Source organism: Ricinus communis, chromosome 9 (genome assembly GCF_019578655.1).
Source record: "Ricinus communis isolate WT05 ecotype wild-type chromosome 9, ASM1957865v1, whole genome shotgun sequence".
NCBI lineage: Eukaryota > Viridiplantae > Streptophyta > Magnoliopsida > Malpighiales > Euphorbiaceae > Ricinus > Ricinus communis.
The window spans coordinates 8,374,657-8,518,835 of NC_063264.1; the positions used below are offsets into that span (position 1 = coordinate 8,374,657).

General features: G+C 31.8%; 14 protein-coding genes and 2 non-coding genes across 18 annotated transcripts; 11 read left to right on the forward strand and 5 right to left on the reverse strand.

Annotated features, from left to right (window-relative positions):
- Positions 1-1,960: 1,960 nt before the first annotated feature.
- Positions 1,961-3,815, forward strand: LOC8280751. The gene is made up of 3 exons (XM_002522827.4): positions 1,961-2,481; positions 2,589-2,654; positions 3,475-3,815. Exons 1-3 carry the CDS (start codon positions 2,029-2,031, stop codon positions 3,604-3,606), a joined length of 651 nt encoding a protein of 216 aa, XP_002522873.3. The 5' UTR covers positions 1,961-2,028; the 3' UTR covers positions 3,607-3,815.
- A 25,898-nt stretch (positions 3,816-29,713) lies between these two features.
- On the forward strand, positions 29,714-30,490 carry LOC125371170 (aspartic proteinase nepenthesin-2-like). Its single transcript, XM_048379698.1, has one exon. It carries the CDS (start codon positions 29,714-29,716, stop codon positions 30,488-30,490), a length of 777 nt encoding a protein of 258 aa, XP_048235655.1.
- Positions 30,491-40,899: 10,409 nt separating this feature from the next.
- On the forward strand, positions 40,900-41,261 carry LOC125371054 (aspartic proteinase CDR1-like). Its single transcript, XM_048378887.1, has one exon. The coding sequence runs from the start codon at positions 40,905-40,907 to the stop codon at positions 41,259-41,261; it is 357 nt and encodes a 118-aa protein (XP_048234844.1). The 5' UTR covers positions 40,900-40,904.
- Positions 41,262-41,559: 298 nt separating this feature from the next.
- LOC125371171 (aspartyl protease family protein 2-like) lies at positions 41,560-43,384 on the forward strand. Its single transcript, XM_048379699.1, has 2 exons — positions 41,560-42,245; positions 43,189-43,384. The coding sequence occupies exons 1-2, from the start codon at positions 41,560-41,562 to the stop codon at positions 43,382-43,384; spliced, it is 882 nt and encodes a 293-aa protein (XP_048235656.1).
- Positions 43,385-49,892: 6,508 nt separating this feature from the next.
- Positions 49,893-51,393, forward strand: LOC8280747 (aspartic proteinase nepenthesin-2; the record flags this gene model as incomplete). The annotated part of the gene is made up of 2 exons (XM_015721589.2): positions 49,893-50,184; positions 50,364-51,393. Coding segments are annotated over 2 exons (1,191 nt in total), but the record flags the coding sequence as incomplete, so codon positions are not given.
- A 4,886-nt stretch (positions 51,394-56,279) lies between these two features.
- On the forward strand, positions 56,280-63,891 carry LOC8280753 (AP-5 complex subunit zeta-1). 2 transcript variants are annotated; one of them, XM_048379377.1, is made up of 16 exons: positions 56,284-56,654; positions 56,740-56,880; positions 57,605-57,696; positions 58,509-58,605; positions 58,854-58,897; positions 59,414-59,502; positions 59,985-60,076; positions 60,157-60,303; positions 60,892-61,039; positions 61,135-61,211; positions 61,385-61,456; positions 61,970-62,017; positions 62,147-62,274; positions 62,370-62,526; positions 62,657-62,867; positions 63,363-63,891. In XM_048379377.1, the coding sequence occupies exons 1-16, from the start codon at positions 56,538-56,540 to the stop codon at positions 63,410-63,412; spliced, it is 1,710 nt and encodes a 569-aa protein (XP_048235334.1). In that variant the 5' UTR covers positions 56,284-56,537; the 3' UTR covers positions 63,413-63,891. The 2 variants fall into 2 exon arrangements, with proteins under 2 accessions (XP_048235335.1, XP_048235334.1); XM_048379378.1 differs by lacking the exon at positions 63,363-63,891 and having other exon boundaries at positions 56,280-56,654; positions 62,462-62,526; positions 62,657-62,723.
- A 1,266-nt stretch (positions 63,892-65,157) lies between these two features.
- Positions 65,158-65,228, forward strand: TRNAG-GCC. Its single transcript has one exon. It is a non-coding gene; the product is annotated as a tRNA-Gly (tRNA).
- Positions 65,229-65,236: 8 nt separating this feature from the next.
- Positions 65,237-65,320, forward strand: LOC112535434. The gene has a single exon (XR_003079567.1). It is a non-coding gene; the product is annotated as a small nucleolar RNA snoR114 (small nucleolar RNA).
- Positions 65,321-65,626: 306 nt separating this feature from the next.
- On the reverse strand, positions 65,627-71,748 carry LOC8280745 (homeobox-leucine zipper protein MERISTEM L1). Its single transcript, XM_002522821.4, has 11 exons — positions 71,552-71,748; positions 71,038-71,171; positions 70,813-70,894; positions 69,940-70,395; positions 69,751-69,855; positions 69,125-69,325; positions 68,591-68,762; positions 67,890-68,158; positions 67,530-67,625; positions 66,997-67,409; positions 65,627-65,835 (listed from the first exon to the last, which is right to left on the reverse strand). Exons 1-10 carry the CDS (start codon positions 71,723-71,725, stop codon positions 67,053-67,055), a joined length of 2,046 nt encoding a protein of 681 aa, XP_002522867.2. The 5' UTR covers positions 71,726-71,748; the 3' UTR covers positions 65,627-65,835; positions 66,997-67,052.
- A 9,682-nt stretch (positions 71,749-81,430) lies between these two features.
- Positions 81,431-82,789, forward strand: LOC8280744 (vascular-related unknown protein 1). Its single transcript, XM_002522820.4, has 3 exons — positions 81,431-82,093; positions 82,277-82,339; positions 82,450-82,789. Exons 1-3 carry the CDS (start codon positions 81,695-81,697, stop codon positions 82,597-82,599), a joined length of 612 nt encoding a protein of 203 aa, XP_002522866.1. The 5' UTR covers positions 81,431-81,694; the 3' UTR covers positions 82,600-82,789.
- Positions 82,790-89,240: 6,451 nt separating this feature from the next.
- On the reverse strand, positions 89,241-93,489 carry LOC8280743 (electron transfer flavoprotein subunit alpha, mitochondrial). The gene is made up of 7 exons (XM_002522819.4): positions 92,930-93,489; positions 92,621-92,832; positions 92,330-92,493; positions 92,071-92,229; positions 91,838-91,890; positions 90,915-91,055; positions 89,241-89,769 (listed from the first exon to the last, which is right to left on the reverse strand). The coding sequence occupies exons 1-7, from the start codon at positions 93,179-93,181 to the stop codon at positions 89,692-89,694; spliced, it is 1,059 nt and encodes a 352-aa protein (XP_002522865.1). The 5' UTR covers positions 93,182-93,489; the 3' UTR covers positions 89,241-89,691.
- A 6,404-nt stretch (positions 93,490-99,893) lies between these two features.
- On the forward strand, positions 99,894-108,396 carry LOC8280742 (protein disulfide isomerase-like 5-4). Its single transcript, XM_002522818.4, has 15 exons — positions 99,894-100,181; positions 101,130-101,220; positions 101,551-101,645; positions 102,409-102,466; positions 103,026-103,210; positions 103,635-103,692; positions 104,499-104,539; positions 104,667-104,741; positions 105,093-105,149; positions 106,557-106,623; positions 106,736-106,864; positions 107,117-107,338; positions 107,738-107,899; positions 108,012-108,089; positions 108,173-108,396. The coding sequence occupies exons 1-15, from the start codon at positions 100,141-100,143 to the stop codon at positions 108,248-108,250; spliced, it is 1,437 nt and encodes a 478-aa protein (XP_002522864.1). The 5' UTR covers positions 99,894-100,140; the 3' UTR covers positions 108,251-108,396.
- Positions 108,397-109,414: 1,018 nt separating this feature from the next.
- Positions 109,415-110,520, reverse strand: LOC8280741 (early nodulin-like protein 1). Its single transcript, XM_002522817.3, has 2 exons — positions 110,218-110,520; positions 109,415-110,126 (listed from the first exon to the last, which is right to left on the reverse strand). The coding sequence occupies exons 1-2, from the start codon at positions 110,426-110,428 to the stop codon at positions 109,678-109,680; spliced, it is 660 nt and encodes a 219-aa protein (XP_002522863.1). The 5' UTR covers positions 110,429-110,520; the 3' UTR covers positions 109,415-109,677.
- A 13,229-nt stretch (positions 110,521-123,749) lies between these two features.
- Positions 123,750-132,717, forward strand: LOC8280740 (rab GTPase-activating protein 22). The gene is made up of 11 exons (XM_048379359.1): positions 123,750-124,130; positions 125,170-125,265; positions 125,359-125,462; positions 125,912-126,183; positions 126,720-126,842; positions 127,934-128,022; positions 128,433-128,538; positions 129,390-129,487; positions 130,215-130,472; positions 131,284-131,367; positions 132,311-132,717. The coding sequence occupies exons 1-11, from the start codon at positions 124,044-124,046 to the stop codon at positions 132,323-132,325; spliced, it is 1,332 nt and encodes a 443-aa protein (XP_048235316.1). The 5' UTR covers positions 123,750-124,043; the 3' UTR covers positions 132,326-132,717.
- A 3,581-nt stretch (positions 132,718-136,298) lies between these two features.
- On the reverse strand, positions 136,299-138,754 carry LOC8280739 (COBRA-like protein 10). The gene is made up of 2 exons (XM_002522815.3): positions 138,104-138,754; positions 136,299-137,817 (listed from the first exon to the last, which is right to left on the reverse strand). The coding sequence occupies exons 1-2, from the start codon at positions 138,654-138,656 to the stop codon at positions 136,400-136,402; spliced, it is 1,971 nt and encodes a 656-aa protein (XP_002522861.2). The 5' UTR covers positions 138,657-138,754; the 3' UTR covers positions 136,299-136,399.
- A 1,463-nt stretch (positions 138,755-140,217) lies between these two features.
- LOC8280738 (DDRGK domain-containing protein 1) lies at positions 140,218-143,505 on the reverse strand. Of its 2 annotated transcripts, none has more exons than XM_048379608.1 (9): positions 143,384-143,505; positions 143,070-143,203; positions 142,870-142,981; positions 142,474-142,580; positions 142,162-142,263; positions 141,916-142,077; positions 141,541-141,597; positions 141,240-141,276; positions 140,218-140,802 (listed from the first exon to the last, which is right to left on the reverse strand). In XM_048379608.1, exons 2-9 carry the CDS (start codon positions 143,187-143,189, stop codon positions 140,597-140,599), a joined length of 903 nt encoding a protein of 300 aa, XP_048235565.1. In that variant the 5' UTR covers positions 143,190-143,203; positions 143,384-143,505; the 3' UTR covers positions 140,218-140,596. The 2 variants fall into 2 exon arrangements, with proteins under 2 accessions (XP_048235565.1, XP_002522860.2); XM_002522814.4 differs by having other exon boundaries at positions 143,285-143,480.
- Positions 143,506-144,179: the final 674 nt, after the last annotated feature.

The following is a 144,179-nucleotide window of genomic DNA, read 5'->3' on the forward strand; positions in this document are numbered from 1 at the left end:
TGTAGGAGGGTTTGCTTTTTTCTGTACTAAATATATTATTTTTATTATATAATTTTTGGCTAATTTGTCCTCTCATAAATAAAAAGTAATGTAATTGTTTTTTTTTTTTTTGGAAAAACAAAGATAACACCAAAAAAAATGTATCATACATCTAATTAGTTTTTGAAGTTATGTACGTCATAATACGTTAGGAAAGAAGAAAAATATCATTTCATTTAATTCATGGAATATAAGAAATATGTTTAAATAACATTTTATATTAAAAAAATTTAAACATTATAAAATAATGTTGGTTGGAAACTGTGATGGGTGTGCCGTGTGTCACGCGGCCGCCTCACAGCCAAACAAGGAGGGATACCTATGGAAACAAAACTCACGTGACACTGCAAGAACATTTCAGATCTACTAAATATTCTGAATGCATAAATAAATGAGACTAAATATTATAAAGAATGTAGATTCCACAAAATTTGATCATATATAGCCCATGAATGTAGATTCTAACGATTCCACTGAACGTCTTTCACAAAATAACAAAAATGAGAGAGGAGAAAAGTCAGCTAATATGGATGCTATTATTACAAAAGCATGAAAAAGTATATATAATTAATATCTTCCAATTTAAAATTTATATATAAAATTGAGACATACAAAATTTCTCACATAGGTACATAGACATATAAAAAGGAGGACTTTTTGGGCATTTGAAAAAACCCAAGAAACTAATTTGTACATAGTTGGCAAAAATTTAAAATTGGACAATGAAGAAAAGCAATAGAAAGGGCATAAAAGCTTGCTTTGTCTGCTTGTAATTCATACACAATTAGGATGATATTGCAGTTAAAATATAGTAAATCCAGATTTGTGTATGTTAAATATGAGAGATTTTTAATAGATTTATCTGTGACGTCATATAGATATGCACTAAACACTTCGCATATGAGCTTTATATTATCTATAGCGTCAACCATAAGTTTGACTACATTACGTTCAGTTCGAGCTAAGCGATGAAAAGTTTGATAAACAATAGCACGAACTCTCGTTCTTTTACCTTCTTTCATGCGAAAGTTGACCAATTTCTTGATCAATTATTTTTGCTCACCATCCAAGTCCCCCATATAGCTTATAATTTCCGAGCAATTGGAAGCCGCTTTCGATGACGAGGCCAAAAAATGTATATTATGCAAATCGTTACTGTCCATCTTTATCAGCCAAAGTCCAATAATGTGGAGAAAATTAAGTGAAGTATCCCAGATACAAAGTATGAAAAGGTGTCTATAACTTCCCCGCCAGGGCCTACCCCCCCAACCTAGAGTAGCTAGGTGGGGAAGTAAAATTAATCCTTGTTCATATATTGGCTTCTCTGGTGCGAGATGAGCCACTTCGAATAGGTTCATTGCTCCGGTCCAGAATACCATTAATCCAGCATGGGCTACATGGGTTCCCAGTAGTTTACCGGATAAATTGATAAGTCGGGCATTCTCAGCCCACCAAGCGAAGCCGGTGGTTTCTTAGTCACGACCGGCTAAAGTTATAGATACTTTTTAATTAAAATTTATAATTAAATCTAATTCAATTAACCTAAGTACGTGACATTAATTTTTATTAAATATATGTGTCTCAAAATAATATGGTAAAGAGAATTTACATAGGGTAGTAAAGTGATTAAGAAAAAAGGTGAAATCACATAATACGGTGAAATATTTCACTAACGTTTTACTATGACCATGGCTGGAAATTATAGGTTATTAATAAGGAGATCAGTCAACCTTAATGGGTGTGGATCATTCCAAATTGGAAGGGCCGAATCCGGGTATCATACTTCTGAAGCTTGATTTTCTCTATTTATTTAAAATATATTATTTGTTAATTGTTCTTATTTTATTCTCGTGCTTATTAGTGGTATAGTAAATTACTTATACCAATATCAGCTTTGCCTATAAATACTCAATTCAGCCAACTCAGAATACATCTCATAAATATCCAAAACAGATTCAAACATATTCCTGATCAAGAGAGTACTTAATAATGGATGAAATTTTGAAAGCTGCTCTTGCCTACTTCGAATTTGGCAACCATGAATTTAAGAAAGGTACATTACACTTTCTTGAAATGCTAGACCATTGCACAGATGGTACCATAGGCCAATTTGAGGAATTCCTGAGAGAAAGGGGTCATGAGCCTCTATCACCAGGCATCCTTAAGGAGCTAGGCAAGAAGCTAGATGACCATCTCGGGTTCAACGATTTCTTGGTTTTGCTGTATGTTGTGAAAACCAGGAGGCCTTGTTGTGATCTTTGTCAAGCATTTCTCAAAGGCCTATATTTCACTTGTGCTGTATGCTTTGACGAAGAGGAGAAAACCTTCAATATGTGCTTAGATTGCACGAGCAAGCAAAAGACTTGTCCTCAAGGCCATGCTTTGTTCATCGACAATTTTGCTTTGCTCCACTCAAAATCCAAAGCTATTGAACTCCAGCTGGTAAGCTGCTCATCTGATGTAGCATGTGGTGGCCATTTGACTACATTTCCTTTGTTTTTTTTTTTTTTTTTTGACGTGTTTTCTTTTTCATTTCTACTTTTCTGAAGAAGGAAAATCCTCGAAAATGTCGGGTTCCAATGATGGACAATTGCCAGTCTCTACCTAAGGAAAAGGTCAGCTTTATTTATCGCTTCATGTTCTTAAAAAAAATAAAATTAATTGATTAAATTTATGAAGAACAAAGTCTCTAAAATAGTACGGAACTAATATATTTAAAGCAAACCACATAAATCAACTTAAAATTAATAAATTACTAAAAAGAAATTTCTAAAAAATCTTTTTTGTAGTAATAATAGTTAAATACTTAGTTTCAATCTAACAGTTGATTACCAAGTAAAAGAAGTCATACTCTAAAATAATTTCATGATAATTACACGTAACTTTTCCTTTTACAATTATAATTTTCATTTTACTTTTTTTAAGTGGCACATGCATATGTAAATATTTTAATTATTTCATAATTTTTTAAAATTTTTATATTTAATAATTTCTAAAATTGTAAATTTACCACTAATTAAAATAACAAAGACTAAAAGAAATTAATATTTAGACTCTTAGTTTTTTTTTTCAAATATTTTCTCTAATAATTGATAATTATAGGATTTTTTTCTAAAATTTATTTAAATTATTGAAGATCATGAATTTTCAATAAGAAACAAAGTTAGTTTCTTGAAAATTTATTAATTAATAGAATTATTTATCTTATCTTTTGTGCCTCTAGGATGCATCAGTTAAACAAAATTCAACTATTAACACCCATGATATTTGAAATATGATTCTTTTTCTATTTGTTGTCTACTTTTAAATTTAGACAAGTTATCTCTGTTATATATATATATATATATATATATATATATATATATATATATATATATATATATATATATATGACCAATCAGTTGTTATTTATTATGGGTTTGTTGCTATATTCAGATTCAGCTCCACGATTTATTCCAACACTTGGAAGAGGGTTTTGTTTTTGAAAAAATACAACACATACCAGGAGTTAATTTCTCTTCTGACAGGATGGGAAATAACTCGAGCAAAGTGTGCAACATAGGGTGATTGGGTCTTAGACCCTTGTCATGGTCGTTGTCGTCATCTTGGTGTGCTCCAATTCCTTAGCATTATAAAATAAAGAAATGGAATGAGTGTGTTTTGTTATGTATGGCTAAGTCCTTAGCTTTTCCTTCGTTCAATAATTTGCTTACCCCCCTTTGCATGGGATAATGTATGCTATGAATAAAATAATATATTTTGGTGTTTTTCTTAAAGCTATAACTTGCCGTCCGCCAAAGAAAAGAAAAAAAAATAAATAAAGAAAGAAAAACCCATTTTAAAAACTCAAGTGCAACTGCAAATGCCATATTCAATTGGACTTTTGAAATCAAAAGAGAAGCTTTATTAAGCAATAGCCAAATCAGCTAACAGCCTTTCCTCCAAACAATGAGGAGGCCAATGAAAAGCAGTAGGACAAGCGTAGAAATGGGAGGCGCTTGCAAGAGAATGAGCACAACCATTAGCCTGCCGCCTAACAAACTGGATAGAAAATTCAATGCTCTGCTTGCTAAGAAAATTACAATCAGAAATAATGCATCCAAAGATCCATGAAAGAGCTTTTTTCTGGTCTGGGACCTGGTACGCAGTTTTAGTTACAACTCATAAACCCGCCTTCATCATCTCTTAGAACCATTCCAATCCCAATAAGTATGCCATTATCCAAGATCCTCGCATCTGCATTACAATTCTTCCTACCATTTCTCAGGTTTTGACCAAACATGTAGAGATCCAGGAGTTGCTAATGAATTCGACTTCACTAGTCTAGAAGTCCGAGCATCACACCAATCTTTCCAATAAGGTAAGCCAAGGTCCATAGCCTTAAATGGAGGTGGACAGTGTTTATACCAAAGCATAGTATTTCCTTGTCTCCAAATACACCATAGAACCATTGAAACTTTATTCAATCCGGCCTAGGAACCATGCTCAAGATTATATAGAAACCACTGTTGGAAAAACTCATTCCTCACCACACAAAACATAAGTAATGGGAGAATTACTCCTTATTACTTATAATATTTTTATTTCTTTTTTTCTCTTTTTCTTATTTTTTTTATTAAATCTTTTTATCACTAAAAATTAAAGATATTGGATCAATTATTTCCCTCTTTATTCATTTTTTTAAAAAAAATTTACTCATCATTTCTTAATTAGTAAAATTTATTTCCTTTTTAATAAACTTAATACCTCCCTCTCTCTCCTTTTGTTATTTTAAGGTAAATGAATATATATTTTATTTTTATTTCTTCTTTAGGTGAATACAGAAAAATAAAACAACATAGCATCTAATTTTCTTTTCAATTGTTTGTTTGGATGAATGGGAAAAAATAGCTTTATTATTCAAAGTAAGATATAAAAACACTTAATTAGAAAAAATAATTTAGACACCAAAATAGTAAAAATAAAAAAACTAAAACACCAAATTCGTAATTTTCCCCGTCCTATCCACACATGCTGTTGAATTTGCTCCTCAAAATCATGCAAACATCTCATAGTTGCCCTAAATCCAGATTTAACTGAATATATACCATCTTTACAATACTTCCATATTAGCTTATATTGAATGTCACGGCAAGGCAATAGACTACTATTTATAGCTAAAACATCAACTGGAGCTAAAATAGTTTGAATGAAGTTTACATTCCATTTCTTTCCTGGACCAAACAAATCCTTAACCTGCTGCAACTCTTCAAGACCAAAATGGACTTAATTGCTTTACACGACCAAAAGCTTTAGATGGAATCCACTTATCATTCTAAACATTGATCTTGCATCCATTTCTGACTCTCCAACTTTCTTCCTCTACACACTCCTCTGTATAAAACTTGGATTACTTGCAAGCAAGGCTAAATTGAATCCATGTATATCTTGAAACCCTATTCCTTCATCTTCCTTTCGTCTACAAAGAACATCTCATCTTCCCCAATTAATTCCTTTCTTACAATCTCGCCTTGTACTCTACCAAAAAGACAACATTTTTTTGCAAGTCATTAAACAGGTTGTCGAAACTCTTCAAAATAAACTACTGATTTTTCTAAACTAACTTGTAGAAATAGTGAAATCAGGTCGAATTCCAAGAAAACCAATGTGAATAGCTTCTCAAAGTTAAATAGCAAAAATATAAGGTTTTGAATGATTGAACTAAAATTATAAATAAATAAGAAAATAACAAAAGCTGAATATTAAAGTAAATAAAAATCAATCTTACCAAACTTCCAATTCAATAGTGCAAATTCCATTCAATTGTAATTCTAATAGCATAATTAATCGAGATAGCTGCAATTGAGTTAATCTTGTTCCTTTATTTCTTTAGAGTCTATCATACAAGCTATGTAATTCAGAAAGACCGCAATTCTTGTTACTTGTATCAATCCTTCATTATAATTACGGATCACAAACTCAAGGATAGCAATAGAAAAATTAATATCAAATTAAGTCGTCAGTTCAATCAATATAAAAAATTCATAAACAATAAAAACAAGAAATAAAGAATACTTGAATTAAAGAAGAAATTCTATTAAGCACAAAGCCTCACAAAATCACACTTAAAATTTATTCACTCTTGAATTAGAAATTAAAAGCTTAGCCACACATGGTGGAGTAAAAATTCACTCTTGAATCAGAATAGAAGAACAAACGCATGCAACCTCAGGAAAAAGAAAAAAGAAAAAATAAAAGCTGTCTCCTTTTGTAAAACTAGCCTCTTTTTATAGGAAGTCAAATCTAAATCCTAGTAAAATAATTCCTACCAAAAAAGAAACAAACTTCTTATTGATCCCATGAGGAAAGCTTAAAAAAAGGGAAATCTAAATAAATAAAGTCCGAAATAATATAGGAGATAATTTTCTTTATCCAGCACTTCCAAAATAAAGGAAATAACATAAAAGTGGGTCCACCATGAATTTAACTCAAAAAATTCGAAATTATCTTCAACAGATTTCAACAGCTCGCAGATTGTAGAGCATGGTCACGCCTTGTTGAAAATGACATTCTACATAAATTTTCACTCTTCCTCCAAAAAAAACTTAATTTTTGATAAGTGGTACTTTAAAACATGTCTTTAAGTTGAATTTCACTCAATCCTTAATATTTCACCACCTAGATCAGAACAAACACAATTTCCACAATTAAGCACAATATCCAATTAAAATATAAAGGAATTAAATACAATATGTATAACTATTTGTGATCTATCAGTCATCACATAAAAACAGGTAGGAATATAGCTTAAGCAACCGTTTTAATAAGTACTTCCTTCTCTGCTCGAGATAGTAGTTTATTACTCCAATCTTGTAACCTCCTCCAAAGCCTATCTTTTAGGAAACTAAAGATAGCTTTCTCAGACTTTCTAATTAGTGAAGGCAAACCTACATGATGCTCAGTATTCAAAGGAATAGAGACTCCTAAAATATGAGTGATTTCCTTTTGCTTATCTAGTCTGATGTTATAGGAGAACATAAATCCACAAGGTCATAAGCTTTATTGACATCAAGCTTCAAAGCCACCTCACTCTTACTGCCTCTATTCCTCCTTTTCATATAATGTAGCATCTCAAAAGCAATCGTGACATTGTCTGTTATGGATATACTCGGTACAAAAACCAGCTGAGAGACTGAGATAAGTTTAGAGAATTATCTCAAGTTTCTTAGCACCTTTGCGATAATCTTATACAAAACATTACAAAGAGCTATATGACAAAGATCCTTCATATTATTAGGAGCTTCACAATTAGGGACCAAGACAATACTAGAAGCATTTAACGAAATTGGAAATTCCTAGAATAAGCTCAAAACACATCTTTCCCTACCTCTTTCTAAAAATGCTGGTAAAATGCAAGATTTAACCCGTATGGTCTAGGTGATTTATCCGGATGCATTTGCTTAATTGCTTTTCAAAACTCATCCAAAAAAAAAGGAGCACTGAGAAACTCATTATCAGAATCATCTACAACTCTATTAACATAATAAAAAAAATCCAAACCAGTAGTAAAAGAGGCCAAAGACATATTCTGAAAATACCCTTTGGTAATATTGACCATCCTTGCCTTATCCTCAATCAAATTACCCATACTATTATGAAGCTTCGAAATTTTGTTTATTCATTTTCCAATAGTAGAAGAGGCATGAACATAATGAGTATTTATATCTCCCTCAACTAGCCAGAATTTGTTAGACCTTTACTTCCAGTAGGATTCTTCTTGAGCCACAGTAATAGCCAATCGTTGCTTCTCAAAAAATAAACTCCTCAAATAGCATCGGTCATATCCTGTAGCTCTATGATCTTAGCCTTACAATCAGATATTTAAGACTTGAATTGGAAGGCACACTCCCGACCTCAGTTTGCAAGAACAATAAAACAAGTTGCCAACTTATAGGCTAGATCGCAATTTGAAAAATTAGACCAATACTACTGAACTTTATCATAAAATCCAGCTTCTTTTCGCCAAGCATTTTCAAAGTTAAATCTCATTTCTTTCTTTGTCACGATGTTATCATATAAACTCAAAAAAATCGGTGTATGATCAGAAACTGAAGTCACAAGAATAGTCAACTTACGGTTTTGAAAGTAGTCTAGCCAAGAGCTCGATGCAAAAGCTCTATTAAGACGTTCTTGCACCCATTTTGTTGTCCTATGTCTTCATTCCCACGTAAACCTTGCACCTGAAAGCTCTATCTCATGCAACGAACAATCTGAAGTCACTTCTTTTAATCTGTTAAAAAGCCATTCCGGATGCAGTACTCTACCTCTCTTGTCAGCACTACCAAGGAGATTATTGAAATCTCCAAAGATACACCATGAAATAGATGATTGAATGACTAGGTTTCTTAACAAATTCCATGACTAAATCGCTTCACATACATAATTTGATATAAGTTAAAATTCATTACTTTGATTTCTAGAGTTATGTATTTTGTTATGCTTAAGCTGCTCAAATTTTTTATAACTACCCTGTGTTAAACTGCCCAACTATCTAATCTTTCCTCTTTTTTTCTCTAAATCAGAGAGTCTAGCAACACGAAGCTCTATATATTATGACTTCTTTTCTAATCCAACTTCTAAATATCATGCATAACACTCGTGAATGAAAAAAGAATAAGTAAAAATCCAGTTAATAGATAAAAAATAACAAGAGGGAACAAATAAGGAGTTTAACATCATGTCTCGCACTCTAAAAATATAATCTGAAATCTATTAACTAGCTAGACAAATGTTAGTGATAAAATATGCTAATTCTTAAATATTTTTCTATTGGAGAAAATACTACTAATATTATGAACATAAATATTAATCAAATAAATCTAGCTGGATAAATAAAATTTTATAAAACTAAATAAATAAAGGATCATCTCTTTATATATCTAAAACTACGTTCTATTTTCATATTTGAAGTCAATAACATCCATGTCTCAAATCTATCAGGAAAAATATTAATAATAATTTAAAGATTCATATAAAATCAAGAAAACGTAATAAATAAAATAAAATAATTCAGTAGAAATCAAACGTACGTGGCAATAATGGGCGCAAAAATATCTTATCTAGCAGCTTAAAGTGCGAAATTCTGTCACATGCGCGCAGACATACTCCCAAAGGGTGAGCACCTAATATACACTCCAAAGACAAATGCATACTAAATGTTATCCCAAAGACAATATATCATTTGTTTTTGTTATTGAATCAACACTGGACGTCTAAAATATGATCATACAGGCCACATAAATGAGTGTATACCACTCATCCAATTATATAAAATCTTGATTATAAATATTAGAAAAATCCAAACTACCATTTTACGTTCCTGAGTTGTATAGAAAATATTTCCATGTTTCTGAATTGAATTTACTAAAACAAGAATTTTTCTCATAAAAATATTTAAATAAAAATTATACATATAATATAATTAAAAATTACAATGCTATATATTTATCCACTTATTTGGTATGCAGGATCAAAACTGAATATACCTTCCCTTCAACTCTCTAACTTTTTCTCGACCAGTCATTCATACACGTAATCTTATAAATCATATATTGAGAATTAATGTAATCCTATTTCTTGAAAATTCTTATTTAATGTCTAATATCTAATATTTAAACTCTAATCTCGTTTTTTTGATAATCTTACAATTATCTTTTAATCTCATTCAATTAATTCTATTGAAAATTCGGCAGCATCTTCCTTATAAATTAAACTAATTTCCCCCGTAAAATGGATCTAAAACTTGCAAGAAAATCACAACTCACAAAGTACCATATAGAGCCACCAATTATTTAATTCAATTAAATCTCCAGCAAGGTAATTTCTTCTAGTCCTTATTCATACAATTAACTTCAAATTATTGATAGCTTTTAATAACACTAATAATAATATCCTATCATTATACTATCAGTTATCTACCTACGATAATGTATGTAATCACTAAAATTTTACATTTATGTTTATGTATCTGTGGGTAGTATAATCTCATTGAGTGTAGATTAAATTTTCTGAAATTTTAGAACACCACATTATCCACATCACATCATCCACGTCACATCATCCATCTGATTGCGATAACCAATGCAAGACTAATTGGGTATTGAAACCACACCATCCTGACACAAAACTCCTCCTCGACTGGAATCTAGAAAGTCGTCTCTGTTCCTCTACAGTCTAACATGGAGCCTAATGTATCACAGATTCATTCCCACAACAACTAAGCTTGTCATCCAGATAATTCCAAGCTAACACAATTTACTTGGAAAGATTTACTTATTTATTTAGTTTATAATCATCACTGATAAAAATTATTATTATCTTGAAAAACACCTTTATAAAATTGCAAAATCTCTAGTTATTTTCTTTATATAAAATTCTACAATATTACGCACTAGGGTGATGATACCCCCTATCACTAAGGGTTGCAATGCACAATGCATGATGCATGTCCTAAAAGTGAGTTATTGAATTATGCATGCCTAACACTGAAATGCCATAATGAGTTCTCATGGGACTGGGCGCAATATTGTATTTTAAAACACTTTGTTCTACATAGAAAAATAAATAGTATTCGCTTAAGTTTTTATGGATTTTGAGCGTCCGAAAAATACACCAACCACCATTCTTATGCTTCTTACAACCACAAAACTCAACCATATATACTCTGATCTCTGCTCGACATTCTACGTACTAACTTCGGCTTTATCCATTAAGACGATACCTGATGCAATGACGAGGCAGCTCATGACACGACTGCAACTACGCTCTGCACCAATCCTAAGCTTTGGTGCCCACTGCTGAAACAACAATCGAAGCATCCAAGGTCGGTCTGCACTAATCACTTAGAGAAATGGTACGAGTCTACCGCGCTCCTGATCTTGCTATCGCTACTGCGCCCATTCTCAATGCAGAATCAAGGACAAGCTCACAGGAAAGAGGAAAGATAGACTCTCTAACAGCGAAAGCTGAGACACTGGAGTCAATGAAAACAAACAAAACAGATTTGATCCTAGCTCCGTAGTACCAAGAATCTTAACCTAGGTCAAAGGAAATCTAAACCTAGACTTTGATACCAACTTTGTCACGACCCGTTATGTGGGCCCGTGACCGACACACTTAATAACAAAAATACCAACCATATAAATTTTCATTAAAACCCCATATTAATAAAATTATATTTCTAACCCTTATTTCAAAATTAATTATCAATTTAATCCTAACACTTAATTAACTTAATTAATCAATTTGCTAACTGTTTTTCAATTAAAATCAACACCATTTGGTAATTAAAATTTATCATTCCCTAATAAATTCTTTATAACAATATGATTATTTACTATTCCTTTCATGACTTTCAAATATTGAAATTAATTCATATATTCGGATTGGGAAAAAAATTAAAAGACCAAAAAAATATAATTTATTTTTTTCAAAGAATTTACTTAATTAATTTCTTAAAAATCAGGCTAATTAAATATAGAAAATACTCCCTTATTTTGTCTAGCATTAAAATTCTATTTAAATCATCCCAAATAAATCAAATAAAAATAAAATAAAATTAATTTAAATAAACTCGTTATTAATTATTACTAATATTATTATTATTAAAAGAAAAAATTCCGGGTATTGCAATTAATTTCAATTAATTTTTTATGTTTAAAAATTGGTTGGAAACGGAACTGGCCGACTCTATCGTCGCAACGTCTACTTTTATATAAGTTAGGGTACTATTATATTTATAATTGATATACAAACTAATATCAAAAGGAAGTATTTAACGTAAATGCTCTATTAATTATTTAGTTTATATAAGAAAATTACAATAATTTAAATAAAAATGACTAATATAATTATTATTATTATTATATAAGGTACACCGAATTTAGCCATAAGATATGAATATAAAATTAATTCATAAATAAAACATATATAACTTATTAATAAAATATTTAATTAAGTTCCACGCAAAGCGCGAGTATTAAATTAGTTTATTTATAATCCTAATAGAATTAATTAGTGAATAATCTATTTCAGTCGTAATACTATCATAATTCACTATTTTTTAAAAAATATCATGGCTCATATTAATGTTATTAATTTGAAAAAACTTCAATAAACTACCCTTGGTTTCACCTCTTTACTATTTGGTGTATATTATTTAGTTTGTTTTACTTTAGTACCTTATGGAAATGACCGTTGGCAAATAACAGTCAATTTTTACAACACCATTAAATAGGTTCTGATGTGGCAAGCTAAAACTATTCTTTTTTCTAAATTACCCTTTAGCACATGTGTTCACCATTCAAACCCTCTTTTCCTTACTTCCTCATCACCTAATTTCAAAATGAAACCAAACCTTAACTAAATTAAACACCAAAACAATCATTCAAATGAGATTTTATTTCAAATTTGGTGACTAAATCAAAGAATTTTCTCCCTATTTTTAAATCCCTAGTGATTTTGTTTCTTGATAGAAATTTAAATTTTAGTTGTCCGAGTTGTTTTAGTGGTTTCTTAAGGTGGAAATTGTTTAGGAGTGACTCGAGCTTCCTCTTTCATGAGTTGCGAGGTATGCAACGTGAAGTCACTTTTTCCTCAATTTTTATTTGTTGTTTCGTTTGATTTTGGGCATGATAACTATTTCTTTGTCAATGGTCTTTGTCGAACTCTTTGTCCAAATCATATATTGAGAATTAATGTAATCCTATTTCTTGAAAATTCTTATTTAATGTCTAATATCTAATATTTAAACTCTAATCTCGTTTTTTTGATAATCTTACAATTATCTTTTAATCTCATTCAATTAATTCTATTGAAAATTCGGCAGCATCTTCCTTATAAATTAAACTAATTTCCTCCGTAAAATGGATCTAAAACTTGCAAGAAAATCACAACTCACAAACTACCCATATAGAGCCACCAATTATTTAATTCAATTAAATCTCTAGCAAGGTAATTTCTGCTAGTCCTTATTCATCCAATTAACTTCAAATTATTGATAGGTTTTAATAACACTAATAATTATATCCTACCATTATACTATCAGTTATCTACCTACGATAATGTATGTAATCAATAAAATTTTACATTTATGTTTATGTATTTGTGGGTAGTACAATCTCATTGAGTTTAGATTAAACTTTCTAAAATTTTAGAACATCACATTATCCACGTCACATCATCCATCTGATTGCGATAACCGATACAAGACTAGTTGGGTATTGAAATCACACCATCCTGACACAAAATTCCTCCTCGACTAGAATCTAGAAAGTCTTCTCTGTTCCTCTACAGTCCAACATGGAGCCTACTACGGCACAGATTCATTCTCACAGCAACTGAGCTTGTCATCTAGAGAATTCCAATCTAATACAATTTACTTTGAAAGATTTACTTATTTATTTATTTTATAATCATCACTGATAAAAATTATTATTATCTTGAAAAATACCTTTATAAAATCATAAAATTTCTAGTTATTTTTTTTATATAAAATTCTACAATATTGCGCACTAGGGTGATGATACCCCCTATCACCAAGGGTTGCAATGCACAATGCATGATGCATGTCCTAAAAGTGAGTTATTGAATTATGCATGCCTAACACTGAAATGCCATAATGAGTTCTCATGGGACTGGGCGCAATATTGTATTTTAAAACACTTTGTTCTACATAGAAAAATAAATAGTATTCGCTTAAGTTTTTATGGATTTTGAGCGTCCGAAAAATACACCAACCACCATTCTTATGCTTCTTACAACCACAAAACTCAACCATATATGCTCTGACCTCTGCTCGACATTCTACGTACTAACTTCGGCTTTACTCATTAAGATAATACCTGATGCGATGACGAGGCAGCTCATGATACGACTGCAATTACACTCCGCACCAATCCTAAACTGTGGTGCCCACTGCCGAAACAACAATCGAAGCATTTGCTACTGCGCCCATTCTCAATGCATAATCAAGGACAAGCTCACAAGAAAAAGAAAAGATAGACTCTCTAACAGTGAAAGTTGAGGCATTGGAGTCATTGAAAACAAACAAGACAGATTTGATCCTAGCTCCGTAGTACTAAGAATCTTAACCTAGGTCGAAGGAAATCTAAACCTAGGCTTTGATACCAACTTTGTCATGACCCGATCTGTGGGCCCCTGACTGGCACACTTAATTGCAAAAATACCAACCATATAAATTTTCATTAAAACCCCATATTAATAAAATTATATTTTTAACCCTTATTTTAAAATTAGTTATCAATTTAATCCTAACACTTAATTAACTTAATTAATCAATTTGCTAACTATTTTTCAATTAAAATCAACACTATTTGCTAATTAAAATTTATCATTCCCTAATAAATTCTTTATAAAAATATTATTATTTACTATTCCTTTCATGACTTTCAAGTATAGAAATTAATTCATATATTCATATTGGGGAAAAAAATTAAAAGACCAAAAAATATAATCTATTTTTTTCAAAGAATTAACTTAATTAATTTCTTAAAAATCACACTAATTAAATATAGAAAATACTCCCTTATTTTGTCTAGCATTAAAATTCTATTTAAATCATCCCAATAAAATAAAATTAATTTAAATAAAAACTCGTTATTAATTATTACTAATATTATTATTATTAAAAGAAAAATTTCGAGTATTGCAATTAATTTCAATTAATTTTTTATTTTTAAAATTTAGTTGGAAACGGAACTGGCCGACTCTATCGTCACAATGTCCACTTTTATATAAGTTAGGATATTATTATATTTATACTTGATATACAAACTAATATCAATAGGAAGTATTTAACATAAATGCTCTATTAATTATTTAGTTTATATAAGAAAATTATAATAATTTAAATAAAAATGACTAATATAATTATTATTATATAAGGTACAACAAATTTAGCCATAAGATATGAATATAAAATTAATTCATAAATAAAGCATATATAATTTATTAATAAAATATTTAATTAAGTTCCGCGCAAAGCGTGAGTATTAAATTAGTTTATTTATAATTCTAATAGAATTAATTAGTGAATAATCTATTTCAGTCCTAATACTATCATAATTCACGATTTTTTTAAAAATATCATGGCTCATATTAATATTATTAATTTGGAAAAACTTCAATAAACTACCCTTGGTTTCACCTCTTTATTATTTGGTGTCTGTTATTGAATGCATACTAAATGGCGAGCACCTAATATACACTCCAAAGGCAAATGCATACTAAATATTATCCCAAAGACAATATATCATTTATTTTTGTTATTGAATCAACACCTGACATCTAAAATATGATCATACATGCCACATAAATGAGTGTATGCCACTCTTCCAATTATATAAAATCTTGACTATAAATATTAGAAAAATTCAAACTACCATTATCCGTTCCTGAGTTGTATAGAAAATATTTCAATGTTTTCGAATTGAATTTACTAAAACAAGAATTTTTTTCATAAAAACATTTAAATAAAAACTATACATATAATATAATTAAAAATTATAATGTTATATATTTATCCACTCATTTGGTATGCAGGATCAAAACTGACTATAACTTTCGTTCAACTCGCTAACTTTTTCTCGAACAGTCATTCATACACGTAATCTTATAAATCATATATATAAACAAAATTGAGAATTAATGTAATCCTATTTCTTGAAAATTCTTATTTAATGTCTAATATCTAATATTTAAACTCTAATCTCGTTTTTTTATAATCTTACAATTATCTTTTAATCTCATTCAATTAATTCTATTAAAAATTCGACGGCATCTTCCTTATAAATTAAACTAATTTCCTCCATAAAATGGATCTAAAACTTGCAAGAAAATCGCAACTTACGAAGTACCCATATAGAGCCATCAATTATTTAATTCAATTAATTGTCCAGCAAGGTAATTTCTTCTAGTCCTTATTCGTCCAATTAACTTCAAATTATTGATAGGTTTTAATAACACTAATAATAATATCCTACCATTATACTATCAGTTACGATGATAATGTATGTAATCACTAAAATTTTACATTTATGTTTATGTATCTGTGGGTAGTATAATCTCATTGAGTCTAGATCAAACTTTCTAAAATTTTAGAACAAAGCATTAATATTCCTTAATCCAATCAAATATATATCCTTTTTGTTGATACCATATTAAACACATATAAGTGATATGTATATTGAGGGTAAAAAAAAGTATAAATGACACCATAACTATGTTACTCATATCCATTTGGTATCTCAATTTAATAATTAGAAGAAATGGTACCCTAAGTCACCATTAATGAATCAGACGATGATACTTTATACTTTTCGGCCATTTTGTGTTAATATGGTAGTCAGATTTTTTCTCTAGCTTCCACATCACTATTGACCTGTATATAATTAATCATAGTAAGCTTGAAAATTCTTAATCCCCAAAGGCAATTGTAAGGTATGAGTTCAAGGTAGAGGAGCTGAGAGAACATTCAACATCTAACTAGGATTAGTTATGTCTGAACAAGAGATGATGTGGTAGTTAGTGAAAGAATTTGAATACCACATCATTACATTATGATTAGAAAGTATAACTTAATCCATTGTTGGTCAGTTGGTGTATTATTTTTTGTAATTATTGAGTCGAGGTATCAAATGAATACAATAGTCATAGTTATAGTACTATTTATACATTTCACCCGTATATTGATTAATAAGTAATATTCATCCACCTACTATAGAAATTATTGAGCTTAATCACCTGAAAAAAAAATCACTAATCATAACTAATAATGAACCAAAATAAAGAGGTTAGAACTTACTCCTACTTAGTGAGGCTTCCACCATATATAAGCAAATGAAATAAGCTCCTTTAAATTGTTGATCCATATGCCATTTACTTGCTTATGATAAGTTGAATAGATATTTCCAATTAATTAGAGTGAGCTACCTTAACAAATTTATTCCTACATTAAATGTAGTTGTAACTCTTACATACCAAAATGATTATCAATATTAATCTAAAAATTAAATCCACCTAATAGACTCTAAAAAAATGGCAGAAACTCCAAACTGATAAAAAGAAAATTAATATAGATGACACTAGTGATTTGAATTTGGAACAACTCTTCTTTCCTTTTCCTTTCTTTCCTTATTGGCTAAACAAAAACAATAGCAACAAAAAAGAAAAAGAAAAGTCCTTAAGCTCTCACGTGATCCTTTAGACATTAGCTAGAAAAGTAGCACCAACTTAAAATATCACCAGCTCTTCCTTTCATTTTCATTTTTCCTTTTTTTTTTTTCTTGATCCCATCGACATGTAAAGAGATTCAAGTCTCTAGAATTTTCTTGTTTCTTTATCCTACTCTTTCCATTTATTTTTAACTCTCTATAACTTTCCTTTTAGCATATCTCTATTTAGACTTAATTGGGCTTTTACCAGTAACGTGTGGGCTTGGTGGCTTACTAATGGGCACGGGCTGGTTAATTGGAATAGAACTAGGAATAAAATCTCAACGAAGAATCAAGGAAATACAATAGGAGATGTTGAATATGCAAGCCAATAGGAGGAGATGGAATGCCGAGGTGTATAGGAAGATGGAAAGGGATTTGAAGGAGGAAGTTCAAAAAGATGAGATGTTCTTGATCCAAATGGCAGGTGCTTCTTAGCTGGAATGGGATGATAAAAACAACAATTTTTTTCATGCTAGAGTAGTGTAACATAGGAAGTTTTAATGCCTTGGTAGGAATTGAAGACTCATCAGGTTAATGGAGGACTGATAAGACTGACATCTCAGATGTGATTGTGCAATACTTCAGGGACATTTATACATTCTCGCAGCCAGTTATCCCATATGGGTATTTTAATGGTTTAAGGTCAATAGTCTCTCTTGACATAAATAGATCTTTAACTAGAGCAGTCACCGATGCAAAAATTAAAAAGGTTATTTTCTCCATACATCTGAATAAGCCCTGGGAACAGATGGGATGACCATAAGATTTTTCCGGAGTAACTATGAGGTGGTTAGACAGATGTGTGTTTGGCAATTAAGAAGTTCTTTAGGAATGGACGTATGCTCAGAAGCCTTGACAATAAATCTATTACAATGATCCCGAAGACAAAAGAAATTCTAAAGGTACGAAAGACTAGAGATCAATAAGTTTATGTTCTGTTTTTTATAAGATAATCTCGAAGATCCTAACGGTCCAGCTCCAAAGTATTATCCCAAAAGTAATTGGCGAAGAACAAAGTGCCTTCATTGGAGGACGTTGTATTTCAGACAATATACTAGTTGCTCACGAGATCACTCACTCCTTAAGAACTAGAAGGACCAATAGGGATAAGGATGTTGCCATAAAGCTCGATATGAGCAAGGCTTACGAGAGAGTACAGTGGGTCTTCCTTATTAAGATGATGGAAAAGATAGGCTTTTGTAGGGTAGAATGTATTTCGACGGTTTTGTACTTGGTGAATATTAATGGTTCGACTTCGGGGCTAATTGTTCCTTTAAAGGGGCTGCGACAAGGTGACCCCCTAAAACCATTGTTATTTCTCATCCATGTGGAGGGGTTGTCCCACAGGATTTCATCAACTAGATGTTAAGGGCTCATCAGTGGTGTCAAGATAGCTTAAAATAGTCCGGCCATTTCCCATCTCCTTTCGTCGATGATGCTTTATTATTTTGCAAAACAATTGATTCAGAAATAAGGCAGCTTAAGCACATTCTTAGTGCTCATAAGTAACAACCAAAATTCTCTCTAAATCTCTATTTAAGTTCCAAATAAAATATAAAAGAAAAGCATAAAAATGATGTTAAAATTTTGTATTAAAAATGAAAAAGCAATAACTATTCCTTAAGTATAATAAAATATAAATAAAAAGTGCTTAAATTATAAAAATATAATTCATGCATAGATTAAAAATTATATAAAAAGAAAAAATTAAAAATATAAAAAAAATAAAGAAAATGTAACAGTAAACAGTATATTCTGAATATATAACGAGTATCTATACAATTTCATAATTACTTAAAATTTATAAAATTATTGCTAATGTTATCAGATTAAAATGAATAAATTTAAATGTTTGAATCCTTTTTAAATTAATTTAAGAAATAAAATTCAAAATATTAAGAAATTGGATAAATATAGTATATATCAGGAGTATGTTATAGATATATAATAAGTATATATAGGGAGTTCATAAGTATATATTTTAAATTTAGTAAATGTGTGTCTATATTATGTGTGTTTGATATGTATCCTGTAAAATTGTTGTATATTGACTATTGTATGATATAGATACATATAAAAAAATATCAATTATACATTATATAAAAAAAAAATTATCTTCTAAAATATATAAAACAACTTTTAAAATATACAGTAAAAAGTATATACTAAGTACATAACAAGTTAATTTTAGATATATGATATTATGATTCTCATTGAGTTTTCTCCCTTTAGATTTTTAAATTATCTTTATACTTTTTTATATATCAATATGGAAATTATCTATTTTTCTTCACCATAATGAATATAATGATAAAAATTGAGTTAAAATTGTTCAGAATAAATTTAAACAAATAGAATAATTAATTCTTAAAATATATCTAAGAGAAATTATACCTACTTAGTATTAAAGTCAATAATCTTATTACTGAACCTATTAATATTATCATAAATTACTTGTCCATCATGTATAATATATTGACATAAAAATCACAAGATAATTACATCAAGTTTCTTCTTCAAATCTTGTTTGACTAATCGAGCTTTTTAACTCTGCCACATGATTCACGCACTATCAAAATCTTCATCTTCCTTGGATTTTGCATAAGAAAACAATACAATTGCAAGCCTCTTTCAGTATTTATAAGTTTGTTGTTTAGAAACTATAAATACATAAGGTCTTTCCTCATAAAAGCATAAGAAAACAATACAATTGCAAGCCTCTTTCAGTATTTATAAGTTTGTTGTTTAAAAACTATAAATACATAAGGTCTTTCCTCATAAAAAGATCATATATTTATAAAATTATTAAATGCAAAAAGAACTTAGAAAAGCTACAAGTTTCATTTTTGAAGATCTAATTAAAAAAATCTAACAAAATTTACATTTTGCTTCTATAAAATCTAAAATTTTAGTTGTCTTATGCATAAATGAATATCATTTAATAAGATTATATCACATGACCAAAAGAAATTCAACTTTTTTTATATAAATTTTTAACCAGTATGTAAAATTGACTAAGCAATAGTTTTTAAATATAAAAAATATAGTTAACAGTATATATAGTATACTATGAGTATATTATAAGTAAATAATGAGTATCTACTACCTTATCATCATAATAAGAAAAACTAAAACAACAACAATAAAATAAAATAAAAAAGAAAAAAATAAAGATAGACAGCATGAAAAGAGTTCAGGTCTTAATGCTCACAAATAACAACCAAAATTTTCTCTTAGTTTTCTTTTTTCATTTTCTATTTTATATTCTCTCCTTACATTCTCGGTTACTCAACTTTCAAATAACACATACACTTCTCTCTCTCTCTTTTATTTTTTCTTTATCTACTCTAATATGAGAACTTAAAATTAGAGACAATAATAAAATCAGTGAAGTACAATAAGTTTTGAAAAACGGTTACAAATAATAAAAAAATAAAACATTAAACCAGCCGGGTATTTAAAAGCATGATCTTGGTCTTTTTCATTATTCAAGAGTTCAGATATATGAGAAATTAAAAGCAAATTAAATAAAAAGAAAGAAACAACAAAAGATCATGATGAGAAATTTGAAAAACCAAAACAAAGAAAAGGTAAAAGGTAAATGCAAAAAATATAAGACCAAATTAGCATAAAAAAAAGGGATTAGCATAAACATAACTTCCCTAACACCCCGTATAAAAGTAAAATAAGTACAAATAAGCCTACCCCATATAATTTTCTCTTATTTCAATTCCATGTTTTACAGGCCCAAGATACAGTTAGGCCCTTGAACTATAGTCCAAAGACAATTTAGGCTCTTGATTTCTTTTTGTTCTAGTAATCCTTTTTTAAATAAAAAAGTCGAGCAATGCAATCCTTCTGTTAATTTTATAGAAACTACTGTTAATTTTTAATGACATAGCAAAATGGGGTCCACTTTTTCTGTCAGTTGCTGCACATGTGGCAAGTGGAACTCTTCTTTGTCATGACATGTGAGAAAATAGCAGCAAAAGAACAAACTTTCCCTTTTTTCCCACCTTCTTCATATTCTTGGAAAATTTATGTAATGCTGCCTGTTTTATATGTATATTATTTGCTCAAATTCTCAAGATCTCAGAGTTGACATAGATTTATGTATGCAAGGGTTGATGTACCATTATCTTCTTTAAGATGTATATTCCAATAATGAGGATCAGTCAATAGTGGGATCCGGTATTTGGCTAGTTTCAAATAGTAATGCTAGCATTTAGAGAGAGGCTAGAGTTGAGAGCAAAAGAAAATCTGAAACGAGAAAGATAAATAATAAAAACCAAAAGAAAAAATCTGTGCGGCAGAGATGGGATGGCTTAGTTTGATTTTATTCTTAGTGTTGCATACTCAAAGCATGTTAACGGGCCAGGAATGGTAATGGAAGCTCAAGACGAGATTATCGGCCTGAAGGTTGCAAGTGAGCAGCTGGAATAAAGGAATTGAAGCATGAAGAATGTGGAGTACCGCTATTCAGTAGCAAGAACGTTGTTAATTATCATTACTGCATTTTGTCATTTAGTTATTTGTCTTTTAGTATATTACAATTGTTATTGTTACTGAATTCTAGAAGGATTCTGTTAGCATATTAAAAGGCAAAGAATGTATGGAATCATTATTGAATGAATTACAACAAATTCATTTCCTTCCTCCTTTGTCTCTCTTTCTTTACCTTTCTCCATTTTTGTACCATGAGAAATCCAAGGAATGCAACAGAGGTATCAGAGCAGTCCGATCCTAATCCAACTCTAACTTCCATTGCGCAAATGACTAAGAAAGATAAGGTTGTTGTTCCTGAGGCACAACAGTCCATTGAAGAACAAGTTCAAATGATTGAGCAATGTAACCAAGAGTTTAATAAAGATGTATACAATCATCTGGACTTACATCACAAACAGTTACAAGAGAATTATAACTCTTAATAATGATGCAGAGCAAAATGGATTAATTGACAGAAATGATGAGATCCCTTACACTCAATGCTCAAAATGGAGTTCTTCCCTTTGTGGCAACTGGAGCAATTACTATTCCTTCTTTACCATTGAAGTCTCCTAAGCCTACACCTTCTGCAGTAGTCAACTCTCCTCAGAAAGTGGGTGGAGCTACTATCAATTTTGGTAAGGGCATCTTACCAACACCTCTTCCATTTCTAATGCAACTATAGAAGTTGGAGACTCTAACCTTTTATGCCTCAATCTAGTAGTCAAGGCCTTTATGGCAAACTACCCAAGTTAGAGCTCTTCACTTTCAAAGGTAATAATCTAAGAACCTGGATATGAAAGTGTCAAAAATACTTTAATTTATGTGGAATAACTGATGATTAGAAGGTGGATATTGCCACTTTATACCAAGGAAAGAGCTGACATGTGGCGTCAAGGATGGCATCTTAACAATAAGGAGAAAGATTGGGACAAGTTTGTTGAGTCACTCTGCCAAAGGTTTGGAGAAATGAATGCGTCTGATGTGGTAGAGGAATTAAATAAGCTGAAACAAAAGGGCATAGTTGATGAATAATAAGAGGCATTTGAAGAGATGAAATGTCTTATGCTCAAATATCACCCATGGTTGGATGAAGGGTATTTTGTCTCAAGTTTTATTAATAGTCTGAGTAAGGAGTTAAGACACATGGTGAAATATTTAAGCCCTCAACTCTGCACCAAGCTTGTGAACAAGCTAGATTGCAAGAAAAATCCATTTCTGCCATGTTTAAAAGGCAAAAGTCCTTCCTAAAAACCACTACTAGTTACAACTCCAAACTTACTAATTTCTTTAATCCGTATTCTGGTAAACTTGTAACCAATTACACCCTTACCAATCCTAGCAAAAACTTCACTAAACCTGCAATCAAGCCTGACCTTATTACCAAATCTAAACCAGACAACAACCTAGACACATTCAAACCTAAAATGCCACAACCAAAATCAAGAGAGGACCAGGGCAATGTTTCAAGTGTAGTGACAGGTATTTTCCAAGGCATATATGCAAATCTAAACAGCGTAATGCTATGAATGCTACTAAAGAGGATATGGAGAATGAGGAAGTAGAAAATACTAAGGAAAATTTAGGGGAAGTTAGTGGCAATATAGAGATATCTATGCATGCCATTGAGGGTAGTGATAGTGTTAACACTCTCAAAATCAAAGAGAAAGTTGAAGATAAAGGTATTCTGATTCTGGTTGATAGTGAGAGTACCCACGGTTTTGTTGATCTTGAGATGGCTAAAGAGGTAGGAAGTGTCATTAGCAAGAACAAAACCTTGGTAGTAACTATGGCCAACGGACAATGTATGCTTAGTAAATCCATTTGCATTGGACTTAAATAGAGCATGCTAAGAAATGAGTTGAATATTATTTCAGGACCTTGAATTTGGGTGGTCATGATATAGTATTGGGAGTTGATTAGATGAGATATTATAGTCCAATCAACTTTGACTTTGTCAATATGAGGTTGTCATTCTTTAAAAGGAATGAGCATATAGTGCTAACTAGAATCACTAATGTTGGAGAGATCAAAATGATGTCCTGCAAAGGATTTCAAAGCTTCCTAAATAAGAAATGGACTCAAAGCACAACCAACTATATTCCATTACATGTAGCTTGAAAGAAGAACCTAAGACCAGCAGCTATTACTTCCTTGATCTGCACTTTACTGTAAGTATACTAGCCTCAGTAATTCCATTATTACAGAATTATGAATCTGTATTTGAGGATCCCAAAACACTACCCCCTGCTAGAACCCATGATTACACCACTGACCTACAAGAGGGTTCTCAACCAGTCAACCTGAGGCCCTATAGATACCCTCACTATCAGAAAAATGAGATAGAGAGACAGATCAAAGAAATGTTATCTAGCTCCATTATACAGCCTAGCTCTAGCCCCTTTGCATCTCTAGTCCTTCTTGTAAAAATAAATTAAAAAAAGGAGATGGTTCCTTGAGGTTATTTATTGACTGCAGAAAACTCAATGCAATTACTGTCAAAAATAAATTTCCCATCCTTATTATTGATGATCTGCTAGTTGAGCTCAAAGGTGCTGCCTACTTCTCTAAGTTGGACTTAAGATCAGAATATCACCAAATTAGAATGCACCTAAGGACATCTCCAAAACAACATTTTGAACACATCATGGCCATTATGAATTTAAGGTGATGCTACTTGGGTTAACAAATGCACCAACAACCTTTCAAGCCCTTATGAACCACGTTTATAAGCCTTACCTTATAAAATTCCTATTGGTGTTCTTTGGTGATATCTTCATATATAGTTCTAACTTGGATGCTCATCTAAGTCATTTGGAGATAGCTCTTCAAGTTCTACAGAAGAATCAATTGTATGCTAAGCTTTCAAAGTGCTCTTTTGCTCAAAGACAAATAGAGTACATGGGCCCCACTATTTCTGAAGCAGGAGTAAGTACTGACCCTAGTAAGATTGAAGCAATGCAGAATTGGCCCATTCCAACTACACTCAAGTCACTTAGGGGATTTTTAGGGCTCACTGACTATTACAGGAAGTTTGTTAAGGGATATGGGATGATAAGTAGACCTCTTATAGATTTACTTAAAAAGGATGCCTTTTGCTGGAATATTGAAGCTAAAGCTGCCTTCCAAAAGCTTAAGCTAGCAATGACTACTGCTCTAGTGCTTACACTACCATGTTTCAATCAACCTTTCACACTAGAAATTAATGCTAGTGCTAAAGGTGTGGGTGCAGTTTTGATGTGCGGAAACCTATTGCTTACATCAATAGTCTTGGAGCAAGAAGAATCAAGAACTTTTAGTGTATGAAAAGGAGTTATTGGCAATTTTGTTTGTAATTAAGTGGAGGCATTACCTTGAGAATGCACACTATAATCAAAACAGACCAAGAAAGTATTAAAATTTACTGCAGCAAAGGGTGCATTCAATGATTCAACAAAAAGGATTGACTAAACTATTGGGTTTGGATTACAATATAGCACATAAAAAAGGAGTAGAAAACAAGGTTGCTAATGCCTTTTCTAGAAGGGGTTGGTCACAGCAAGAATAGGCTACTTGGTATGAGATCAGTTCAGTAGTGATTCCAAAATGGTTACAAAAGCTTATTGACAGCTATGAGTTTGATACTTTAGCTCAGGAGTGTATTAAGGATTTAATTATCAATCCTAATGTAAAGAATATTACAGCTACTCTCAAGGGTTACTGAAGTATAAGGGAAGGATTTTAGAAAGCAACCTGAGTTAAGAGATAAGGTTATAGCAGCTACTCATAGTTCAACATGATATTCAAAAGGTTATTGACAGCTATGAGCTTGATACTTTAGCTCAGGAGTGTATTAAGGATTTATATTAGAAAGCAACATGATATTCAAAACCTCTAATATTTTGCAAGTAAAATAGCCCGCAAGGTAATTCTTGAAATGTGAAGAAACTGCCTCCAATGGTCGACTCTGCAAGTTATCATGGCACAAACCCATGCATAAATATTAGGGGAAACATGTCGTATGCAGATGACATTTTCGTATGACCGCCCATCCATGATCCAATCACTTCCATAATGAAAACTGACCAGACAGTAAAGATCTGGAGTTGATGTCCAAAGGTATTCCCATCTTTCTGACAAAATGCTGGCTGCAACTGCAGTTACTATAGTGAGATATGAAAGTATGTGAGTTAGAACTTCATCAGGCAACTTGCTAATCCTGTCCAAATTATCACCAAAATTGAGAACTCCAAATTGCCTCTGATTTTTGGTTAATGGCATGCTTCTGTCCCATTGATAGATTTCTTTTTGCTGCTTTAGCTTATCTAACATTGAATTGTTGCAGAAGCTCTATAAGAAAAGAAATTTTTAAGTAAAAGGAAAAAAAATGCCTCATATATATCTCTAAAAGACCATAAAGAAAGATCTTAATCCAACTCTAATAAAGACAGAGGTAGTAAAAAGAAATCAAAATATTAGAAATTACAAGAAAAGAAAGAAAATGAAACCAAGCATATAGCTTTAAAATAAAATACATAATAAAACTCCTAAATCTCTATTAAATTATGTCATGAGCCAGGCGAAAGCATATTCAAATCTACAATTCATTGTTGGCTTGGCTACTTACACATTTAGATGGACTTAGGCAATTGTTAGATTCTAACTTAATTTCTTCTGGGTTCTATTTAAGAATTGTTGTTATTATGACAATCTCTCTTTCAGTTAGTCTTTGTTTATGTTCCTAGGTCAACAGTATATTTAAAAAATGTGTTCTGGTCAGTGTTGTTCATTATTATCAATTTATTATGGACCTGCAGCATGTTATCCTATTTTTCTTTTTTCTTTCTCTTTTTCAAATTGACAATATTTAACTTAGTGACTTTTACTTGATATTCTAGGATTAAGGGTCAATTTAGATTCAGTACTATTTTTAAGACTCAATTTGTTGGCCTAAAATCAACTTTTTAGGCCAATTAACCACTAAACTTTCTATTAATGAGGGATTAATTTTAAAATCCTTTGTCTAAAAATATAAACAAGTGATTTCCTTTTTTCTTTAGCGACGATGATGGTCGGCGTTATTCTCAAATGCGTCACTGCAACTTAGACTTTTCGAAGGTAATATTGTCTTTTTTTTCTTTCTTTTCTCTTTTTTTTTTTATATAAATTGTTCTGTAGCGTGTTTGCAGAAACATTTAGGAGTAATAAAATACTTTTTTAAAAATTTTAGCACAGCTTCATATTGAAAACTTAAATCCATAATTAGTTAAATTAGAAAAAAATTTCACTATCTCATCTACACGCTCTTAGATACAGTATTATTTTTTAGTTTCATAAGCCGAAGCAGTTTTAGAGGAAAACAATTTCGAATTTTGATTATTCTTTTTGAATTTTTTATCGGCTTAATTACAAAAAAAATATATAACCTTTAGCGCTTTTTTCAATTTAATCACGTATTTTTAATTGTAGTAATGTCATGTACCATTTTTTTTTTTTTTACAATTGATACATCAAATAAAATTCCAGTGAAATTGGTCTTATATGGCAATCAAAGCTCAGGTGACTTATACATCTAGGACACATGTAATTATACATCAGCATCCACGCGTTTTAAGCCTAAACATTGTGTTTTTTTGGCTAATAAGCAAAAAAGTAGCTTTAAAACAGTAACTCCCTTCTTCTTCTCCGTTTAGAAACCTAGTTGTCTAGGAGTAGATAGCAATAGTGTTTGTAACTCAAGTGGAAGCAGCAACAAACCCAGCAAACTTTTTCTCAATGCACTGAATTAGCATGTGGAAGTCTTACCTTATTTTGAAGGATACTATAGTGAATGATAATTACCATAATTAGCACAAGGATTAGCCTAGTCCCCGGATATACCATATCCAAGGCGATCCTTCCATTTAATAACGTGTGAATAAGTTAGGCTAAGAAATCCATCGTCAACACTTTGAACTACCAATTCAGAACTCTATAAGTATAGCTAATCCTATTGCTTACTTGCTCACTCATCAGTCACCTTAAAAATAAAATATGCCCCAATGTGTGAATAAGTATAGCTGCTCGTTGATAACTGGTAGCTGAATATTAATAATTTAAACCGTTTGATAAAATTTTATTAGCGGTTGCTGTTAGTATGTTAAATAACCATTAAATGTATAATTTATCGTTGAATATATTTTATTTTATTATATTATATTTAATGATACAAATTAATAAAAATAACTTATAATAATTTAAAATTTTATAGTTAACTTTCTTTAACTCAATTGTATTTATTATTAAAAATATTTATAAAAATTATTTCAAAAGTAAAAATTTTAAATTTAAATTCTACTAATAAAAATGTCTAATTTCAAATACCATAATTTTAAATATTATAATTATTTAACTATTAAGAATAATTTTAAAATAATTATTATTTATTTTAAAAAATAAAAATTTAATTATATAAGATCAATTTAAAGTGAGTTATTGTTAATAAGTTTTAATAAGGAAAACAGTGTCCAAATAAATAAAAAATCAAATCAACTATCAGCTAATAAGAAAAAGCTCTAAAATAGGACTGATAAAATTAGCAGCTGATTGAAACTAAATTGGCTATCAGTTGCTATTTCTTAAATTTTTACCAGACGCTTTAATATAGTTGTTTAATCGGATGCATCTAAGTTATGTAATGAGCCAGGCAAAAGCATATTCAAATCCACAATTCATTGTTGGCTTGGCTACTTACACATTTACATGGGCATAAGGCAACTGTTAGATTCTAACTTAATTTCTTTCGGGTTCTATTTAAGAATTGTTGTTATTATGACATTCTTTCTTTTCAATTAGTCTTTGTTTCAGTTTCTAGGACAACAATATAAGTTTAAAAAATGTGTTCTGGTTAGATTTCTCACTTTAATTTTTTTATTTTTAGTACAGCATGGTTGGAAGTGATATTTGAATATGGTTGGAATATAGAGAAGAATGCCCCATATTCATGAGCTTTAAGTCAATAAAACTTTACCCTTACCCAACACTTTTAGTGATGGATTTAGAGCTTTTTAAACCATTAATAAGAATTTAGAGCCAAGTTGGGCCAACAACCTAAAATTTGGGGCAAACTAGACTTTGGTCAGAAAATAGTCCAGGGTTCACAAATTGAGCGTTTAGCCATTTTCAAGTTTACCCTGGGGACTTTGGCATTTACAAGTCAGATTACACTAGCTAATTAGTTCATATTTTCTGCAACAAGGTCCGAAGTAGTTAGTTAGAAATCATGGAGCTAGCTAATTTAATTTTTCCTAGTTTAGAGATTGTAGTCTTATATTGTTGTAGGGAATATAGATTCATGTCCTTACCTTATTTTCAAGGATTCTATATTGAATGATAATTACCATAATTGGCACAAGGATTAGCCTAATCCCCAGATATACCATATCCAAGGCGATCCTTCCATTTAATAATGTGTGAATAAGTTAGGCTAAGAAATCCATCATCAACACTCTGAACTATCAATTCAGAACTCTATAAGTATAGCTAGTCCTATTGTTTACTTGCTTACTCATCAGTCACCTGAAAAAGAAAATATGCTTCAATCATTAGCTTCTCATTTTCTTTATCTCACTATACTCTCACTTATTCATTTTGCTATTTCAAAACCTGATGGTTTTAGCCTTGAACTTGTTCATAGATACTCTACAGAATCTCCTTTCTATCCTGGCAACATAACTGATTATGAAAAAATAACTAGACTTGTAGAACTTTCGAAGATCAGGGCTCATAACTTGGCCATAACTACCAGTTCAGGTTTTAGCTCTGAAGCATTCCGACTTCATATATCCTAGGATGATACCTGCTATCTGGTGAAAGTAATTATTGGGAGTCCTGGTGTACCTTTGTATCTTGTACCAGATACTGGCAGTGGCCTTTTTTGGACACAATGCGAACCTTGAATGCGTAGATATCTTCAATTACCTCTGATCTTTAACTCAACTGCTTCGCGTACTTACAGAGATCTTCCTTGCCAGCATCGGTTCTGCACGAACAACCAGAATGTCTTCCAATGCAGAGATGACAAATGTGTTTATAGGATTGCATATGCAGGTGGTTCTGCAACCGCAGGTGTTGCTGCACAGGATATATTACAATCTACAGAAAATGACCGCATTCTGTTTTATTTTGGTTGCTCGAGAGACAATCAGAACTTTTCAACATTTGAAAGTTCAGGCAAGGGTGGTGGAATCATTGGGTTGAACATGTCCCCCGTTTCTCTCTTGCAACAAATGAATCACATAACAAAAAACCGTTTCTCTTACTGCTTAAATCTATTTGACTTAAGTTCACCATCACATGCTACTAGCCTTCTCAGGTTTGGCAATGACATTCACCAATCGCGAAGAAAATATCTTTCAACTCCATTTGTATCTCCACGAGGCATGCCTAATTACTTTCAGAACTTAATTGATGTAAGTGTTGCTGGGAATCGCATGCAGATTCCACCAGGGACCTTTGCGCTGAAACCTGATGGAACTGGAGGTACCATTATTGATTCAGGAACGGCAGTCACTTACGTTAGTCAGACTGCTTATTTTCCTGTAATCACTGTAGGGATCGGAAGGGGGTCACAACGACACCCACAATGTCACACAATCAAGACAACCAACCAATTATGCAATCCAATCAATCCAAATTGTCACACAATCAAATTAACAAAAGAAACCAGCAACTAAATGCAGTAAATAACCAGCTATAACAAAAGAAAATAATAGCAAACAACACACACGATTTATACCTGGAAAACTCCTTCGATGTGAAGAGTAAAAACCACGGGACCTTTTAAGGAGTCCACCCTTAACTTCTCTTATTTATAAATTGAGAGAAAAAGAACCCCAAATCAGTCTACAAAGGATTTACAACCCACCAACAAACACCAACAATAAGAGAATTGAAATAGAGAACAAAAAAATGTAGAATTCACCCAAAAACAGCAGCTCTGTCCAGAGACAATTCCCGATGCACCGGAGCTCCAATTGACGATCCGAACGGTCAGCATCTAGCCCCGTGTATCCTCAACAAGCTGAAAAACTTTCAGCAAAATCCAACGGTGGGATCTTCTCCGATGACCAAAACACTAGGACTGGTGCTGAAAAAAACGAGCAGGACAATACCCTTTGGAACTTTCTAGTTTCCTCTCTCTTTTGTGTGTGTTTTCAATCTAAAAATTGCTGCTCCCTTCACACTAAGTGTCTACACAATAGCTTCTACAAGCTTCTCTTGGAAGCCATAAAATCCATGCCAAAATGGACCCAAAAATAAGGCATAACAAGTCCATCATAAAAGCCCATAATACATGTGTCCAAAAGCAATAAAAATATTGCAAGATGGGCTGGACCCATAACAAATCTCTCCCCCCAGGCCAACACGGGGAAGACGATCATGCTTCAATCATCACTTGAGGCTCATTTCCGCAAGCTTACCACAAACTTCAAGTTTGCTTCCGAGAACCATCTTTGTTAACATGTCTGCAGCATTCTTATCAGTGTGGACTTTCTTCAGTTTCATTTTCTTCTCCTCGATCACATTTCGCAACCAATGATATCGAACATCAATATGCTTGGTACGAGCATGATACATAGAGTTCTTACTCAAATTCATAGCATTCTGACTATCACAGAATACAACATACTCACCTTGCTTCAAACCCAACTCTTAAAAGAACCTCTTCAACCAAAGCATTTCCTTACTTGCTTCCACAGCTGCTATATACTCTGCCTCGGTAGTTGACAAAGCCACACACTTCTGTAACTTGGATTGTCAAGAAATGGCTCCCCCTGAAAATGTGAACACATAACCTGAGGTAGACTTTCTGTTATCAAGATCACCAACCATGTCTGCATCTGTATAACCCTCAAGAATAGGTTTGCCACCTCCATAACATAAACAAAGTTTAGAGGTGCCACGCAAATATCTAAAGATCCACTTTACTGCATCCCAATGAGCCTTACCCGGATTGGATAAGTATCTACTCACCAAACCAACAGAATATGCAATATCTGGCCTAGTACACACCATAGCATACATCAAAGAACCAACAGCAGAAGAATAAGGAATAGAAGACATACTTGTTTTCTCCTTCTCTGTTGTAGTACAAGCTCTCTTACTTAGCTTAAAGTGAGCTGCTAATGGTGTACTAACAGGCTTGGCATGCTTCATATTGAACCTTTCAAGCACTCGTTCAATATACTTTTCTTGTGATAACCACAACTTTCCAGCTTTCCTATCACGAGCAATCTCCATGCCTAAGATTTGCTTCGCAGGGCCTAAATCTTTCATGTCAAATGACCTGGACAAGTCTTTCTTCAAGTTGCTAATCATCTCTACATCTTGTCCAACTATCAGCATATCATCCACATACAAAAGAAGGATAATAAAGTTATCACCGGGGAATTTTCTGAAATACACACAAGGGTCTGCAGAAGTTCGTTTATAACCATGACTAGTCATAAACGAATCAAATTTCTTGTACCACTGCCTTGGTGCCTGTTTAAGCCCATAAAGACTTTTCTTCAACTTGCAAACAAGTTTATCTTTCCCCTTTTCTTCAAAGCCTTCAGGTTGCTCCGTGTAGATTTCTTCATGCAAGTCACCATGTAAGAAAGCAGTTTTCACATCAAGCTGCTCCAACTCAAGATCAAGACTTGCAGCTAACCCCAAAACAGTTCTGATAGAAGTCATCTTGACAACCGGAGAGAAGATCTCATCAAAATCAATGCCTTTTTTCTGGTTGCATCCTTTTACCACCAATCTGGCTTTTCTCTTCACTATCTTCTCACCATCTTTCTTGTTCTTGAAAACCCATATGTTCTTCAAAACTTTCTTGCCCTTAGGAAGCTTCACCAACTCATAAGTCTGATTCTTCATCAAAGAATCTATCTCCTCTTTCATAGCCTCGAGCCAAAGATCCTTATCTTCACTAGACATCACTTCTTGAAAACTCTCGGGCTCCCCCTCATCCGTGATTAGGATGTACTCTGAGCTGGGATACTTCGAAGAAGGTTTGCGATCTCTTATTGACCTTCGAACTCGTACATCATCCACCGGTGGGGTAGGTTGCTCCCCCTGATCATAAACCTCTTCTTCTTCTGGTTGAGCATCATCAGGAGCATCATCAAATTCTGGTACATCACCATCATCATCAGGTTGTACCTCATCAACACCATCGTGTGTTGCTTCAACATTCTCATGTGTTGACTGTTCAACAGAAATAGAAGTAGGAACAGAAGAAACATCAGTAGTATCAACAAATGAATCTGAGTTAGTGTGATACCTTGCACTCAGAAGATCTGCACCCTTTTCGTGCTCAAAGAATACCACATCTCTGCTTCTCACTACTTTTTGTTTCTCGAGATCATAAAGCCTGAACCCATACTTATCATCATCATAGCCAACAAACACACATGGAGTAGTCTTGGAATCAAGCTTCAATCTCTGATCTTTTGGCACATGCATGTATGCCTTGCCTCCAAAAACTCTAAGATGTGAATATGTAGGATCACATCCCTTCCATGCTCTATCAGGAATATCAAGACCCAAAGGAATGGATGGAGAGCGGTTGATCAGGTAAACTGCAGTTTTAACTGCCTCAGCCCAAAATGTCTTAGGAAGCTCTGACATCTTCAACATGCATCTCACCTTCTCTACAATGGTTCTGTTCATCCTCTCTGCAACACCATTATGTTGTGGGGTGCCAGGAACTGTCTTCACATGTCGAATGCCATGACGTGAGTAATAGTTCTCGAACTCATGTGAAGTGTACTCACCACCATTGTCAGAACGAAGACACTTCAATTTTCTTTTCGCCTCCCTTTCCACCATAGCAGGAAATTTCTAGAATGTTTCAAACACTTGGCTCTTGGTCTTCAACATATAAACCCAAGTTTTTCTAGTAGCATCATCAATGAAAGTGACAAAGTATCTGTTGCCACCATTAGACTCCACTTCAACGGGACTGTAACACCCTTGCTAAATATTTATATATACAAAAATCGTTTTTCTCCTCCCTCTCTCTCTCTCTTTTCCCTCCCCTTTCCCTCTCCTTCTCCTCTTTTTCCTTCTCCCTCCAGCAGCCACCGTTGCCTCACGTTTCCGTCGCCTGCGAGCCGCCAAGCTGCCGCCGCTATCGCCAGCGTCTTTCCTCTCCGCTACCGCCGACGTTGACCGAAGGTAGGGAGCTGTCTTCGCCGTTCGGCCTCTTGCCGGCTTGTTTTCAGCGATCAGACGCCGGGATCGGACTCCCCACCCCCGAAAACCTCGGAAGCCACCCTCCTCCGTCGGAAAATCCTTGCCGGCAGCCTTGGGAAGTTTCGCGACTTTCCGGCCCCCGATCCGCCGCCTTCCCGGCCACTTTCCGGCCAAAACTCTTGTACTTAGGACTCCCGCAACTTGAGCGCTCCGGATTTAAATTGACACCTGTTAGCGGGGCCTGGACTCGGAATATTTTAATTGTTAGCTCGGTATAATTTTATTAGACTCGAAAATTTTGTTATAATATTAGAAAGTTATTGAGGCTATTAATTGCTTGTGTTGGGTAGTTTAAAAATAAATCAAATTAAATTGTTTGGGTTGTGGTGTTTTGGAGTCGGGAAAATATTAGTGCAGTTCTTGTGGCCCGGCTCCTGTTATTAAATTCCAGCATGTCTGATATGTTTTTGGCAGGTCCTAGACCCGTTTTATGGGGGGTAAATATCCGTAATTTAGGGGAGGTTCTGTCAAATTTTCGGCAGAATCCTCGAGTCCAATTAAATTCTAGGCAGTCGACCTTAGGGTCTAAGTTTAGGAAGAATTTTCGAATGTCTATTAATTGTATGTCTTTTGTTATTAGATAATTCAGCCTTCCCGCCAGCTCCACCCGAGGCGTAGGAGCGGACCGTGGAACGCATCAAATCTGTGAGTTAAAGTCATTTAATCTTTGCGCTATTGCTAGTCTGATTTTAATGTGCTTAATATGATTATTAGTATGTTATATAAGACAAACGTTATTATTTTTCCCCTCACAAATTGCACGTTATTTTATCTTAAATCTTTAATCTTTATTTCGATATGTGTTGGATGAGTTCATCAGATAATGATATTTATTATATGTGATGATTGCGAATTGGGAAATGTGGCTTGTAGAACATGCCTTTGATGGGTTACATCGGGACGCGTCGGTAATGATCATGGACATGTAATAAGATATTTATAGGTTTGCCCTGGTCGAGCATGGCTCTCTGGGCTGATTTGTGTAAATTGTCGGAGGTAAGGTCCCTGGTCGAGTATTGCTCTCAGGCGGCTTATTTGGATATTTAAGTGACGGTGGAGGTAAGGTCCCTGGTCGAGCATTGCTCTCGGGGCGCCAGTCTTATTGGATTAAGAGAGCCGAATGGCTACTAGATTTCTTATTTGGATACTTAAGTGACCAGACTGGAGGTAAGGTCCCTGGTTGAGCATTGCTCTCGTCTTATTGGATTAAGAGAGCCAAAGTGGCTGTTAGAATTTGGGGTTAGGGTTCTACTTAGCCACACGTTCCGTGAAGTAAAAATGTCTTTATTTATTTACACTCTCTCCTTTTATCATTTTATTATTATGGTGTATGATTTTATATTATGATTGCAATTATATTCAGAAATTGGTATATTGTTTTGAATAATTAATATATCATGTGAAGGTTGCAATAGTCCTTAGATTATTTGATTTTGACTTACTCTCGAGATCGGTTGTAATTTTTGTGATTAAAGACTTTCGCATTCGACAGTCCGACTTCTTCTTCTTCGGACTTTTGTAATTATCTTGTACTTATATACTTGTCATTTTTACTCTAGAGTATCCGCAATAGGAAATTTTAAAATTTATATAACTATTCTGACTCTTGTTGGTAGTATGATGATGTATTATGCAAGACAATTATGACTACTTTATATTTGATTAATTGTATATATGGATTTGCGGGTTGGTAAGGCTTACTACGGGTTTCGGTGGCCTTAAGCCTACCCATTCCCTAGTGCCGGTCACGGGCCCCCAGAGTGGGTCGTGACAGGGACCACAAACATCGGAGTAAACAAGCTCAAGCTTAGCTTGTCTCCTAGTAGACTTCCTTGAAAAAGAAGCTCTATGTTGCCTGCCTGCCAAACAATGATCACAAAGGTCAAGTGCAATTGTAGTATCAACAGGATTGAGAGTTTTACCTGCTAGACATTTTAAACCCTTGTCACTCATGTGTTCCAATCTACGATGCCACAGGTTAGGAGAATTCTTCTCTTCCACTGTATTGAGCTCACCAGAACATACACTCAAATATGATTTGTACAAAGAGCAACACAACTCGCCTCGTGCAACTATCATAGAACCCTTGGACAATTTCTATTTACCATCACCAAAGGTGTGTCTGAATCCTTCTTGATCAAGAACATTAGCAGACAACAAGTTAAGGCGTAGATCAGGAATATGACACATATTTTTCAATGTAAGCATGCACCCAACACTGGTCTTTACACGAATATCACCTAACCCAACAATGCTTGCTGAGCTCTGGTTACCCATTTTGACACTGCCAAAATCACCAGCTTGGTAATTCATGAAGAACTCCTTTCTAGGAACACAATGGTATGAAGCACCTGTATCTACTAACTACTATGTGTCTAAACTATCAACATGATGACACTCACTAGTTGCACAAATCAAGGTGACCTCATCATCACTTTTAGAAGCGGTTGCTGCAGTATTTTTGTCATCCCCCTCCTTTTGTGAATCATGCTTCTTCCTTTGTTCTCTTTTCAAGCGGAAACAATATTTCTTGATATGACCAGGCTTCTTGCAGTAATGACATGTAGCCACATTTCTCCCATCACTGGATTTGGACCTACTCCTTGAGTTACCATGGCCTTTGGGACCCTGACTCTTGCTTCTTCCTCTGTTCTCCACAACAAGAGCTTGTGAATTGTCAACTCCCATCTCCTTCCTTCTGATCTCTTCATTAAACATGCTTTCTTTAATCACATCTAAAGATAGCACGCTATCCGGAGCAGAGTTACTAATAGTCATAACCAAGATCTCCCAACTATCTGGCAAAGAACTCAACAAGAACAAAGCCTGTAACTCATCATCAAGAACAATCTTCATAGTAGTCAACTTGTTAATAATATCCTGGAAGTCACTAAAATGCTCAGAAACAGACTTCTCACCTTTAAGTTTCAAATTAATAAGTCTTTTAATTAGTGAAGCTTTGTTATAAGCAGTTTTCCTTTCATATAGACCTTCCAACTTCTTCCACAAATCATAAGGGTCGGACTCTTGTGACACATGGTTGAATATGCTAATGTCAACCCATTGCCTAATAGTCCCCAAAGTCTTTCTTTTCAACTTTACCCAATCTTTTTCTTCCATTTTATCTGGTTTAGATGGTTTAGAAACACTACCATCCGAATTAGTGACAGTTTCAATTGGGTCATACAAGTTTTTGCAATATAACAAGTCCTCCATCATAGGTCTCCAAATAGAATAATTGGTTGATGTCAATTTAACCATCGAAATACTACTACTCGACTCCATAATGTGACTAATTAACTTCCGGCTCTGATACCAAGTTGTAGGGATTGGAAGGGGGTCACAACGACACCCACAATGTCACACAATCAAGACAACCAACCAATTATGCAATCCAATCAACCCAAATTGTCACACAACCAAATTAACAAAGGAAACTAGCAACTAAATGCAGTAAATAACCAGCTATAACAAAAGAAAATAATAGCAAACAACACACACGATTTATACGTGGAAAACCCCTTCGATGTGAAGAGTAAAAATCGCGGGACCTTTTGAGGAGTCCACCCTTAACTTCTCTTATTTATAAATTGAGGGAAAAAGAACCCCAAATCAGTCTACAAAGGATTCACAACCCACCAACAAACACCAACAATAAGAGAATTGAAATAGAGAACAAAAAAAAGTAGAATTCACCTAAAAATAGCAGCTCTGTCCAGAGACAATTCCCGATGAACCGGAGCTCCAATTGACGATCCGAACGGTCAGAATGTAGCCCGTGTGTCCTCAACAAGCTGACAAAATTTCAGCAAAATCCAACGGTGGGATCTTCTCTAGCAAAATCTAAAAATTGCTGCTCCCTTCACACACTAAGTGTCTACACAATAGCCTCTACAAGCTTCTCTTGGAAGCCACAAAACCCATGCCAAAATAGACCCAAAAATAAGACATAACAAGTTCATCATAAAAGCCCATAATATATGTGTCTAAAAATAATAAAAATATTGTAAGATGGGCTTGACCCATAACAATCACTGCCTTCAAGAATTATTTTGATCAGCATGGATTTCAACGTGTTAATATTCAATTGAGTGGCTACATTTGTTACAAGTAGCAGGGACATACTTTCCATAATTATCCATCAATGACATTCCATTTCCAAGGAGCTGATTTCTTTGTGGAACCAGAGCATGTGTACTTGACTGTTCAGGATCGTGGTGCTTTTTGTGTAGCATTGCAACCAATATCACCCCAGCAGAGCACTATAATCGGAGCATTAAATCAAGCAAACACTCAGTTCATTTATGATGCAGCTAACCGACAGCTTCTCTTCACTCCTGAGAATTGCCAGGATCATGTCGTATGATACAATCACAAGGAGAAGGGATGCTCTAGGCAAAATAAATTAGTAAATGTAGAATTAAAAAAAGCTTGTCTTTAATTTGCTGATTGCCCGTTATGGCTAGTGCGTTCAATCGAACTATGAAATTTAGATGGATTTAATTCAAAACCAATTGTTCTTTCCAACTTTCTTTTAAGGTTCCAATTTAAGAATTATGAATTATCTTTAAAACAATTTCTCTTCAGCGAGTCTTTATTGACGTTCTAGCACAACAGGTTGTTTAAGGAAATAATGTTCTGATCAAATATATATAGTTTCTCATTGTTACCTTTCTTTTTTATAAAAAAATAAAATAAAAATTAAAACAGATGATTTTGGATTGACAATTTTTAGTTAGTTGTGCTCGTTGATTGAGATTTTCCAAAATCTTTTTTCTATCCTGACAAGGTCACTGATTCTGAAAGTATAAGTAGACGTGTAAAAGCTTAAGAAATTAGGGCTCACAACTTAGACGCAGATTTAACTTCCAACTCAGATTTTAGTCCTGAAACATTGCAATTTCATGTCTCCCAGAACTTCATCAGCTATTTGGTGAAATTACATATTGGCGCTCACTGGTTACTTTTGTATCTTGCACATGATTCTCGGAAAATAATAATTTTTAGCGAAAAGAAAAAATAGTATAATTCTTTTTTTGAAATTTAAATTCTTTTAAAGAATTTAAGTTGATTAGTAATAAAATAGACAATTAAGAGAATTATCTTTTAGAAAAATAGGAAAATATATAATAAAACTAATAGAGTTAATTAGAATCTTATTATAGCTGGTGCTAGTTTCTAGTTTTAGAATTTTCCTATTTTGTTGGTGTTTTATTAAATTATATTTTCAGAATTTTTAGATATTTTTCAACTTTAATTTAATAAAAATTCTTTGGATTTTTAGATTACATATAAAAGCTTTATAATTGAAGAGCCTTATACGGTTGCTTTAGTGGCCTATCCCACCGTCCGAAAGCTGCCTCTGACTACACATAAGTGTTGCAGGGCATCGCATGCACTTCCCACCACTGATCTTTGCACTAACACATGACCAAACTGGTGGTACGATTGTGGATTAAGGAACAGGACTCACTTATATCCCTCAGCCTGCCAATCATCATGTGCTTGGTGCATTCCAGAATTATTTTGATCAAACATGTTCATCGTTTGACTAGGTTTAAACCTCTGATACGACCACACTTTCCATGAATTCCCTGTGGAACCAAATTATTTCTACCGGACTGTCATGGAACATAATGCTTTCTGCGTAGCATCATATCGACACCACGCCTGAAAATTACCAGCATGATACAATGTGATACAATTACAAGAAGGAATGCTTTAAACATGACTAATAAGGGTATAATAAAACCGATCTACAGCTTGATTCATTAGAAAAATTATTGTCAAAGTCCAGGTAGTTAAATACAACAAAATTATGCAATTACTTCAGAATGATAAAGAACCTTTTCCAGCAACTTGCATGCTTCAATAACTAACAAGAAAGCAATACATTTTATCAGATAAACAGGCAATGATAACATGGCTGATATACAGGTAAGTCTGCGTTGAAGGCAAACTAATCAAGATTGGAAAATGGAAATCAATCATAGAGTAATCAATGGTTAACATTTATCATTACTGGAAGCAAGAATGTGTAAGTGACTGAACAGATACAGACAGATAATCAGTTAAAAGCAAGAACTAGACAAGGCCACCATCCAATAATCCGCAACCTTGAGTAATGTAATTTTAATTCTTTGATGATATCTTTCTGCACCCAAATATCTATTATTATTTGAGATTTTCTTTGCACAAATGAATTCATAAAATTAATTCCTGTCGCGTTCATTTCATGGTTTTGATTTTTCTGTTTTACACATGAAAGATGATGGTTGGATTGATCACAACAGTACATGCAGCAGCTGCTTTTCTGTTATGCCAAGTTTCCTTCTTCGACGTCATAAAAGAACTAGAAGATATATATAAATAAAATTAAGGACAATAAGTTTCATCATACAACAGGCTGCCCCTTGTTACAACACTAAGAATTACCAGCGCAATTTTAAATCCATAGTATATGCAGATGCACAATAAGCCATTTGGAGAAATCATAAACTAAGATATTTTTCTTTTCAAACTTATTGCAGCCATTTTCCAAGGAAAAACAACAGATTTTTTTACCTTTTCTTTGAAGATTTTGTATTGAATGATAACCATAATTGGCAAGTGGTGGGTATGAAACAAAGCTCTTTATCTTCCTTCCATTGGATTAATTACTAAATCACACAAGATTTTGCAAATGCCCAGATACCCATATCCAAAGCAATCCTTTCAATTAAATAAGTCATCAGGTTAGCCTAGGATTCCCATCATCAACTCTTTGACTACTGGTATTTGAAACCTATATAAGTGTAGCCAACTCTACTGCTTCATTGCCACACCCATCCATCACCTGGAAAGATGCCTCTGTGTCAAAATTTTCCATCAGCTGCTCCCTTACTTTACCTTGCTATACTTTCACTTCTCTCTTTTGCTACATCAAAACCTAATGGTTTTAGGCTTCAGCTCATTCATAGAGACTCTCCAGAGTCTCCTTTCTACCCTGGAAAACTTACTAATTCTGAAAGGATCAGTAGACTTGTAGAATTTTCAAAAATCAGGGCTCATAACTTTGACTCAGGTTTTAGTTCTGAAGCATTCCGACCTCCAGTGTTCCAGGATTTTACTTGCTACCTTGTGAAAGTACGAATCGGGAATCCTGGCATACCTTTGTATCTTGTACCAGATACTGGGAGCGCCCTTATTTGGACAGTGTGAACCTTGTATACACAGATATCATCAACTGCCTCCAATCTTCAATTCCAGCGCCTCACGTAATTACAGAGAGCTTCCTTGCAATCACTTATTCTGCAGGAACAACCAAAATATTTTCCAGTGTAGAAATAATAAATGTTCTTATACTCGAAGATATGACGATGGTAGCATAACTACAGGTGTTGCTGCGCAAGATATATTACAATCTGAAGGCAGCGAGCGCATTCCATTTTATTTTGGTTGCTCAAGAGACAACCAGAATTTCTCTGTATTTGAACACACAGGCAAGAGTGGTGGAGTAATGGGTTTGAATACATCCCCAGTTTCTCTGTTGCAACAACTGAGTCATATAACACAGCACCGTTTCTCTTACTGCTTAAACCCATATCAACATGGTTCAGAACCACCACCTAGTAGCCTTCTAAGGTTTGGCAACGACATTCGGAAAGGGCGCAGAAGATTCCAATCGACTCCTCTAATGTCTTCACCAGACAGGCCTAATTACTTTCTGAATTTACTAGATATGACTGTTGCAGGGCAACGACTGCATCTCCCACCAGGAACTTTTGCATTGAGACAAGATGGAACTGGTGGTACCATTATAGATTCAGGAACAGGACTTACATTTATTACTCAGACTGCTTACCCCCGTCTGATCAGTGCATTCCAGAATTATTTTGATCACCGTGGGTTTCAACGAGTTCATATTCCCGAATTTGACCTTTGCTACAGCTTCAGAGGAAACCACACTTTCCATGACCATGCCTCGATGACATTCCATTTTGAAAGAGCTGATTTCACTGTGCAAGCTGATTATGTGTACCTGCCTATGGAGGATGATAATGCTTTCTGCGTAGCATTGCAACCAACACCACCACAACAACGAACAGTAATAGGAGCAATAAATCAAGGAAATACTCGGTTCATTTATGATGCAGCTGCCCATCAACTTCTCTTCATTGCAGAGAATTGCAGGAATGATGCAATGTGATACGACTACAAGGAGAAGAAGTGCTATAGTAATAGGCAGAATAAGTAATGTTGTATAAAAAAATGTTCCATTGTTGAATGCCTCATATGGCTAGTGGATAGATCAACAAATAATTTTGTCAAAGTCATCATGTTGGATTCAGCTTCCAAATTATAGAATCATAAGTGTTCATGCTTCAGTAATTACTAACAAAGCATAGCAGTCTATTGAATAAACAGTTAAATTAATTAAAATCAGAAGTTAATCATAGAATAATCAATTTTGAACCTGAAGCTGATTTTAATTGAAATTTGAAGCCTTAACTGCACACTGGAAGCAAAATCAGGTTGCTAAACAGATGTAGATGCAGAATCCGTTGAACAGAAGTTGGTAAAAAGAGGTGAACTTGAAGGAAATCTGCATCTCACAACACATAAAGACCACACATAATCATCTTAATAAATTCAAAATCCAACAAGAAAATCAGATCAAACTGACTTTGAAGCCTCCTAAGAATTAGTGGGTACTTGACCTTCTGCCTCCGACGCTTTCCGATGCATACCTATGTCTAAGGTTTATCACTTCCTTCCCAACCCTGAATTTGGCACCTGGAAGTACCTTTGGAATTTACTATAGGATTCACACTGCTGGAAAGTTTCATGTTAGGATGTTAAGGAAGGAACTAAAAACTTTTGCTATATATGTAATCAGAATACACAAATCTATTAGAAAAGCAGTACCGCCGTGTTCATTTCACAATTAGATAGCCAAAAATGAATTCAGTAATTTTTATTCAAAAAATCAGAATGCCAAGAAATGAAAATGATATGCAACAAGATTTTGAAGGCAATAATAAGATTCAGAAAAGCGATAGATTTATTCATTTAATCCGATATAATGTAACAAATGCACTGAGCAGGTCATGGCAAGCTTAAATTTAATACTTATCTGTTGTTGAAGAAGCACAATACCTGTTCAAGATCCATCAAAACCACTAGACCATAGCAACAATGTTCAACAGTCAAAGACTGTTAGTAAGGACCAACAGTCTTTAACTGTTAGATACGGCCTCATAACTCTTGATCATTACAGGCCTATTAGGAAAAAGGAGCAACACTCTTTTCTAAGGGAAAAGGCTACTTCTACTTTCCCCTAAGCTAGAATTGAACGTTGGAGTAGAAATAGTAATAGGACCGTTGCATTAAAAAACTAGTATATAACAGGATTCTCATTTCTCATGTAATCTCATAATACTAACAATTACTGTAAATGCATCATTGATAATAGAAGCTCAAATTCATTATGGTATCAGAGCAGGAATGATTCTGTCATCACTTATCCAAACAATCAAAATCTCAATCAAAAACTCAACCAACCGAAATTCTCATCATGTCTCAAAATGATATTACCAAACTCACCAACATCACATTAACAGGCAATCAAAATTATTTCCAATGGTCGAGAGCAGTATACATCGGCCTCAGTGGAAGAAAAAAATTAGAGTTCATTACAGGGACCCAAAAGAAGCCACAGCTAATCAACCCCAATCAACCAACAAAAGAAGAGATTGAGGCAATCGAAGATTGGCAGACGACTGACCATGGTCATGTCCCTTCTGACCAACACGATTGAGCCTCAGATTGCCAAGCTATGTATGTTGCTGGCATCATCATAGGCAATATGGGAGAAATTGAAATAGTTGTATGGTCAAGAGCAAAATTATGCTCATATATTCCACTTAAAATAGGAATTGGCACAGATAAAGCAGGGAACTCGGTCCAGCGCGAGTTACGCGACCGAGGTATTAACCAGGTGAGAGGAGCTACAGAGCTACCTCCCACCTACATCAGACCCAGAAGAAGCAAGGAAGATAGCAGAATAGGATTTAGTATTCACTTACCTGGGCGGGCTCGATTCAAGTTACGAGGCCGTTAGGTCTCAAATTTTACTGTCCAGCAGACTCCCTAGACTTGACACGGTCATCTCTCTCGTTCAACAAGACGAGACCAGGCGTGTTACCATGGGAGCAATGTCAAGCCAACACATAATAGAAAACCGAGCTTTCGCTTCTCACTCGCGAGAATCGGCTCGGGTGCGAGGGACGCCTAACAGCGTCGAGAGATGTGACCACTGTAAAAAGCAGGGTCATTCCCACGAGCGTTGTTGGCACCTTCATCCGCACCTTTGGTCGACGCTCAATCGAGGGGAACGAAGTAAAAACAGAGAAAGGAGAAATCGAGAGGAACGAAGAAGAGAAGGGGAATATGGCGGCTTAGGAGTGCTGAACGCGTCTAACCCTATGGATTATGATGCGTTCAGCGGGTCAGATGTAGCAAGCGGGTGCGGGTCGGCATCTTTTAATTCAACCCGACTCGACCCTGCTACTTATACTCGACCCGGCCCTAACGCCTCGGCCCAGCCCACCTACAACTTATGGGTCGGCCCAGATTCAAGCACTTCGGCCCAGCCCATCTGCAGCTCATGGGCCAACCCAGAGTCTCGGCCCAACCCGCAAGCTCGACCCGAATCCGGCCCAACAGAAAATTGCCAAATTTCCCAAATTCTCTCTCAGCTTCAGTCCATTTTACAGCTCCAATAGTCCCGTAGGACAGGTTTAGTATCTCATAATTCCCAAAAATCTTCAAAATGGATTATTGACTCCGAAGCGACTGATCACATGACTTGGGACTAAATAAAATTATATAATTTTGTCCCTACGGATACCCAACATGTGATCATTGCAAATAGAGATAGAGCCAACATTTCTGGTTTTGGCTCTTCACAATTGCTTAATAATACTAATCTCATACATTACATTCTTTTATTACCTAATTTTACATCTAATTTATTATCTGTGGGCACTATAACTCGCACTTTAAATTGTAATGTAATTTTCTCACTTTCTGTTGTAATATTTCAGGATCGCACCACAAGGAAGACGATTGGTGAGGGATACTTTGAAAACGGCCTCTACTACCTCACTGATCATACCAATCGGTGCCTTACAACCACTAAATCCTCCCACGACAGCACCTTAATGCATAGGCGATTTGGGCATCCGGCCGATAAAATTTTAAATCAATTATTTTGTCTTAAAATCAACTCTGGTTATTGTGACACCTGCAAATTTTCAAAGCATACCAGATTGTTGTTTCCTGTGTCCTCCACTATTTCAATAAAGATGTTTGATTTAATTCATTCCGATGTTTGGGGACCTGCCCCCTGTACTTCCTACAATCATTTTCGTTATTTTGTAATATTTATTGATGATTTCTCCCGTCTCACATTGGTATACTTACTAAAAGGCAAAAATGAAGTTTTTTTCTTATTTTCAGAATTTCTTTTATTTCATTCAAACTCAATATAATGCCAAAATTAAAATTTTTCGATCTAACAATGGCACTGAATATATAATAAAACCTTCTCTGATTTCTTTTCCACAGAAGGTATTTTACATCAAACTACCTGTATTTATACTCCTGAACAAAATAGCGTTTCTGAAAGAAAAAACCGTCATCTTCTTGAAGTTACAAGATCACTTCTTTTTCAAAGCAATATTCCTTATATTTTTTGGTCGGATGCCCTCCTCACAGTTGCCTACCTTATTAACCGATTACCTACTCCCACTCTTAAAAACCTCAGTCCTCTGGAAATCCTTAAAGGCCGAAAAGTAGAATTGGGCCACATTCGAGTTTTTTGCTGTATTGCTTTTGTTCATATTAGACGATCCAATAAACTTGACAAAAGTTCTGTTAAAACTATTTTCCTAGGATACTCCTCTAAAAAAAAAAAGGGGTACAAGTGCTATGATCCCTCCACACACAAGTCTTATATTTCCAGAGATGTATTTTTTGATGAAAGGTCAGCCTACTTCCCCACTGCTCCTCACCCCCCGTCTCCCTTATTTCTCGATAACTTTTCTTTTTTTGACAGATCTGATCCATCTCTCTCAACCGAAGTGGAGATTCTGGGGGTCCCATCTGTGGCTATTCCTTCGGGGGGAGATCGGCCTATTCCCGCGGCAACTCCTTCAGGGGGAGAAAATGAACCACAAATAGAAGAAGCAATTGCCCTGCGGAGATCATCTCGACCATCTAGACCTCCTGCTAAGCTAAAGGACTATGTGTCCCACTCGGTATTGTATCCTATCCATCACTTTATCAATTATAATTCAGTCTCGAACTCTTATAGGGCATATCTCAACACTCTTTCTTCTCACACTGAGCCAACTTCTTTCTATGATGCTAACACCAATCCTAATTGGTGTAAAGCCATGAAAGAAGAACTCTAGGCCCTGAAGAATAATGAAACCTGGAAGCTTGTCACCCTACCGCCAAACAAAAGACCGGTTGGCTGTAAATGGGTGTATAAAATCGAATACAAGCATGATGGTTCAATTAAGAGGTATAAAGCTAGGCTGGTAGCAAAAGGCTTTACTCAGACCTATAGTGTGGATTACCAGGAAACCTTTGCTCCGGTAGCAAAAATGAGCACTGTTCATATTTTATTATATGTTGCTACTAACTTAGGGTGGAGATTATTTCAGATAGATGTTAAGAACGCATTTCTTCAAGGATCTTTGGAAGAAGAGGTGTACATGTCTCTCCCTCCAGGTCATAAATTTTCCTCTGAATCCTCCCTGGTATGTAAGTTACAAAAGGCAATCTACGGATTGAAGCAATCTCCTAGAGCATGGTATGCCAAGCTAAGTCATTTTTTATTAAAAATTTGATTTCAGTAAATGTACCTCTGATTCATCCATGTTCGTTAAACACACTCACACATACACGATCATTATCTTGATTTATGTGGATGACATTATTGTAACAAGGAACAGTAATGAGGAAATTGAGAAAGTAAAGCAAAAATAAAAGAGGAATTTGACATTAAGGATCTTGGTCAATTAACTTACTTTCTCGGAATAGAAATAGCAAAATCTCATAAAGAGGGCTATTTCTGTCTCAAAGAAAGTATGTTCTAGATCTCTTAAAAGAAACAGAAAAAATAGGAGCTAAGCCTATAGATACCCCTATGGAGACCAAAACTAGACTCAACTTAGAGGATGGTAATCCTTTAGGTGACATAGGTCATTACCAGCGGCTGGTGGGAAAATTAATATATTTAACCGTCACCAGACCTGACATTAGTTATGCTGTGAGTATGATTAGCCAATTTATGCATGCTCCTTATACTCCTCATTTAGATGCGGTTGATAGGATCCTAAGATATCTCAAAGGTACTCTAGGACAAGGTATCTGGATGAAAAATAACAATAATACTATCACTATTACTGGTTTCTCTGATGCAAATTGGGCAAGGAGCTGTGACAGGAAATCGACTTCAGGATTCTGCACATTTGTAGGGGGAAACCTAGTAACGTGGAAGAGCAAAAAACAATCAGTAGCCGCAAAGTCTAGTGCCAAAGCCGAGTATCATGCCATGGCATCGACGGCTAGCGAACTCATTTGGATAAAGCAAGTATTGGTTGATATGGGGGTAGAACATAAAGGTCCAATGGAGATGTACTGTGATAATCAAGCAGCCAGACACATCGCATCGAACCCAGTCTTTCACGAAAGGACTAAACATTTTAAAATTGACTGTCACTTCATAAGGGAGAAAGTTCAATCAGGAGAAATCACAAATCCGTTCGTCCGAAGCCACGAACAACTGGCAGACATTTTCACCAAGGCCCTAGACAAAACAAGTCATCGAAGGCTCCTCAACAAGATGGATTCTATCAACTTATTCGAACCTACCTTGAGGGGGAGTGTTGAAGAAGCCCCAATACCTGTTGAAGATACACCAAAACCACCAGACCATGGAAACAATGTTCAATAGTCAAGGACCAACAGTCTTTGACTGTTGGATATGGCCTCAGAACTCCTGATCATCATAGACCTATTAAGGAAAAGGAGCAACACTCTCCCCTAAGGGAAAAGGCTACTTCTACCTTCCCCTAAGCTAGAATTGAATGTTGGAGTGCAACAAGCAGCAAGAAATAGCAATAGGACCGTTGCATTCAAAAACTAGTATATAACATGATTCTCATTTCTCATGTAATCTCATAATACTAACAATTACTGTAAATTCATCATTGATAATAGAAGCTCAAATTCATCAATATCCAATCAAAAGAAAACTAAATTGTTGTCTGTCTAGTACAAGCACACATGAAGTCATAATAGAACAACATCATGCCTCTTTTTTCCTCATAAATTATAGGGCAACTTTTGATCACAACAATATTGGTAGAAACTCATATTCACTTGTCTGCCAATGCCCTGAAGGGCTTTACCTGAAGAAATGGATAAATGTGAAGCATTGAAGATGCATCTAAAATCCAGACAAGCTACTCCTACCTCTTGATATACAAACTACATAACAACGAAATCAGAAAGAAATGTACATCCTGATTACTGTAAAACTGAAGAATGCACTAGGAAATGAAGGAAGTAGTAAACCATATGTATCAAATGATTTCAAGGATTGGTCTTTCTTAACTTTATTTTAAGTGTATATTTTAAAATTTATTGTTGAGAAATATCTCTCTTTAGTTAGAAGTGTTCATGTTCTATATCATAAGAAAACTGCTTTTAGCGACTAACACTTTTCTATTACTAAAGCCAAAAAATCCGTTGCTAAAAGCCAAAAAATCTGCTGTAAAAGTGCTTGTCGCTAATGCCTTAGCAACGGATTTTTTATTTAGCTACGACCATTATCCATCGCTAAAATTAGCAACAAAAGCTTCCTTTGCTAAATCAAGGGAAAGCAGTCGTTTTGTTAGCGATAGATTGGTTTATTAGCAACAGATTTTAGTGACAGATGACCGGCCATAGCTAAATTAATCAGGGCTCGATGATTTTAGCAACGGATTGTTGTCCACTGTTGAAGTTAGCAAACCATGAAGCAGGTTCTTTTAAAGGAACTTGTTCTGGTCATAAATGATTTGTGTTCGTTCTCCAGATATATAGCTATAACATAATTGAAAATTCTACCTGCACCTTATATACGTTACCTGAATTTCCTCTTATTCTGAAATCAGATTTACACGGCAAGATTTGAACTAGCAATTTTTAGAACTTATCATATAGGTAAGTCTATATAATCACTGCAGGGTAGATTTTTGTCTATCAGGGACTTTTGGCATTCATATCAGATTAGCTAAATAAATCCTTCCGATCCATTGTAACAAGGTCTCAGTTACAGGCAGCTCCACCTAATGGAAATTTCAGGCAATAAATGTGATTTGTAGACATCATGGACTTGCACAGGTTTGAGGATAAAAATTTCATGTTCTTACCTTTTCTGGAGGATTTTGTTTTGAATGATAATTAATAAAACTGGCACATGCATGGTAAGTAAAGTTACAGAGCTTTTCTATGAGACATCCATATATAGAGTTGCACACTTATGATAAAACTTAACATTTTGCAAATTCCTAGATTCTCATATCCAAGGAAATCCTTCCATTTAATTATTTCAAGAAGTTAGCAGATATTTTTATGTTTAGTTAGCAGCTGTTTATGTTCTAGCACACAAGTTCTTTAAGGAACTGTGGTCTGGTAATGACTGCTCTAATGGTTAATAGAGTGACATTTCCATAAACATTATAAGTGTAGCTTAACCCCAATTGCTTAGTTGCTCACTCATATATCACCTAAAAAAGATGCTTCAGTCTCAATTTTTCATCAGCTTCTCCCCTACTTTACCTCATTATACTTTCACTTATCACTTCTGCTACTTCAGAACCTAATGGTTTTAGCCTTGAGCTTATTCATGGTGACTCTCCAGAATCTCCTTTCTATCCTGGCAAACTTACAGATTCTGAAAGAATAAGCAGACTTGTAGAATCTTCAATAATCAGGGCTCAGGTCTTGAGCTCCTATTTAAAATACAATTCAACTTCAGGTCCAGAAGCATATCGATTTCCTGTGTATATATGGATAGCATCATGTATGGGGTGAAAGTACAAATTGGGACTCCTGGCATACCATTGTATCTTTTACTAGATACTGGTAGCCATTTTACTTGGACCCAATGTGAACCTTGTACACATAGATATAATCAACTACCTCCAATCTATAACTCAAGTGCTTCACGTACTTGTACAAAAATTCCTTGCCAGCACTAATTCTGTACAAACAACCGTAATGTCTTCCAATGCATAAATAATGAATGCGTTTATAGGGTACTGTATGGAAGTGGTGATGTCACCGTAGGTGTTGCTTCAACAGATGTGTTAGAACCCACAAACAACAGTCGCATTCTATTTAATTTTGGTTGCTCGAAAGACAATAGGAACTTCTCTGCATTTTCACGTACAGGCAAGACTGATGGAATTATGGGTTTGAATATGTCCCCAGTTTCTATCTTGCAACAGTTGAGAAATGTTACTAACCAACGTTTTTCCTACTGCTTGACTCCATATGGTTCAAGACCACCGGCTACTAGTCTTCTAAGGTTTGGCAATGACATTAGCACATGGGGAAGAGGGTTTTATTCAACCCCATTTGTAGACCCGCCAGACATGCCTAATTACTTTCTCAACTTACTAGATCTAAGTGTTGCAGGGCAGCGCTTGCGACTTCCACCAGAGACCTTTGCATTGAAACGGGACGGAACTGGGGGTACCATTATAGATTCCGGAACAGGGCTCACTTTAGTCGTTCAGCCTGCTTATCGGCATCTCCTTGGTGCACTCCAGAACCATTTCGATCATCACGGATTTCACCGGGTTCATATCCCTGACACGAATCTAGAGCTACGTTACAACTTTGCACAGAACCGAACTTTCCAGAACCATGCCTCATTGACGTACCATTTCCAAGGAGCTGATTTTACTGTGGAACCAAGGTATGCGTACGTGGTTTACAATGATGAGAATGCTTTCTGTGTAGCATTGCTGGCGTCGCACATAGAAGGACGGGCTATAATAGGAGCACTGCATCAAGCAAACACTCGGTTCGTTTATAATGCAGCTAAGCGCAGACTTAAGTTCAAGGCTGAGAATTTCCAGAATGACAAAAGGTGATACAATTACAAGAAGATTGCCCAGGCATAATAAATTTTTTAAAGAATAAAACTGCTTCATTGTTGAATTTCCTTCACTATGGCTAGTGGATTATTAGAAAAGTTCTAATTAAACTCCAGGTAATTAATATAAGATCATGTTGGATTCAGCTGCCAGTCAGGATTTTTTTTTCTAATTTTAGAATCAAAAACAAGCAAAAGCAATATGCATTTCACATAACTGTTAACAAAGCTCAGCAGTTTTACAGATAAATAGGCAATTAAAACAAGGCCAATGTACCAATTTCAATTAGAGATAATCTAATTAAGATTGGAAGTCAATCGTAGAGGAATTAATTAATTCTCGGCAGAATCATATTGGAAAATAATTTCAAAATCTATATTCATAGATAAATCACATTGGCACACTTTGTAACAAAATGTATCAAACCTTTAATTTATAATTAAATGATTACTAAAATTTAATTCTAATAACACCAATGAGATTTTTCAACAAATGTGAAGATAAATTATACTAAACTTCTCACTTTGTAATAAAAAGATACTAAAATTTTAATTTTAGATTAAAAGTTTAATACTTTTTTGTTATAAATTGTAAAATTTGGTGATCATCTATGTAATTTACCTTTTCAATGTGTCGGAAAAATTCATTGTGTTATTAAAATTAAAGTTTAGCATCCATTTAGTTAGCAATCAAAGGTTTAATATTTTTTTTATTACAAAGTATAAAATTAAGTGATCGCGAGTATAATTTAACCAACTATTCAATCAATTAAAACTCCAAAAAAGCTTTGCTTTTGCGCTGCCAAGATACTCGAAGGAACTATGCAACTTCAGTTCTTGTAACTGACCGCTGAACTCTTCTTTCTTCTTACAATCCACACCCAAAAGATTCTTATCTCCTCTGCCACAGTTGCATTTTCCAGCAAGTATTTCAGCAAATGTATTTTTCTGCACCAACGAAGCAGATGTCTGGGTGAAACCCCCATATCACAAACACAGACAATTCATGTAAATTTGATCATTGATTTTAAGAAGAAATAAAGGAAACTATGTTTGCTAGCAATATGAAACTGTAGCAATAAATATATGTTGAAAATGGTAAATTTAAATTATTTATTATTGTCATTTTAATAATTAATAATTGTTAAAGAGTATGTGTGTTAAAGAGTATATGAAGAGTCTATGACTATGCTAAATTAAAGGTTTAAGTATATGAAAAGTTACGTATTTAAAGTATTGAGTGTCATGAATATAAATAATTAAGTTTGTAAGTGAAATGTCATGTGAGTACTATTATAAATAATTTATACTATTAGTAATTTGATAAAATGGAAAAGATATCTCAAATAAGAGATAGAATGGTGTCTTATATGTTCTTATTATAGAAATATATTTTTCTCGATTCAAGAATTTTTTTTTATATTGTATTTATTATATGTATATAAGGCAATTGGAGCCTTAGCATTAGATTTCTATCCGAAAGATGTCTAGAGATTTTAGATTCGGTGTATTCTGTAGATGCCCATCAGCACCACCCAAGATTCACTTGTAAATGTGTTAACCTCTAGAACATTCGGAGACAATCTTGAAAGTTTAACCACATAGGAGAGACACTATTATAAAAAGAAAATTTTTTATTTAGACTTGATGTATGTCTCCATCTATACATCAAATATATACTATGCCGTTAAATTATCGATTGAGATATATTTATCGATTTTAAATACATCATTATTATATATGTTTTGTTTACAATGGTACATATAAATGATACAACAGCTTCTGTCAATTTTGTGGTTCGTCTCCAGTTCACGTGTCAAGAGAGAGTTAAATGTTTTATGTTCAAGTTCTCTCTTCTACATTAGGTGAATTTTTACTTTTTATGACGAGTGTAAATAGATAATGATGTGGGTGAAATTATACCTAGTTTTCACACTAAATATAGAGTAAGTAGGGTGTCGAACTCTAGGGAACTTGGAGTGATTTTGTATTAGTTAATAAAAATACTAAAATGGATAGAAAAATATTATTGTAAAGTTGAATTTAATTATTCTAAAACTAAAATAAAAATAATCAACAAATAACAACTATTAATTAAACTAATTAAATTATCTACCAAAAATTTCAAGAAATATTTATTAGAACCACAACTGAGAATTAATCAAGAAACTAAGAATTAATGTCACCATATATATTGATTGGAGAATGTAACCTGAAATCCTTAAAAGCAACTCTCATTGTCAATTAAGGGAATTTCCATCTAGAGTCTATAAACACTCTTATGTCATTTTAGAGATAGACAAAAACCATTAAGAAACATGCCAATTCTTTTACCCTTTAAAGTGGATTTCTTATATCTAGGTACTTTCCTAACCTTTAAGTGAATTCAATTGCATTTTCACCAAAAATCCCAACTCTCATTGTGAACCTTGGATTAACATATTCTATATGGTGATCAAGCATACATAACACAATTAAGCACTCAATTGAACACAAATCAAACATGCATTACTAATAAAATAAAAGTAGTTCACAAGATCAATTCATCCTTGCAATTCTAATAAACAAGAAAGTTGGCATTGATACATCTTAGATAAAACCATCAAAACACAAAATACTACACTAAACATCATGTAAAACAAGTAAAAGAAAAGAGAAAAAGGGGTAGAAGTAATGTATGTAGTGAGCTCCAATGTCTTTCAAGTAGTTACTTATGAGAATGTAGTATTTTCAAGAACTATCTTCCTTTTGCCTTTGTCTCGTCTTCAAAATGCACTTCAAACTAATTTTTTATTCTTATCTCTAATATTTTGATATTGTATTTCCCTTTCAAAAACAGAAATAACATTTATATAGGCCTTATAGTTGGTTACAAGTGGTCAAAAGTCGTCTCCCAATAGAAAGGCACCATTCAAAGTGAAAAGACACCATACTGTGCATGAATATAAAAGTCAGGGGCATTTTCGTTCTTTAAGATGATAGAATTTGAAAATTCTTAAAATATAAAAGTTGTAGTCCCATCTCTTAGCTTTCCAACGCCACTTGATTCGCCTCAATCCGAGTTTTGTAGAAGTAGTTATACCTAAAAAAACTGAAGAGTATGTTTGATGAAAAACTGTTCTTCACTACCAGTGGCATGCGGAACTAGTAGTGACAGCAATAAATCTTTACCACTAGTAATATGTATAACTAGTATTGACAAGCTCCAAGCCACACTCTTCAACCTTGATCCACTGCTAGTTCTCCTATTGATAATTTTACACTTCTAAAATCTATAATACACAATAAAAACATGTATAAACACTAAAGATAATATGAAAATATTAATAAACACTTGAAATTATATAAATTCTTAATTATAAATAAAAATGCATGAAAACTAAGAAAAGTATAAACTAATGAAACTAATAATACATAAAAATGTACTAAATAATTATGTTAAACACAATATATCATATGACTACTCCTATTATTATTGGACCTCCTATAAATTTTTTTTTTAAAAACAAATATTAAAATAGTTATTTAAAAAGTCTTAAACTGCAAGAATTCAATTCAATAAAGGGTGTTTCAAGAGAAATAAAGTAAATTTTTGTATGTGATTTATATCAAACAATGCCTAATAAATAGAAAATTTCTCAAAATTTTGAACAATTCCTTATTGAACAGAAAGACCCAATTTCCACTTAAGGGCAAGTTCTAACTAATCACAAGCAATACTTAGACTAGAGAAAGTGATAGCTTTTATAATTAACTAGCTTCTATAAAAGATTTAATAAAAATATTATAAAAGATTAGTAACAAAAATCAACGATATTAATAAAAAAAAACTTATATTTTCTCTTATTCTTCTATAAATTTAAAGCAGATTATATTTTCAATAATATAATACAATAAGAAACTTTACAATAAAACAGGACAAGATAATCAGCGTAGCTATTAGACTCTCAATTTTCCATTATCAAATAAACAAAATAGTTTATTAATATTTGTTTTAAGGACTTTTATAAAACAAATTATACGTTATATTAATATTCATTATTTAGTTCCTCAAAAAAAAAATTCATTATTTGGTTACAAATATGGAACAAAATAGAATAATTTGTTTTTTTTTTTTCAGTAATAATACAAATTTCTTTTAGTTTTATATAAGGTCGCTACAAACTTGTGTAGTTGGTAAAAGTAAGGTTGGGAACTAAAATGGAAATAATTAATTGATGTTGTTGATGTTTGTTTCATTGCAAATAACTCGAAATTAGAATGAAATTACTACATCAATGATAATCACCTTTTTTCCTTTCCTTTTGAAAAATGAAAAGTTAATTTTTATAGGAATTAAATTAAGTAGGTTATTCAACAAGTGAAATAATAATTTGTTATTTTTATATACATTAATTTTTATAATAAAAATTAAATATTACTTTTTTAACTATAATTAAATATTATTATTTATGTTAATGATATAAATTTGATTCTTATTCCTATTCTTTTTTTGAATTCCGACTTTGAATCAAATAGATTTTAAGAGGTCATTTAGTTATCAATAAAATAGAGTATGAATATTAATGATAATGAGTAATTATTGTTGATATTTAATCAGTCAAGAATTATCCTAGAATCAGAACAAATTTCAACATCAAATGGAAATGATTCATTCCCTCCTTCCTTTAGAAAATAAATTTTTCAAATTATATCGGTTACAAATAATTAAACAAATGAAATAATAATTTATTATTTATGTTATGTATATATTACATATTAAAATAATAAATTAAATATTTTTGAAAAACAACAGGTTAAATATTATTATTTTTTATAATTGTTAAATAATATTCTTATTTATATTTTTCCCTCAATGTTTTGTTATACCAAATGGATACTAAGTATTTAACCCCTTAGTTATTTACCTCTCTAACACCAACCGAACATTCTCATAGCTGTGAATCTCCGTACCAGCAGACATATGACTCTTGTGTTTGTGTACCACTTTAAAACGAACGTAAATTAAAAAACTCACTCGTTTCAACTGGAGATGAAACGCTGCGTTTAAGAACCAAAAATGAGCAAGTTAAAGATTGAGCACTCCTCCTCCTCCTCCTCCTCCTGCTCCTGCACTTTACAGAATGATGCCAAATCGAGGTGGCTTTCGTAGTTTCCATTGATCAAACAAGCAAACAAGCTTTTTATTCATTTTTTTTTTTTTGGTAAAACTCTTTCAGTTCTTATAATCAATCTCAACATTAAAATAAGAAAAAAGAGAAAGGAGGAAAAAAATGAGCGATCGGCAGAGAGGAGGAGACTGGGATTTCCATCTGCGAACCTTATCAATAAGCGCTAGAGACTCCACTTTAGCTGGCGACCCTGCTTCTGATCCTTCTCTTCTCCAATCCGTACGTCTCTCTCTTTCTTTCTTCTTTTCTTTAATAATTATTTGATTAAATTTGATGTTTCTTTTTCTTTATTTGATTGGAATAGGTGAGAAAGCTACATGAATTGTGTAAAAAAGAGAATTCAGAGGACTTAATAGCGAGAGTTTATCCTCAAATTAACAGACTCTTTCAACGCTCAGTTGCTTCTCTTTCTCAATCTACCTCTGCTTATGGACTTCTCTTGCTGGTAATCCTTTTTTTTTTTTTCTATTTCAATGTTAGTTAAAAATTAGTGCCAGTTTAGTCGCCTTTTTTTTTGGGATTGGGTATGGTGCTAATACCATGTAGGAGAGATTTTAAGTAACTTTGAGTACGGGGAAGCAAAGAAGCTATAGTATTATAGATGATAATAGGAATGATAATTAAAACTGCGCGTAGTTTAGGAAATACATAACAACTACGAGCTTTTCAAATTTTTGAAATATATCATATGCAAGAAGCGAATGGAATTGCTGTTGCAAAATGATGTCAATTCTTTCAGAATGCCATATCAACTATGAGCTTTCAGAACATGAGAAGTTTGCAAAATAAAATTCTGCTGAATTTAATTCTTGTACTTTTAGATTTTCCAAATAAGGGGTAATAGGAAATACTTAAAAGGAAAATGTTTTTTAGTTATAAGAATCGAGAATTAAATAAAAATAATTCTTAAATCTGTTTTTATTTGAATGAATCTATTCTTCTATTAGGAATTTATCAGATACAATTCTCTGCAAAATCTTGTATTTTTCTCATTTTTATGGATTAATTACCTGGCTATTTCTGCAGAGTTTAATCTCGAATGATAACTGGAAAATTGTTACATTTAGACTACAATTTTGACATTGCCTTTGACAATTTCATATCTAGTTGTCCTTACAGGTGCATCTAACTTAGGCATATGGCATATATTCTTTCTTGTTATAAATCAGGCTATTCTTCAATTTTTCCTCGATTTTGGAGAGGTGGTTCTGCATGATGCTGATCCTAGTCTGAAGACATTTTTCCGCTCATGTTTGAGCCGGTAAGGATATAGAAGCATGATATGAGTAACTGTTCTTGCTTTTGTTTGGATGTGTGATTGCTGGCTTCTTTATTTTAAACTGCAAATTACTTCTATTTTTGTGCTTCCAGGAAGACATTTTTGTTCTTTTATTTCAAAGTTTGAAACCCCTGAAGTTAGTTTCCAATTAAACTTTTTTAATTTTAACTAGAATCATGGAGCTTTGCTCTCTGCATCTTAATCCGAATCGTTCTTTGATGAATAAGATAACATCAACTTCCTTTACTCAATGAGTTACTATTCTTTGGATCTACAAGGCTGATACTTTTTGCTTGAATTTGCACATTTGGCGCAAGTTCTTTTTTCTATTTTTTGTTTTTGCATGTTTAGGTATAAAATATGTTTATTTGTATAGTATGTGAAATTGATGCACTTTCTTTTGGTCAATTACTGCATTATCAGTAGGGTTTGTTTATTAGAGTTGATAAGGGCATAATTAATAAATTATTGTTAACTATTGATTTGAGTTAATTAGCTTTTCTTCTTCTTCTTCTTATATGCATGGTGACATTCGCTGTGACTATATAGTTTGGTCATGATGTTAGACACTTATTAACTTATTAAAAATTAATGTAAACAAATTGATCAAATGCCACACAGTCGAAGTTATCTTGGTTGAGGAGTTATCTTTTGGTAGTTCTTTCTCTTCTTTAAATGATTTTTATATCTAAAGATAAACATTAAGTTTTTCCTTTTCTTCTTTAAGAAATAATATGTACCAGTACTAATTTATTTATCAGCAGGCATGTATCTTATTCTAATGTTTATCGCAGTGAATTTGCAGATCCAGTTGTTGCAGAAGCAACTCTTGATTTTCTGAATGTGAATAAGAAAAAGCTCTCAACTTCTTTTCCCACTTTATTGCCTCAGGTATTTATCATCTAACAGCATGATCTGCACAAATTATTGTCATTGTAATGTGCTACCATATCAGATTTAGAAAGTTAGTCTGAAGAAAGAAGTTGTAAAAACTAGTTGACTGCATTTGTTTAGTTTTTTTTTTTTTCCTTATTGTGGGAGCAGGGTGATATAGACAGAAAGTACACATTAGAAATTAAACAGCTAGTATCGAATGTCCATCTGTATGTTTCTACCTAATGTTGATGATGTGTTTGCAGTTCTTCCCTTTGTTGCTGAAGCTAATTGCATGGAATGGAGTAAAGTAAGTTTTACTAATAGTTTCATTTGGTAAAATGGAATCATTACTTTTATGCAGTATTACCAATTATGGTGACATCCACCTTATATATGTGATTACTCTAGTTGCATTTGCTGTCAATGGAATGATAATATTCTGTTTGATGCTGAGGTTTTTTTCCCGTCTCTTTTTATGTACTTTATTTAAGGTGTTTGGCTTCTTTGGGCACATAGACACTGCAGAGAGATGCTAACACTATTTGTGATAAACTATGAATCAGGATAGTGAATATCTTTAAGCTAGATAACATGCCTTTGGGCATTCTTTTGTCCATCCATCTTACCAAAATATAGGATAAGTTCTGCTGTTACAATTGTCAGTTTTAGATACTTCTGGAGGCTTTAAACATGAAGCTATTTTCTGATGTCATGTTTTTGTAAGTGTAGTTCAGTTTTATAAGGGAAGCGAATTCAATGTGCTGAATAGACAGGTAGCTGTCTAGGAAACCAGCTAATTGTCTTTTATCTGTTTGGTTTTCAGATTAGAAAAATCATTTCTGAAGATTTTTCCAGGAATGATATCACCTGGCTCATTTCTTCCTCTGTTTCCATCTTTAGCGGATTTGCCAAGTAAGTACACATGGCTAGCAATCTCAATGCCTATTTATGTTCTGTTCACATAATTATTTTGGCACATTTATGTGATTTTCTTTTGTCACATGTGATTGATAAACGATCTGTTCTTGATCTAGGTATATTCTATCATCAGTCCTAATGTATGTATGAAATTTCCATGTAGTGGGGTTTGGTTTGTCAATATGTTTAATTTAATTATCTTAATAAAGTTGTTCCAATTGGACATATGCAGGAGTAGCTGTAGTTATTAGCTATGCTTAATGTGCCTTCGCCCGCAGCATTTATCTGTTTGTGTCGTGCATATAAAAAAGAAAGTTCTAAGTATGATGTGTGAATCCATGTCATGTTCTTTTCTGTGATAATGCCACAATAAAATTTTTTTGACCTAGATTAATACTGCCATGGTCTAATTTTCTTTTGATTTATCTTACTGTTAGTTTTGTGAGATTTGACAATTATGTTTATGTCTCTACTAGTTTTGGTGGTAGCGTTAGAGAAGGTAGAACGTAGCTCAGGACCACTTATTGGAAACAGCATAGCATCTATCCAGAAGAGTACGGCTCCCGAGGTTATTTTTGACTCTTTTATTTTAATTGTCTGGCCAAGACATGCCATGCAACATTAGATACTCATTCTATCTGGATACAGATGCTACTTGCACTCATGGATGAAGCTTATACTGGTTCGACCATTGGAGATGGTGGGGCAGACTCTGAGTCTGAGGATAGCATCACAATAGATGTGGCTGATTCTACGTTCCTTGAAATTTTGAAGGATGAAAACGATGGGCTTGCTGTATGGTCTGCCTCATATTTTTTTTATATTAAAATGTGTTTATTGCTAAAAGCCTAAATGTATCAAGGAGATGTGCCTCTATTTGAGAAAATGCAATGCTACAATTGTCAAGGACAAGTTGCCTGCTAAAACTCTTACAACATAGTTGTGCTTCTGGCTTCTTGCGGTACCTCAGTACTGGTTTCTTGTTTTTTTTTTTTTTTCTCTTCCTTCTTCTCTCTTTGGAGCAAATCGTATCCTCCACTTTATAATCTTCTCTTTCTTTCTATCATTCCAGGTCTCTCTCTCCCCATAGAAAAGGAGTAGTTTGCTGATCTTTATGTGTTCCTTTTCTTTTGAATTCCTCATTTATTTCAAATATAAATTCACATTATTAAATCAAATTTAGTTCACTGTAGTTTCTTAAATTGCAAGTCCCTTGATTATTTAGGAGGTTAAAACATTAATCTTATAGTTTAGATGTACGTTTTAAAAACTATGTGAATATTCTTTCTGTGTTGCAACCTTTAGAGTTGTCTATGGAGATAAATTTTTTGGGAAATTCAATATTTAATATATGTTGCACATTTAATATATGTTGCACTTCAGGAACGGCACTGGACTTCTCCAGGGGTGGCTGCAACTTTGCAGGCTGCAGTAAATAGCCCTCAGTCTGATAGGCTAAAGCAAACACTCAAAATAGCTCCTCAGCTTCTTGATGTGTATTTTGCTGTAGCAACACGTGGTGTTAATGATTGTACGTCGACATCCTTCAGTTTTCATTTTCAGAAATGAATTATACATTTTCCTTCTAAGTTGATGGCTATTCTGAACCATTTCTTTTCTTTGCAGCTTTAATCTGTGCATTGATTCCTCTTATGATGTCCAGGAATGACACGATATTTCCAGACAAAAGATTTTCGTACGAGGTGCATTTATGTCATCAACATAGTTGAAGTTTATTTCTCAATGATTCTCTTGTGGAACTGCCAATTGATTTGCAATAGCTTTCTTTACTTTTTCCTGGGGTATTTCAACGATAAAATTATGGAAAATGCTTGGTAGTGACTGTTTATGCTTCTGTGTAACCATTTACTTGCAGGCTCGTAAGAGGCTTTTAGAGTTCATGCTTGCTGCATTTCAACGATCTCCAGATTTTATAGCCCTTTTAAAGGTTTTATCTTGTCAGAACATTTATTTGTATTATGTTATTTTAGTTAATGTTAAAATGTCAACTTTTTGTATCCATATATTGATAGCCAGTGCAAGATATGTCAGAAAGGCCTTCCTTGTATCTAAATGGGAAAGCCATTTTGGTAGTGGGAGCAGTGTGGAAATTGGGCTTTTTGTTTGGAGTCTCCATAGGGTTCCTGAAAATAAAACATTTGGATTATTATTGCGCTTCTGTTTAATAGAGATGACCTTAACCTTTTGTAATAACAAATATAGTTTGGTTCTTTGAGTTTTGGAGTCGTGTACATGGCACAACTTTTATTTCTAGTATATCTCAACCTTTAGAGATTTTTGGGAACAGCCAGAGTGATGTTGTTTGATTGCTCTTCTAGTGATTTTTATTATGAGCTTTATTGCTTTTATATGAAGGAACAGTTATGTACTGTATTTTTAACTGCTTATCATGTCCATGATTTGTTTATTGTACTTTTTACAAATACTCTTGTTTTTGCAGAAACCTATAATGGACAGGCTTGGGGAAGCTTATGACAGCCCTGCAAAGGTTAGCAGATTGCAGTTGTGTGTTTGAATAAATTTCACCTGAGGTTTTATTTTGCAAGTAATGCGTGCCATATTTTTGTTAAGTTGATTCCTCACATCTTTTGCATTTATTTTATGTATTATTCTCTAGACAGAATTGGCTTTACAGTTGTGCTGGGCCATTGGGGAGCATGGTGGGGGTGGTGAGGCTCACAAAGATGCTGCTCGCGAGCTTTTTGAGAACTTAGAGCTACTTCTATATGAAAACCTATCATCTAGGTATAATATCTATTATCCTTTCCGTTATCCCTCTTCAAATTTTGCTCTCCCGTTGGCCTATTTGGTTACTAAGTTCCTTTCTATGTTTTGGGAAGTCGTCTCGGCCTAAGGGAGTCAAGTATGAGCTCTAATGGTTCAAATTCTAGAAAGTTATCACAATCGAGGCTTCTGTGTTTCGTTGTTACAGCTATTACAAAGCTTGCCACATATCACCGCGAATTAATACCAAGAGCACGGGTATCCTTAGGCAAGGTGTGTTTAAAAACTTTAATGGGGCTATTGGAACACCATATCTGATATAGACTTTTTGCAGAGAAGTGAATGAGTGTGGTCTGCAAGTTCCCATTCTTAAATATCATAACTTGTTGATTTGCATCCTCAGGTAGCTCGATCTCGAATCTCTGATGCCAGGGTGTGGAGGCGTGCCCGAGATTATTTGGGATTAATGAGTGAACCAGCTATTTGTTTATCTGTTTTTGGTCCTTCAAGACCTTCACATGGACACATTCAGAATCCTGGTACTGTTAACTGGCGTGAAGGAGGCACGAAGATGACTGCGCACATTCCATTTTACATTCTTGGCGAACAAGAAGGTTAGAGATCTTGAATGAGTTTTTATTTGTACAATTTATTTTACAAATAAGAAAAGAACAAAAAAGAGGTGAGAGAAAGTAAAGTTGAACAAGAAATTTACTGAAATATGTATGGATTATTGATGTTTGGCCTTGCTCATGGACCCTTTCCTTATGAAGCACCAAATAAAGGGTCGGGGTAACAATCGCCCATAGATTTACATCATGCTTCAGAAAACAGAGGGATTTGTGTCATTTTCTATTTGTTGAGTTGGGGGACTAATAGGTAGGGCCACAAATTTGTAGATATCCTATGGTAAGTCTGAGCGGAACTCGAACTTACCACAATTTCACAAGGCATTGATTTTTTTCGCCAATTTATGATGTAGAGATGTGAATCTTTGATACTTTTTATTCCTCAGGTGGATTGGCCAATCTTCCATCCTAGTTGGCATTAGATCCCCATCAGTTGTTTGTGATTATTCTGACACTTGAGGAAATTCGTTTCTATTGCAGGTCCACCGTTCCATGATTTTTCCTTTTCTGATGTCCTTCCAAGAAGATGATGGCTACTTGTTCAGAATCAGAAGGAACGTCTCTACATCTTTTATTATTCAACTGAATTTCTGTTCTAGTTTCTGAAATCAATATTTCTTTTTCTGTATGCGCTATAATGGCAGCATAAAAATGACTAGAATAGCTTTGTTGTGATAGAACTGTGGCGAATAAACATATGGTTTTCTGGCAACATCAGCAGACAGCAGGCAAACAACCCATTTTGTTAATAAGAATATCCATGGTGTTCGTTATTTTCTTCCCTGAGATTGGAATACACAAGGGACGCATTCTGACTGCCGACAAGCCCCAACTCCTCTAAACCTCTATTTTCCGCTTCCATTCAGCCGGGGGGCCAATTGAGATAACTCTTAATGCTTCTGTAAATGTTGTGTTCTTCAAAGCTTCCTCCCTGTGAAGATGTTTGGCTAAATTCACTACTACGCTTTTAAACTTTTCAGCTTTAATTTATTGAGATTTTAGATTTTTATTTTGTTCTATTGAGATGTTTATTTTTATTTTTCTTAGACTAAGGAGTTTATATATGTTGTATGAGATTTTTGATTGTTTTTATGTTTTTATTAATTACTTTTGTATTTTTGTTTTTTTAATTCTATTAAATTATTATATTCTTCAATTAAAATAGATGTTAAGTGTGAATAAAATGTCTAATATATTTCTAATGGATTAAATATTTTAATATCTCTGGATTTTGTTAAATTACAGCAATAGATTTTTCTGTTTTTATAATTAATTTTAATATCTTTCTCGTTTTATTATGTTAGCTATTATATTTTTTTATTAAAAATAATATTAAATGAATTTAAAATATCAATTTACTTTCACTAGTATTATTATATTAGTATCAATCGTGATAGTTAACTCCAAGTTTTATATATATAATTTTTTGTAATTTATTTATATATAAAAAATATATGATTAAATTATAAATTTTTTGACTTAACTTAATATTAATTAACTTGATTATTTTCAAAAAATATTATCTTATAAAATCTTTTTATTTAACTTTGTATAAGGTAATTTTTTTAGCTGAAGTATTTTAGTCCAAACCTTGATTTCTTCAAAATCCTCTAATAATGTATAACTTTAATTTTTAAATATTAAAATATCTAGATTTTAAATATGAAAGTATCAGTATAATTAAGTTTAAGTTTTTTCATTTAAAATTGTTAAAATTATAAATTTAGACTAATTATTTTAAGATTCTAAGAATGGTGTTAAAATTAATTATTAAAAACAGAGTGATCTATTAGTTCAATTTGCTAAAATTTAAAAACATTAAAATATCTCTATTTATAAGGATGGAACTGATATTTTAGAAAAAAAAATGGTTGGCAAACAAAAAAAAATAAAATAAAATAATATAATAATTAATTTTATTAAATGAGATGATTGTTAAAATTAATTATTAACAATAGAGGAACTTATTAGTTTAATATGATAAAATTCAAGAATTTTAAAATATTTAACTCTTATTTTTATTTCCATTAAAAGCTATGGGATCTTTAATTAAAATAAAATTAAAAGTATAAAAAATTAATGAAATAAAATAAAAGTTAAAAAGAGAAGGGTCCAAACATGCATTTTACCTCTGATGTTTTCAAGGCTATGGAAAGTGTACTTGTCATTCGTCTGCACAGACGAGCATGAAGAATTCATGCTTACTAAATGTGGCCATTGAAGTAGATGTTGGTTTGTAGTTTGTAGTTATATAGAAGGAGACATGAAACAAAGGGCACCAGTGGTCTAGTGGTAGAATAGTACCCTGCCACGGTACAGACCCGGGTTCGATTCCCGGCTGGTGCATTCTAGTAGAGCGGTGATGATGAATGCGCCTTGTGATGGATGGTCTCCATCAATCATCTGATCGACAGATGAGATCAGGCGCCTCTGAGCTCTTACCTTTTTTAATCCACACCATTTAGGTGTCAATCTAAAATCCTTTTAGATATAATGATTAGAAGATATCAAAGGATAAAACATGTTTATTTTAAAAATTACATACTTTATTATCAACACAATAACTACTGTTACCCACCTAATACAAATCGTTATCCTCTATTTCTTTCTAAGTTTAATCATATTATCCTTTACTTATGTCTCTCAATTTTGCAAGTTCTTGGCTTCATAATCATCCCATCCATATTTCATATTCTTAAAGAAAAGGAAAATCATTTGACACTAGAAAAATGAAAACGCCAAGCTAAGGTTCCAATGTATGAAAGCAAATTAACTATTAAAATTTATAGTTCGACCCCTGTAAAAATACAACAACAACGCCAACAGCATTAATCATAACACTAGTACAAAGATACAAACAACAGAGAATGTTTTAATGGAGTTTTTAAGCATTTTCCATATACGTGTAGCCTCTTCTTATGTGTTACACTGTGTCCCCTCATCTTCCTTTTCTCTGCAACAACAAGAGACAGCAGCAACAAGACTTAGCCACATTTGATAAAATTCCAGAGTTTAACAATCACATTAACATAATATAGTAACCTATATAGATAGTTGCTAAACTACTTTCAATCTTGTTTTTCCTTGCTTTGATTAGAAACCCTAGTTTTCTTTTATAAAATGAAGTGTCACTTGTATATAGATAGCATGGCGGCAATTTCTTGTCTGGACTCAAGTCTTTTACAGACTTGATCTTCATAGACCCTATGCTCAAATAAAATGGGTTCCAGAGACATTAGTGAGATTTTATCATGGAAGTGGTCTTGGCAAGAAATTGTATTCGTCAAAGATTTATTTCCTATTTTCTACTCAGTTTAAAACTATTTACAAATAAAACAAAATAGATTTCAAAATGGAGGCTTGTGTCATTTCCTTAAAAGGGTTAACTGCAATAAAAGTTCACAATTTCCATCATTAGCTGAGTTAATTAACCGGATAGTGATTGGACATATTTTATTTGATATTGAATACTAAACTTTAATTTGTATCATTTCAGGATCCAAACTTTGATGAGAGTATAAACTATAGATGTGTTCACATGATTTATTGCTTATACAGTAATCTAAAAGCTACATAGCAGCAAGTACTTAACATCCAACTCATTTAAATCATGGGTCTCACTAATTCTAGTCATTCCTTATTCAAAAGTTTCTAATCTAACTCTAGAAATTACATTTATCACTTGCACATGATATGTAGTTTTAGGATTAGGGTTAGAAATAAAATTTTGAGTGAAAAATTATTAGAATTAATATGACTTATGATATAAAATGAGTTGGAGATTAAGTGGTTGCTATTTAGCTTCTTGATTGCCATATAAGCAATAATATTAAAATCGAAGTTTAGGTACCAAAATGACACAATCTAAAGTTTGGTGTTGAAAATGAAACAAAACAAAGTCTGGTCACCGTCCCGACAATTAACCCTCAAAAGCTAGGGCATTCAAACTCTTGTAATGAGGTGTAGATTGAAGAAAGAGGAAGAGCTGTCCTTGTTGCATATTTCACAAAACCCTGACCACGTTCTTGCTACATCACATAAACCCTAGAACCTAGGTCTACACCCCGTCAAAAAACTAAACAATAAGTACTAAAAGATCAGGGATAGTCTTTACCTGGAGGTATATATAGCAGCTTTGAACTTGATTTCCTTCTCGCCAAAGTACTGTCTCTATGGATCATCATACAGAACAGCAGCCTTAATCAAGCAAGCAGTTCTTACCAGGATGTTGTAAATAGTATCAACAGATTGAGGAGAAATGATATCTTTTATTGACGAGCCATCAATAATATGGAACGCAAGGGTGAGAACACACCCGTCACCTTCATGGCCCCCATAGTTCGATGCTTGCTTATCAGGATGTATCACAAATCCTGAAGGTAATATGTTCATATCATCAGAATTTCCACCTTTTAATATCGTAGCCATGGAATCGAAGTCAAATGGAGCGTAGACAACGTAGGATGCAAATGGGTCGGTGTAGCTTTCTTGCAGGTACAAGATTTCTTTGCAGTCTGAATATCCGGACTATAAAATCAAGCAATTTCTCTATTAGTCTTTAATTAAGCTTGAACTTCAGATTCTTTACTTTTCTTCAAGGCAAGCGAAAGAGAGAAAAAGAAAATGAGAAACACATATGCAACATACCATTGTTCTCAAGACGGAAATACGGTTTTCTTGATTCTCTCCCTTGATGATATGAGTAAGCTCTTGAACTTCAAGCTCATGGGAAAGCAAATCCCACTGTATCAAATTCCATGGAAAAGTAAGTAATTCTCTTCATAAATGCGAGAAAATTTCAGTTTATAAGAAAATTATAATTATTATTCAATATACATCTCGACAATAAAACTTATAAATTTGATTAAAGGTTTTGTGTTTAATTCTCGTGGTGAATATGAAATATATTCCATAATATAAAAAGTCAATATTATTTAATTATCGTTTGTCCCAGTGTCACTGCTTGTAAACGTTCAAGTACAAGTAAAACTTTCGAATTTTAGTTACCTTGTTTCTACAATCCTCATGACGAAGAAAATCGAATACCCTACTAGGTGGAGCTGGAAGCCAAAGGGAATATGTGAAGGCTATTGTTGTAATAGACCAACCTGAATTATCACCAATACTTTTGGTCATCATCCTAAAATCTTCTGCTCCGGTCACAGGAAATGGCATCCAAAGGTTATTAGTAGAACCACTTAAATCTAGAACAAATTTTGTCATCATTCTTTCAGCTAGCATTATCAAATTTCTTTTCCCATTTTGGCATATTGATCCTGCACAAAAATCAAATCAAGATTTAATTAACAGATGCTAGTTAACCATATAAAGTATTCGTTGCTGATATTAGGATAACATAAAAGCTTTTGAATGTCCTAAATACTCCATTATTAATGGGTAACTATACCAACGATCATTGAATTTGCAGTTAATTTAAATTAAATTTTTCTATTCTAATTATTCAATTTTAATTTTCATTACAATTTAGTTATCTCTGCAGATGATTATTAAAATAGAAACAAACATATTAATTTCAAGTTACTGAATCAAAACTAAATGCAAAAACTCAATGATTATTATAATCACTCCTCAGTTATATTAATTTCAAGTTACTGAATCGAAACTAAGTGCAAAACTCAATGATTATTATGATCACCCCTCAGTTAACATTAAGCACAAAAAGAGATTAGAATAACATATAATTCTACCTCCATCCATAAATATAGGTTCTACAGACATCAAAGTTGCAATCCTTTCAAAATGCTGGATTAGACTGGCAATCCAACGCTTTGCACCAAATGCAAAACCAGATAAGACTAACGGCTGAAAAATCGTAGAGCCTACTATATTATCCACTTCCACATGTTCAACCCATGTAACCTATAACAACATCAAAGAAAAGAAAACGAAGAACAAGAAATAAGAGGTTCAACCTTTTCAACAAGTAATCTAAAAGATAGATTGCGAAACAATTTAGTAACCTTATTTGTAGCTTTGTATTTATTTTTAGTTTAGTTTATTAGTTTTAATTAATTTTTATTCTCATTTAGTCATTTTTGTGACTGATTAGCAAAATAGAAACGCCGAACGCGACGTATCAATCTCTTATTAGAAGAACTAAATAAATTAGAATTACATTTGAAGTTAAATGATTAAAGCAAAACTATATGATAACTATAAGCTAATGTTCGCCTGCTAATTACTAATCAAAACCCTAAATTAATAGCACATAACATACACACCTTAGAATATCCATTTGGCAATTCTTGGATCAAGCAGCCGGATGGCCTTCTTTGAAATCTCACAATCGGATAAGGGAATAAATTTTCCAAGGATACATCAACGACTCCCCATGTGTTAGAATTTAGCCGTTTGCAATATCTTGCAAATTGACACTCTCGAATAGGAACAAGTGGGGTAGGCACATGAAATTCTGCCCTTATCTGGAAGTAATTGAATTGAGAATATCTTACAAGTAAGCGATGATGAGTTTATATATAGAAAAAATGCATCATTTAATGTTCATTTAAATCAAATTGGTACCTACAAAAAGAAAGAACTTCGCATATAATTAATAAAGGTGATGAAGAACACAAGTATCACTATATACCTGTAATTAAACAATATTTGCAATATATAGTGTTTGTATAGCTTTAGCGATAGATTTTGTCCATTGCTAAAAGCAGTTTTCTTTCGGTAGAGTTGTGTATTACGACATTGTTGTACAGCCTAATTATCTTGCATAACTTAGTATAGTGCTATTGACGACATGCATAGATTTAATATTAAGTCATACAGAAAGTCTTAATTGCATGTGTTTAAGCTTGAAAAGCATTTTCAATATTCAAATGGGCAAAGTTTGGATTACCACTTGCAAAGTTTCATCATAGTTCCCGACCATTGATCCCACGGACAAAAATCCAAGTAGGGTTGCTCTTGAGACAACCTTAGAGAATGCTGATGACCATTGCTTCTGTTAATCAAACCATTAGTTTTTGTTCATCTTTCTTCAAATAATAAATTAGTGTATACAAAAGATTCAAGATCAGAAACCTACCAAATCCATAAGGCATTCCACAATGCTAGTAGCGTTCGCATGAATGAACCCCATTTCTCTTGAAGCCTCAGTTTGAAGAACATACTGTTCAAATCCTCGTAAATGTTTATGTCGACTTCCAGTAGTAATTATATCTAAGTTTGACAAACATTGAGGATCTTCCACTTCAATCATCCTCATTATTTCTCTAAGAGTAGCATCAAATGCGCGAAATTCCCTTATATATTCGGCTTCGTTAAGGAACTCAATTCCACTATCGATTTGGCGCCGCCATAGTGGTTTTCCTTCAAAGGCCTTTCTTAATAGCTCTTCCATTGCTGAATTAGCAAGCTCATTGATTTTAATCTTGTTTTCCTCAGCGCCAAGTGAGACTGCCATTAAAAGGTCGCTTGCTCGGTTTATTTTAAAGGGAACACTTGAGGATGACATTGAATCGTCAACATGAATTTGATCAGCCTGTTATAAAAAATTAATAAAAAAAATCAGCATCAAACAAAAGAAGAAGAAAAAAATAGCTTACAAAGCATATAATAAAAATGAAGAGTGACATCTCTAATTATCAATCTCAAATCTGAAATAAATTCATATGCTAAAACAGATGATCATGGGCAGCACCAAATTAACAATGTATAGAATAGAAGCTCCATATACAATTAGAAGATAAATGATAGCAAAATCAAATATTATAGTATTTGGTTTTCTTCTTTAAATCAAACATCTGGTTTTAGGGTTTCTCATAAGAAATGTCCATTTTCCTAATTCTTTTTTAATTTTCACTAGATAGGATGTAAGTGCATGTGACCATCAAATACTTCTTTAGCAAAATGAAAAATTAATTTACTGTTATTTGCACATCTTGTAAAGGCTAATTACCTTCGAAATTATTTTAGGCTCTAACCCTAATTCTTCTCTATTCTCCTTCCCTTCATCTTGGCCTGTTAATCCTTCCACAACACTGATCATAAATTTACAAAAACAACCAACCAGCAAATAAAAAATTAAATAAATAAGCACAAAAAAAACCCTTTAAATAGCATCAAAACGATGAAATAAAACCCTTTTTTTTCAGAACATTGAATTTATAGAGAACTTAATTACTTCTTCATATTTCTGAGTTCACCACCACCATTTTCAGAACTATCTCCGCAGATCTCACGATCCACCTGTTCTTGAAGATCATCATTTTTTTTCCTTTGATTAAGAGTACTCCGATTCGATCCAAACATTTTCTTCTGTAACAGACATGTTTTTCTTTTCATCTTAGTTTCATTAACTTTAAAATTAAAAAAACATATATCTTTAACAAATACAAAAATTTTCTTCTTCTTCTTCACTAGCTATCATCAAGACTATTAACAACAACAGGAAATGGAAATCAAAACCAAATGAAAAGGATAAAAGTCCACACAAAAAAACATATTAATTAAATCTGTAAAATTCGCACATACATAACTAAACTAAAAAGAAAAAGATCAACCAAGAAAAAATAAAGAAAGTTAGTATAAAAAATTCTAGGGATATATATACACACAATAAAGATAATATCAATGAAGAGCAGATCTTAATATCCAATAGTTGAAATAATATTGAAAGAAAATGAATAGATACACACAGACGAAGTGTTGTTTTTCTTTGGCATTTGGTGGGCACGTAGAAAGAAAGAAAGAAAGAAAGAAAGAGCAGTGCAGTGCAGTGCAGTGAGTGTATATGCAGACACAAAACACAAATACACTGCCAGCCAGCCATTTGAAGGGTTTTTGTCTGCAGATTTGGTAGGGCCCCACATTGCTATATGACGTGGCGAAATAGATGCAACGTGATTGTTTGGGCTAGGGTTTTTGGCTGGGGTCCTGAAACTGGCGTCAGTTTCATGGGAGTGCGGGTGTTGGCTTCAGGTTTTGGGTTTTGACTGATTGATTGATTGATAGCATCAGCAATGACTGCTGTGTGTGTTGTTTTTAAGTAATATGGTAAGTGTTTGATATTTTTTCCTTTTCGGAAATTTTCAGGGTTTCTTCTGTTGATAATTTTGCTCGCTCTCCACTCTATTGCTGTTATTAATATATTGTTATATTGCTACAACTAACTCATTATTATCCACAATATTATCATTCCTTATGTCTCAAATAATTATCTTAATTAATCGTCAGGTTATCTTATTAACTGATTATTTTTATCCTAATCTAAATAATAATTTGAAATAATTGCTACATGTCTTGAAGTCTTTCATTTTTTACTTCCTTGTTACGGCAAAGACTAGCAATTTGCTCATGCATAATAATTTTATTAATTTTATAATTAAGATTTTATTTTATATATTATATATAATTTAATTTATAATTATATTAATATAAAATAAATTTTATTTTTAATTTTTGATATCTTTATCTACATATATATTAATCTTTTATAAAAAAAAATATATAATATATTTTTGAGAGATTTCTGTATGTATTATATATTCAGTAAATAAATATAAAATATATATATATATATATATATATATATATATTAATTTTAATTCTTTATGTATTTCATTGCAATTTTAAACAGTTGATGCTTCATTCAAATTTATTACTTCTATTGAGTCATTTGATAAAAGTTTTGCATAATCTTTTATTGGTTGCTTTGGTATGTTGAGACTAATAAAATTTTTCTTAGTATTTGTACAAGTATTACGGTTTTCTTTCGTAATATGATAGCTGCACAAATTAAAGTAGAAATAATAGTAAAATATAGTATTAAAATAAAATAATTTAAGAAATATAATAATTCAAATATAATTATGAGAAATAAATTAGCATGTCTATATAAACCTTGAAATATTAATGTTCCGAAAATATTAAATTAGTGAAGTACCACTAAAAAATTAAAATAAAATAAAAATTTATATTATTACAATAAACAATAAGAATCCAACCATGTTTTATACATATACCTTCACAAAAACAACCTTAAATAATTTACTATTTTCTTTAATATATGTACATAAAAAAATTTAAAAAATAATAATTGCTTGCATTGACAAGCTAATCGGCAATTGTTTTATGGAGAAAAATTGATAAAAAAAACATGTAAAAACATGAGGAAAAAATTAAATTAAGTGCTTTTGTGTTATATAACTAGTTAGTTTGAATGATTTTTGATGTTTAGTTGATGTTTGATTGATATTTGGTTTATATTAGGTTGATTTTCATATCTATACATAATTGTCTTTAATTTCTTTTCTTAAACTGTTATTATTTTTCTTGTGGGTCTCAACCTCTTTTTTCTTTTATTTCTTTATTTGATCTCTCTTATTTATTATATAAAAAAAATTATTATCATTTTAATTTTCTCAAAATTTATTGGATTTTATTTGTTTTTAAAAGGTTTAGTTTTTTTAGAACTTTTTATAAGAAATTATTTTGGTTTATATATATATATATATATATATATATACATATATATTTATGGAAAAATTTTTATGCCAAATTTTATACTTTTTAATTTCTTTTAAGTCTTTATATAATTAAATGATTTTGTTGATGTTTAGTTGATATTTGGTTGATGTTTGGTTGAATTTCATATATATATGTGAAGAAGTGTCTTTATTTCTTTCCTTAAACTGTTTTTTACATGTTGAAGACAATCTAAAATATTAGAAATTAATTTTTTGTTGAAAAAATAGTTTTAAGTTTCTTGAATTATTATTTACATGTTGAATAAGATCCAAAACAATAGAAATTAGTTTTTTTCTTAAAAATTTATTTTTTTAGTATTTAGATTTACTTTATTTTGTGCTTGATTATGATTATTTATTTATTCATTTTATTGATGTAAAAAATGATTAAAGATAAAAACAAAATCGAAGTCACGACGAAAACTAAAAAGTGATTTGCATTAGATTTTCATGTTATTAGATAAAAAAAAAAGGTAAAATAATGACTATGGAAAAATTATAAAATAAGATAGTTAATTTTATAATTAATTGAAAAAATATTATCAAGTAAAAAAGTAACAAAAAATATACCAATATATCAATTTTTTTATTTTAAGATATTTATTACTTCAAGATATTTTATTTTTGAAAAAACATGAAAACCTCAAAAAAATTTATGATAAATATAATTTTTATTTAATTTAAATTATGAAGGTAAATGAGTGTAAAATAATTTATAAATTAAAATATAATAAATAATTAAATTTATAAATGAAAAAAATGATTAGTTACTTTAAAGGCTATTATATTTTTTGAGAATTCAAAATATGTGTCACAATTGCTTTAAATATAATATTTTTAATTTAAAAGATATTAATTTAAAATTTTAATCTAATAGATAAGCAAGTTACAGAAAGTACTCTAAGGTAAATAGTGGGTAAAATATATCACCATAGCAATTATAAAGCTTCAAAATATAAAGGTATCTTTTTTAGTTAATTAAAAATCAGCCGATCGAGAAAATATAATTACATTGATAATATAGATTTAAAAAAAATGAAAAAAATGAGTAAAGAAAAAAATATGAAAAAAATGACAAAAAAATGACTTTATTTAAGATAATACATGTGACACTAATAAAAGCATTTGAAATAGAAATATTAGTATTGGGAAAAACGCGTGGAATGGAATTGGAAATTAAGAACGTATATTTACAGAAAGAAATCAGCTTAAAAGGAATCTTTGTATTTTTTTTTTTGGAAAATGTTATTGAATTGCTAAAAGAAAAAGGATTTGTGTACACAAATCCTTCTTTTCTTTCTTAGAAAAAATGGACATGCATTTTGGGTAAAGAAATGTTGAAAGTTGATAGGCCTTTATCAGGACTATTCCAGCCCAGCCCAACCCAGCCCAAACCAACATCAAAAATTGTCTAACTAAAGCAATTAAGCAACTAAACTTTTTTGGCCAGAATTAAGCAACTAACCTGGTGGAGTCGTACTTGTACTTTACAATAATTAATGTAATTCTCAATTTGAGAGATAATGAAAATTCACATAAAATGTATAAGCTTTTTCAATAATTAATTTTTAAAATTAAAATTATATCAAAATCGCATACAAAATAAAGTTTTTATATCTTTATAAAAATTCATTATATTGATTATGAAATTTTAATATCGATATAAATATATTAAAATTATTTTTTTATTCAATAATTACTTAAAAAATAATGAAAATCAATATATTTTTAATAAGTGAATTATTTATTAAAATTATTATGGCTGAATTTTAAGTAAGCTATAATATATTTAAAAATATATTATTACTTATTCACACTTTAAGAAAAATAATTATTTTTATTAATTTTAACAAATAACAAAATAAATTATATATCATACCTAACATTATATACTTAATGGAAGTAATTATTTTTATATATATTAAATTGAATTATATTAGATCAATTTGGCAAGAAACTAACACTCATATTGCATCCATGATACATTAATTTAAATAATAAATAATATAATTTTCTCAGATTTTTATAATATCTAGTTCTTTTATTTTCTTTTGAATATATTAATTCTAATCACACTGTTTAAAAAGAAATTTTTTATATTTTCATATAAGTCAAATAATTAGTTTTTTTTTTTATCTTTTTGCATTTGTTGCATAAATATCATAGCATGTTCAAAAGTATAACTAAATTAATAACAGTATGATCATCGGCAAGATTTATTATCAAATAATTAAATAATTTATAAAATTATTAGAATTTTACATTATCAAGAAAACTAAGTGATAGATAGTTTAGAATCATAAAATTATATTAATAAGCACTAAAATAAAATAAATATAATTATTTTTTCAATGGAATAAGGCAAGAAGAGCAAATAAAGAGAAAATTGACATTTGATTTTCAATTTCAAGAATTCAGTCTTTTTTTCTTTGATAAATCATCTAATATTGCAACATTGATAAATGGACAATAAAATTCATATCATTTGGTAATTAATTTGCATCATATATAAATAAATTATCAAGAGAAGAAAGCTTAATTTACAGTTTCAAATCATCAAAGAATAAATCATTGGTACAATAATAAAGTTTAATATTTATTTTTTTTAAATTTTTTGAATGTATTTTTTCTAATCACTTTGTTTTTCAACAAATATTTTTACATTTTAAACACAGCTAACCGAACAATTAACTAAAAATTAAGATCCAATTGTTTACTTCGGTTTTTTTGTTTTTAAAACCGAAACCAAACTGAATGAACCGATAACCGATTAATCGATTAAGGAAAAAGAAAAATAAGTAATTTTTATTGATGGGGTAATCACATCCGATTTTCCATTAACTTTTAATAAACCAAACACTAACGAATAGAATCATTTATTTCCATTTTTGTTCCTGCTCTATATTTTGACAAACGAAATAAGTCGTTAGTTAAAACAACATATTAAATTTAACTGTTTAAATTACATACATTCTGATATACATCAGAGGCATGTGATCCTGGATCAAAAGTTAAAAATGTACGTACTGGTCCTCATTTATATTTGATTATTTTAAGCTACGTACATTTATAGATATGGAATCCTTGTACAATTGGTGCCCAATTTATTACATATATCTACTCTAATTTCTGAAATATACCAACATTTTATGTAATGCTTTGGTACTATCTTGGCCAAATTGTTGGTATCATAAGCTTGCCATTAATATGATACTTTTGTATGTAGCAATTTTAAAATAATAATAATAATAAAAAAAAATTCTCCCTTGAGAGATATGCATCCGAGAAAGGGACCAATCTGTAACTCTCATTTAGGGCACATCAACAAATGTAGAGCTTTTTTGTCATCATCCTTTTGTGATTGTAACTTGAGAACCCTTTTCCATTAAAAATAATTTAGTGCAGTTGTACAAATTAGTCCCAAATTTAGGAACTTTAACATAACCAGCAAGACAATGAAAAGCACACTTCCATTGTACTTATTATGCATTTAATGAATATGCATGTGTACATTAAAGAGAACATATGCTTACAAAAGGCTTAGGACAAAGTTTCTTCATCTTGACAATAAATTTGAACTGTTTTGTGTTTAAAATGTTCATCCAATGACACTTTCACAAAAGTGACATGCATATGCCAACTATTCCTCTGAAAACTTGTGAAATTTAATTAGATTTCTAACAAATCTTTAATTAGGTGCCCTTTTTATGTGTTACTGTGATTACTATTCAACTCTAAAAATTCTGAATTGTATTTTATATCTAAGACTTTGACAATATCCATAAAGAAAGCAATTAACAAGAGAAACTATGGGATTAGTGTTCTAATTAAATAAAGATCAAATTTTTAATTAGATTACAAATAATATTATCATTAATTGATTTGTAAATTTCCCAAAGTATGATTACATCTTCACATGTGGTGGCATATGTGTAAGCACACACGTGGGCATGAACACCCATGTGCTACGTAATTCATTTGTGGTTATTTTAGTCCGGATAATATAACAATTATTGATCATTTAAGAAAAGCCATTGGTCTAACTAGCTAAGCTAATTTGGCCAAATTTATTATTGGATAACACTTTAGAAAATGAAAAATACAAAGTATTTGACCTATAATTTAGCAATATAAATTTCCTTGAGGAATCATGTTACATTGGACCCACTAAGTACTAGCTAGTAGTGGCCTCAATTTTCACTTGTATATTTGTCATTGAAAATTAGATACATCTCCCCCTCTAATTTCCTTGTTTAAGTAGCCCTAATCATGCTCGGGAATAATGCATGTCTCACCCATGTATTAGCTTTATTTCCTTCAATCAAATTAATTTTATTCTTTATATAAAATTTCTCTTTTGGTATGATAAAGTTGTTTATGTATAACTCAACTAATTCATTAAAATTATCTTTTTTGAGTACTTGACACTTAGTTCAAGTGAATGTTTGCTCTTAGATGTGAGAAGTTTTTGAGTTCAAGTTTTCTTTTTCATATTATATGAATTTTTATCTTTATAATGAGTGTAAGAAGATGACTACCATTCTGTTATATAGTCCATAGCTCTTTAACCTTCCCATAAAGAAAAAAAAATTATCTCCTTAGATATGATTGCCGCACTTATTGAATTTTAGGATAGACTAAAGGGTAACTACTTGAATTAACCCTAATTACACATACCTTTTATTTTAATTGTGTTTAACATTTAAAAAATAATTAACATTTGCAATACTAAAAAGATTAATAGGCTAATGCATAAAAGGTATCTGAACTCTTACTTTCTTTTTTCTTTGTCAGTTGGCACCCGGCCGGAATTAATCTTTTTAACCGTTTTGACATTTAGTTGTGGTGTATATACCAAGCCTAAATTTTCCATACTACTATTTCTTTTAACAAGTGCACTTACTTACCTACATATATAAGTGTGTGAAGTTATCTAAATTTTCAGCAAGCAAACCATAAATTGAGACTGTAGTTGACTCCTAAAAATTATCCTATAAAGTTCTCATAATTTTTGTGAAATATTTTCTACCCCCATAAAATTTTCTTTAATATATTAAAATCTTGTTATATACTTTTTTATTCCTTTAAACTTTTTAAATATCTCATAATTCAGTAAACAAAATTTGAACCATTTAATTTTTTTAATTATTTAGTGATAATCATAAACTATAACTTGACCCCCTAAAAATTATTTTGAAATATATTTATGCAGAAGTTCAAAGTGTCAATTAACAAAAATGTAAACACTCAAATGCCTTTATGTGATGCTAAAATTACAAATATTCAAGTAAAATATGTTCTCCATAGGAGACTTGATCAAAATCAATAAATAAATATGAGAATGGGAGTAGGTCTAAGCCCTAGTACTTGAGAATGTTTTGTTTAATCAAAATGAGATCTTACAGAATCTCATATCTCAAGAATGTTACATGGGAGATGCCAAGTCAATATTGTCTGAGTTAAAGAAACTCATTTGTTGTGCAATTTAAAATGCTTAGATTTGAGATCAGCTTCTATTTATTATTACTTTCTTTATTATAAAATCAGGTGATATGTACCAAGGATAAGTTTCATATATCTGATCAAATTATTTTTCATATATTTTATATCAAAATTTATGACTTCCTCATGACATATGACTATTAGAATTATAATATTATCATTAATTGTATAATAACTTATATTAATTACAAACTTTTGCTCACATTAGATTCCTTTCTAAGAGGAATGAGAAAGCTAATTCTCATGCCATGGATGGGACAAAACAAAACCTAAATGGGGGAAAACAATGGTACATTTGAACAAAGAGGAATCATCTTAATGTCATTTCATAATTTGTGTTGTGAATGTTGATATAGCAACAAAACTATCAGATAAATATGATAAACCATTATATTAAGAGGGTTTTGGAGCAACAATGCTATCGGACTTCGACAAGTTCTGGTGATAATAAGCAAGAAGTAATTAGAAAGGAATTTCAAGGCCTTTTCGATTTTATCTTTTAAGTTAAATATAGAAAATAGAAGATTCGAATTTAAAACTTTAATCAAATCTATATATGCACTTACTGCCGGATAAAAGTCCGCGAGTTGCCAGCAATCCACTAAGGTTTTACAGGAAGGAATCACTTTGATATTCCAATGATGTCCTAGATCACAATATATATAATACTGGACTGGAGCAAAACAATATTGATCTAAGAAACACAAACCTAAGCTTCTTAAATTTCAAAAGTGCAAGAAGAATCCAATTACAATTGTCTCAACTGAGAGTCCATTTCTTGAATAGGACAATTGATTGAGTGGTCATGTCCAGCTGATGTCCCTCCATAGCCAGACCTTAGCCATGTTATATGCAACATCTTCTACTGTCATTTTTGTATGCTTCTAATTCTAACTTTCCATGTTCCTTACCTTTTCTTATCTAAGCAATTGAAACAAAAACGTGCCTTTTCATCTCTATTAGCCTTCTATTAAATTTCTTTCTTTTATTTTTTTTTTAAGAGTAAGTTCCTTTCACTTGAGAACAGTAATTATTGTATCAGAATAAAGAAAAAGGAAGAACAATATTAATAAACAACTGCTCTCTTTTTCTTTTCTCTTTACTTTAATTTAAATCACGGTTACATGTCCTAGTCCACCTTACATATATTTTAGGTAATTTATATCTATAAGAACGTGTTAAATGAGATTGTAAGAGTCTATCCTTAGGACACTTACCTTTAAAATCAGCAAAATCTCAATAAGGTTTTTATAAATATAAGAAAAATCTCTCTTAGTAAGCTTTTAATTTTCATTAAAAAGGGTTTCAATTACTAATTGCTTGGAAGGTTAGGTAAAGGGAAAATAAAGAGAATGTTTGGAAATATGTCTACCACTATCCTTTGAAGAGGAGTTTACTTATTTATTTAATTTCCTCTCCTGCTCATTGACCTTTACCAGGAGAAATATATATCTATAGAAGCTTGACATCATTTCTCTTTGGTTTAATCCAATATAAAACATAGCTAATGATCACTTGCTGATTTAATTAATCAAGTATAATGTAGCACATTCTAGATTGAATTTCATTGTTAATTCACTAATTAAATTATCCATTATGATTCCTTTGAGCCAGAAGTTAATTAATTTTAATTAATTGAATACCTTCAAACTGGAATTGAAGTTTACAGTTAATTAATTAGTTATAATGGAACTTCATCATGATGTCACACATGTTAAATATAATTCTGAATTAAATTATTAAATTAATTAATGACTTCAGCCAATACCAAACAAAACCAAAGGGACTAAAGTAATTAACAGGTCAATTAGCCTTTTGACAATTAACAAATTCTCAAATTAATTATATATGTTTCCAATTGAGACCTACTCTAGTGAAGCACCACTAGGCAATCAAGGTTTCTAGTTTATTTCTAGGAGGAGGAAAAGATAACACGTGTCATTAATCTAGTGGAAGATAGTTCTTGGCCTCCTTTTTTTTTTTCACTTTCAGTTTCCCTCTAAGGTCGAAGAATGGGCCAGTTAATCTCCCTTTTACTGTTACTATTGGTGAAAATGTCCAAATTAGTCCTTCAATTAAGAAAAAATACATTTATAACACTTTCAAATATTTAGAGATTAAATTCTATTTATTATAATTCAAGATTGATAATATATTACTGCATCACATTTTCTTCTTAGATTTTGAATTCAATATATATATATAGAGAGAGAGAGTACAATATTCATAGTACTGTATAGGTGCATTGGAAATGAATGGTATGAGATTAGTTATATGCATTTATTAAAATAAAATGCTAAATGTGAAGGGGTTTGTTGTAGCATCATGAATAATTGTGAACTTTGCCTGCTCAAATAAAATATGTATCCAAAATAGAAGTGGTATTTAGCAATTAAACAACAATATCATATAATGACTTAGTCCAACTCTCTTTTAGGATTAAGTGACTTGTTCAACCTACTTAGTGGAATTATATATAATATTTGGCAAATGAATCTCTGTTGGTTGCATATCTAATCCTCTATCATTAAGGTCAGACTCAAAAACCCCTTCTCTCCTCTCTATTATAGAAAAGAGAAAACAATTTAACTTCTCCTACTCCCCATTTATGTCCCACATACCAAGATTCCAAAAGTCACATACATAGTTAATCATTCTCAAATTTTTCTATTGCTTTACATATTCCATCTTCTATATATAGTTCTTCAAAAGGGTTGCTCAAGAAAGTAGCCACAAGACTTCCCTTTTTTATATACATATACACCTCTTCTTATTCCCTCTATACCTTGTACTTCTCTTCTTATAACATATATGGAGGACTACCCATCAATGAACAGTACTATGAGAACACTTGTTTCTTCCTCTTCTAATGATGAGAGAGCAATACTTGTTGTTGATGATGATGATGATGATAAATATAGTTTTGAAGAGAGTGGTTGGACTATGTATCTTGATGATTCTTTTGACAATAATGGTGATGAAAACCACAGTTCTTTCCCTTTTGATGATGAAACTGCAGCTTCTTCTCTAGTCTCTGATGCTGCTTCTTTGATCTTCAAGAAGTCTGATGGTGATCTTGAAAAATCTGGATTACCCATTGATAATAACAAAAGTTATAGCAGGCTGAGTTTCAAGAAGAGGAAAACCAAAGGAGCTCTGGTTGATGATTCTTTGGAGGATACTGCTAGTTCTCCTGTCAACAGTCCCAAGGTCAGCTTCCTTTTTTTTTTTTTTTCCTCTTAAAGAAAAATTCTATTCAGTTAACAATTTATATAATTCTTATTTTACTTTTGGGATTTTCAATTTATTATTCTTACTTATCAATGTCAACTCTGTTAAGTCTATCATTTTTTGGTTTATTAGTCAACCCTATTCCTTTTGTTATGTGAATAGGTTTATGATATCATGAACCAGTTTAACAAGAGCATTAAACAGAGGGACATGGACGTTTCACAGGTAACTTAACTTATATGATAATATTCTTTGGTTTTCTTTCATGTATGATCCAATCATTTAGTTCTTGAGGTACTTGAAAATTTTGTTCTTAATCTATGTGTTAATTGTAGGACAAAGGAAATAATATTACCTCAAGTGATCAGCTGCTAGATGACAGAAGTAATCTGGGTTTTCTTGGAAGAGAAAGTGACAACACAGAATTGAAGAAAAGGGGTCTTTGTTTAGTTCCTGTGTCCATGGTAGTGAATTATTTTGGTTGAATTTAACCAAAGTTTATATCATACCCACTTCTTAATATTTCTCTCTCCATAATTCATGGACCACAATTCCCAGAGATGGCATTGCCATTGTCAAGCAGGGAAAGAGAAATGGTGTTCCTTTTGTACATATATATAATAATATATTGCGATTAAGATCCATTATCATTGTCTGCAACTGGCATTTGAAATATATCTGTATGCGTATTTCATGCAAAATTGTTTCTCCTCCTTCATGAATTTATTAGAACAGAAGTTCAAATGCAACTCTTATCTATGAGAGGGGATAAAGAAAATAGTATTTAAGAGACATTTTAATTCGTTATTAACAAAGTGATTAAATTATAACTTAAACTAAAGTGGAACCATTGAAATAGAGCAAATAAAAAGATTATCATCAAAATGAAACTAAATATAGAATTTAGTGACAATCAATCTTTTTATTTCCAACTAAGAGTCTCACCACATATATGATTATGCTTTACCCAAATTCAGATATGTAATATAATGAGAGAGATTAATAGGATTAACACAGGAAATTTGGGCTGCATAGTGATTGAATGAAAATGAACAATCTTCCTTGTAGGGCTATCCCACTTGAGGTTAAGGTTAGGAAACTTTCCATATCAAGGCCAAAAAGAAATGCATGCATTAGTTGAACCGAGCTTCTTTCGCTAGCTCTCTCCAGAAGAATTCATCTGGCAAGAAATAAGCCATTTTGGTGATACATGATTATTACCACCTAAGATCAACTGTTTTCTATGATGTTTCTTTTTCCAATAAAATTCTCACAATATATATCCATGTCTATATAAGCTAAAATGATAGAATCCTCCAGCTTACACCAATTTTCCAACTTGAATAGCTAGCTTAATTTTCTTGGACTATTCTTTTTTTTTTTTTTGGTAAATCCATATTTATGCCCTTAATTTGTATTTATTAATTAATTTAATATTTTAAATTTTGAATTTAATTTAATAGACGCTTAATTTTATTTTTTTCTAATATTTAAATACCTTTAACTTTCAATTTAATTTATAACATACATCTATATTCTTTTTAATAATATTTAAACATTTTCATATAATACACATAGACGTATTTAATGAAATCACATGTTAAAAAGTATTAATAAAAAATTATATATATATATATATATATATATATATATATGTTAAATTACATCAAAAATTAAAATGTTAAATTGATTAAATAATTAAAATTCAGAACCATAAATATGCCCTTTGAAATTTTCTTTTTTATGAAAGAGTTACATAAAGAACTTTAAATTTTAGTATCAAGTGATTGGTCAAATTAGCTTTGGCTTCTTTTACTTGATTATGAGAATCCTTTATTAGTCCAATTATGCATTCTCCATTTAATCTAACTTTTTGTGATGCTAAACAGGCATTCCACCACTAAATATTAATTACTATTAACTCATTGAAAAGAAAAAACATTAATTAAGCAACAATATCCATTAAAGAATTGCACTAAAAGAGCATCGTCAAATCAATTAGAGGGTCAGAATTGCTTTTGTGACCCAAGTAATATTCAAAACCCGCATGAGGGATGATCGAACTCCTTCTGCCGACTGCCGACACTTCATCTTTAAAGGTCAACCTCAAAAATCATGTTTTCCCAAATCAAAATTGCAAAGAAGAGAGAAAGGAATGTTGTTTGATTAGTTTGTGTAAGCACAACATGATAATTTAAGCCTGAAAAGATTAAACATAAATGTTTGCTTTTATTTACTTTTAGTAATAAAAGAAATTGGATTTTCTTTCTGTTTCAAATCGTATAAATTCTAATTTTACTGAAATATTATACAGCATGCACTGTTACAGTTTAAAAATAAAGTATCTAATTAAAAGTGTGCAAATGAGATGGTAATAGTCTTTTCTAATTTAACTAAAATCTCGAATGGATACAGTATTTCTATTATCAATCAAATTTTCATTTTTTAATTTTTAGATTAAGGACGGTTTATTTTTATTATATTAATTAATTTTAATAAATATGTATTCTTGGAAAATTATATGATTTTACCATCATGAAAGAGTTAAGTGCTTTTTCTATAGGAACAATAATGTTCTCTTTATGAGAATGGTGAAAGGAATAAAGAGATTAAATATAAAATTCAAATACTTAAACTCATCAAAAAATAATTATATAGTTGATATGTGATTTAGTGTCGATAAAGTATATTTTTCTATAAAATTGTTGTTTGTTGCTCTGATTGATAATTATTAGAAATATGCTTCTTTACATGTATCTTTTGATATTTAATTTTTATTTTCATTTTTTTATATCAAAATAAACTCATAAATCCTCATTCACAACCACACTATAATTTCTTGATATTTGATATGTCGACAAGCATATACATGAAAGACTTGAAATCCCAATTCAGCAATGCAAACCATGAAATCTTTCATTGGTGATAGCTAAGTCCACGAAGTCTAATTATCTAGCAACTGAAAATCAAGCACCACAATCAGATTCTACAGTCCCATATGCTCTCTGTTCTGGAAACAATTTTAATCTGTACAACTTTATCTTAGACTGAAAAAGGCAATTTATCTTTGAATTAGGACATATTGCACATGCTAAAAGTTGTAGTATACACTCATTATGTTTGATCCAGGCAGCAATGTGTTTTTATACTGAAATATTCATCAATGAATCAATTGAAAAAGAAGACAGATGCTTTAGTGGCTACCAGCATAAATCAATCTAATCAAAAATGTCATTTCTTCTATTATCAAAATCCTACAGTTAGAACCCTAACCCCACTACTTTTGGATCGGTAGTGGCTTGAGTTGGGTGCATCCTACCATGAAATATATTTTTTTGAAGACCCTTTTCTTGCTATTATTGGTATTTTTATTTGGATTCATTATAATATTTGTTCCAATTCTAAAGTCATTTCCATTATCATACCCTACAGAAAGTCACCAAACCCCACTTACTGGCCTTGTTTTGGGGTGTCTTTGGAAAAAAATTATAGTGTCCACATTATTATTTTTAGACCTTCTCCTGCTGCTTGTATCTGTTTTTTTGGGGGTTAAGTTCATATGGGTTAACACTCATCAAATCAAAGTCATTTCTATCAACATTCTAAAGAAGGCTCTAAATGACTTTAACCCCACTTATTGACATTGTTGAATTCAAAATATACCCACTAAACATATTTCGATTTTTATGTCGGTCTTCTTTAAGGGTATTTGGAATTTTTGTTGGATGTTCAAAAAATAGATTTAATTTTTTTAATTTAATAATGTTAAATTTTTAAATCTATTTTTCAGAAAAACCATTAATTCACCTGCATTTTGTAAAAGTAATTTTCAATATTTAAATAATAATATAAAATTAAAATTAAAATTGAAAAAATACTTTTTCAACATCAATACCAAATAAAGCTTTTGTATCTTAATAATCTTTATAGGAAATCATCTGAGTAATAGAGAAGCACGTTCTCCCCAAATCAATTTCTCATTCATAGTTTAGTAAGAGCAAAGAAAACAAAGGGAGGGACAAATCCCACCCAAGTACAAAACTTCTCTAACTTCAATTTTCGTTATCTTGCAACAGAATGGGCTAACATGTTAACTGAAAAATTTATGCATAAATTAAAATATTTGAATAAGAAAATATAAATCACACAGACACTTATATTTGTTAGTTAACCATTATCCAATTGAGAAATTAAGATAAAAAAAAAAAGTGAATATATTTAATATGATGTTATGAAGCATGTAATGGAATCATTACATTATACGTTTTATTATTATTTTTTAGTTATTTATTTATTTTATCATATAATGTAATAACAAATACATCATATAATCAATTATTTTTAATTTGATGTAATGCTCAACGCATATAAAATTTAAGTAATTATGATTATTTATAATATATTTTATATTTCTTTTCTTCTTTTTTTAAATATAATTTAAACACTTTCAACTACTACCCACTACTATTGGTCCACGATTAGTAATCGGGTTCCGGCGACCAATGACCAAACTTTGGTGACGACAATCGAATTCTAGCGATCAATTATTAGACTCCGAAAACCAGTGATGTTTTTAAAAAGTAATAATTTTATTATTATTTTTAAATAATGTGTATTTTAATATTTTTCTATACCAATTATTATAAATAAATTAAATATTAAAATAAGAATTATAATTATACTACTTTTGTCACAACCAAACATGATAATGAAATAATAAATAATACATTATATTCCATTACTTAGTTATACTTTACATTCTATTAAGCTCTATCATATACATGGTATTTTTATTGTATACTGTTTATGAGTATGTTGTAGTAACATGAAGCTACCAAATGCTAACAACTTAAAAGAGAGAAAAAAACAAATGACATAAATTAGTATTAGTGAAAGTGAAAAAAACAAAGTACGATAATTGTAGAAAAGGAAAAAAAGAAAAAGAACAAAAGGATTTAAAATAAATGTGGTTCCCCGGGGAGTACCGTGGGGGAGGGTTCTATGATAGCATTAGACCAGAAGCAGAAAAGATGCGTTGCTTGTTTGACCAGTTATTCACTAACTCAGTTTGTACATTAAACAAATTGGTTTGGCATTGAGCTATCATCTTTCATTTTCAAAGCCAAATCCAGAGAATGCTGTAAATTGTAACATAGAGTATGCTCCATGAAGCTATATGGTCTAATTTATATATACACGTGTGTTAGATTCTGATTGTGTTAGATGCTGATGCGACCCGACGCTGATACTAACGTGAATTTTTTTAAAAATATTTTATGTCCATTAAATTTATATAAAATATTCATTAATTTATGTTCATTAAACATATATTGGATGTTTATTGTTTAAACGTTAAATGTTTATTGTTTATTAATTTTATTTTTGTTGAAAAGATACATGTATCACAATATAAATATTTATAATATAACTTTAAATGGACTTTTTTTTTTATTTACCAACAAAAATTTCAATATTATCAAACACAATGAAAGCTTTCATATATAATCAATATTTTCATTTGAAAATATTGATGAATATTATATATACAGATAATGAACATTGCAGTTCCAGATAATGAATATTAATAAATAATTAATATTTTCATTTAAAGTTACCGATGAACATTATATATATAGACAATGAACATTGCAATACCAGATAATGAATATTAATATTAACAGCGATAAATAATATATGAAAAAAAATGAATACGAATATTAATCGTAATGAATATTAAGTTCATAAATAATGAATATTTAAATGCAAAAAAAAATAATTATTATGAAATATTATATCTAATGGACATTATACATATAGAAAAATAAACATTTTAGTATATGTAAATGAATAAAAAATATTAATTTATATATGGTCTAATAAATACTTTTTGACATATGTTACTATATTCTGACACATATAGTTTTTATTTTGATATGTGTATTTATTATTGACACATAAAATCCAAGTTTATGTATAATTCTGTAATTTTTTCTATTAATTTATTGATAATTTTTATATTATTGTATTAATAAAATCTTAAAATATAAAAAAGCTAATAAAGACGTTAAAAATATTTCATTTATTATTATTTTTAAATGTATTAAAAATATATTTGATTTTATATATAAATTCAATTTATATTATTGTTTATAATCAAAATAATTACGACGGTCGTACAACAAGCGGGTAAACGATTCGTTTTCATAAATATATAAAAAAGTTATTCAAAAAAGCATTTTAATATAATATTGATTTTAATTTATTTTATCATAATTTTAAAAAATAAAAATTTCATGTGTCAAAAATAAATATATATTTCAAAATAATTTTTTTTAAAACAGTGATAATAAAATAATTACAAGTATGACACACTAATAAACGATTAGTTTTTATAAATATATAAAAAATTTATTTAATATAATATTAATTTTTATAAATTAAAAAAAAAATTAAAAGAATAACTGAAAAAACGAGGTATGACTCCGCGCGCTGTACAATTTAAAAAGCAAATGAAACATTTATAAGGACAAATATGTCCTCACTACACGTGTTTTGTGACTTCGGTCCATGTAAAATGATGAACCGGACCGGAGTACATCTTATAACAAATGAGAGAATGCTTGACCAGACAAACCTCTTTCACATTCGTATCATCTTTCACTTTCGTTTCTGAATGTAACAAAGAAAAGAGCAAATATTACAATTGTCTTTTCTTTAAAAAGAAGGTTGGATGAACAAGATTCCATGCCCAACCTACTTATTATTACTCTCTTGTCGTTTTTAATTATGATTCTCTTGTCATGGTTTTAAATATTTATATCAGTTTGGCATTATTTCAAGCATTTCTTACTTTTTAAGGTTTTACTTTCTTTTTCTTTCTACCATTTATGCTCTTTAAACTAAGTTTTGAAAAGGATAATTTACTTCAAATTAATCCATTTGGGGGTGTGATTTTCCATTGCTAATTTAATTTTGCCTTTGCGTTTTTTAATTGCTTGCTTGCTGAAAGTTCGTATTGAATAGTTCTAGCATTGCACATTAGCCAAATTGAGTGTAAGTTTGTATTTCCTTAGTTACACCTTGACAAAAGAAAATCCCAAGAACCAAATTCTTCCAAAGACAATCATAACTCAGAACTATTCAAGCTTTACTTCCTTCCAGTTCATTGCTTGGAATCCCTTTCACTCAAGTTACTTCATTTCTTTTTTTTGGCAACTCCTGTTACCACTGCAGACTAACCTAGACCCAATGAATATCTCAGAATTGTGGCCATAAGCTTGCTTTGTTCTATATTATTTTTCTTATGGACAAGACTAGAAAACATGGCACTAAAGCTCTCTTTCTTGACTACATTTTTCTTTTTTGAACAATTATAATCTGGGATGGGAGAGAGGTGGTTCTCGTTTCGATACCCACCCGAGGGCATAAGCGTCCCTGGCCACCAGGCTACATGCCTGGTGGTTTCTCTTTCATTATTACTACAGTTTATCTTTTCCATTTTGAAAATCACTGGTGAACAACAAGTTATATATACTCCATTGGCATCTGAAGACTTGAAGTGTTCCAAGTTCACAGGTCTACCTTTTCTCAGGAAGCTTCTCTAACAATTCTGGTATCACCTCAAATAGATCACCCACAAGCCCATAATCGGCTACCTGCACATACAATCCACCCACTCAGGAAGACAATGAATTGCTAATAGCAGTAATATATGAAATTTAATTTCTACATAAAATAGGAAGAAATGTTAACTATTTTTTCTTCTCAAAAGTGACACTCTTCCTTTACACAGCAAAATTATGCTCTAATTTTGTCTATTAAAACCAATCATATAAGAACTCCCGCTTACAGCACCCAGTATTCACTTGCTTCCAACTATGAGCAACACGAACTTCATATCTTTCTAGACCACCTAGGCTTTCTCCTTTTTCCTTCTTTCTTTTGTTTTTAAGGGAAAATGGTATATGCTATATTAAAGAACCTAATTGAAGGAGTCAAATCCCTATTTAATTTAGGAATAGAAAAATATTTATGGCCATGTTTCATATACCTTGGAAATGGAATGGGAATAAAATTGGATGTTTAAAAGATCCTATTCCAAAATTAATTTTGAGATAACTAAACAGAGTTTGATACTTCTTTTATATGTTATATATATTTCTAGGTATATACTAGTCTAACATTATTAGAAAAAAGGAAAAGAAATCATAAAAAACTTAATTTATTTGTAATTAAACAAAATTTGATGGTACTTTTATAAATTATACATATTTGTAGGTATCATTTCCACCAAAATTTGAACTAGTCTAAAGTAAAAATATCATGAAAACTTGGATTCTTTGTATGCCAAAAAAGAAAAGCGGAACCCTATTCCAAAGCATACCAAACATGCCCCAAATGTATATAGTTGAAACAATTAGAATTAAATTTGACAGAAGGAACCAACATATAAGAATATATACATCAATTATGAGATGCACAATTGGGATGAGAGATTTTGGTGCTTAAAGTAGGAAATATGAGAGAAAAAAGAGCTTCAAACCTAATGGGCTACAGAATTTAGGACGTTCTTATATCTTTGACAGCCATGAATACCATTTCGAGTTTTAACCCCAGCATTTAATGCGATAACATAACTAGAGCCTCAAATTTCCCAATGAAGTAGGTAAATTTTTCTAGCAAAGCCCAAAAAGGCACTAAAACTAGTATCGCTTGAATGCAAAGATCCAACTAGCAGCTGAAGTACTTAATGGTTCCTGAAAAGCAATGACTCAAAGAAAGAAAAATTACCAACCCTCACCTGGAAAATAGGTGCATCTGCATCTTTATTTACAGCAACAATGACCCTAGAATCTCTCATGCCAGCTATGTGCTGAATGGCTCCAGAGACGCCAAAAGCCAAATATAATTCTGGAGCAACAATTTTTCCAGTCTGACCAACCTGACAAGAAAAGGCAGTTATGATCAAACCAGGGCAATGAAATAGATACAAATCCTGGAAAAAGTGCAATTTGCAGAATATGATATGGACTACAACTGGCCTCCTCAAATCATTGAAATGAATTTCAGAATCTTTCAAGAGTTATGGTGGTTCTTAATCTTAGGATTTGAATTCACTACTTGTTATGTTGTAGTTGTGTAATATAGTGTTAATAATGCTAATTTTATCCTAGTATTTACATCTCTTTTGTGTTTCTATAAATGTGCAAGTAGTGGAGGTAAGAAGTTATCAAGTGACAGTTATTTTCCAGTTGCTGTATTTAAATCTAGAGGTTAATGATTGGAATTTACGTATAAAGCCCGAACTCCTTAAGAACTTGAGATCAAAGAACCTAATCATAGGTCATGCAAGAAGGAAGATACAAAAAACAAACAGCAGGTTAATCTTCAGGGTTTTCCTGTTAATTACCCCACAACCAGATCACATAAATCAGCCAAAACAAAAGTTTACTGAAATGTACAGGGAAGCAATCGTTTTTTTTTTTTTCGGCCATCAGAAGATATCAAAATGCTTCACACAGGGGTCAGCAGAAAGATATTCTAGCAACTTAAGAGTGTCTCTGGATACACTATTATCACTCCATGACCAAGTATGGCAGCAATAAAGAACTTACTGCTTTGCATTCTTCCCTCAATTGAATTACCTCTAAAAATTTAGCATTACTATGAAGCTATAAGATATGCCTAAGTTGGAACGAAGCACGCAGCGCCTATCAATGTTACCTGGAGGTCATTTGGAACAAATCCTGCATCAACAGCAGCACGAGTAGCGCCAACTATACATAAACAGAAAAAGGAGTCAACAACAAACCCCATTTAAATATGAGCCCGCATGTTATTTTTTTTTCTACATAAAAGAGAAAGGTCATCTCAAATAACAACATGAACAATGGTATCTAGATATAAGACCATCATGACAGATATAAGATTACAATTTAAAGAAAATTAAGAGGTACCAGCGGCACCAAGCTTTTCTGCAAGCTTCTCAATCATTTTAAAATTCTCAGCACTTTTCAACCCTCGGCCTCCCGTGATCACTATTCGCGCACTTCCAAGATCAGGACGTTCCGTATCCTGAGATGTACATTGTACATATCTAGACTTACCTATAGAATCTACAAGACAATTGTGAAAATTGTGAGACACAAAAATCATTCCAATAAAAGACAATCGAGCACAGAGTTTATTGGCAACAACAACAAAGACAAAACGGACCTTCATCAAAGCTTGAGAGATCAACCTGGGAAATAGGAGCTTCATTAGAATTTGAATTAACGGAGACCTCAGGTACTGGAAAAGATGTTGACCTAATAGTCAACATACAAGGATCGGTGCCAGTGTATTTAACGGTACAAAGTGCATTTCCAGCATAAATTGGTCTGCCACATAAACATGCAACTATAAATTCATAAGATAACAAACACAATAATTAAATCAACAAAGAACAGTAAGAATCAAAATATCATAAAACATGAAAGTTATAAAAAAAAAAAAAAAAAAAAAAACCTGATAAATTGAGTAGAACTAGAAATGTCAATAACATCAGTAATTGGAGAAACGTTTAAAAGGGCAGCAGCGCGTGGTAATAAATTCTTCCCAAATGAATTTGCAGCAGTAATTATATGAGAGTAACCGCCTTTTTGCTGAACCAGATTTACCAATTTACTCCAAGATTCCGCTAAACCATGTGTAAATTTATCTGAATCAGCTACAAGTACCTAAATAACAAAACATTATTAACAAATAGATTAAACTAAATCTCAACATAATCTTTATGTCATTCAGTAACTTGAAAAAACAAATAATTAAAAAAACCTGTGAAATTGAGGGATGAGAAGTGGCAGCATTCTGAGCAGCTTGTTGAAGTGAAGGACCTGATCCAGCTAATAAAACAGAGATTGAATTTTCATTGCTCAAAGATTTTGCTGCTTCTATTGCGTTAATGGATTGTGATTTTACAGCACCGCCTTCATGTTCTGCTATTACAAGTGTGCTTATCGATCTGAACGTGGTGATTAAAGAGGATAATCGAGGGAGAGCTGTGGTGCTTCTGAATGCTCTAATCATTTTTCTATTTTATTTTATTTTAATTTTGATTTTGATAATTGAATTTGAGCTCTGGATTTCTGAAAGTAACGGCGAAGAAGATGATGAAACAGTTGCTTTATATTGAGAATCACGAAACGACGCCGGTTACGGGGGACAATGTGAACGTTTTATTTTTATAGACGGAGTGCTAAATTAGGATTCTTGGGTGAACTGATCAACAATTATTTTCTTTTTCTTTTCCAACTTCCCTTGGAAATTAGTTGAGACAAAGTGGATAAACTTGTAAGCGTCACTCATCCTATCCAATAATCCAGTCTTAGAAAGTTGGTGAAGAGCTAGGATACCCAACTCCTTTAAAATATAAATATTCAATTTTCATTCCAATCTTTATTTAAGAAATAGATTTATATTCTTTTATTATGCATTACCTTTCAAATTCGATCAGTATTATTATTATTACTATATTATATGAATTCATTTATATTTTATATAGACATAAAAATCTTAATCTTTACATAATTTTATTATTTTAGCTAAAATCTTAAATAATCAAAATTAAAAGCTCAGTAAAAGATGACATCATATGAACATATAACTAAATAAATAAGTATTTTTATGTGTCAATTATTTATTTATATAAAATAGATATAAGAATGTTCCACTTTTAAATTCATTTATAGTAAATTAATTCTTAAAAATAATAAATATTAATAAAATAAAAAATAAATTTATATGTGATTTTGGTTATGCAAACATTATTATTTTTTTTAATATAGTGTTATTATTAGTAGGTACTTTTTAATTGTCATTTATGCAATGAAATAAATATTTATTATCACGACTCAATCTGTAGGCTCATGACCGGCACTATAGAATAGATAGGCGTAAGGCCACTGAATCCCGTAGTAAGCCTTACCAAACTAATTTTATCAAATTTCAATTTAATAGCACTGATCCACGATCAATCTTAACCACCAGATTCTACATATTTAGAATGTAGACTGCCAGCATGAATAGGTAAGACTGAAATTTACATAAAATTTCAAAATAATAAATCTGAAATTTCTACTGAGAAGATTCTAAAATTATAAAAGTCAACAATACCAATAATATATCAATTACATTAACTCAAAGATGAAAGAATCGGGCTACTAGATGAAAAGTACTGCGAAAAAACTAACCACACCTGAAAAACAGTTAAATTTAGACCGTCAGTCTCGGGAGTGAATTAAAATCATATATCCAAAAATTAATTAAAAACACTTCAATAATACATTTGTTTAATTTAAAATAAATATTAAGTCATGCAAAAATATACGCGTCACGCCATGCTTAAATAAAAAATAAATTTCATATACCACGGGACGGAGTACTTCAATAGAACCCTAATCCCCATTACTAAATAGTCTCAGCCTTTCGGCTCTCTCGTTTCTAACAGGACTGACGCCTAGAGAGCGAAGCTCGACCAGGGTCCTTAACTCCAGTCTGGTCACTTAACTTTCCAACTAAGTCGGCGCCCAAAGAACAATGCTCGACTAGGGATCTTTACTCCAGCAACTCACTCTCTCAGCCCAGAGAGTTAAACTCGACCAGGGCAAACCCTAAACCATTCTCCTATTACCTCACTCAAAATTCATACCAGTGCGCATGCGGTCCTGATGCAATCCATCAGGTAACATGTTCTACTACCGTCTCATCCCGAGTCAACATGCAATCACAATAGCCATAATGCAAAAATGAAACATATATAAACAGTAACTAAATAATTAATTAAAATATTAATTATTTAATTAAAGATATTACGTAAAAAATTTAGCATGACACACGTAAGCAGATATATGACTTTAACTCACAGTTCTGACGACCTCCTAGCTCTGCTCCGATGTCTCGGATGAAGCGAGCCGAACTGACTGATTTATCTAATCACGGGAATAATTCAATCAGAAAAAGTAAAGCATTTGACAATTAAACCTAGGCTTAGACTTCTAGGACTGACTCTCTAAAAATTTTCGACTCGGGTAAATTCTACCGAAAATCCGGCAGAACCTCCCCTAAATTACGGACATTTACCCCCGTATAACGAGTCTAGGACTTGCTAGAAAACACATCAAATATACAGCAATAAATTAAAGAGAGTCGGATCACCAAAAATGCATTACTTTTCCCAACTCCGCAACAGAACACAATCACGACTATTGGCAGACAGTCCGATAAATTATTTATTTTAACTAATAAATCTCACATAACTTTTCTAAAATTCAACACAACAGTTAAACATATAAATTTTATCAATGAATTCTAAAATCAACGGGCCAGAGAATTACCGAGACGCTTGATTACTCGATCGACTCTCCTGTAGCCGTCGGAGTCCGATCGACGATCCAAACGCACCAACAGACTCGAAACAACGTGCTGATGACGATCCCAGCTTCCGATCTTCCGATCCGACCCCTGATCGTCTTGAGAGATTTACGGACAATCTCGGTCGTCGATTTTCAAACGGAGTCTGATCGCCACGAAACCGGTGCCATTGGAAAGCTTGAGCTGAGGAGAGTCCGGATAATGTCCTCTGATCAGAAAAGCCAAAAACTTCGGTTGTCCCCCATTTTCTCTCTCTACCGTAACTACCAACTCCTGCCACCAAAAGCGATATCACCACTGCCAAGATGAAGCTCAGGCCAAGGGAAGTCGATCGCCACCAACTCGGCAGCCAAAGCTGTCGAAAACGCCACGCACAGCGTTGACAACGGGCGCCTCCTCTCTTCTCTCTTTTTTTTTCACCGCGCTGCCGCCGGCTCTTCCGCCAGCTACCGCCCTCCGCGCCTCAAGCTCGATAGACGGCAGCTCCTCCTCTCTCCTTCTTCCTTCTTCCCCAACGCCATCTTCTTCTTCTTTTTATTTCCTTTTCTTTTCTTTCCTTTCCTTTTCTTTCTTCTCTATACCGACTTATGGTCCCTGAACTTCTCTTCTTTACCATTTAGTCCCTCAACTTTTTTAATTACTAACAAATTCGCCCTGTAAAATTTTCGATTAATGCTTAAGCTTTTCTTTAGCTTTTCAATTAAGCCCCTAACTATTTAATTTGGGCCAAATTAGAATTATTGAAAATATATAATTACTTATTTACCCTTGCTTTTAAATGTAAAGTTACCAAAATACCCTTATCGACATACTTAATTATAAAAATACTAAAAATACAAATTTTCATTAAAACTCCATATTGATAAAATTATATTTTAAATCCTTATTCCAAGATAAATTTTTAATTTAATCTTAACATACAATTAATTTAATTAATTAATTTGCTAAATATTTTTTAATTAAAATTAACACCATTAGCTAATTAAAATGTCATTTCCCTAATAATTCTTTATAAAATATTCTTTACTAATTCTTTCATCACTTTCAAATATATAAATTAATTTATACATTCATATTGTGGAAAATTGAATGACCGAAAATATAATCAATTTTTCAAAGTATGTACTTTAACTAATTTCTTAAAAATCAAACAAATTAGATATACAAAACAACTCCCTTATGTTGCTTAGCATTAAAATTCTATTTAAATCATTCCAATTAAATCAAATAAAAATAAAGTAAAATAAATTTAAATAAAAATTTATTTATTAACTATTACTAATATTATTATTATTAAAAGAAAATCTTGGATATTACATTTATTACTAATAATTTCTTTTAATATTGTTATTGTTAGTAGGTACTTTTTAATTGCCATTGATACAATGAAATAAATATTTATTAAAGTATTTATATTTTTAGAACAGGGGAGACTCATGGCTATGAACAAATATTTCCAGCCATGAAAGAGGATATCACAGCCATGAACAAATATTTCCACCCGTGAATTCCGTCTAGCTTGAAAAAGTGAGAAAATCTACAGATGCATTCAAGGTCAATATTCCAACCATAAAAGTAGCCATTCACTACCATGAAGAAATCTTCCTAATCGTGAAAAAAGATTTATAGTCGTGAACAAAAATTCACGCCCGTGAAGAACTTTTTCTTTATAAGTCCAGTAGCCTTCACGACCAATATTTCCAACCATGAAAGAAAACATTCCTAGCCGTGAAAGAAGATATTTCAAACTGTGATTAAAAATTTCCAGCCTTGAAAGATGTCTCACCAGTCATGAACTTTTCTTTACAACCATGTCGAGTTTCAGATATTCAAATATGCTTTTCGCGTTGATATTTCACGACCGTGAATGAATGTTTTCATTCATGAAGCTGCATTTAAGAAGGTTGTTGAAACAACTATATTTTTATTTAATTAGGATCTAACGTCTATATTTCACATATAACTATTTAAATTTTATTTTTAATGGTTCTAAGGCAAGCAAGAGCATTTACTTGAGCCTCTTATTTGTTATATCTCTCACAACCTCTATATCTTCATGCAATTCATCTTATATTGAAGATTCAAAAGAAGGCTTGAATCTTTAGTTAGTTGAGTGACTGATTCTCGTAGTCAAAGCTCAAAAAGATTACGTTGAGTACTTGGGTAAGGAATTAATTATTCTTGAAACTAAGATTAAAAATCTTAAATTTGGTTAGAGTGTGAGCCTTGAGAAAATACTTGGTTAAAGTGTTAACCATAGAAAACACTTGGGGTTAGATATAAGCCACAACAAATATTTGAGTTTTGATCTTACACCTGTAAAAGAATCATTAATAATGAAAATCATAAGTGAAGCTTGAGGAGTGGATGTAGGCAATAAGTTGATCGAACCATCATAAACTTTAATTTTTTCTTCCCTAAACTCTTTTATTTACTTGTGTTTATCTTATTACTTGCATTCTCATATTGGATTGGTTAATTATTTTAGTTAATTGCTTTCGCTAATATTGATTTTAATATTGAAGTCTTTCAAAATAAAAGCTGTTAGTTGAAATTGATTTTTGTAAACAACCAGCTCACTCTCTCTTGATTGCGATAAGATGTTTAATGAACTTATAAAAAGATTATAACAGTACAAATAAACGTAACAACTAAATTTTTTAGAAAATCATAAAATCCAATCTATTTAGATAATAATTAAAAATTCAGATATTAAATAGTAATAAATTATAAATATTCAATATCAAATTACAGCCATATATTAATATAATAAAATTATTAGAGATAAATTCAAATTTACTCATATACGTAATCGATATCAAAAAATTTAAATCATTTTGGATCGAATATATATTATTCTAGATGCATCCTATTAGAATGAGACCTTTTTAGATTAAGTTTTATTATATGGTGCTATAAATTGGATAAACTAGCAATTTGCTCGTGCTAATGCATAATTATTGATAACTTTTTAATCTGAATTCTTAGTTTAAAATATCTTATTTTGATTTAAATATATTATATTATAAGAAAATAATTGTATTTAGTTATTATTTTATTTTAATAAAAATTTAATATTGTTATTTTACTTTAAAATTTAACAATTATAAAAAATAGAAAAACATAATAGATATATAGTAAATTAGTGGCAATCTATAATCAATAATTCTTTTATTATATTTAGTTATTATTTTATTTTAATAATCATTATAATGTATTTAATATTATCATTTTATTCGATTAGTATTTTAATATTATAATAAATCATTATATTACCACATCAAAACAATATATATTTTTATTGAAACTCTATATTGTATAACTTTTTAGAAGATTACCAAGTGGAGTTCTATGAAAAGATTTGGTTTACTTTATATATATATATATATATTATAGATATATAATTTTAGTGAAAAGTAATTTATTTGAAGAGTATATGCATTAAGATTTAGATGGCATTAGTCATAATTCCATTTCCAATGTTCACAATGTAAAAAAAACACATATAAGAGTCTAATCAATATAATGATATATATGCTGTAATTATATTGAGGGTTTAAATTTGAATTATGAGACAATCTTTTAGACATCTATATTTTTTATAATCTAAATTATGTATTGATTGAGTCTTTTTTTCTCAGCTTCAAAATTAGTGCTGCGTAACGGGTTTAAGTTTCATGTTAAAAATTAATTTATGATTTTTCAAACATTTCACAGCAAGTGAATTCATATAATTATGTCGGGCATAGATTACTAACACTAATCGCTACTTTTTCTAATACCAAAAAAAACTTGTCCAATTTGAATATAAATATTCATTAGAATATGAGATAGACGAGTAAAAAGATCTCTACCATGAGCGATGGAGTTAGAAAAATGATCTTTCAACAACTGCCACGGGATATGACTAAAGGGTGTGTTGACCGGAATAGGATCAATAAAAAGATTATAAAAATAAATTAATTACTAACTTTAATTAATCAAACATTAATAATCAACCTGAAAATAAAGATCTCGATGATTAGATTGATCCAACCGGAGCCCCATTTTCCCAAATGGTATACCAAAAGGGAGACAGAAAAAATATTATACCCGTTATAGCAATTCCTTTTTAATTCCATAAACATAAGAATTGATTAAGAAAAAACTTCCAATTTATCACATCCTCCTGGATTTAGATTTGGATACACACGTGGTCCATAAGGTGCGCTTCCGCTAACCAAAACGATCCATCAGAACACAAATCTAATCACACGTGTTATCGTTGATAACCTGCGGTATCTGGACCCCGCACAGCATCCAAAAAGATTACTTACTATTTTAGCCTATGCCGACGCACACGCGATTATAAACTCCTGTATAGTACCATACCGAACTGGCCAGAGGCGAGAGCAGGAGCAGCAATATTTCAAATAGAAATAAATAAATTAAATAAATTAAACACCCCCGAATAAGACGCAGAGTCAGAGGCAGAGAGTAGTTTGATACACACAACAAAAGCGAACGCGAAAGGCACATTTCGCGTATCGTTTGGCTTTCCTTTCCCCTCATTTCTCAGTAACAGATCTATTGTGCACTCATTTCTTGGATCAGTGCAGTGTAGTGTAGTAGCCGCCATGATTTCTTCTAGCAAGCTCAAATCTGTCGATTTTTACAGGTCGGTTCGATCTTCATTGCTTTGTTGTTAATCAGATTATTTATTTGTTTTAAGTAAGCATTTTGTACTTATGGATCTGAAGTGTGAACAGCACGGATTATTAGTTGTAGTCATTAACCAGGTTTTAAATGTAATGAAATAGGATAATTTGATTTAGTGTAATGTAAATTTTCTGTTATTATTTTGAATTTTGGCTATTGGCATAGCATAGGAAGCTATTAGTGTTCCTTGTCTAGCTTTGGTGTATTAGTTTAATAGTTGTGGTTACTGGTTTGTTTCTATGTTTCTTGAATAATTATGCGACGCCGAGATTTGTAGCCTATTATAGGTTTGTGATGATAATTGCACAAAAATTAATATTTGTGGGAAGATTGAAGATCTTCTTCCTCATTTTTTGTGGTTATCATAAGATTTAATTATATGAATATAGGGATATAAGAAGAACACAAAAAGTAAAAAGAATTGATGTAGTAACGTGTGTAATTTAACGAGAGAAGAACTTTGAAGTAATGACACAGCAATAAATAAGCATATGAGATGCGTCTGTAACTGTGATAAGATATTCTGAGCTTATTTGAGAGAAAGAACACTGCTCTTAGCTTGGGATTCTTGAGCGCTGCTTCTCCTTCAAATGGGTTTGGACTTGACACTTTAGCATGATCTCCCTGGTTTATTACGGATTCATTATCTAAGGAACCACCATGTACTCATAATAAGGGTACACTAATTCTTTGAATTTTTTAAGGACTGATTGGAAATATTAAAAAAGAAAAAAGGACAATGCCTTGTTCATATTTCTTTCTTCTTTTCATTTTGCTTTTGGTGGTAGATAAGTTCAAACCAAATGACAGCTGCACTACTGCTGTAACTTTGCATGAGCAAGTCATAATTGCAGCATAACTTTATGCACTAAAATTTTTTTTGGCTCACTCCATTTTCTGACTATAGGAAAATTCCAAGAGACTTGACTGAAGCATCATTATCAGGTGCAGGATTATCCATAATTGCAGCTCTCTCTATGGTTTTTTTATTTGGCATGGTAAGTAGCTTCTGCGTTGTTTATTTGCTGTAGGTTCATACATTAATCAATGTGGATGTGTCACATTGTTTATCCCAATATGTTTTTGGGGCTTTATTTTATTATTTTTTATTTTGTAATTTGTAATTTTTTCCAGTCCTTTTCTATTTCCACTCCCATATTGAATTCAAACTATTCTTTTCCTACATTACACCTTTGTTTGTTCTCTTCTTTGTGCAATGAAGTTTGACGATGCTAGTATTAATGCTGGCTTTTATTTATAATACTTTGACGTAATTCGTGTTCTTTTGCATAGTTGTGTAACTGTATGTCCTGATGATTGTTTTTCAGGAATTGAGTAATTATTTAACAGTCAACACCTCTACGTCTGTTATCGTTGACAAGAGTTCTGATGGGGACTTCTTACGTATTGATTTTAATCTAAGGTGAGCTTATGTACTAATTGTAGTTGATTTTGCATGGAATAATGATGCTTTTGTCAGTTTTTCTGAATTGTGCATGTATACATGTATTATTTTGCATGTTTATGACAAACTCATGATTCTCGAGCATTGTCCCAGAATAAGCATTCAAGAAGCTAGAAATGTATATTATTACTGGGGATTGTTGGCAAAAATGTCATATCTTGTTTGACAAACATATATAATATGACTTTGTTTGGTTTGAATAACAGGTCGGAACAAGACATAACAAATCATTATTCGCTTATACTAGATTTTTGACCCGTGCGGATAAGCACCTCGTATTTCTACAGAAGCCCTCTTCTCTCTTGTGTTTGATACATGTAGGATAAGAAAAATTAGTTGCAAAATATAATTTATTTAATAAGCAGATAAGGTTCTTATTGTTTAAATGCAATATGAAAATAGATTGACTATATTATAAATCCAGATATACTGTCTAAATGGAATGATAATCTAATACTTTATACAAATAATATAAAATAAACAATAATGTTCTTTCTATTTAGAATAATTGAGAAAATTTGAAAATTGAGAGAAATTAAAGCACACACTGCTGTATTGAACATGAACATTTTTTTCTAAACTGTCAATAATGATGCTCCTAGGTGTGTCACTAATGTCTAAAATTTTGGATTCACATGTACTAGTATATTTTTATGCTAATTGTCTGCAAGTAATAATTGCTTACTGTGGTTTAACTAATAATTTCTTACTTCTCTTGAAGCTTTCCTGCTCTTTCATGTGAATTCGCATCAGTTGACGTAAGCGACGTGTTGGGAACTGTAAGTTCATATCCGTTCCTGTCATTTACTTCATCTCATAGCAAAAGTAAGATAAAATCTTAAACTTTCTACATGTGAATGATTGGTTGAGAGGTCAGAGATATACTCATATTCAGAATCTTCTGTGCAACCCCAAGTGAGATTGGAATGCCTTTTGTTGCTTTTTGCCATTTTGACCTTTGTCTTATGTCTATGGGAGCAATTTTACTTGCTAAGAATCTCTAATTTTCTACTCTTATCAACTGTGATAATATAAGTCAAATATTCTTCCCTTGAGCTTCAAGGCACTCTTTTATACTTCATTGAAATTTATGTTCTTATACACACGTACTGTTGTATTTGGTTCTGGTTATCTTCTATTGTGTGATAATGGGCTATATTGGTCTGACAGGAGAACTGTGTGTTGGTGTGTACTTGACCTATGAATTTTATAAGACCCTTGAAATTTTATCTTCCCTGTTATCCCTTGAATTCCATGTTGTCTGTCATATTCTTTGACTCATTTACAATCAGTGTAAAGATATGAACCAGCTAAAACTTTTTTTTCTTTTGTTTCCAGAACAGGTTGAATATAACCAAGACAATCCGCAAATTTTCAATAGATCATGATTTAAACCCTACTGGCTCTGAGTTTCAATCAGGACCGGTCTTGCATCACATTAAGCATGGAGATGAGATTGAAGGAGAAGTGGGCGAAGGGTCTGTATCACTAAATAGTCGTAATTTTGATCAGTATGCACAGCAGTAAGTGGCTCAATTCTGAGTTATAAACACTTTCCCTTTTAGTTTTAAGGTTCTTACTTCAGATTATTATCATCGTGTGTGATTATAATGATATCGCTTTCGATTTATTCTACTGTCTTTCCTTATCTGTTACTATTTGTTGCATGTGCATTTAATTATACTTGTCACGATGATGGGGATGAACTACAATGTCAAACTATGTAAATTACAAGGTGAAAGTTTGTATTATCTGAATTTTAATTGATTTTCACCCATATTTCATTCAGCCTATCAATTTTAATTTATACTATGAGTCTAATTTCTGGAAATAATTTTGTCCATGACCAACCGCTTAACTGTAAGATGCTATTGGATAAACTTATTAACAGCAATGAGTATTTCAGTTCTTTTATATATGAATAATAAAAATTATGTTTCTTTTCAGGTATCCAATATTAGTTGTCAACTTTTATGCTCCTTGGTGCTACTGGAGTAATCGTCTGGTAATTCTGTTATATCCATTTATAGCTCAGTGTGCACCTCCATGATAGTTTTTACATGGATACAGTGGTGCATATAAGTTTCTTATTATTCCATTCACAAATTTTATGTCCTTCATCAGAGTACATATGTGCCATATTGCTGGGGCTGGAACTCGTAGGCTACTACTAAGTCTGGTGGATTTTAGTTTATAGCAAGCCTGTTGCAATTAATGAAATTTTAGGTTACCTATTTCTGATCATCTATGAGTTTCTTGCATTGCCAGTTCCTAGTTCTGAATAGTTATCTTGGATTTAGTGAAATAATCACAGATGGTGGAGAACTACTACTCTCTTCCTCAACCGGGACTTCAAATAGTGTAACTAACCAACTTTTTTCAAATTGCATATAGTTATGCTGAACCGAATGTGAATGATTTCTTTCATCTGCCTTTAGAGTGGTGAAATTTACCACCTGTTACCTTGCCTGGTTTTCTTGATAAGAATTGACTGTCGTCTGGCATACTTTATGATATGTAAATTGAAACCAAGTTAGAACTGACTTGGGTTTTTTCTAAATTTTCTCGAGTAGAAGTCACACATGACTCATGGAGATTGTTCTTTGAAGCTTCTTATCTACAATGCACTGTGCTTATGCATGCTAGAAATATGATCGTCTACAAACACCATTTCAGGGATATATTATTACTCATCCATAAATTAGCTGTATACTTGGGATTATCTCTTCCAATGCTCATCCTATTACTTAAAACTATGACGAACATGCCATTGGTGTTTTATTGGCTTACTAATATTTTTTTTTGTTTCAGAAACCTTCATGGGAAAGTGCTGCTAAAATAATGAGAGAAAGGTACTTTGTTTTGCCATTTAAAAGAAAAATGCAAGTTGTTTATTTTTTCATTTCATTGAATATATTTATTACCCTTTATTTGATACTCTGCTGTTCAAATTCCATTTTGCCCATTCATTTTGAACAGATATGATCCAGAAATGGATGGACGCATTCTTTTGGTGAATGTTGACTGCACTGCTGATGCTGAATTGTGTAGAAGGTAGTTACTAGATTCTTTTCTTGTCTATTAGTTGATCTTTTGTTGGTATGACATTTGATTATATTTGCAACATGATAAATTGATTGGATTGCTCTGAGTGTGATTTAGTTAGTACAATTTGCAATCCATTGACTACTCCTTGTTTTGGCATTTCTATTTTAGCATTCTCTTTCTGGTCAAGTATTAAACTAGTTCTTTCATATCATATCAATATTGATCCTTATTGTTTTTATTTTTTCTAAATATTTTAGGTTTATCTTTACCCTGTCTTGATTATCAATTCTGTAGAGGTGTATTAATTTTGTACCCTTATCCTTTTTATTTACAAGTAGCTTATCATGAATTTTTCAGGAATCACATTCAAGGGTATCCCTCCATTCGTATTTTTCGTAAAGGGAGTGATATCAAGTGAGAATATTTCTTTCTCCTGTAATAATCTTATTACTTTTGAACTGTTTCTCATTGCTTGCTTTTTCTTAATATTTTTGTAGTGCTTTATGCTAAGCAAATACTATATGTGTTTTCATCATGTTACAGTGCTGCTGCTTACATTTCTAAAGAGCTTTATGCAACTCTTATTTTGTTTAAACTTGTTTCTGTCTCTTCGTGTGGCTTTATAGAACTGCACTGAGATTCCAAATATCCTATTGGAGACATCCTCCGCTTATCTTGCTTCCAGTTTCTTTTTTCCCCTTTTGTTGTATATCATGTTTGTCCTAATGCTTGCATGCTTGGTAGCTGACTGTAGCATTTCTTACGCTGTCTTTGTTTTCTGGTTGTCTCTTACTTGAATCTTTTTCTGATGATTTTAATTCAGGTCTTAATTTCTGCTACTACTTTTAAAATATGCTCAAAGGTGTTCCTTTCCCTGTGTTTGTGTTGTTCATATTATGCACTGATGTTATTAGCATCTAGACTTGTATTTCGGAAATTTGATATGTTTTAATGTGTTATAGCTATGAGTTTGACTATCCATTCGTTCATAGTTATTTTTAATTTGTTCGATATGTCTTTGCCAAAGTAAGATGAACGGAACATACAAGATCAAAGGGGGACAAGTCTTGGCACAGTGTCTTTTACATGCTTGAAATAAGTTTTACTTAGTTTGTTTTGGTGGTTTTGGACTTCCAATGCAACATTTGCACGGTTCAGTCAAACCTGTGCTACCCAAAGTTCACTTTAGCCATAATTTACCTGATTTTCGCAAGTTTACCTTTTCAATTCTTAATCAAATTCAAATAAGCTGCAACACTTTTTCTGGAGCATGTATCTATATCCCTTGTTTGTAGTCAAAATGTTTTTCCTTTCTAAAATTTGGACATTTCTACTTCCTTTTCTGAATCAGTTAATTGGATTTGGAGCCCTCAAACTGCCCTGTTTTAGTGACAAAATTACTAAATGGTGCTGTAAGTAAAATCTGAAGCCTATTCCTTTAGAAAAAATGTTGTTTGAAGCTTACACCACTGGAATCAGTAAATAAATATGTTGTTGCAAAACAAGTCTAGAAAGATAAACATAGGGTGAGGAGGCAAGGAGTTTGTGTTCCATTTAGTAATGAGCCTGCAAGACATTCTCGATGTTCCTATATTTCTGATGACCCCAAAAAAAGGCGTTGGATAGCAGTAGATCAAAATTTTTGTTTTAACCATTGTTTTTGGTTTACACAATTTATAATTGAGTATGACATTCTAGTTGTCTTATTTTCCCCTTTGTCAATAAGTACAGAGATCACTTGGGCCTTTGCTCGTTTATCTGGACTATATATCATGGCTTTCCACTAGTCAACCTTGTTAATTGACATTTTCACTGTGATAGGGATGACCATGGACACCATGATCATGAATCTTATTATGGAGATCGAGATACAGAGAGCTTGGTTAAGGTATGAACAATTCTATTAATTTTACTTGAGCTGTCAACTAATTTATTTGCAGGTGCTCATCTTGGCTCTTATATTATTTTGTGGCCTAATGTGAAGTTACTCTTCCTTGCAGACAATGGAAAGTCTGGTTGCACCTATTCAGCTGGAATCTCTTAAATCTGAAAATGCGACGCAGAGTACCAAAAGACCGGCACCTTTGACAGGGGGATGCAGAATTGAAGGATATGTGCGCGTAAAAAAGGTAGATTTTTATTGCTTTTCAATCGGGGATATAGACCTTGACATTGTACAGTTAATAGCCTTGCTCTCTTAGTTATGCTGTGTGATAGTTTGTGATTAGTAACAGAGAATAAATTGGTAAAAGTATGGAACCTGTATAGTGATGACCATGCTGGTTTTCTTTTGAACCTTTCAGTTGAGCATGCTAGTAATAACCCACATTGTCTTATATTAGCAATTTTTGGAATTTAGAGTTCTCTCTTTTTTGTTGCAGGTTCCAGGAAACCTCATTATCTCAGCTCGTTCAGGGGCACATTCTTTTGATCCTTCTCAAATGAACATGTCACATGTCATATCCCATCTTTCATTTGGCTTGAAGGTTTCACCCAAGGTGATGAATGAAGCAAAGCGATTGGTACCTTATATTGGTGGAAGTCATGACAAGTTAAATGGGCGGTCATTCGTTAATCACCGAGATGTAGATGCCAATGTTACTGTAAGTTAGTTGCATGTGAACCTTCTTATTCTTGCTTCCATAGAACTTACTGCATGCATGGGGATGGGCATTTGAAGACATCTTCTGATGTGTCAACTGCACCAGCAATGCTTAATGGCATATGCACGAAATGGGTGTAGACTGATGATGCCCAAGAAAACCCCAAAAATTTGTGTGCGCATGCTTGGTGGGCCCAATCTCCTCTTTCTTTGTCATAGTATAGCGGAAATATTAGTTTATGAAATTTTAATGTCGTGAACTTCATTCTTATTGCTTTTTGTAAAAACCCTAATTGCCTGTTACTTTAGGATGATCGCAGTATGGTATTAGATGAACAGTATAATTCTTGCAATTTAAGAAACATCTAAGTGTTCAAGTACTATGTGTTTGTATTTGCAGATAGAGCATTATCTTCAAATAGTTAAAACAGAGGTGGTTACAAGACGATCTTCTCGTGAACATAAATTACTCGAGGAATATGAGTACACAGCGCACAGTAGTTTGGTACAGAGCGTGTACATACCTGCGGCAAAATTCCATTTTGAGCTCTCTCCAATGCAGGTATAGTAAATTTTTATGTTGTTGGTGTTATAATCATTTATTATGAGAGTTACAAACATTAACAATGTTTTTTTATTCTCTCTAATGTACCTAATCCTACTTCTGCAATCAGGTCCTAATCACAGAAAATCCCAAGTCATTTTCACATTTTATAACCAATGTCTGTGCCATAATTGGAGGTGTCTTCACGGTAGGCATTTTTTTAATGTTTGTGATTTCATGATTTGACCTTCTGTAGATGCACTTCTAATATCTTTCTCCTTTGTTTTTCAGGTAGCTGGGATATTGGATTCAATTTTGCACCACACAGTTAGACTGATGAAGAAAGTTGAATTAGGAAAAAATTTTTGATAGGGAGATTAATTTTTCTTAGTTGTATAAAAAAATTTCAGATGTTTCCATACTTCATTTGTTACCAAGGATAATTAAAAACAGTTGCAATATATTATTGCTTTTGATAGATGCAAAGCATGACAAGTGATCGGAAAATTTACCCACTCAGGTTGTCTCCATGTTTGTTGATGTTCCTTTGTTGCCTTTCTTTCATATATAACCTCTGCACCCATTTGTACATGCTTTACTTGCACGTTTTATCAGGCAGTCAAGGATAACCAACATGATATAGTGAATCCTATTCTTGTTGCTTGTCGAGGTATCTTGCTATTGATTATGAGTTTTTCCACTGCCCGTAAATTTATGTAAAGATTGAGCACTTTGTGACAATCTGATGTGTTGGCCGCTGCCTTACTGGTTAGTACTTATTCACACACTTAGCAGTAAATTCCCATTTTATAATGAAAAATGTTATACTAATTTTTATTCATCTAATACGGTGTATAAAGTTTTTATAAAATTACTTTATTAAGTAAAACAGCAATCTCAAAAGATTAAGAACAGTTTTATATACTGTATTAGATAGGCAAAAGTTTGTAATTAGATAAGTAAGAGTCGGTATAAATTGAGATGAACAATGTAGCATTCTCTCTCTTTCTTATCTTGCCATGCAAATAGAGGTAATCATGGGCCGGTACAAAGGAACTGAATTCGGCCTGTGGTCAGCCAATTCTGTTTTGATTCCAGAATCAGTTCGGAAAAAAGAAAATAATATTGAAAAGCTCATTTGACATTGATCCCCTTCACAGAGAAACCTTTTTCTCTTCTTCGCCGGGGTTGGAGCATCATCCTATATGTATATATGATACCAGAATTTCCTTGGCTGTGGATATGAATGATGCCTCCATAAAGGGCGAAACTGCTGATCAGGACTCCTTATCAGTTAGAGTTGCACTATAAGGGCAATTGGAATAGCAAATGTCTTGTTAGCAAGTAGAAAAGTTTTACCCCTAACATGAACCTTTCAACACAAATTTGCCACACAATTTTCGATTATCAAAACTACTGCACTTAAATTTGCTACACATAAGTAAAGGGTTTTTTTTTTTTTTTCCTGGTTGAGGATGCTCTGTTATGGGTAGAAGCCATGAACTAACAACAAATTTTAACATCCACACGGTGTAAAAAAATATTATTTATTTCCTTCTATACAATGTCCTTACATGAAGTAATAAGCACACTCAAATTACATAAATTGTCAGCTTATTTTTCATGTTGCAAACAAATAACCAACCATCAATACGCCTTCCAAATACTCAGTTCACCCCACTGAGCACAAGGTGGGAAAATCATAGAGAAAGCCACAGGTGAAAAAAACAAAAATAGATGGAAAACAATCAATCAAAGAATAGAGAAAAACCCAATAGATAATGCAAACTTCCCACTCAGAATATTAGAATAAGATATGAAGCAAAAAATGCTCCAATGGCAGCTGAGAAACTCATGTATATGACAGAAGCCGCATTTGGGGTATCGCTAACTGGAGATGGTGATGGGTTATTCTCCACTGTTCCTGCTGGAGGAGCCTCCTCGCCAGCAGGTGCAGGAGATGGGACTATGCCCATTTCGCCTGAAGGTGGAGGCGAAGCTGTGGTCGTTTCGTTTGTATAAGAAGAACGGTTGCTTCTGTCTGCCAAAACGACCACTATTAACTTCTCGTTCTTTAAACAATTATCTTTGTTTCCACTTATGAAGTAGAAATGACCCGATCGGTTGAATGTATAGACCGTGTGGCCATCATCGTAGGTAGCCAGAGCTGCAGTTGTAGTACAACTGTCGTAGTCTTGTTTGTTTACTAGGAGCACAGAATCTTGGTCTGGCTTGTAGACAAACACTGCAGTTCCACAACAATTAATGAGTAAACTTTCTAAGAAACACATTTACTGAAACAGATGAATATCTGTAGATAAAGAATCAGCACTTACACAAGGAGTCTCCAATCTGAAACCTGGTTTTTTCTGCCCATTGATTATATTCATATGCTGTGGTATTTTTGGGCACGGTCCAACCTTTAGCTCCCCCAACAGTGAATTGTATAGCATCACCTTTCTGCAACATCAGCATTACACAAAAGAGCCCCAACACAGCAAAGGCATTCTTGTGCTGGTAATTTGACCTTGAAACGGTGTTAGCCATGGGAAAAGAATGGAAATGCTAGCTTCAGCAAGAAAAGAAATAACCCGAAAACTCAGTTTTGGATTGAAGTTAGAGTGTGACAAGAATGATGTGATAATGAGGGGGTTTTTGTAGGCCAAGTTGAAGGGGTGCTTTACTAGCTGTGTGGCAGTGAAGCTTCTGCCACCTTTTCCTTTTAAATTCTTTTCGATTTCTTAGGTGACAGTGCAAAGCATATATGTTGCACTTTCTTTTTCTCAACTGTCCAAAGATGTTTGTTATTCTTGGTTCTTTTCAATGTATTTATTTATTGCTAACTTGGCCTAAGGTTTAATACTTTACTTTGACTATTATCAAGAATATTCATATCTTCTTCTATAGGTTAAACTGCTGTAACATCCAATAGATGTACATAATCATATAGTCATGTCTCTCTGTCCACCTAGATTCCCTAATTTGCTTACTGTAATGTGAAAGTTTGTTCTCCTTCTTCTCCTTCCTTGAGCTGCATGTCTGAGTTTGCCTACTACTACAGTGGAGAGACAGCTTGATTTTACCAACAATCCTGGTACTTTTGTCTTTTTTCTTTTTTTAATACAGAGGGAGACAAAATCTCAATCTTGGTACTTTATTTGCAAGAAACTTGCTAGATACGGTAGTGGGGGATAAATGTTGAGAAATTAATTGAATTTCAAGAGATATTGATATTAATTAAATTCAATATATATTTCTATTGAAATATGTATGAATTTGGTAAGCGTCTTTCTTAGCTTAATTAAGGTCTCGAATTCGAGTTTTGAATATGCAGCAATGCGTTAAAATTCTTGAGATAGTGATTTGCCACCCATAAGAGTCCTGCTTGTCACGCTTTAAATCTTTAAATTAATAGAGTTTTTTTTTTGAAAAAAATAATCATACCTCTAAATTCTTTTTATAGAAGAATACATAGAGTTGAACATAGTAAAATAAGAAATTGAAAGATTTCGTTGAAATTATTCGTTTGGAAATTTCTCGAAAAGCTAATCATAGGTTCTTCTCCCCATCGGAACAATAGGGTCATTATACTCATTACTAGTTGAAGAGATGAAATCTAACTAAGGTAAATAAAAAATTAGAAAAAATATTTAAAAATTTCTTAAGAGTAAATTATTAATAAATTTGAAAAAATTCTGAAAGTATTTTGATTATAAAACATGCAATAATTATATTCTATCAAGTAATATAAGAGTCGAGTTTCTATCTTATAACATAAGATATTAATATTACTTAAAATAATTTATTAGTTATTTAAATTGAACTTTCCTCAGCTTCTTTTCATTTTCTTAAAGTGAATAATTGGATAAACATTTAACAAAATTATAGCATTCTTCTGCTACATCAAGAGAACACTAAACATATATTATGACATAACGTTTGTACTCAGATAATCATCAGAAATTCATAAGCAACGTACCATTGAACCAGAACCACTCAATATCTTGGAAAGGTCAAGTAAATATTATTATCTTACCATGAAACATGAAACACATTGGAAAATTCTTTTCCTTCAGATATTTTGGTTTCATCTCAATCTTTTACTTCAATTAGTCTTTGTTATATTCCTAGAGCAGCTGATAAAGTGCCCATAAACTAATTTGGTTTCTTTAACACGTGTATATGATGTTGTAATAATTATTTTAAAAAACTTTTAATTTAAATTTTAAAAATATAATTATATTAAAACTCTTAAAAGTGATATTTCATCACCCGCTCTTATTCCGCACGTTTTATATTATTTAAACTAATTTTGAATATTAAATTTTGTAAAAATAGTTTTAGAGGAATTAATCTTCATGGAAGACGTCCTAATGTCTTAAGGGAGTTTTTCTTGTTTGATATTTTTTTAGGAATGAAATGCTTTAGCTTTTTCTCAAAAAAATTTATATCAAATATAGAGCTATGCCCACAAATTTTTCTTAGAAACTTGATTTAATATTCATTCTTATTAAATTACTCAAGTACAAAAGTTTATATAGACTCCTTTACAAGACTCCTATTATAATACAAACTAGGAAGAAAATAAATATTTCTAAAATATAGGAACATATATGATAAGAGATAAATACAAGAGATATATATATTGTTTAGAAGATAAATAACAAAACAAGTCTTCTATACTCCTTCTCAAGTTGGTGCATAGGGATTCTACATGCTCAACTTGTCTAATACTTAGTAAAAAAATTTACTTGATACTGCTTTGGTAAGAATATCGGTGAGCTGATCTTCAGATCGGACATGAGGGACTTTAATTATCTTCTAATTGTTTCTTAATAAAGTGTCTGTCTATCTCCACATGTTTTCTCCGATTATGCTGAACTGGATTATGAACTATATCATATGCAGCTTTGTTATCACAATATAGTTTTATAGAACTAATATATGGAACTCGAAGTTCATGTAGTAAATTCTTGATCTAAAGCAACTCACAAATACCATTAGCCATCCCTCTATACTCGGCTTCTGCACTTGACCAAGCTGCAGCACTTTGCTTCTTACTTCTCCATGTAACAAGATTTTCTCCAACAAATGTTAAATAACCTATTGTTGATTGCCTCTAATATCTTTATTTATTAGTAGGAACTTGATCGGAAAATATGCCGAGCTTAGTATGTTCACTAGCAGGAGTATCAACTGGTTTACTTGCTAGCATACCGACTTCCTTAAGCAAGTCCAAAGTGTACTTTCGTTGAGATAAGAAAATACCTTGCTTAGATCGTAGTACCTAAATCCTTAAGAAATACTTGAGATTGCTAAAGTTTCATTTCAACCTCTTTAGAAAGATAGTTTTGTAAGGTTATCTTTTCATCAATATCATCTCCTGTTACAATCATATCATCGACATATATGATAAGAATAATTATTTTTTCTTCCTTATATTTTATAAAGAGAGTATGATCAGAACTACTCTATTTATAGTCAAAGGCCTTTATTAAACTTGTAAACCTTCTAAACCAAGCTCTTGGAGATTGTTTCAGTCCATACAGGGACTTCTTTAGCTTACAAACTTACTTACTTCCTTCAACCTGAAGTCTACATCTTGGAGGTAGTTCCATGTACACTTCCTCTTGGAGATCGCCATGAACAAAGGCATGCTTTACATCAAATTGATGTAAAAACCAATTCAAATTTACAGCCAAAGATAAAAGAATTTTGACAGTGTTTATCTTGGTTATAGGAGCAAGAGTCTCTACATAATCTATCCCATAAGTTTGATTATATCCTTTTGTAACCAGCCGAGCTTTGTATCTCTCCATATTTCCATCTGCCTTATATTTAATGGTATAGATCCACCTATATTCAATAGATTTTTTTCCATTTGGTAAATCTACAACCTCCCAGGTTGCATTCTTTTAAAGAAATTTTATTTCTTTGTCCATTGTTTCTCTCCATCTCGGGTCTTTTATGGTTTCCTGCACATTGTTAGGTACATATACATAAGATAATTGATTTTTAAATGATTCACATGTCTTTGACAACCTATGGTAAGATACATAATTATTTATTGGATATTTAGATCCAGAGGTCATCATGGGTTCATAACTTAATTTAGGCTTTCCTTGGGTAGTTCGATTAGGGAGTATTCTAATAGAGGGTTTGTGAGTTACCTGAGATTCAGTTCGGCATGCGTCATCAAGTAAAAGCGATACTGATTATGGTCCTTCAAGCTCAGTTCTATTACCTTCACCCAGAATATCAAGCTTGAAATGCTCGGTTAATCCAAGATCGAGAGAATAATGGTCAGGTTGTTCTTGTTTGGGTTGTTCAAATAGGTCGAGAGTTTTTGTTGGAAGGAGGTCTAGGTGGGGAGTTTCAGGTGTTTTAGTTGGAAGATTGGGTTGTATTTGTGGAAGGTCGTTATTTAGAAAAATATTTAAGATCGGGTTGTGTTTGAAGATTGGGAAAATATCTAAGGTCGGATTGTGTTTGAAGGGAGGGCTGCAAGTTAATGTTTCTCTCATCCTAACTTGTAGTAGAAAAATACATTTGATGTTCATGAAATTAGATATGCATACTAACATACATTCATTGAATTGGAGGGTGATAACACATATATCCTTTTTATGAAGACCATATCCAACAAAGATACACTGAATAGCACGAGGTTGGAGTTTGTGGCATGTATGATGAGATAGGTGAACAAAGACGGTGCAACTAAGGACTTTAGGAGATAAGTTCGGTAATGATGGTGAGGTAAGACGTTTATTTAATATACCAAAGACTTTAAGAGGTAGAGTATAAGATGAAACTCGATTTATGAGGTAAGAGGCTGAGGACAAAGTTCCTCCCTAATATTAGAGAGGCACATTGGCTTCAAATAGTATAGCTCGTACCATTTCTAAGAGATGTCGGTTTCTTCTTTCTGCAACCCTATTTTGTTGGGAAGAATAAATGTATGTGGTTTAATGGATTACACCATGTTGTTGGAAGAAATATGTGAATTCATGATTAATGAATTCGCCTTCATTATCTGTCCGAAGTACTTGAACTGAAGTTTTGTATTAAGTTTGCACCATCAAATAAATTTTTTTAAATAATGAGTAAATATCCTGCTTACTTTTCATCAAGCAAATCCACGTCATATGACTATAATCATCAATAAAGAAAATAAACCACCGAGCTCCATTTAAGTTCAGCACCTTTGCATGTCTCCAAATATCATACCGGTATAATCATAAATGGTACTATTTTTTTTATTTAAACTTATCGAAAAAGAGACTCAATGGCTTTTTACCAGTTCACAAGTTTTACATTTGAAGTTCAAAGTAGATATTTTTTAAAATAATTTAGGAAACAAATACTTTAAATATCCAAATGATGTATGTCCAAGGCGCTTATGCATAATTAGATTGTATTTTCTATACTTGAGGGTATCAAACTACTATTTCCCGAACTCGACTTAGTCAATGCACTTAAGCTAGATAGTGCAAGATTAAGATAATAAAGCTTCTACTTTCTAGTACCACAACCAATCGTCCTCTTTATCTTTACATCCTTAAAAATACAATAATTAGGTCAAAAAATTACTACACAATTCAAAGAGGTGGTTAGTTGAGATACATACATTAAATTGAAATTTAGAGAAGGAACAATTAGAGCAAATTCTAATTTTAGGTTATCAAGAGAAAATGACCATTTACCAGTAACACTAGCTTATATATCATTGGATGTAGACACAACAAATTATTCGGATGGTTTTAGATCGGTAGGTGTGCTGAAAGACATATGATTAGTTGATCCAGAATCAATAATCCATGTATACGACCTAACATTAGCAGAATTACAAAGAGATTCACCTAGTGATTCTGAAGCTAGGTGTAAAGTAGCAACATCTTGCGAGGAAGGTTGCTCGGTTACAACTGTTGATACTGATGCAGTTTTAGACTTTCATTTCGAGGCTTTAGAAGGATCCCACCATTCTAGATATCTGATCAGGTCATAACATCTATTTTAAGTATGTCTTGTTGCAACACAATGTGTACATTACTTTATTTAATTGGTTTGTTTATTACCAATATCAAAGCTCCAAGTTGTATTTTGCCAAGCAGATGAGTTATTTTTTTAGCGAGCAATGCAGTTGGCTCTGAGGAAGTTTGTTCGCTAGTCAAGATTTTTTTCCGATTTGCTTCTTGGCGAACATTGCATATGTTCATTCAAGGTCCAAACTTAGATCCATTCGAAGAATTTCTCCTCTCACTTGTTCAAACTCAGCATCAAGTCCGTTTAAGAAAACGTGAATTTTTAACTTTTCTATAGTTGCTTTATACATGGTGACGTCATCAAAATCTTTTGTTCTTACTTTATCCCGATGATCAAGTTTCTGGAACATTTCAATCAACTTGCCATAGTAAGTCAGAAGAGATCTGCCAAACTGCCGACTTAGGAATGATCTTTGGTTAAGAGCAAAAATCTGAGTTTTGTTCGACCCATCATAGAATGCTTTTGCAAGAGCATTCTAGATTTCACGGATTGTACGGATAAAATACTTTTTCATGATTTCGGGTGTCATTGATATGAGTAACTGCTTAACTTTTTGGTTTTCAGCATACCACTTGGAATAAAAATGATCAATTGATACGGGTTAAAGAGAATCTCCTATAATATAATATAATTTCTCACGCCCAACGATATGCATCTCTATAATTTGAGATCAAGTGTCATAATTAGTTTTTGTAAGGATTATTCCAGCTTGAAAGCTAGAATTTTTAGAGGAAATATGAATAATTTGTGATAATGGTATAGTGGTTGATTTAGTGAGAGTTTCAGATGGAGAAGAAAACATGTTTTTTTTTTTAATAGATGATTTACGCAACCTGCTCTGATGCCATGAAGAAACTTGATTCAATATTCACTCTTATTGAAATACTTAAATATAAAAACTTATTTACAAAACTCCTATTACAATACAAACTAGAAAGAAAATAAATATTCCTAAAAGATAGGAACATATATGGTAAAAGATAAATACAATAAATAATATATATTGTCTAGGAGATAAATAAATAAATAAATCTTCTACAATTACAAATATCTTAAATATTTGAGTTTGTAAGTTTTTCCTTGTTAATTTTAATTAAAAAGCCTAATAACTGAAGGATGAAAAGGGAAAAAGAAATTAAACGTTGCTTATGATTTTGTCAAATTTTTACCCTTAAGTATGATTTTCTTAGCAGATCTGCAATTTATTTTAAGTTTATTTTTGCAGTGCTTGATTGGCAAAAATAAATTTGAGTGTCGGATAATAATAATGATAGTGCCATAAAAAATGTGCAAATAAATATGCATATCAGAAGACTTATATTAGATTGGTAAAAATAGATTAACTAGGCAAATATGTATTTATATTTCTTGAACTTTAGTTATTTAGTCAGTTCAATATTCTATTTTTCAATCTAATCTAACAGACACTTGAATTTATTTTTGTGATATTTTAATACTTTTTGATATGTGTCTTCATTTAATACGTTCACATATATTATATAAAATATTTAGATATTACAAAAAAATAAAATTTAACTATACATTAGATTAATTTAAAAATTAAAAGTATTAGGATATTAAAACAAATGTAAAATTTAAGTGCCTACTATATTATATTTAATTAAAATTCAAGTACATGTTATGATATGTTTGGTTGAAATATATATGCATTTTTTTTATTTTTTTATTTAACGCTATTACTTCAAGTGATATCCTCCCATCAATATGGCAGTTATAGCTCTTGTTTCAAGAGAAATTCTTATCTTAGTCATTTTTTTAATGTTTCTATATATATATATATATATTTCATTTAATTTTGAGTCATTAGATTAATAGGTTTTTGACAGATATATATGAATATGGACTTTAGGAGTTGCTCCGCCTAAACATAGTGTTAGTTTTTCATTTAACAAGCCAGATTTTTACAACTATATTTAATATATAGGTTCTCTTTTCTTTTTCGAAATTATGTAATACAGTAAAACTTTTTTATAGTGATACTCTATATAAAATTAACTTTTACATAGTGGTAAAAAATTACAGTCCTAATTTAGACAATTATAAATATGAATAAACGCTCTATTGTAATAAGTTATAAATTTTTAAATTCCGTCTTAAGAAAATATTTTTCTATATAGTAATATTTGTATATATAATTTTAAAATATATATGCTATGCTATATTTTATCTTACTGTAGTATTGTTTTATTTTATCAATTTTATTTATATAATATGACAAGATATTTATGTATCTTATCTTTGATTTCTATTATTTTATCAATAAGAATAAATATTATGTTTAAAAAAAATAATTTTTAAATCTTTATTAAATTATAATCTCTTTATAGTCATGGATTTTATTTGATTCCAAATATATGACTATAACAAAATTTAACAGTACATAGTTAAGTATGGTGCTAAAAGGATAAATTCCATTCGTATATAACCCACTCCATATCATTTAATGTTTGTTTGATTAGCTATTAATGACATTTAATCCAAGAAAATGACTAAACTACCCTTTAGTATATTTGGCTCCTTCTTTTCACAAAATTTATAATAAAATCAATTCACTAATAATGTGGATGATTTGTGTGTTTTAGCACGAGAATTTACCAAAAGAGGGGTGAATTGCAATTTTCATACAAGCAAGCAGAATTTGGGTAAGTTGGTATGCTAGTGAGTAGTTTTTGAAAATTTGGATGTTTAATTGGACTTATTCATTTAATTAAGGGATTCTTTCAAAATACTCTAGAAAACGATATACTTTTATTTTTAATGTAAATTAAAAAATTATTTTAAAGTATGGTAGTAAATATTAGAATTTATTTTTTACAAACTGGTATATGTTATTAGCAATTTAGTATATATTTTCATAGTTTTTAGTATATATTTAGTATCTATTCAATAATAATAATTTAATTTCATGTCAATTTATTGAGAGCCGGATACATACATAACTAGTATATAAAATTATCTTTTGATATCCATTTTATATATTTTAGTATGTGTTTCGTATATATTTAATATATAACTAATATTTGAAATTATCTTTTAATATCTAATTTAGATATTTGGTATCAATTTCACATATTTTGGTAATACATTTAGTATATATATACTGTAATTAGCATTTGAAACTAATATCTAAAATTATCTTTTAGTATCTATTTTATATTTTTTACATTTATACATCTTTTATATATTTCATATTTTAATATATGTTTCTTATATTAGATATACATTTAATATATAACTAATATCTATTTGGTATATATTGCGTAACATATAAGTTTATTTCTTAGTATGAGTTTAGTTTTTAGTATCCATTTCATAATTTTTGTATCCATTTCACATATGTTAATATATATTTAGTATATAAGTATATTTGTTACATAACTAGCATCTGCAGCTGTTTTTTGTTCGTACATTATATGCAAAATTATCATACTTTTTTATTATCTTATTGTATAATTTTTACAGATGAAATAGATACAGCTTATATATAGCTTTTATACTATTAAAAATTTAAATTGCCTCAACTAACATGAATGGTTTATGTTTTAAAACTAGAAATTCACTCTTAATTTCTTTGTTTCTAACGAATGATGTGCAGGTGGGTGTTACCGTTTCATTGAGATTCCTTAAGAAAATTGATTGTTTCAATTACATTTACGCATTGAATAATCTACTGAAACGTTTAACTTCCACAGATGAGTTTCTAAAGTTCATATTTTATAGCTTTTATTTGTTTCTATCTCACTGTAAAACTGGGGATTCCTGGATTTTGATTGTAATTTACTTTTTTTGGGTTGATAAACGATTGAGTTAATGTCCATTGGATAAACTTTTTCTGGGTTTTGATCAATGATTTCTAGGTTTTGATTATAGTACACCTGGATTTTGAAGTCTTCTTGTCCAAACCATAAGCAAGAACAACACCAGTATCAACCCAGGAATCCTCATTCTAAAACGCTTCAAGAGCCAATAACTCAAAAAATTAGATTTCTTTCTTTAATTTCAAGAAAAGGAAGAACAGCAATAACAATATCAACACAAGACTCATATTCCTTCACCCTTCATCAATCCATAAACTTTCATATTCTCATAATCTTCAATCACCATCCACTAACACTCCCACTTTTTTATTGTCAAATCCCAGAAATTCAAGCCCATTAAACAACTATCCATCCATTTCACAATCTATTTCGAGCCCGTTACACAATTCTTAAACCTAGATTCAAAATCCTTAAAGAATTATAGAAATTCAAATTCCAAAATTACAAAAATAACAGCAACAACTAACACTTTTAAAAGCCATTAAACAAAAAATACTTCTTATTTCTCGTCGCCATCAACAACAAGAAATCAAATGGACCACTTATTTGAATAATTAATTTCCAACTTAGAATAGCACAGTGAAAAGAAAGAAAAGAGGGAAACAAAAAGAAAATCTGATTGAGCTTTAGAAAAAACTAAATTTCTCATATCATTGAACAATCTTTAGAAAGCTAAAAGTAAAAAAAAAAAATCGGAAAAAATAAGAAGAGTGGTGATGAGAAAAACATAAAAAAAAAAATAGTGAAAAAAAGAAAGTGACAAAAACAGTAAAAATGATATAATAAAATTAAAAGGCAGTATAATTGAAATACTTTATAAGTAAAAATATTAATAAAAAAATATCTCTTAGAAAATATGGTATTTTATGTAATTTTATCTTTAATTAATCTCATTGTTGATTTAAGCTTTACTTTATGGGCTTAAAGCTCTAGTAATTAAATATATTTTTATGATTTAAGTTTATATTTCTGCCATGAAGTGCGATTTTATGTATATAATATTTCTTTTTGAACTATAAACAAACACTTGCATATTGAAGAAAATGATTTTCATATTCTTAGATGTTAAGATTTTGATTTACTTAATATATAGCTTCTGGTTGTGGCTTGTGTAGTGCAATTTGGTTAATCCAATAGATTTTAATTAACTTAAAAATATATAAAAGCTTCAAACTATTCAACTTCACATGGTAATAGTTGTTATTTTATTTCCTTTTAAAAGTATTAAATTGAAATTTATTTTATTTTAAAAAATAAAAATAATAAAATTAAAAGAAATATTTTGATGTTATGGAATATATTGACAAATTAATATAGGACTTTATAGATATTTTATTTAAATTTATCTTATCCATAACTAAATTCATACAAATTTAATTATATAGAATTTTAAATTAATTTTTATTATATTTAAAGTACATAAATCTTAATATTTCATTAAATTGTATGAATTTTGATTGAATATAATATTAAATTTCATTTAGTGGTGAATAATAATAATAAAAAGATAATTTTCAAATTCGAAATCCTTTCAGAAAAATGTCTAAAACGAACTTAAGCTTTTCAATGTTTTGTAATATAAGCAAGAGATTCTAAAACAAATTATAAAAAAAGCAAAATAATCACAGCATAGAAAAGATTTTGAATTGAGATACAATTTAAAAATAAAAAATAAAATTATATTGAGGTTGGTTAGACGTTGACATATTAGTAATCAATTAACTTCTTATCTTGTAATTATGATTGCAGCCACAATTGTACACTGTTCTCATCATGGGTTGGAATCACCTTTTATATACATTTACATAATTACAAAATTATATTAATTACATTTAGTTTATGAGATATTTTAAATAATTTTTGAGATATTCTAAATAATTTATATATACTTAGTAATTTAAAATATAATAAAAATAAATTACATTATTCAAGAGCGTATGGATGAGATGGTAATGACATCTCCTAGTTTAATTAAGGTTTTAACTTTTTGATAATGATCTTTTGTAGTTTAATTAAGGTTTTAATTTTTTGAGAAAGTGTTTTATCATTTATAAAGATCATTTTCGACACGCTCTAAATTAATTCTAGATTATATATATAAAAAAGAAAAAAAATAAATTGCATTAATAATGTAATATCAAGTACTTTTTCTGTTTCAAAGTAATCAGATATTTTTTCAAATTAAAAAAATTTCAATTATCTAACGTGTTTTTATATGCTCAATATAATACTAAATTTTTATTTTTTATTTTATTTTGTCTTAACCTTATCAATATTTTTGTGTTGTTCTTGTGTGTTACAGGATTAAATAATAAATTTTGAATATATATTTATAAAAAAAGTAATTTAATTATTATTTTTATATAATTAAATTTATTAACTGCTTTTTTTAATTCAAATATCATGGAACCACTTCTTATGGATTCCATGCATAATTTCAGACTTATTTAGCGTCCTTCCTAGTACGAGTTGGGTTATTGAGTGTGCCTAGTGTGAATTTATCTTCATTGAGGGCTATTCCTACTTGTTTTCCGATATTACCATCCATCCTAAAAAGATGATTGAGAGTTGGCAGAAATGAGCACTGAATACTTTTCAACACGCGTCAAGTGGATTAAAGAGGATAGGGTTCTTTACAAAGCATTCAGACTAAAATTGATTATTGTTCATATAAAAGTTAGAACTATTTATGGGGCATTAGACATAAGAATTTGGACATTTCTATTCAAAAAGTAATATACTCTTACAATACTAAAAAAATGTCAATTACTTTGAAATGTTGGAAGTAATAATTTTTATATATTTTTCAAATTATATGTCCATAAACACGTAATGAGATATTATTTAATGATGCTAATTTTTATTAAATATGTCATTTGATGCCATAATAGATAAAATACACATATTTTACAGAGAGGTAAGCAACTCAAAGAATAAATAATTATAAAAGTGATGTTTTTATTCATTAAAATTTGATCATGTAATGATGGTAGACATGAGTGACGATATAATATTTATCAAAATTAAGTATTTTTTTTAAAAATTTATTTTTAATTTGCCATACAAATTTTTATTATTTTGTGTTCGTAGTTATAAATATATACTAAATGCAAACATTAAATTATAATTTTAAAAGTTAAATATTTAATTATAAAATTTTAGTAAATTTATATTATTACTTTTATAATTATTTAATTTTTTTATATGATGACCAAATTCGTAGATTTAAATATCCAATTTTACACATCAAAATTATAAATTTTAGAAATTTAAAAACTTCATCAAGTTGAAATACAACTTTTTTGTAATTATTTTGTTAAAGAACTGAGTCTTAAGCATTGACGTTTTCTTCTTTTGGTGCCGAGGACCGAACCAAAGGCTATAGACTTAGTCACAGTGAGATCGTCAAAGTCAATCCATAGTCTTACCTCTTATTAGGGGCCCACTTAAAGACCGTTCAACTTTCTAATCCCAATTGAATGTTTCCTGTCTAAAACGCACTGCAGCGTCGCGTCTCACCACGCTCCGCCAGAAGCGGACCCATCCGAAGCCGTTCTCCTTCATTTTTCCTGATTGTTTCCCGCCAAAATGGGCAGAGGTCCACGATTACGCGCTACTCTCGGTCTTATTTATCCCAAAATGAAAAATTTTAACAGCTAGATTCTTCCAAGTCGTTGAAAAACTTGGGGAAGGTACAGGTAAAATCCACTTTTAATGGTTAAGATCTATGCTGTAAGATAACACTATATATATATAATAATAATAATAATATATATAATTCTTAAATTCCTAAAGGATTTTAAAAAAATTAATAAAAATTGAAAAATAAAATACTAGTTTTAAAAAAAGATCACCAATGATTATATAGCATGTCTGAAAAAAAATCAAGAAGTGGCCATCTAACCTACAAACAAAACCACTACCCTAATTATCACACAACTAATTGCTGACAATAATAATAATAATAATAATAATAATAAAGCATAAATTTTTTAGAAAAAGAAATTACGAAAAAAGAGAGAAGACTTTTTTTTTTCTTTAGTAATTACCGGTTCTCGTTGCTTTGAACCTGTCGCTGTTTTTTGTTGTTGTTGTTGTTGTTGGGAGCTTTGGTCTCCCATTTGAACCTTCCATTTGAATACATATTTCTCCCATCTTTTGAGGGGAGGTTCCAGCTCCTGGAAGCTGATAACTTAAGGGTCTTTTCTTGCTTTATTTATTTATTTATTTATTTTTTCGTTTTGGGTTTTGAAAGTTTTAAATTTCTTTTTCTTCTGTAAATGTGGAGTTACGCTGAACCTGCTGATTCTTACTATGAAGTCCGGCCTGAGTGCACGGATGTTCCAAAAACGAGATTTAAAATAAAGGTTTGTGTTTGTTTTTATTTATTTTTATTTCTTTGTATGGAATTTTGTTGAGAACCCATTTTGTTAATTTGAATCAATGTTTTATAATTTGGTTCTTCATTGCCTGATATTGATATTTGGTGAGTGCCCATTTTTGTTATTTCGATCATTGCTTGTGGTGAGTACCCATTTTGGTTATTTGGATCAATGCTATTTAATTTCGTTATCCATGGTTTTGTATTCATATTTGGTGATACCCATTTTGTTTGTTTGGATCAATGCTATAACTGGTGCTTCATGGATTAGTTTTGACATTTAACGAGCACCCATTTTGTTAATTTGGATCTATGTTTTATAATTTGTTTGCTTGTGGTTTGTTTTGATATTTGAGAATTACCCATTTGTTAATTTGGATAATTACGTCTTGATTTAGATTAGAGTTCTTGTACATAATGGAAAACGTAGCTGATCATTTATGAACTGATCATTGCATTGAGTTTATGGATGTGAAATTGCAGAAGAGTTGTAGGAATCATTGCAATATGCTTAAGAATTAGCTCCAGATGTTATCTTTAAATTAGAAATGAAGTGTGTTTATTGTATAATTGATTGTGCAGAGCTTATATATTCATGGTCTGTTTGTTATTTAAAATGGAATGTACTTGTGTTCACTTGGATGATCAGGTTAATCTTAAAATCATTCATCAGAAGTACAAAATTCTGAATAATATCATGGAATTTAGATGCATAAAATATTTAAAATGTTTGTGATAATGCAATTAAGCTTTATAACTACATTATTGACGATCAAGCTTCATGTGAGCTTTATAAATTTCTTTTGTGCTACTGATGAGTTAAAAGGAGAGAAAAGTGTTCCAAGTGGTAATAATTAGAGCACAAACCTATAATGCATTCAAAATCGGGCCGTCACTTCTTAATTTTGACATTTTTCTAAACATTTGTTTGCACATATGTCAGATGATATTGACTTTCATTAACTTTACTTGAATACATTTTGTTATTGCAATAATCAAGTTTCTTTCATGTTCTACTTATGCAGGCTGGTAAAACATTAAGTTCAAGGAAATGGCACAGTGCATTTTCTCCTGAAGGGCATCTAGATATAGGCAAAACTCTAGGTCGAATCCAACGCGGGGTAATTGCATTTTTGGAATGTGACCTTATGATCGTTCTGTAGGAATGAAAGCTCAAGATATGCATCTTTAACTCTGATTTTTTGTGGATTCAGGGAATCCATCCATCAATTAGAGGGGAAGTTTGGGAATTCCTACTTGGTTGTTATGATCCTAAGAGTACATTTGATGAACGAGAACAGATACGGCAGTGTAGAAGGTACCCCATTTTTACTGTTATACATAAGCCATATAGAGTGGAGAAATAATGGGGAAGGATGAGGGAATATTAATTTAGGGTTTCACTTCCAGTAATCATATTCATTGCATTCCAGTATCATGGAAACGAGTTGCCATGATTATTTTCACTACTGACTAGGCACTCAACAGGTTTAGCCATATTGGCATTATGACGACCTAGGTGAACATAAACACGCTATTAGTTTGATTTCTGGCTTTGGAGATATCGTCTGCAACATTATATTGGGGGTTTTCTTTTTAATGTGCAAAATTAATCTGGTAACAAATGGTGCTTGTAACATAGTATCCTAGTTGCTGGTTGAATTTTGTCATTACCCTTATTTTTATTGCACAGGAGTTTGAATTTCTATCATGCCCTTCTATCAATTTATGAGACATTTATGACTTGTGCTTGTGTTACACCTTCAGGACACAATATGCTCGGTGGAAGGAAGATTGCTGTGAATTATTTCCTGTTGTTGGGAGTGGCCGGTTTATTACAGCACCTGTAATCACTGAAGATGGTCAGCCCATCCAGGATCCATTAGTAATTCTGGAGACAAGTCAAGACAAGGCCTTACATTCTGCTTCATCAGATGTTAATGCTATTGCTTGTACTTCAGAAATTGTAAAAGAGCTTACTAGTCATGGTCCTTTGGACAAGAAAGTAATCCAGTGGTTGCTCACCTTACATCAAATAGGTTGGTGAAGCTTTGGTATTTAAATGGGCTTTTCTGCTTGGTTTGTGCATTTTTCATCCTTATTCTCTATCGATGCTTTATTATCAATAAAAAATGAAAACCAATTTTTTTTCTTTTTTCCTTTTCTTCCATAAATTTTTAATGATAAATTGACATGGATGTTTTCTGCTTCATCTCAAGTGCACGTATACTGCTTTCAGCCTCCAAATCACTATTGCACTGTCAAAATTGTCTCATTTTGTTATTTACTTATTATATATCAATCTCACTCTATCTTAGAGATGAACTATTTTGAGCTAAGCTGCTCATGCAGTTTGTTTCTTTTACACCTTTGGATGCATGGAGCATTATGGTTATATAATTCATTGTTCACTTGTAGACATGCATTTGCATATTTGCTTCCATGCATATCCAACTTTTGATTTGAATTTTGTAAAACTTCTTTTATTTTATAACAGCATAATTCTAATCCATGGTTGCTTTGTAATTTTTCTGCTATACTTGTGACACTTTCTGCTTTGATCACCATATGTTAGGTCTAGATGTGGTTCGTACTGATAGAACATTGGTTTTCTACGAGAAGCAAGAAAACTTGTCAAAACTTTGGGATATTCTTGCTGTATATGCCTGGATTGATACAGATGTTGGCTATTGTCAAGGTAAGTGATTCAATGAAATTTCTTTTTGTATTCAATTTTGTTAAGTTAATTATATAGATTCTTAGCTACTTCCAGCTTTACCATTCTTCTGTACTCAAGGGGGGGACTGCAATGTGGATATTAGTATGCATTAGGTTTACCAAAAATATTAATGATAAGGAGATGTGAGTTGAACAAAAAGTTAGATGTTAATATATGGCATCTGTAGGCTAATTTTAATACTTAAATAGGTGCTTTTGGCATCTTTAGTTTGGGCTGTATACTCATTAACATCTCAACTTGCCAAACAATGGCTTTTTTTGTGTCTTGCATGGGCGATCTATTCTTTCATTCTAAATGTTGAACTGAAGAAAAGAACATGCAGCTTAAGCTCTTACTCTTACATAAAATAAAATTCATTTTTCATATCTAAGATTAGCAGATGGTAGGAAAGAAGATTCTCAGCTGGATTTCACTGGATTAAGTTGTATAACAACTGACCGTATGAATGTTTTTACTCTTCGTTGAGAAAGGGTTTCTCCTACTCCCCGCTCCCCTCGCAATACCTATTCTTTCCTTTCTGTTGTCTATCTTTTCCGATCTCTAGTGCTCTTCTTTTCTTCCTTTGAACCTTCTTTTTGCTGATTGACAAGTTGTTTTTTGTAAAATAAAAGTCACAAGCCCATAAAACAAATGTCTTCCTTCATCCCACAGTGTCCTGGATATTTATGACTTCTTCATTCCCTGTAAGAAAAAATCATTAAAAGTGATACTTGATTTCTTCAATTGAATAACCCAACTTGTTTGAAAGTTAAAGTCTCTTTTCATTTCTAACAATTCAGTCCTTACAAATGCGTTATAATATGGAATACATGTGTGCATGTTAGATCCCAACTTTCTGGCATGAGATTAGAAACATCTGGAAACACATCTCGTTTCTAAGCTCAAATTGCTAGGATTTATCTTGTTATATCATTCTCTGAACACTTTATATCGTTTTCTGAACACTTTATATCGTTGCCTCTTCTTTGTTGCTGAAGGTAATATTATTTGTAGCTTTATCATAGTAATGGTGTGAAATTTCTCCGAAATGTAAATTTCATGGATTTCAGGGATGAGTGATCTTTGTTCACCCATGATAATTCTTCTTGAAGATGAGGCTGATGCATTTTGGTGCTTTGAGCGTTTGATGCGTAGATTGGTAATTCTCTGATTTTCTTCACTATTTTCAGTTTGTCATTTGCCTAATGTAAGAATTCCTCACTTTTCAACCTCTCTCTCTGGCTAATCGATGGCCCAAGTTATTTCTGCATTTCTGATTTAGTCAAACTCTTCAAATCTTGTAGATTTTCCTCATATCTGTTTTCTTAATTGTTTTTGTTGTCTCTCATCCATTAATGGTGTTTATCTTTCTTTCATTTAATTTTTGGTAATTGTTATAGCCACTTTATTTTACTGTATTATGATAATTCGACTGGTTCTCTTCTCTGCTATTCTAAATGACCAATCGAAAAATTGCTTCTACTGGAGTTTCCTTAGCTGTGCGCAATCAGTTTTCTTTTCCATTTTATTTTCAGTTTCTTATAATACTTTCTTATTTGAAATTTAAAGCGAGGAAATTTCAGATGCACTGAGAGCTCTGTTGGCGTGGAAACACAACTTAGTAATTTAGCCTCGATTACTCAAGTTATTGATCCAAAACTACATCAGCATTTAGGTATTGCTTGATTTACAAGCTTTTCAATCCTGTATATATTTTTTCTATCATCTTTGTAATGTAGTGATTGATTTACTGGTTGGTTTGTAATTTTGAACTTTGTTACTGAAAGAGGGTATAGGCTATCCAATGGAAAGGGAAGACAGGGGAAAAAATAGGGGACCTATTATTTACTTAAATGTTCATTTTTAATCAATGGGCAAAAGCCTAATTATCAATGTATATTGACATTGTTATGAGGATAAGAAAATACCAGAATAAGAAAAAAAAAAAAATCTTAGAAACAGATTGTGCCTTCTTCTCCAAGTCTGAGACTAGAGGTGGCTTATTGGAGTATTCTTAGATACCATGCAAACTTTGAAAATTCTAGATTTTGGAGAAAAATGGTAGATATTTCTAGTGATAATAAGTTAAGTCTACTCAAATCCTCGCAATTTTGATGTCTTGTACATGTACCCACCACGAGGAAAAGAAAAAAGAACAGAAAATAACTGGTAAGTATGTTCCCCAATATTTGTTTCTAAATCTACAGATACAGAATGTGATATAGGAACAAGAAAAGGGAAAACAGCTTATCTTTATTGTTTCGATCTAGACATATTATTTTTCCCTTGTCAAATTGTAGTTCTACTGATGATATGCACTGGCCAACTAACATCGTGCTTGTCCAATAAGATAGCAGATCCTCAACTATGGTCATTATCATCTGATTTTAATTTCAGTATCCTGTGATTTCATTTTTTTGGATTACTTGTCTTGGTGATATATATCACATTTTTCTTTTCCACTTCTTGATTTGTTCTCAACAAAAGAAACTAACAAGAAATCTATCTTTCGATCTTGGACCATAGATGCACTTGGTGGAGGCGACTACTTGTTTGCTTTTAGGATGCTCATGGTTTTGTTTCGCCGAGAATTCTCTTTTTGTGATTCACTCTACCTTTGGGAGGTATATTCAATTTATATTAGAAACCTTATCAAATGCTTTCTGGATTACTTGAAATAATTAGTGTCTAAATAATTTATAGATTATGCTGCTTAAATTATTGTTATTAAAGTTGAGGATATGCATGCACCTTTGCAGTTCAGCTCCTAGCTTGCGATATTTGTTAATATCATCTGAATAAGTGCAATGAAGGATAAAGATTTAGATCCACACATAAATCTGTTTTAAAGCATCCTGGTTCTAAATGATCTCAGGCTGATCTGAACCTAAACTTTGCAAGGGTTTGTTAATAGGCCAGCTCATCCAATGTTTCTTACTTCTTTCCATTACTACCCATGTACGATATGAGGATAATGTATTAGTCTAGGATCGAAAGCAAAAAGGCTTGTCTTTTATGAAGCTAGGTGCAGGTTTATTTGCTTAGATTGGTAGAAAGGAATAATGTTTGAAATCAATTAAATTGTATGGCTGTAGAAGTTTCTGCAAGTACTGCCACACCAATGATGCATGATGCATATATATTGCAATTCGTCATCTCTATTATAGTTATTGCCTTTTCTTTTATGTTCTATTTGTCTCTCTTCATATTCTTTCACCTTCGGATATAACTTACAATTCTATAACCATGTAAACATCAAGTATTCTCTCTTTCTCTTTGCCTTCCTGTATCTTGAACATAACTTTGTTGCTTCTCATAATTATTATCGCTTCTGTCTCTTAACAATAACAGATGATGTGGGCCCTCGAATACGACCCTGACTTGTTCTCTCTGTATGAAGAGCCCGACTCTAGTGACAAATCTGAAGGATCTAAAGGAAAAGCAAAGTCAATACGCCAGTATGGGAAGTTTGAAAGGGAAAATATGAAAAATGGGGCAGGGAATTCGGAAGCCCCGCTCCCCATCTCTGTTTTCCTCGTTGCCAGTGTCCTGAAAGATAAGAGTTCAAAGTTGTTGCAAGAGGCTCGGGGCCTGGATGATGTTGTTAAGGTGATCTAATCAGCCTATCTATTTACTTGGTTATGTTTTAGATGCTTTCAGATAGCCATGTAGAATAGTTTAGGAAGATGCTATACTGCAAGGGGAGAGCACATAAGAGATGATTTAAAGAAACGTGGAATGCAGTGGCAAAGATCACTGACACACCTTGTTATTCTGGGTTGGGATGGGAGAGGGGATGACGGGTTGATGCAGATTGTGAAATGCATACTTGTTTCCCTCCCAATAGAATGCTAAAAAAGAAAAAGAAGTCTAATTCATCAAAGTACACTTTCAGATATCTTTTTTTGCTTGTGCTCGAGTCTTAAACCAGTTTCAATCTAGTAGCCTCACCCCTCTCTCAGTGCTCTATTTCTGCATTTTTGTTGATGATTAGACTTTAGTTTTCAGTGCACTAAGTTGTTATTAGGAGTTCTATTGAATCCAAAAAGTCCAGACAAATGTTTGTGTGCTGATATGGGATAGGATAATGAAGGCCTTCTATTCATACTTCAGCTCCTATTTAGCGAGCTATCCAACGCTGACAAGGCTTGTAATTCTCTGACACAAAACTTGGACATGCTTGCCTTGTAAATTTCTAATGAGGGCAGGTGAAAAAGAGAACAAAATCTTCATACATTTGGTAAAAAAAGTTACCTTTAAGATGGCATGTCATGCATTCTCCAAGTGCTCCCTTGCTGTAAATCTCTGATTATTTTTTTATGCTGATCAGAGTTTTCATTTGTTGATCAGATTTTTCCTTTTCTATATTTTCCTTTTTTTTTTTTCTCTTTTATCATTTGTTATTTACTATGCTTTGCAGATACTGAACGACATGACTGGAAATCTGGATGCTAAAAAAGCATGCAGTGGTGCAATGAAACTTCACAAGAAATACTTAAAAAAGGTTCTTTTTTCTTACCTTAAAAAACATTGCGCAATGCCATATTACAATGTATTCATTTTATTTATACATGCATAAATACATACTCAGTTGTGATATGATTACACTATTGAAAATACTTGCACATCTAAAACCAACATGACTTTTGGAGGCGAGTTATGGAATTCAAGCAGCTACCAATTCATATTTCTGATGCGAGAGCCTGAGGGTTCGCATGACCAGTAATAGTTGTACACACCCTTTTCTGTTTATGGCCATAGCAGGCAGAACTTAAATAGTCATTTAGACCCAAATATGACCAACTTGCTATGTTTGGGGGGATAAGCTTGTGAAGAAGCAAGCTTATCCCCGCCCCGACCGGCAGCTGCTGGGTCTCCCCATCTCTCCTAAACTTCCCCATCATAAAGAAATGGATCATTTGTAGTTTTCATTCTTATCCGCTATCAGCCTCTTCATGTGAGTATGTCTATATAAAGGAATATCTGTCTATATCTATCTATCTGTATATGTAATATTTATCTGCAAGTTGCATGTAATGTTGTCTCAGTTACAGAATTCTTTAGTCATTCACCTCATCTTTGTTTACCTTGCTGATTATTCCATGCGTCGGTATGCTTTCCGACCCATCAACCTTATTCTATACGCTTTATGAGGCTAAACTCAGGAGTGCGTGGAGTCTGAGACTTGTGAAGGTTTAACTCGCACTACTTCTATTCATTGTATTAATCGCCATTCAAGTGATTGGATCTCTTCTTCCACTTCTTTAAGATGTTGCTACATAAATACGTTGCCGATGAAATAGCATATCTAGATTACCAGTTACTAACTTGGTTGATGATTTGTTTCCCTTTTTCTTGGGCTGTTTGCATTACTGTTGACATTGCTTTTCTTTATCATTCTTCTGGTAATTCCTCTAATTCATATTGTTAATCCATTGCTTTTACAGGCCAAGAAGACATAGAATTTGATGCGAGACAGGATATATATTTATATATAAAATATTTACATACATTCTTTCTACGACCCGATTCAAGAATTGTCGGATTTGCAGCTGTCTTCTGTATGTTGATTTGGCAAATGATAATTAACTATACTTCCACACAAATCCGGGCTTGGAGATTTCAGAATTGTACAATACCTCCAACCTGAAAAAAAATGGTCAAATAGAATGGAACTATGTAGCGAAACGTTTCTCCTTTTATTTTCCTCTTCCTCATTATTTGTGTATCAAAAAACATTCTTTCAGATGTCCTACACGAAATCCATGTTTGTATTACATATATTCTTGTTTACGATTACGATCATCCAGTGAAATAGAAAAGACAAAAAAAAAGATCTTTTGCTTGCTTGTAATTTAAAGTTATTATTTTCCTTCCAATTTCCAAATTGACTGCCATTATAACAAAAAATTACTAACATGAAACATAATTATAAATTTTTTTAACAAATTAAAATAATTTTCTTGAACATACCTTTTAAGAGTTTTTTGAAAATAAGATTACAGATTATTGTAATGTTTTTTAAATTCTCTTCGATCGTTTGCTCTTTAATTTTATTAAAAAATGATTCCCAATGTGTGACAGGCGGTGTGTACAGGGCCCGGGTATATAATCACCGCAGCATGCTGATCCGCGAGTAATCGCGATTCCAACTTCATGTTTCCGAGTTGCAGAGAACAATCCGAACTGAGGCAATCTTTCCGGATTCGCTCCGCCTTATAGCCTTGCTTCCCATTGTAATTGCCATTGTAGCACGTGTGTGGCCCAGCCCATAAGGGCCATGCGGACTTGACGTCATCCCCACTTTCCTCCAGTATATCACTGGCAGTCCCTCGTGAGTGCGGCACGCACCCTTTTGTTTGTTTCGGAGCTGTTTTAGCGGGGCGTGCTAAACCCACTACGTACCACACCACCGGGCGGCTCGCCTGAATGCCGAGTCTTTCTCTGCCGCCAACTCGACGTCGTCGTCACCTTCAAGATAAGGCCAAAAACTAGACTTTACTAAACAAGCGAGAAAAGTCCTTTCTATGTTATTAGTAAAGCGCTAATAAAAATAAAAATAAAAATAACGATGAAAATGAAAAATGTAGAATATATGAATGACAAAATGGTGATTTACATTAAAATAATTGTAGTAATAAATAATAGCTTTTCCATTATCAAAAGAGAAATTATGAGACATAAAATTAATACAATATAAAAATTATGGGTTATTAACAATATATTAAATTAATAGAAGAGGTGAATATAATTATATTAATATTAATTGACAATTAATATAGGTTTAAAAATTTAAAAAAATAAAAATTATCGTTTCACAAAAGTTAAAACTAAAAACTCATTATAATCCAAAGAAATGCCTTAAAAATTATAAAACTTAAAACTAAAATCTTACTTTCATATATATATATATATATATATATCTTAGTTTTTATCGAGACGTACTTAGCAACTGTATATATAAGTTTTTCTGACTTTTAACTAAGTGCAATTAAACTTTTAAATTTTAAAGTTTATCTAAAATTTAAAATACATGACAATTACATTATTGAAGCTAACTTCTTTTATTTCAGAGTGACATGAGATTCAGTTAATATAGTCTAATATACGCTCTTTGGACAGATATCATTTTGTATGAACAAAATAGTTATGTAAATTGGACATTAACCTTCCCGTTATGCAATATCATTAGAAAATAGATTTTATATTACATATATATATATATTACTAAGCAAAATATATATTATACTAATTGTTAACTTTTATTCTAATTTTTACACAGATATTATAAAAAATATTAAAATATTATTAGACAATTTCATATAATTACAAAATATTATAGAAAAAAATTAGAAATAGAAAAAAATTATATCCATAAGAGTTTATATACAAGATTCTAATGCTCTATTATACCTCTTTAATATAATTGTTACTTTTTAATAATATCTTACTAAAGTATAGGTTATGGATTTTATAAATTCTTAGTCATAAATTTTTTAATGTTATGTAATTTATCTCTTTAATACTCATGTAATAGTTTTTTAATAATTTTTTAAATATAGAACTCACCACAATTTAAAATAATAGTTCTAGAATAATATTTATGAAGAGAAAAAGCAAGTGACAACCTTACTTATAGATGTTAAAGAATAAAGTCATGGACATTATTATTGGCTTTAGTATTTCATTTTTTGATCCAGTCTATATCACTTTTTAGATTAGCAGTGCTATTTTTTTTCTATATTTTATATTTAGTTCATTTTAATAATAATTATGAATATGTGTTTTGGAAATCATATGTTGAGTTCTATTATATAGTTGTAATGTGGATATTGAATTCTCTTTCTATAGAAATACTGAAAAAATTAAAAAAAATTAAAATTTGATATTCGTCAAAATAACTTATGACATTGGTACATAATTTACTATCATCGAACGAAGCATATTTCTTATAAAATTATAATTTATTGTTATGTCAGCATAATATATATACTTTTTCACATATAATTTTTTTATTTAATATTTATTTTTATCTTTTATATCAAGATTGCCATTAATCCTCATTAATGAAATATTCATATTTTTATTTAAAAATATTATAATTTTTATTTCTAGCAATCTTAAATAAAAACTAACACATTCTTCTTCATTAAATGGATTCCAACTGTGTTATAATTTTGAAAAACTATTCCTGTATGATAATATCAAATTTTAAGGAGGAGGAGGTATTGATCATATTTATATACTTTTGCAAAGGTTGATAATATATGTAAACATAAAATAATTTAGTGTAAAAATAAAGAAATGCCAAAGCTTCTAAGACAGGAGCTTAATTTCATTTATAACCTTTTAACTTAGCCATTCATTTCACCATACTTGCCTAACTTTAGTGGTGATTAAATACATGACACTTTTTAAAAATAACCTTAAAACATTTAAATATTGTAACTTGATATTTAGGGTGATTTTAACTTTTATTTACAAAGAATACAATATACATATATTCTGTTTCTGAAATTTTTATTATTTGTTCTCAAATTCTTTTGATATATTTAAATTATATTTTGATATTTATTTCGTATATGTTCAAATTATCATAATTTATTATTTTGTATAAATTTATTAAATCCCAAAAATTAATATCTATTTCATATATATTTTAATATTTATTTTATGTATTTATATAAGAGAAGAAAAAAGGGTGCTTTTGATGAAGAAAGAAAGAAACTTCAATTTTTTTTTTCTGTTTTTAATACATAAAAGAGAGCAAGGGAAAGACTATAAAAATTCTATTAGGTTCATTCTTATTTTAACAAAAATTAAGAATAAATTCTTAGATAAACTCAGTCTATCATGTCATCCGTAAACTAAATCAATTATATAATGATATGTGGCTTTATTTATTAATTGTTGGATTTTTATTGGTTGATTTATTTATTACTATTAATAACTCATAATTAAAATCAAACCAATGAAAATACAACAATTAATAAATGAAGTTACATGCAATTAATATGGTCTACAGATAATGTGATAAATTGAATGTATTTAAAAATTTCTCAAAAAATAGATAACACCCATTTTATATTTGACGTAAAATAGAAGTTAAAGAGTTTACTTAATCTTCAAAAACGCAAAATTCAGCAAATTGATATTTATTCCTTTAATCAAATCAATATCTAAGAAAAATAATGGTAAAATGAATCGTTATGTAAATAGAGTTTTGTAGTGACTAATTAAATATTTATACAATAGAAATTTTGAATGAGTGAAGTGATAGTATGACTTATATAGAAACATAATTATTTAATTAGTTATTTCATAACTATTCACATAATGAATTAAAGATCTATTTTTGCTATTCATATAATGATATGAGTCATTATATCTATGGTTTTCTCATGGATGCTAAAACATGAATAGAGTAATTTAAAATGAATCGAAGAATTAAACGTTATGTAATTCTTACCAAATAATTAGCTAATTTCCTACAAACATGACCACAATTTTCTTTTGCTCTATTACTCCCTGAACAATTACCAGCAAAGATCTTTCATTAGCACCAAAGACATGATTGAAATTAAGACGACTATGAACAAGTTGACATGGGATTTATTTCCTCCGCTCTGCAGCGGAATTCTAGCAGGCAGTGCGCATTCTTCTCCATTGAACAACACTCTCTTGGGGAATCCATCGCCACGAGGTATGTTAATGCCTGGAGTCTGCTTCTTGGTGAATGAAATCACAGATTGCTGCTTTCCAGGCACTCTTGGATTTCCTTTAGTCCCATTCACTTCTCCCATCAAGTAATTCAAACCCGTTAAACCTTGAATGAAGATGGTGTTGTTGAGATTATCAAGTTTTGTTCCATTAAAAGAGTAGATATTTTCGTACCCAGGATACGCCTTGTCCATTTGGATTGCGGTAAACCAATCTTGGAAAGGAGCATCATCCCAGTTGAAAAGTGTAATCCGAGCAGTCCATCCGGTCTTGTAATCTGTGTTAATGTGCCAGTTTATACTAACCGGACAATTATCAGGACAAGGCCTTGGCTTTGGAACTTTGTAGTGCTTGAGTTTAGCCCATGCCATTGCCTTCTCCGTCCTATTGGCGAAAGGCACGAGAAGAGCTTCTGGGGGTAGAAGCATTGCGCTTGCTGTTGCGCTGCACTGCTTATTATCATTGCAGCCACAAGCACAGGTGTTGCAGGGAATGATAGATTCATTGTAGTAAGCAGAGAAAGAAACACAACATCTTGACTGCTTTTCCTTTGGACGGGTAATATTGCATACTATTTGCCAACTAGCAACAGCACTACTTGTAGCCTGAAGTCCATCACGATCAGGAAAATCTGAGGGATCTACCCTGATAGGGTTTCCACATTTATACTGAGGATTAAGAACTCCCACAATCTTCCATTTTCGTGGAGGAACAAGGGCGGTTCTGTTCAAGTCGGGAGGCATCTTGTACACTTGTAATTGGAAAATGCTTCTTGCTTTGTTTTCATCCATCACAGTAGGCAAAAGGGTACCATTTCTACAACAATAAGGCAACTTGCCAAGTTTTGTGTCATTAGCCTTTTCTTGAGGAAGATCAGAGATGATCGGACTTTTATCACAGGTCACAACTTGAGAGAAGTCAAAATCTGCGTAATACTTTCCAGCAGGGCCGTAAACGCATTGAGAAGAGTCTCTTGAACGAGCATAGGCTCCTCTAATGGAGGAAATAAACTCATCATTCTGCCATTCCCAAGTCAAGTTCCAGTGATCAAGACGGCCTAATGGATGGATATTGTCCATAGTAACTTGGGCAAGATAGTTGTTTCCATAGGCTTGAAGCACATCATACGTGAAGGAGAGATCACCATATTGAAGAGGCATGAATTTGACCTTTTTCAATAGTTTTGCCTTCAACTTCGGATCCCTCTTACAACATACATGCATATAGGTTTTTCCTGAGAAAAAAAAAAAGAACCGGTAAAAAGATTAGATCTGATACGGCTTTTGTAAATCATATATACGGTTTCATTCAGGAAAAGATTTGCTCCTTTAATGCAACTCATATGATGAAATTCTGAAATCAAGTCCAACAATCAGAATTTTTAGTTTGGTTATTATGGTATGATTATACACAAATAGAATTATTATTTGAAATATTTGGAAGTGATAAAATTAAGAATGATTATTCCATTCCATTGTATAATCTAACACCAAAAAAATTATGATAGCATGTACATTTACCTTGCCTAGTGGCTGCGGGGCACTTATAACCATCATTAACAAGCTTGATATCCTTTGGCATTGGTACGCCAGGAGGTTTCACTCCAAACTGCGTGCCGGTGATATCAATCTGCGCAGCAATCTGTGAGAAATCTGCAGCGGTCTCGATGGATGTCTTCAAGTCAGCCCGTGAATCTCCAGCAAAGGTTGTTCCATTACTAACATCAACAGGAAAATCAGTAGCATCAACAAGGATTCCTCCAGAAGCTGAAACCAAGATTTCTTGATGTTGAAAACCAACATGCATTTGCCAATTCTCTACTCGATATTGTCCTGTATTAATTATTGTTGCCGTAGCCTTGAATGCCCATGCTTGTGCTGACGCGTTCTTTACGTGCGGATATTCTTTTTCACGAGAAGTAAAAGTATAAGAAAGAAAGACTCCGTTGCAAGCATCCAAGGCGGGTGGTGGAGCTGCAGGAGTTGAATCGTAGTCATTGTTTATTTGGGCATTAGCAATGTTAAATAAGAAATATACAAATATTAGCAGCATCCATGGCCAGGAAATCTTCATTTTTGGTGGTGATGGTGGTGATAGTACCGGCGGCGGCAGAGTTGCCGCGTTCCTTTTCGGACGCGGCAAGAGATGGAGGAATGGAGAGTCGCTGAGGAGGGAAACCCATGTTAGAGTGAGATGAGAAGGTTATAAATTGCAGAAGAATGAAGACTGAGTCAAGCTCAATTCTTTTCCTCTAGTTTTTGCAAGTAATTCGGAGGAGAAAGGGAGTTTCTTTTTATTTCTTCTTCTTCTTTTCTTGTTTGATGGAGACAAAAATAGACATCTGTATATGGTATAGTTATATAATTTGTCATTTTCATATCTATTTTGCAAAGACAAGCTATTTACTACCATTTGAAGGTTGGAACAGAAGCATGTTGAATCATCACTTTCTATAAATGATTTTCTTTCCTTTCCTTTCTTCTAGGGGTAAGACTTACGTTCTTTTTATATATCTATGCACCAAAGAATAGTGAGTTTCCACTGTCTTATATTTTAAGGTTGAATAATTGATCTTAATCATTTAGCATCTATCAATATCAATTTGATATCGTTACGAGAAAATTATCAATTAAGTCTAAAACCAAACCGAACCGGTAAAGAGTGAACTATCGGCTATCCTAAAATATAACTTGTATGAGAATGTTAGTGGAACCAAATTAGGCCAGTTCAATTGGTTTGATTTTTATTTTCTTATTTAATAATTGTTTATTATTGGAAGTATTTATTTCAAAAATAGACTCATATTTACACACTTAATAATTCATTTTACTATAAATTAATTAAATGACATAAAATATCCTTTAAAATATTAGACCGTGAAAAACATTAAAATATTTTAATAATAGATACTATTCGATCCATCAAACCAAAACTATTTCAGTTTGGAATTTTAATCAGAACTAAATCGAATGAAAAAAAAAAATACCAAAGTGTTCGAATTCGGTTTGATTTTTTTCGATTTTAGTTGGACTTTAACAGATTTCCAAGCAATGATTAAAATAAACGGTTCAAATTGAGCATTGCAAGAAGAGTGGACTTTGCGAATTATAACTGGGCTGGCTACGAACTGCTCTTTTCTTTATTGATGTCGTTTCTATTTTTGACATTGCATGTAAAATTCGTTATCGTCAACCAATATTGCTGTTGCAATCTCGCTACAGTTCAGAGGTAGGAACATTGGCAAACTTAGCAGAGGGACATCCCTGAGCAACCCAAGAAGAATGTCATGGTCTTCGGTGCAGTAGCTTTGCCCTTGGTTCCGATTAACTCTCAACCTATTGGCAAATGGCAAGTATACAATCATGATATGCTAACATGATCTAGTGGCAGTCGTTAGAAATTCATCGCGCATAAATTTTCCTTTTCTTCTTTTGCCCTAATTAATTGCCTTTTCCACTGGACACCGTGATTGGTACAGAAATAGCAAGAAAACAGCTAACCACATTTGCAGTGATTGGTAATACAAGACCCTGAAACTGAAAGGTCAAGTTTGTTACCTATTTCAGTCAAAGATACAGAAATAGCAAGAAAACAGCTAACCACATCCGCAGCAAAGGAAACCACTCCAGAGATCTATCAGAACAGTGAGAATTTATAGAGTCTAACTGAATTCGGCCAAATTCATAAAAGTGAGCCATTTCATTGTGTGGCAATGATATACAAAGACGACAACCATTGAGAAAGAAGAAATTTTTCATATTTAGTTCCCTGCCCACTTAGATGTCAAAAGGTCTCCTTCCATTGAACATAATCGTATTTAGCTCACAACCACATCCTGGTAAACCTTCCCATGTCAAACCCACTCTTAGTGGATATGGAGAGCTTTTCATGGTCTTCTTTGCTTTCTTGATATTTACACAATGTATTGTCAATTTCTACCTCTACCTCTACTTTGGATTGAGTCCCAAGTGCAACTTTCTCTCAGATAAGAAGCAAAATGGAGACAGGCAGAGTCAAGCAGCAGTCATCTCATCTGTATTGATAATTTCCTCAACAAACTGTGTTTTCGGCTCTAAATCTATAAACTGGTTGGACTTGCTGGCAAGATGTGAGATGCTAACCCTCCCTTGACGCTTAATATAGTCAGCAACAGCTTTCATTTCATCCTGAGATATGTATATATATTTCCCTCTATCATCCATAACACCAGAGAGTCGCCCTAAAATGAAAAAAAATCATAGTTTAAATTTCTCATGACCAAAATTGACAAATTAAACTCTTGACAGAAAATTATGCAGAAATACTACATCATAATTATTTTATGTCAACATGATGAGGTAATTCAACCTATCTTCACTAAGCCTACAATGATAATGATGGAGAAAGAGGTACCAGAGTTATGTCTGAAGATAAAATTCAGCATAAGTGGTAAATTATAATCAATATCTAACCATCATGCCAAATAAGCTTAAGAAAATATTTTAATAATTTTAACAGATGATGATACCTAACTACTATAAAAGTGAGAAGATTTATCTCTTTAACCATGAAAATTGCAACAAAAATCTACAGGACGCTAAAAACATGTTTTTTTTCCTTTTCTTTTCCAGATAATTTTTATTTTAAAAAAGAGGGAAGAAGAAAACAAAGACATACCCATACTTTCCAGGGAGGTTATCCTATTAATACATTCCTGCATTAGCCAAAAGTGCATGCAAAAATTAGAAAACCAAATAATTGCGTTTAACCAAAGTGACAAGACAATAAAAATTACACTCATAATTTTTAATCACTTGAAAAGCCGGAAATATATATAATATAATATAATATAAATTAGAGAAGAAGTAAATTCAGATATGCCATTGTTAAACTCAACCCAGTACAAGTTCAAAGCAATTAAATTCAACTATATTATATTCTGTTGCTGCATCCTTAAGCACTAAAGTTGAGAGAGTACCTGGGTCCTCATTGTAAACTCTGCAGCAAGATCTTCCAAGGGAACACATTTCTGTTTCTGCAAGATGACATTGAATAAAATGCAATAAGAAGTATCAACACCATAACAACCTGAACCCAGCAACATTATCATTATCATATATGCTTGCACCTGGTAACTGAGTTAGTAACCTTATTTAGATTGACGTTGCAACACTATATACAGTTCCAGATGCACAACTTAATGGAGACATTCATTTGTAGCGTGAAATGAAAAAAGAAAAAGTAAAATATAACCCCACAAATGATTGGGACAAGATATTAATAGGAAAACTCATCTAGTATATAAATTAAATGATAAAATCCTTGTACACTGATAAGAGCAGATCCAGAGTACCTTTATGTATTCCACAAACTCAGATAGCAAACCCTGATTTCCATCTTGAGCTTCACTTTCTGTTGCTCCTTCAGCATCAACCGAAAACTCCCCTTTCCATTTTTCAAACTCTAATGCAGCGGCTTCCTCCTCTTTGGCCTTCCGAGCCTTGGCTTCTTCTTCCTATATGAAACATGAGAAATTTATTTAACCACAAACTCAAATACGATTATTCTGAAAATACCAAAGAGAAGAGGAGGAGCCCACCAGCATACGCTCCTTTGCCTCATGCTCTTCATCCTTCCTTCTCCGCATTTCTGCATAGCGATCTTGCTTAGTCTGCCTTGATCCACGAGCAGCTTCCTCAGCCTTCAAAACAATCATGTACATCTCAGCAGAGAAACAACTAATATCCCACTAAAACAGAAAATGAACAAAGTAAAGGAGAAAATAACACAAGGACTCAGGTTCAATGAGCATCCATAATGATAGGACTGTAATCATAGAGATGCAGAACCAAATAAGAATTATCTATTTATTTATCTGAAAATAATGAAAGAAAGGATTGAAATGCTGCACCTGTCTTTGAGCTTCCCGCTCTTGCCGCTTCTTGTCTTTCTTTCGTGAACCTCTAGCCTCGTATTGTTCATCGGCAGCAGCTTCATCATCACTTTCATCAAAAGTTTCTGCATCAAGAATTGCATTTGTTAAGACTCATTTTCAATTTCTTTGATTCAACCATGATATTCAATCGTCACAGACATTTCCAGTAAATTAAAAAAAATTAATTCAAGAAATCTTATAATTGTACACATGGAGACGAAAAGAAGGAAGACAATCAAGATCCTACAGCAATATAGATAATCAGCACAAACAGTGCTGAAACAAAATTAAAATAAAAAGCAAATAACTAGAAATGCATACTAACAAATTAAAAATAACAGCCTAATCAAAACAATAACACTAATGACAAACCTTCAAGAGGTGCTTCGGCAGGTCTAGATGAGCTGCTAGCAGCACCAGCTGCAGGTCTTCTACGCATTCGGCGAGCACCAGTGGCGCGCACCACATTTTCCCTCTGTGGAACCTGAAATTCATGCTCTCAATACTTTATTTAACCAAATTCCATGTAAATTCTAGATCTCTATGGAAAAAGCGTCAATTAACATACAGACCTGAGGGTCTTCTTGATGCAGGTCAGCTGATCGAGAATCTTGACGGCGTTTCCATATATATAACGGAATCAGAGAAATAACAAGTAGCATTGAGATAATTGCAACAAATAATTCCTCCATTTTCAAATCCTTTCCTGCAATTTTAAAAAGGAAATTACGATTCAGATAGTGAATTTAATAGAAAGAAAACATTAATTTTATTGTTACGTGGATACTTTTTTGATTGTTGATCCTCTGAAACAAGTGAAGTTTGATGTGAGATTGTAGAAGAAAAGTTTGTAGCAGAGGAGAAAAACTATTTTGTAACCATGGACCTGGATGAAACGACGTGGTTTATTCTCGTAGCTTTCAGAACTAAAACGAAACGACGACGTTGTCTATCATGTTCTTGGATGTTTCGGCGTTGGTCGAGTTTTTCCGAAATTTGATACGAATTGAAAACACAAACACAAACGTAAATTTCTGTGTGTTTTTATTTGAGAAAAAATGCATATAACTTTCTCTTATTATTCTTCATCTTAATTCTTACTTTTCTAAATTAGTAATAATTCCTTATTCATTTTATTTTATTCCTTTTTATACATAGAGATTTTAAATCTATTTATTCCTTATTCATTGTTAGAATTTTCCAAATCTTTTTATAAATTATTTAATTCCATTTATAGAATTTATAAAATATTTAATTCTCTTTATGAAGCTAGTAATAATATTTAATTTTTTTTATAAATATCTACATACTACTTTCTTTTAATATGAAATATGATATTTTCATAATCAAACTCATTTAAAATATAAAAGTTGTACAACTACTAAATGAAATATGTAAATTACGGAATTATAATTAAAAGGATTCTATCAATACAATTAAAAGATATAAATATAATTTTTTTATTATTCATTAGAAAATTTTTCTTTTTATTTTTTATTTTTTAATTATACTTATATTTATATTTTATTATTCATCAAGTCATACTCTCCCATCACAGTTACCAATTAAATAAATCTTTAGCATCCCATGTTTTTGTTTTGTCTGTTGATGCCCTTGATTTTTCTGAAAAGGCAGCAACTAGTTAACTAGTTATTTTCTCATTTTTGGATGCTCCCTCTGCC

Coding starts and splice junctions, on each gene's coding strand:
- LOC8280743 (XM_002522819.4), bottom strand. CDS start 93,181: ATGATTAGAGCATTCAGAAGCACCACAGCTCTCCCTCGATTATCCTCT. Junction 92,494..92,620: donor AGTTCTACTCAATTTATCAG/GTTTTTTTTTTT, acceptor TTTATGTGGCAG/ACCAATTTATGCTGGAAATG. Junction 92,230..92,329: donor TCTCTCAAGCTTTGATGAAG/GTCCGTTTTGTC, acceptor ATTGTCTTGTAG/ATTCTATAGGTAAGTCTAGA.
- LOC125371171 (XM_048379699.1), top strand. CDS start 41,560: ATGGGTTTGAATACATCCCCAGTTTCTCTGTTGCAACAACTGAGTCAT. Junction 42,246..43,188: donor AATTGCAGGAATGATGCAAT/GTGATACGACTA, acceptor CTGTTGTTGAAG/AAGCACAATACCTGTTCAAG.
- LOC8280753 (XM_048379377.1), top strand. CDS start 56,538: ATGAGCGATCGGCAGAGAGGAGGAGACTGGGATTTCCATCTGCGAACC. Junction 58,606..58,853: donor TTCCCACTTTATTGCCTCAG/GTATTTATCATC, acceptor ATGTGTTTGCAG/TTCTTCCCTTTGTTGCTGAA. Junction 62,018..62,146: donor CTTATGACAGCCCTGCAAAG/GTTAGCAGATTG, acceptor ATTATTCTCTAG/ACAGAATTGGCTTTACAGTT.
- LOC8280738 (XM_048379608.1), bottom strand. CDS start 143,189: ATGGAGGAATTATTTGTTGCAATTATCTCAATGCTACTTGTTATTTCT. Junction 142,982..143,069: donor TGCATCAAGAAGACCCTCAG/GTCTGTATGTTA, acceptor CATGAATTTCAG/GTTCCACAGAGGGAAAATGT. Junction 141,598..141,915: donor AGTTTGTGGAATACATAAAG/GTACTCTGGATC, acceptor GTCATCTTGCAG/AAACAGAAATGTGTTCCCTT.
- LOC8280740 (XM_048379359.1), top strand. CDS start 124,044: ATGTGGAGTTACGCTGAACCTGCTGATTCTTACTATGAAGTCCGGCCT. Junction 124,131..125,169: donor AAACGAGATTTAAAATAAAG/GTTTGTGTTTGT, acceptor CTACTTATGCAG/GCTGGTAAAACATTAAGTTC. Junction 126,184..126,719: donor GCTCACCTTACATCAAATAG/GTTGGTGAAGCT, acceptor ACCATATGTTAG/GTCTAGATGTGGTTCGTACT.
- LOC125371170 (XM_048379698.1), top strand. CDS start 29,714: ATGCGTAGATATCTTCAATTACCTCTGATCTTTAACTCAACTGCTTCG.
- LOC8280745 (XM_002522821.4), bottom strand. CDS start 71,725: ATGTGGGGCCCTACCAAATCTGCAGACAAAAACCCTTCAAATGGCTGG. Junction 71,172..71,551: donor AGAAAAACAACACTTCGTCT/GTGTGTATCTAT, acceptor TGTCTGTTACAG/AAGAAAATGTTTGGATCGAA. Junction 69,856..69,939: donor TGGAATGCCTTATGGATTTG/GTAGGTTTCTGA, acceptor TTTGATTAACAG/AAGCAATGGTCATCAGCATT.
- LOC8280744 (XM_002522820.4), top strand. CDS start 81,695: ATGGAGGACTACCCATCAATGAACAGTACTATGAGAACACTTGTTTCT. Junction 82,094..82,276: donor CTCCTGTCAACAGTCCCAAG/GTCAGCTTCCTT, acceptor TTATGTGAATAG/GTTTATGATATCATGAACCA. Junction 82,340..82,449: donor GGGACATGGACGTTTCACAG/GTAACTTAACTT, acceptor TGTTAATTGTAG/GACAAAGGAAATAATATTAC.
- LOC125371054 (XM_048378887.1), top strand. CDS start 40,905: ATGCCTCTGTGTCAAAATTTTCCATCAGCTGCTCCCTTACTTTACCTT.
- LOC8280739 (XM_002522815.3), bottom strand. CDS start 138,656: ATGAAGATTTCCTGGCCATGGATGCTGCTAATATTTGTATATTTCTTA. Junction 137,818..138,103: donor CCCCGCAGCCACTAGGCAAG/GTAAATGTACAT, acceptor TTTTTTTCTCAG/GAAAAACCTATATGCATGTA.
- LOC8280742 (XM_002522818.4), top strand. CDS start 100,141: ATGATTTCTTCTAGCAAGCTCAAATCTGTCGATTTTTACAG. Junction 103,211..103,634: donor TTTGATCAGTATGCACAGCA/GTAAGTGGCTCA, acceptor GTTTCTTTTCAG/GTATCCAATATTAGTTGTCA. Junction 107,900..108,011: donor TTGAGCTCTCTCCAATGCAG/GTATAGTAAATT, acceptor TTCTGCAATCAG/GTCCTAATCACAGAAAATCC.
- LOC8280751 (XM_002522827.4), top strand. CDS start 2,029: ATGGATGAAATTTTGAAAGCTGCTCTTGCCTACTTCGAATTTGGCAAC. Junction 2,482..2,588: donor AAGCTATTGAACTCCAGCTG/GTAAGCTGCTCA, acceptor ACTTTTCTGAAG/AAGGAAAATCCTCGAAAATG. Junction 2,655..3,474: donor AGTCTCTACCTAAGGAAAAG/GTCAGCTTTATT, acceptor TGCTATATTCAG/ATTCAGCTCCACGATTTATT.
- LOC8280741 (XM_002522817.3), bottom strand. CDS start 110,428: ATGGCTAACACCGTTTCAAGGTCAAATTACCAGCACAAGAATGCCTTT. Junction 110,127..110,217: donor TCAGATTGGAGACTCCTTGT/GTAAGTGCTGAT, acceptor GTGGAACTGCAG/TGTTTGTCTACAAGCCAGAC.